The following is a 134,046-nucleotide window of genomic DNA, read 5'->3' on the forward strand; positions in this document are numbered from 1 at the left end:
GTGCATCCGTGTGTCGCTACGGTCCGGTCCCAGGTCGACGGGCACGTGCACCTTCCGCCGACCACTGGCGACAACATCGATGTACTGTGGAGACCTCACGCCCCACGTATTGAGCAATTCGGCAGTACATCCACCCAGCCCCCCGCATGCCCACTATATGCCCTCGCTCAAAGTCCGTCAACTGCACATATGGTTCACGTCCACGCTGTCGTGGCATGCTACCAGTGTTAAAGACTGCGATGGACACTGACGGCGGCGGTGCACAAATGCTGCGCAGCTAGCGCCATTCGACGGCCAACACCGCGGTTCCTCGTGTGTACGCTGTGCCGTGCGTGTGATCATTGCTTGTACAGCCCTCTCGCAGTGTCCGGAGCAAATATGGTGGGTCTGACACACCGGTGTCAATGTGTTCTTTTTTCCATTTCCAGGAGTGTAGATGGTTTATTCGGTATGTGTAGCATAAGAAGGACCACCTAAATTTTAGTTCTTCTTCGCGGTTGGTTGCTGTGTTCGAAATTAGTGCGCCAAAATGATAAACTTCTGTTATTAATATCAGAAAGAATTAAACGGCGAATTTACTTGCATTTCATTTAAATGTATCTCTAAATAGCAGATCATCATTCTGTTATTTCAAAAGCGTTAATTACCAGCAGAATAATAAAAAATGGCAATCTCTAATTTGTAAACGTAAAAACTCCATAGGCAATTAAGTGGGACAGACATGTTGTCTGCTGCAGTCGGTGTTGGTTTGAAGTTAATTAGCAATCTCTAGTTTTTTGGATGTGTAATTGAGTACTACTTGATAAAAATTACACAAACGCACATTTCATTATTTTGTTCATTCTCTGGGAAAGTGTGAAGAATAGAAATTAGTTGTGGTTCATAAAGTGAAATACAATCGCGCAGTTTCTCGTATTCTGCTAATAAAAGCTACTGGCATCCCGTTTAAACAAACCAACTTAAAATTTTATTACTCATATAATACCAGTTCTCGCTGACAGTTTAGTACAGCCTCACGATAAAGAATTCACGATCTACGTGCTGTTTTCTGAGCAGAAGACAACAACTACAGAAGACTGTAGGTTGGTAAACATTATCCAGAACTTACATATTCCACTCAGAATGGTGGAAGCAATTAGGCATCTCGCGTGTGGTTCAATCACAGTACAAATGATAGCAGCGACACGTCATATGTGGTAACATAGAGAAGGTATCAAGGTTGGAAATTTTCGTGGGAAGCGATTTATCATATACATGAAAATCTCTCGCTATAATCTCTCTCCCTCTTTCACTTTCTGTAGTTGCCATACTTCAGCCATCCAATCATTTAATATAGCCAGTCATGGCTATATATGCCTCAATACTCTCGCTAGTGGTCCCTAACACCATAGAGTATAAATACCTATGGATTCAGCAATTTGATGCGTAGAACGAGAATTCTGTCTGCAACATTTTCTACAGCTCAAGTCAATTTGGCCCATATAGAACATAGCGTATTCTGACGAACAATCGGGGGCATTCTATACGAGTTTTACTGATATCTTAGCAGTTTGATACCAGGAATTGAAGTTGACTTAAAGATGTGATGAGCAATTGTATTGTGCCTTTTCGTCACAGTGTCATAGCTCAGATTCCACTTACGTTTTTGCGGTAACGTGATAAGAAATGACAGCTAACAATATTTTGTTATGTTTTTTGTTGCACTTATTCGTATTTTCAAATCTCTGTTATAATTAGTTACGTTACAATGACACTATAGACGGCGCCAAAGTGTCACGAAAAAACAACCCATTTGGAACTTTGATACTGTTACAGCACATACGGTAAGCGATTTGGACTACCTGCTTGTCCATTATTCTTTCTAGTTTTTCTTTTCTTACCCTTCTGTTTTTAATTACAATATCTATAACGTGTTTTTTTTATTTATTTATTTATTTATTTTTTTTTTTTGCTATCTCATCAGAAAAGTAAAAGCATACACTGTGCACAAAAAAATACAAGACCAAAGATTGCGAAGATTGCGTTTTGGAGCAATAAAAGGAGTGACAGTCAAAAATATTTTTTAAGATTTTTTATTACACTGACTCATATTGTCGAATCTGTTCTAATTAATTACATTCCAATGAAGCTGTTTAGGAAACTGTCTCATGAAGAAGTACTCTGATACACACAAGGTAATTTGTATAAATTGGAGGAAATTAATCAGGCTGTCATGTATGGATTTTATCTGACCATTATATATACATTAACTGGCAGTTTGCCCGAACACACTTACAAATTTATTTAGCACTTGACTTGTAAACACATGGCCTTAAAATCGCAGAAATTATCTCTACAGTATATCACTTTATAAAACCGTGTTTCGATATTTTTCAATACATAAAGTGCCTCATATCAATACGATACTTAAAATTATATATTTATTGTTCATACCTGTAAAAAGTAACTGGTCGTTCTTTTGCGTATTTCTCTTTACATCCGTAGCAACGCCAATACTGCACCATAGCTGTTACTAAAACTCAAATCCGCAGAAACGTATATAAAAGAAGACGAATATGTGTATTATTACAGTTGCACTATTACCGAAAACTGTAGACAGACAGCGACGTCCCAAAATCAAGTAACTAGGCTGGTTTGATGTTGAGAACATAGCTGTGGACTGTCCTCACTCCATAAATATACATACTCTATGCCTGGCCGACTTCCTAGACCTGTATATCGATTGCTGTAAACCAAAGATGTATTGGTTCTGGTTCTGTAAATGTCTTGGCCGTGCGCGGAGGTGAAAGAAAAGGATGTGATGTTGAGCAGACGAAGGTGACAGTGGTATACGTGTAAATAAGAAATGGACAGTTAGTACGATTCGAATCATTTGTGTTGTGAAAAAGAGATCTTAGATTGAAACGTCCGGTGTTATTTACGTGAAAATAATCACTGTGTATACATTAGCAGATACAACTTCTTCAAGAAACTTTTGCTTGCCTGCAGTAGTAATGTTTTGAAGATACGTGTTCCCCTGCTTGTTTATTTTTGAAACAGTTTTTGATAGTAATTTGTCGTGGTTCCCAAGTTTCGGTCTAGTTTGAACTAAGTTAATCCATGATCTCCCATTATTTAAGTATTTTACGCCGTTGACGATTGTAAGAACTGCATGTATGGAAGTATCAGCAATTTTTAATGACCAGCCAGAGGCTGAAGAACTCACCACAGGAATTTTTGGTGATTTGGGTGAAGAACCATGGTTGAATGTCACAGGAGGGGATTCAGATATGAACATGTTTTTCCACAGGGTAGGTTCAGATCAGATTATATATCAGAGAAGGAAGAAGAAATGTAAAATAATTGGAAAATATGTGATGGGAGATTTGCTAGGTGAGGGCAGTTACAGCAAAGTAAAAGAGCTGTTAGACACAGTTTCTCTCTGTAGAAGAGCAGTAAAAATATTAAAGAAGAAGAAACTGAGGAGAATCCCAAATGGGGAACAGAATGTTCAGAGGTGAGTACTAATTAACAGATTTGTATTTATAGCTGTTAAATTATATTATTATTAATACATTTGCTTTTCAGTTTGTATAAGCTATGGGTACGTAGTGTAGATAGAAAGTGTGAAATAGTAGGGAGAAAAATTAAACTGGTTGCAGGTGCTGAGAATTTATAGTTCATGTAAATAACATTATGTTAAGTTACTGCAAGGAACTCTGATATGTTGCTGTAGGTTTTTTGAATGTCTGAGGATTTTTGTGGAGAGAGAGAGAGAGAGAGAGAGAAGTGTGTGTGTGTGTTTTTTATGTATATATATATTCTTCATGTACCATGGTTGTGTAGTGCTATTCTGAATGTACATATCTTTATGTGCTGTAGTCTGGCTAGGTTTCATATGATAGTGTAATATTTTAGGTGATGGGGCAGCGCATTGTCTACGGTATGAAATGTTATATTTGTGTTACAAATTCTGTTATAACCACTGTTGCAGCCTCTCGATATTGCTGACAGAATGCTTTATAGCAATTCAATTTGCCCTCCACCCTAAATTGACAGTGCTTAATGGAACAGTCATGGTACTTTTATTGCTTTTGAGGTCACTTAACCTAAATGCCTCTGGTCACATGAAGGATGTAGTGAGGAGTAATATGTGGCAGTAAAACCTTACTCCAAACAATAAATGTTTTTAATAATAGTTTACTGACCTTGGATAAAGTTTTTAATGAACCAAATGATGACATAAAATTTAATCTTTTCCATGATAAATTCGTATGAGTATTTGTAAATAGCTTTTTGTGCAAGCTAATCAGAAATGACATTATATGACCATGTATCACAAAGCCCACCCGGTTAGCCGTGCTGTCTTACTCGCAGCTTTCTGGATTGGGAAGGAGCGCCTGGTCCCCGGCACGAATCTGCCTGGCGGATTTGTGTCAAAGTCCGGTGAGCCAGCCAGTCTGTGGGTGGTTTTTAGGTGGTATTCCAACTGCCTCGGCAAATGCGGGCTGGTTCCCCTGATTCCGTCTCGGCTAGCCTGTCGACGATTGCTGTGCAAATAAGTTCTCCACATACGCGTGTACACCATTACTCTACGATGCATACTTAGGGGTTACACTTGTCTGGTGTGACACGTTCCATTGGGGGAGAAGGGGGGTGTCCACCGGGGCCCGAACCGCACAATAACCCTGAAAGAGTAGTTTGGTGTAGGGCGGTGGAGGGGTGAAGTGGACTACGATAGTCGTTGTGGACCACCTTAGTGGGGGCGGAGCATCTGTTGTTTCTAGTCCCTCGGTTAACATACAATACAATATATCACAAAAATATCTTATGAAATGAAAAGCACAATATATCTGTTGGGGAGAATGACTAAAGATCCTGCAGAAGTTGCACACTACATAAACTACTAGGAAAAGTTATTTTTAAAAAATCAAGGAACATGCACTATATGTCAGAAATAAGTAATTCCTACAAGTGACTTAAGTCTATATGGAATGCAGTAAAAAAGAGACAAGACAACAGGATAATGCCATTGTTGATTTAAGTGTAAGGGCTGTAAATGATCAGTCTTAGATAGCAGATATGTTCAATAATCATTTCTTAAATGTAGTAGAAAATGTGAGGACTAACAGTTAAAGAGAAAAATCAGTGCAGTATATTGAAAAGGCAACCCAAATACAATTCAATCTTCTGGATCTCTCACTCCCCTCCTCGGAAATAAAACTTGTGTGGTATTGATGGTGTTTCCAACAGAGTACTAAAGACCATGTAATAAGCACTGTTTTTTTCTGAAATATGTAATAAATCAATAACTTGGTGCAGTTTTCCAAAGAGATTGCAATATGCCATTGTTCAACCACTACATACGACAGGTGATAGGAGAGGTGTCAGTAACTACCTGTTTCACTACTGACACCATTTTCCAAACTTTTTGAGGCGAAGTATTCGAGAATAGCACCCCACTCAAGGGTGATTTCATCTCAAATCATACAGGTCAAGAGCAAATGTCACATCACTATTTCAAAGTTTGCTGAAAAAAATATAAGTTGAAGTTCTACATGATACCTCTTTGAAACTACAATTTTATGATTTTCTGATGATACAAGAAATGCTGCAGACCTCTCTAAATGAGAGTACTTGTGAAAATGTTGTAACGAAAGGGAAAATTGTAATAAAGAACCAAAGGTGATAAACTATGAAAATTTGTAACTTTTTGTGAATTTCAAAATCATGTTTAGAAAATATGAATAGTCACAGGATGTTAACTGTCTTGAGAAATGATAAAATGGAAGGACTGCTACTTGTCAGCTATGACATGACATTAACGCATGAAATTTTTAAACTGTCAAAATATTTCTACATATAGATGGAAGAGTCTGAAATTTTTTTGGTTATTTAGAAATCATTTTCTCCAAAACCCCAATCCTAAATCTTCAAAAAAAAATATGATATGTTAGTTGGTCATTGTACTTACGGAATATACAATTAGAATGTGAGAAATTTTTAGAGATACCTAGCTCAACTGTCAAGGTCAAAAAGTCATGGACAATTAAATATTTAAACTGATTGCTGATTTTAAGTAATGTCATGCAAAACTGGTATTTCTGATTCAAAATAATTACTTTACAACATTATAAGTGAGTGGGAAAACAATTCATAATTTTGTTCAAAAGCATTTTATAACAAAAATGAGATATATAATATTAAATAGGCCTATCTATTGTTCTTTTTATGATATTATTCACAAATTGTTATTGTCTTCTGTCATGATTTTACTTCTTCATGCCTTTCCGTTAATTAAAATTGTCTACAATGTAACAATCAGCACTGCACTGTTGAAAAGCGTTCATTTGTTATTTTCATCTGCTTTTCATTGAACTTCTGTGGCCGAGCTGAATTTGCAGATGGACAAGGATGATCCAGCAAGAGCAGTATTTGGGAAATGGGAACTGCTCACTGGTCTTTTGATGGTGGCCATTTGAATGCATTAGTAGGACCATGAGGTGTCATAAAGGAGATGATTATATATGAAGGTTGGAACTTCAATCATGGCAACTATTTATTTACAGCTCGTACAAAACAGATACTTGTTTCAAAGTTTTACTGACGTTCAGAGTAGTCGCCAGCATTGTGTATAACCTGTTTCCAGCGATGTGGAAGTCGTAGGATACTCTTAGCAGTACCAATTGTGTTGACAGTTCGAGTGGCGCTGTGTATTGCCCGACGAATTTGTAGCAGTTCTGAAGCAAATGCCGTGAAGTGTTTCCTTCAGTTTAGAAATCTAGTTGAACTCACGAGGGCTTAAGTGAGGGGAGTGCAGTAGGTGGTATAGCATTTAGCAGCCCCATCAGTCAATCAAATTGGTAACAACTTGCACTGTACATGCTTGAGCATTGTCCAGAAAAATGATGGTCAGGTCCTGCAGAAAGTGTCATCACTTCTGTCTCTTAGCTGGTCGTAGGTTGTGTTCCAAAAATGAACAGTGCAAGCTGTTACTGATTTGTTGACAGATGGGGCTACTAAGTGCTATACCACCTACTGCACTCCCCTGATTTAAGCTTTCGTAAGTTCAACTCGATTTCTAAACTGAAGGAAACACTTCACGGCACTCGCTTTAGAACTGTTACAAATTCATCGGGCAATAGACAGTGCCGCTCGAGTCGTCAATACAACTGGTGCTGCTAAGAGTATCCTAAGACTTCCACATCACTGGCAATGGGTTATACACAGTGTTGGTGACTACTTTGAAGGTCAGTAAAACTTTGAAACATGTATCTATTTTGTACGAGCTGTAAATAAATAGTTGCCACTATTAAAGTTCCAACCCTCGTATCTTGCAGCTCATGAGGCACACTTATTATCTGTCCCACCCATCACTGATTGCTACACACACAAGAAATGAAGTGGCTCACTAGTCTTCTAATGTATACTGTGGTCTCTGCATTTCACAGAGAACTGTTCTTGCAATGTGTGTGCCACTCCAGGATGCAACCCATTAGTGACTTGATTGAATTCCTACCACAGACTTTATAGCAGACCACTCTTTTCTCTCTCTCTCTCTCTCTCTTTCTCTTTCTCTTTCTCTTTTAGTTCCCTTAATTTATTTCCATTTAGAATTAAGAATTTCATGTAGGCCTATGTTACTAATGTTGATATGGTGTGTACAAATACAGTAGCATCTCTTACAGCATCAGCAGCTTCATGCTGGAGATTTAGAGAGACCTCATGGCCCGTCACATGCACTTTTTCCATGACCTGTTGCTGGAAATATCCATTTTTTTGTCTTAACTCCCTGTGCTACAGTATTTACCAAGCTCATTAAGCTGAAAGCAGTTTTCAAAATGAGATGCTGTGCCCTTAGTCACATACACATTTTAACGAAATGAATGGCTTCTAGATGCTATGTCATCAATTACTATGCTGATTAAAACTGTGTGCCAGGCCGAGACTCGAACTCGGGACCTTTGCCTTTTGCGGGCAAGTGCTCTACCAACTGATCTACCCGAGCACGACTCACGCCCCGTCCTCACAGCTTTAATTCTGTCAGTACCTCATCTCCTACCTTTCGAACTTCACAGAAGCTCTCCTGCGAACCATACAGAACTAGCACTCCTGAAAGAAAGTTGTGAGCACGGGGTGTGAGTCGTGGTTGGGTAGCTCAGTTGGTAGAGCACTTGCCCGTGAAAGGCAAAGGTCCCGAGTTTGAGTCTCGGCGTGGCACACAGTTTTAATCTGCCGGGAAGTTTCATATCAGCGCACACTTTGCTGTAGAGTGACAATTTCATTCTAATTACTATGCTGACTGTGTAGCACGCATGCGCACTGTCACAAATGAGATCACCACTGAAAACAGCAAAACACTGTGATGTTCCAAGGAAGTGAGCAACACATGTGAATATTGGTACCTGTGATGTGTGCCAGTGGTTGATTTGAATTTTGTTCTGCAAAGCAACAGACCAGCTCTCAGCAAAGTTGAAATGAAGAACTAATGTATTAGTATTCTGGGATGTGGCTGATTTTACTTCTGCTGTGGCCTGTCTCTGAATTCTCCAGATAAAATGGTGGGTTACTTGTTTCATGACGCAATGCCTAACCTCTGTAACAAACTTCTCTTGTTCTACTGTCTTTTTCACCAACTCTCCTCCCTCCCACAATCCATAGGTTATGTCATTGTCAGTATCTTGAAGATGTAATGCTTGAATGGTCATCACTTCAGTGCCAGGTTACATTGCACTCTCCTGCAACAAACATTTATCTTGCAGCTCTTGACACACACACAAAAGCATCAGGTACATATTTGTGTACTTCTTTCCTGCGACACTTATGGCAAAACAAACAAGTTTCAAATTAGTGCAGTAAATACATGTACTACTTCCTTCACTGGCTGGCATTTTACCCATTTTGGTCATGAGTAGTAGAATTTTATGAGACTAATTTTTAAATTAGTGTTCTCCTTTTTCATTAGGAGATATGCTTCTCTTATTGATCTTGTCATGTATCTTTTTACCTTTTTCAACATTTTTGGCTAATAGAAATAACATCAGCCTGGTTTTAGGGCTTTACCTGCTGCAGTCTTTGACAACACTTAGGTAATATTCCAGAGCAACAGTAAGCGTATCATCTTGCTATGCATGTGTGCAGTAAGAATCTGGGCATGCCCAAATACCTTTCTCACTTGTTATTTTACAAGCTTTTGAAATCAAATAATGTTAGGAAGTGGGTATGTATTTCTGTATCTGCTGCTTTAGAGTACCTAATTGGTATCAGTGTCGGTAACTGTACCTTCTCAGTATAGGTGGCTGCTGAGATAGTAGTATTTAGGTTTTAAAACTACACATTACATTTCGTGCACATATCACTATCTTCAGGTTCTGCACCACGTGCATGTACACTATACGCTTCACAAAGTTTTGATGTGTTTGGAAGGACGACTGTTCAAACCCACATCCGGCCATCCTGATTTAGGTTTTCTGTGGCTTCCCTAAATCACTCCAGACAAATGTGGAGGTGGTTCCTTTGAAATGGCATGGCCGACTTCCTTCCCTATCCTCCACTAATCCAGTGGGACCAGTGACCTCGCTGTTTGGTCCCCCCTCCCCCAAATCAACCAACAAAGTTTTGAAGATGTTGCTTGTGTAAAACTTGTTTCAATTTCTTCCACTTTTCTTTTTACATACTGTTTTCTTCTTATGCTTCTTACCTTTCCTGGATGGTTAAGGGGCTAAGGAGGGATATAGTAGGGACTACAGCAGAAACGCTAACATTCAACACATCAACAACTACACACCCAGGAATATAAGCATCTGCACTGTCTTCTTCAGTTTCACATTCCTGTGATGGTGATTGTTCAGGTGGGTTGCCACTAAATTTCTTGTTGAGTGAGTGCAGCAATTCCTGCACAGTGGATGTGATGCTGTACCATTACTTGAACAACCAAGATATTTCTGCAATACCTGTGACAGATATCCAACAACTGTGAAGTGTTTTTCACTTTTCTTAACCACCACCTTCTTGTCTCTTTTCATAGCCCACACACCTAACTCTTTCACTACTGTAGTTCGTCACTGACATTGTGTCTAACAAAAAGTTCATACCAAATGTAAACTCAATGTGGAATGGTTTATGTGCAAGTTCTCACTCGTTTGTTATAAACAGAAGAGAACTGGAATAAGTCTTGCCAACATACATATTTTACAGCAGAAATTAAATGATGCAGAATGTTGAAAAATTTTTAACGCTTTACACAGAAAAATATTTTCCACTCTGTTTGCAGTGACTACTAACATATTAATCAAACAATATTTTGTGTAATTATCAAAATTTTTAAGATGGAGTTTTCACATAAACAATTCATAAAAACTTGTAAAAATACAATTTGTTGCTTTTTCAGTAATAAATATTTACATAATACAGACAACTGGAACAGAGAAGATACTGTTTGTAATTACGTCAGTAGTATCTAGTAATATGACAAAGATAGCGTTCTGTGGCTTTTTAGATTAGAAGAAAAAAAATTGAGTGGAAAAATTAACTTAAATTTCATATTTCCGTCTTAAATTTGTAAGCTAAAGGAAGCCTATAAGTGGGCGGGTGTCAACTAAATTTCAGCACACGAAGAGGAAGCTTTAATGCAAAATGCCCACCAGGTCTCCATACAATGTATAAAATTTAAAATAGAATGAAAATACTGTGTTTCTTAACACTTATGGTATAGAGGTTTCATATATATTTTTTCCAGATAAATTCATGACCACGAGTTGACATGACCTGTATGATTTGAGATGAAATCACTCTTGAGCATCAATAATATTTTCTGGAAATCATAGTTTGAATTTCAGAATAGTTGTGCAACTGAGAAAAGCATTTCACATTCACTAACCAAGAGCATTAAAAAACAAAGTAGTGCCAGTTGTATTTTCTGTGGTTTTTCGAAGGCACCAGGAAAATCAAAATGGGCATTGTACGGTCAGAGCATGGAGTTTAAGGTCCCTCAGTTCGGGTTGGTAGGTTGGAAAATTTAAAAAGGAAATGGATACTTTGAATTTATAGTGGGAATTTGTGAAATTCTGTGGTTGGATGAACAGGAGTTGTGGTCGTAGGAGTTCAAGGTTGTAAATTCAGAATCAGATAGGGGCAATGAAATAGTAAGTATAATAATGAATAGGAAAATAAGAACGCAGATAAAGTACTATGAGCAGCATAGGGAACACATTATAGTAGCCAAGATAGACGTGAAGCCAACTCCCACCACAGTTGTACAGCTTTATATGCCAACTGGATCCACAGTTTAAAAAATAATAATATATGATGAAATAAAAGAAATTATTCCAATAATTGTGGAAAAGGAAAGTTGAATTGTTATTGGGGGGGGGGGGGGGGAGACTGGAATTCAGCAGTAGGAAAAGGCAGAGAATGAAAAATAGTGGAGAATATGGACTGAGGAAAGGAACGATGCAGGAAGGTGCCTAGTAGAATTTTGTACAAACCATACTTTAATCATAACTAACACTTGGTTTAAGAAGATTGTACACATGGATGAGACCTTGGGGCACTGGAAGGTTTCAGATTGATTATACGGGGTGTATTAAATATGATCATGTGATTTTAAAAAAATCATAACTATTATGTTATTTGAGATATGTGTGTGAACAATGTACTGTTGGAAAGAGCAAATCTCGAGTTTTACATGGTTCTCGCTAGGTAGCAGTAGTGTGCACCCGCTTCAGTTCTAGTACAAAGCATTTTGTGTTCTACGATTTGCAGAGTGCAGGTCAGTAATAACTGTTCAGCATGACTTTCGTATGACTGTAGGATTAGTGTAAATCCTCCTGTAGCACTGAGCATTGGATGATGGCATGAACAATTCCGAGAAACAGGTAGTTTATGTAAAGGAAAATCACTGTGCCATCCCCGAGTGTCTGATATACACGTCGAACGCATCTGCTATAGTTTCACAAGGAGTCTGCAGAAATGTGTTTACCGTGCAGCTCGACAGCTCAACATGCCCCCAAAGTCTATCTGGCATGTTTTGCGTCAGTGTTTACACATGAAACCATACAAAATTTAGTTACTGCAAGCTCTTTGTGAATGTGACAAACAACACTGTGTTTACTTATGTAATTTCTTTCTTGGCAAGATGGAGGATGACAGTTTTCTTCGTCACTTAGTGTTTAGTGATGAGGCAACATTCCATTTAAATGGAAAGCTGAACCATCATAATGTGAGAATATGGGGTACAGAACAACCACATGAAGTTGTATAGCATGAGAGGAACTCTCCAAAATGTAGTTTGTTTTGTGCAGTTTCACAGGAAAAGGTGTATGGTCCATTTTTCTTTGCCAAGAACACTGTTAGAGGAAACATATATTCCGATATGCTTGAGAACTTTTTTTCCACATTCGGAGACTAATTTGAACAACTTCATTTACCAACAGGATGGGGTACCACCACACTGGCATCTGGAATTGCGAGAATTTTTAATCAATGGACTACTGAACAATGGTTGGGTTGCACTGGATCAAATGATTCAGCCTTACATTACTGGCCTCTGAGGTCACCAGACCTGGCTGTATGTGATAATTTCATAAGACACTGTTTATATGCCTCCATTACCAACAATAATGAATGAACTGAGACATCACATAACAGCAGCTGTGGTAGCTGTAGCTCAGGACACGCTCACTGCAGTGTGGGAACAACTTGAATACCATATTGACATACGCCATGCACCTCAAGGGTGGGCCATATTGAACATGTATGAAAAGGTATGAAAAAACCTTTGAGTTTTCTGTTCATCAAAAAACAAAACTTGTTGTATATGTTTATTATTTTCAGAAATATAGATGTGCCAAATCAGATTATTGTTTTTGATACAACCTGTATAAGGATAAGACAGAGATTTTAAACTGTAAGGCATTTGTATGGGCAGATGTGGATGCTGAACACAATTTACAGGTTAAGAACAGTAGACTAAAACTGAAGAATTGCTAAAAGGCAGGGAATTAAGGAGATGGGATCTGGATAAGTTGAAAGACCCAGAGGTTACTGAGTGTTTCAGAGGGAGCATTAGGCAATGTATGACTGAAACGTGGGAAAGAAATACTGTAGAATTTGAATGGGTGGCTTTGAGGGATAAAAATATGAGAGAGAAAATAGTGAATGCAGTAGAGGATTAGATAGATAAAGACAAGGCATAGTAGAAACCTTGTATGTCACTGGAGAGATTACATTTAATTCATAAAAGGAGAAAACATAAAGATGCATAAAATGAAGCAGGCAAAAAGGAATACAGATGTCCAAAACTTGAGATTGATAGAAAGTACAAAATGCCTGAGCATGAATGGCTAGGTGACAAATGGAAGGCTGTAGAAGCATGTTTAACATGGGAAAAGATAGATACTGTCCATAGGAAAATTAAAGAGGCCTTTGGAGAAAGAAGCAGCAGCTGTATGAATATCAACAGCTCAGATGGGAAGTTGGCAAAGAAGGGAAAGGTGTAAAAGCAGCTGTATGAATATCAACAGCACAGGTGGGAAGTTAGGCAAAGAGGGGAAAAATGTAAAAGCAAGAATGTACAACTGAGTGAACTTGAGGCAGTATTAGAGATAGGAAAGAGGAAGTAGATGAAGATGAGATGGGAGAGGCCGGCCAGAGTGGCTGAGCGGTTCTAGGCGCTTCAGTCTGGAACCGTGCGACCACTATGTTCGCAGGTTCAAATCCTGCGTTGGGCATGGATGTTTGTAATGTCCTTAGGTTAGTTAGGTTTAAGTAGTTCTCAGTTCTAGGGGACTGATGACCTCAGATGTTAAGTCCCACAGTGCTCAGAGCCATTTGAGATGGGAGATTTGATACCAGGAGTAGAATTTGACAAAGGCTGTGCATGCAGCAGTGCAGTGTCCTCCATAGAGGGCATCTCAGACAGACAGACAGACAGACAGACAGAGAGAGAGAGAGAGAGAGAGAGAGAGAGAGAGAGAGAGAGAGAGAGAGAGAGAGAGAGAGAGTGTTTTTTTTTGCTACAGCTCTCTGTGTACATAATTGGTTTGTACTGAATATTACCTAAATACTGTGTTCAAGTTGTTAATGCTTCTGTGGAATAAAATTGTGTTCAGATTCTAGTTGTGTTGTACCTGTACCTAATTAATTGGTGTGAAAGATCTACAGTCAGTTCCACAAGAAAGTGCATACCGTTGTCTGTATGAAATAAGACACACATTATAAATATATGTTTACATGAGGATACACGTTATTACTAATTGCACAATTACCTAATAGTTAATCCAGCCGCCACCATTATTGATTATAGCTTGGCGCCTTACCCTCTCTCAGGTAAATTATCCACATTTCCAGCTTCTAAATATTGTTTGACCCATTTTGCAATGAATGTCTTTGACTTTCTAAGAGTTTTAGCAGCAGCTGCTTATGAAAGCTTTGGTCCCTTTGGATAATTTACAAGGAACACTGCCTCATGGTGCTTCAGATATTTTGGACTCATTTGAAATTGCAACCGACAAAACAAAACAGTCAACTTTCACATTGTTTACACTGTGCAAAAGGACATTGAGTGCAGATTTGAGACCACTACCAGAGATATTGCTGCAGACGTTACATTTAAAATTATGGTGTACATTTGCTTTTGGAACTGACTGTATGTGATGGGTGTAATGCCCTCAGACTTCAAGAAGAATGTAATACTTTCAACTCAATTAAAGCTGATACAGAGTGGTGTGAATAGTACTGAACTATCTGTTTAATAAGGCATGTTTGCAGAATACTGACACGAATTATGTAGAGAAGAACGGTAGAACTGGTAGAAGCCAACCTTGGGGAAAGGTAACTTTGGGTTCTGCAGAAATGTAGGATCACACATGGCAATACTGACCCTACAAATTATCATAGAAGACAGGATAAAGACAAGCAAACCCAAATGTATAACATTTGTAGACTTAAAGAAAGGTTTTGACTGTGTTGACTGAAATACACTCTTTGAAATTCTGAAGGTTGTTGTTGTTGTTGTTGTTGTTGTTGTCTTCAGTCCTGAGACTGGTTTGATGTAGCTCTCCATGCTACTTTATCCTGTGCAAGCTTCTTCATCTCCCAGTACCTACTGCAACCTATGTCCTTCTGAATCTGTTTAGTGTATTCATCTCTTGGTCTCCCTTTATGATTTTTACTCTCTATGCTGCCCTCAAATACTAAATAGGTGATCCCTTGATGCCTCAGAACATGTCCTACCAACCGATCTCTTCTTGTAGTCAAGTTGTGCCACAAACACCTCTTCTCCCCAATTCTGTTCAATACCTCCTCATTAGTTATGTGATCTACCCATCTAATCTTCAGCATTCTTCTGTAGCGCCACATTTCGTAAGCATCTAATCTCTTCTTGTCCAAACTATTTACTATCCATGTTTCACTTCCATACATGGCTACACTTCATACAAATACTTTCAGAAACGACTTCCTGACACTTAAATCTATACTCGATGTTAACAAATTTCTCTTCTTCAGAAAAGCTTTCCTTGCCATTGCCAGTCTACATGTTATATCCTCTCTATTTCGACCATCATCAATTATTTTGCTCCCCAAATAGCAAAACTCCTTTACTACTTTAAGCGTCTCATTTCCTAATCTAATTCCCTCAGCATCACCCGATTTAATTTGACTACATTCCATTATCCTCGTTTTGCTTTTGTTGATGTTCATCTTATATCCTCCTTTCAAGACACTGTCCATTCCGTTCAACTGCTCTTCCAAGTCCTTTTCTGTCTCTGACAGAATTACAATATCATCGGCGAACGTCAATGTTTTTATTTCTTCTCCATGGATTTTAATACCTACTCCAAATTTTTCTTTTGTTACCTTTACTGCTTTGCTCAGTATACAGATTGAATAACATCGGGGATAGGCTACAACCCTGTCTCACTCCTTTCCCAACCACTGCTTCCCTTTCATGCCCCTCGACTCTTATAACTGCCATCTGGTTTCTGTACAAATTGTAATTAGCCTTTCGCTGCCTGTATTTTACCCCTGCCACCATCAGAATTTGAAAGAGAGTATTCCACTCAGCATTGTCAAAAGCTATCTCTAAGTCTACAAACGCTAGAAGCATAGGTTTGCCTTTCCTTAATCTATCTTCTAAGATAAGTCGTAGGGTCAGTATTGCCTCATATGTTCCAATATTTCTATGGAATCCAAACTGATCTTCCCCGTGGTTGGCTTCTACCAGTTTTTCCATTGGTCTGTAAAGAATTCGCGTTAGTTTTTTGCACCCATGACTTATTAAACTGATAGTTCAGTAATTTTCACATCTGTCAACAGCTGCTTTCGTTGGGATTGGAATTATTATATTCTTCTTGAAGTCTGAGGGTATTTCGCTTGTCTCATTCATCTTGCTCGCCAGATGGTAGAGTTTCATCAGGGCTGGCTCTCCCAAGGCTGTCAGTAGTTCTAATGGAATGTTGTCTACTCCCGGGGCCTTGTTTCAACTCAGGTCTTTCAGTTCTCTGTAAAACTCTTCATGCAGTATCATATCTTCCATTTCATCTACATCTTCCATTTCCATAATATTGTACATCACCCTTGTATAGACCCTCCATACACTCCTTCCACCTTTCTGCTTTCCCTTTGCGTAGAACTGGGTTTCCATCTGAGCTCTTGATATTCATACAAGTGGTTCCTTTTCTCCAAAGGTAAGGTAGTAGGGGTAAAATACAGAGAACAAAAGCTTATTTACAACTTTTACAGAAACTAGACAACAGTCAGAATGGGAAGCAGTGGTTGAGGATGGAGCATGAAATAGTAGTACCCTGTCCCTGATGACATTGAGGAAGCAGTAAAGGAAAGAAAAGAAAAATTTGGACTAAGAATTAAAATTCAAGGAGTAGAAATAAAAAGTTTGATGTTTGCCACTGACATTGTAATTCTGTCTAAGAAAGCAGAGAATCTGGAAAGGCGGTTGAACAGAAAGTGTCATGAAAGGAGGCTGTAAGTTGAACATCATCAGAAGCATACAAGGGTACTGGAATGAAGTCGAATTAACTCAGGTGATTCCGAGGAAATTAGATTAGGAAATGATGCACTAAAAGTAGTAGATCGAGTTTTGCTATTTGGGCCATAAAATAACTGGTGGTGGGCAAATTTCAGAGGATATAAAATGTCGACTGGCAATGGCAAGAAAACTGTTTTTGAAGAAGGTAAATTTGTTACCAATGAATATAAATTTAAATGTTAAGAAGTAATTTGTGAAGGTATTTGACTGTAGCCTGGTACGGACATGAAACATGGACAACAAGCAGTTCTGAAAAGAAGAGAATAGAAGCTTTTGAAATGTTGTGCAATAGAAAAAAGCTAACGATTATATAAGTAGATTGGTAACTAATGAGGAGTTACTGAATCAAAGTGGGGACAAAAGACATTTATTTTGCAACTTTACCAAAAGAAGGAATTGATTGACAGGATTCATTCTGAGCCATTAAGGGATCATCAATTTAATGTTGGAGGGAAGTGTGATGGGTAAAAATTTTAGAGGGGAACCAGGATATGAATACAGTAAGCAGGTTCAAATGTTAAGTAAAAACCATTGCTGCAGCCATACGGTTATTTAAATAGCATGACTGGTTTCGTAAAGTTAGCTACATTATCAGGTGAAGTCAATTGCAATGATACTGGAGTGCAATTGATATTAAACTTTTCTGTTGATTCCTAAAATTTCAATTGATTCAAAAAACCATGTTGCAGCCTACAATAATGGACTGCAACATGATTTTTAGTATGTAGTGAATTTCTAGGAAATGGAGGAAAAGTTTAATATAAATTGCACTTCAGTCTCATGTTGTAATTTACTTCACCTGATGATGTAAGTAACCATACAGCTGTAGTGGTGTTTTTTTACTCAACATGAAGTGTTTTAGCTGTGGATGTCCATCAAATAAATTTTTGTGTTCGGGTCAAATCGATGTAAGTTGCAGTAGTTATTCAGAGATGAAGAAGCTCGAACAAACTAGAGCAGCATGGAGAACTGCATGAAACGAGTCTTTGCAGTGAAAACAACAACAATTACACCTGTGACATTTGTGTGAATCATAATATTGCCCTAGGGAAACTAAAGGTTCACAAAATTGATGGTATAGGACCCAAAAGAATCCAGGAAGTTGTACTTAATAATTCAACCAATGTAAGCAGGGTAGATCAGTCTGACTAGGGAGAAATCACTTATGGGGTTGCACAAGGATCTATTTTAGGTCCACTCTTGTTTCCCATGCATGTAAACAACCTTCTGTCTATTATACAAGCAGAATTAGTTCTTTTTTGGGATGATACTAGTATTGTAATCAGTCCAAACATGCATGCAGCAACTGAAGAAATGATAAATGATATTGTTACAATTATTATTGAATAATTGGATGTGAATGGTTGCACTCTCTTTTTAAAAAATACACAACACATTCAGTCCAGCACACCTAGAGATTCTACACGTGCCAAGAAAATAACAACTAGGGTGAAACTTCAAAAACTTTGTGTGTCTGTGTGATGAGAGTTTAAACTGGAAAAAACACATTTTGGGACTCCTAAAAAGCTTACTTGTGCTGTGAATAATCATCAAACTTCAGTAGACACACAATAATTTTCTCATGAAATTTGTTGTAAATAATTCACTGCAGTTCTAAAGGAACAGGGATGCAAATAATTATATCAGAATGGAAAAAAATGACATTCATTACTCCACATTAAGGTTGTCTTTAGATTAAAATGGATGAAAAATGCTGCCAATGAAATTTTTGATCACTTACCCAATGATATCAAATGTCCTATAGACTGCAACACTAAATTTAAAAAAAAAGAAGAAAAGAAAAGAAACAGAAAAAGTTTTTCGTTGACAAGCCATCCTATTCCATATAAGACTTTAGAATTTTGTAATCTGTTTTTCTCTACATCACCTCTTTTATCTGTGGAAATGATTTGTCCACATGAAAAATACCAAGCTCATGGTGGTTCAGAGTATACTTTAACTATACTACCATCCTCTCCTACCCTCCTCTCCATGTCTGGCTAAGTCAGGTCAGTGAAAGGCAACAGCATACCACAGACAATGGCTGTGGTGTTGTAACCTCTTTCAGATTGAGGATAGATTTAATTTTAGTGGTATTCATTCTTACTTCTGGTATTATAATAATGTACTTCTCTGTTGTAAAGGTCATGCTACGTATCTTCAAAAAAATGGGATAGTTATAAGTAATGTTGGGTGTTTATAAATGAATATCAGGGTTTTAACGCTTTATAATATTTATTACATTAAACTTACAGTTATAAATGATACGTCAAATTAAAGAGCAACTCAGACAGCTGTGTTTGGCACCAGTGCATATGTGTATGGTTGAACTTCACTGTACCCAAGTGCTGGATAGGCCGCAAGGAGCTCTATGACAGAGGTTGCTTCGGATGGCCTCCACGTTCACCCAACCTAACGCCGTGCGATTTTTTTCCTTTGGGGCTTCATCAAGGTCCGTGTGTAAGTGCCTCTGCTACCAGCAGACCTCCCTGAATTAAGAACCCAGATTGAAGCAGCTGTTACTACAATCACTGAAGACACACTTATCAATGCTTGGGAAGAACTCGGCTATAGGCTTGATGTGTCCTGTGTGACAAATTGTGCTCACATTGAACATTTATGAGGTTCTTGGTAAAACTGTTTGAGTTGCTCTTTCATTTGACATTTTCATAAACTGTTAGTTTAATGTAATAAATATTATAAAGTGTTAAAACCCAATATTTATTTATAAACAACCTGTATTGAGGTCTTTGAGTTTATCTTTGCATAATTATCTTGAACGTTTTCACACTATGATAATTTATTTCTTTTGATTCTTTGTTAATATTTGTTTGTACCCATTGGCAGTTCAACCTCATGTTTGTATACAGTATGTGAAGTGTGGGTATAGGAATCTGCAGTACATTTTAATGACTGTTACATTTACAGTATTAGACACTTTCCTCAATAGCAGCATAGTATAGCTTATTTTTGATCAGATATTCTTCATTGTTTCCCCAACTAAACACCAGAAAAACTTAATAAAAAAGTACAGAAATAAATTTAAAGTGCAGGCACATACCATACATACATATTTATGATGGATCGATGACCTCAGCAGTTTGGTCTCGTAGGAATTCATACATACTTATGACGAAAAGTATGTAATAGGTAAAGTTTTTATCAGCTTGAAGGTTGATTGAACACCACAGTGCTTTACTAGGCGTGGGTTTATTGAAGGTTGTATGCCATTGACTTCCTCCACTGTCTGAACTGACTCACCCACCCAGTTATAAAGGACCTACAGTTTAACGTGAACTCCAAACCATGGTGCTACTGGGTGTTTTTCACTTTAACAAACCTTGCTGTTGGTTAAAGAAGTGATAAGTGACAGATTCAAAAAGTCTATGACTGACCGGGTATTGAACCTGAGACCTTAGGATATGTTTTGTGAAATCATATTAATTACCATGTCATATGTTAAGGAATATTTTGTAGGGGAAGTAAGCAAAATAGTGAGTAACAACTAACAATAGGTCATTGTGATTAAATACTAAAAATGACAGAACCAGTGACAGAATTGCTTCCCATTTGCATCATTGTGACCTTACCAGTGTAATACAAAACTTTAGAACAGTCATAACCCCAGATGTTAACTAGATATTTCCTATTCAGACAGTTTATTCTGCGGCATCAGGTGTACACTGATAAGCTAAAACATTATGACCACTGCCCCCCGTGATGTTGGATGCTTCCTGATGGTGTTGCGAACTCGTGGAGCGGTAACAAAAGTATGTAGGTGCAGCAGGCCTAGACGAGGGGATCACCCTACTGAAGGTATGGGCTGCAAATGGGGAAGTCCATTGAGATAAGCGACTTTGACAAAGGGCAGATTATTATTATGCAGAGCCTGTGAATGAATATCTCGAAAATGGTGAAGCTGGTTGAATATTCATGTACTACTGTCATGCCATCTACGGGAAGATGTAGAAGAACAGTGAAATTATCACTAGGCACTAAATGGTTGGACGTCCATGACTCTTCACAGAATGTGGCAAGTGTTTCAAAGAAAACTGTTCATCTTACATTGTTGAACATGGAGCTCCACAGCAGACCACCCATACATGTTCACATGTTGACCCAACAACATTGTCAATTACAATTGCAGTGGCCACTAGACCATCAGTATTCGACTGTCGATCAGTGGCAATAGAAACATGTCGGCGCTTTGAGTGAATCACATTTTTTGTTACACTAGGTCAATGTTCACTCCACAGACACGATCATTGAGGTGAATGGCAGCTCAAAATGTGCAGCGTGCCATGGACGCAGGTGGTGGGAGCAGTAATATGCTATGGGAGACATCCCCCTGCACTTGAATAGGACCTTTGAAAGTAATGAAAGACGTGCCGATGACTACAAACCACCTGCACCCCTTCATGCTTGATGTCTTTCCTGGCGGCAGTGTCATCTTTCAGCAGTATAATTGTCACGTGTCTGAGCCAAAACTGTGCTATAGTGGTTTCAGGAGCATTATGGTGAACTCACATTGGTGTCTCTGCATTCAAATTTGATTGATGTAAAAACTCTCTAGATCACTATCAGGTGCCATCACCATGTACACAAATCAGTGGCCCATTATTTACTCAAATTACATGACCTGTACGTAGACATCCAATACCACATACCACCACAAACCTACCAAGAAACTATTGGGGTCTTGATATGCAGAATCGGTGATTTAATTCATTCCAAAGACAGGCAGACAAGCTATTAAGCAGGTGGTCATAATGTTTTGGCTCATCAGTGAATAGCAGAAGTTAAAACCCACATTAGTGTTGCATGTCTGTAATCCATGTACACAGAGATCCCTCCAAATCACTACTTGCACTATCCAGTAACTGTAACTGAACTGCTTCCAAAGACATGGCATTCATTAGGCTACAACCAATCTATTAACTTCCAATATAATCTAGACCTGGGGCTGCACTAACAGTCAGACTGTACCCAACAACCTTAATTACATAATATCAGAGCAAAACATTTTGCTTGCTCTGTTCTATAATACAGACCTATGAGCAAAAAAGATGTTAAAAAAATTCTTAGACTGTCCTAGTTTTACCATTTTTCAAAAGAGGTGTTGTTGCAGCAACAACATCCACATATCGATGGTAGGCAATGAAAACCTCTTTCTCCATTTTGTTAAATTTTACAGGAGAAGCAAAATGGTTTCTTAAAAAATAATAAAGGTGATATAGATAAAGTTGCTACATGTGTAACTATATAGTAGAAGTTTAGTTAATGACAGATTAGGGGAATCAATTTACTTTCAAATATCTCTTTGATAATGGAGTTACTGGATACTGGAATTATGAGGGTTTCTTAGGTGGATGGAATTAAGGTTTTTATTGCCTTGTGTGTTGCACACCTACATACGTAATCTGCAAGCCACCATACTGTGCATGGCAGCGGGTACCCTCTACCGCTACTAGTCACTTCCTTTATTTTTCACAGACAGAGCGAGGGAAAAGTGACTGTCTGTATTCCTCCATATGAGCCATAATTTCTCGTATCTTATCTTTGTGGCCCTTACTTGAAATGTGTGTTGGCAGCAGTAGGATCGTTCTGCTATTAGTGTCAAATGCTGGCTCTGTAAATTTTCTGAGTAGTGTTCCTTGAAAAGAATGTCGCCTTCCACACAGGGATTCCCATTCAAATTCCCGAAGCATCTCTGGAACACTTAATGTGTTGTTCAAACCTAACAGTAACAAATCTAGCAGGCCTGCTACTGAATTGCTTTGATGTCTTTGTTGGGTTTGAACTGGTGCGGATCCCAAACACTCAAACAATACTCAAGAATAGGTAACTCTAGTGACCTATTTGCAGTCTCCTTTACAGATGGACTGCACATTCCTAAAATTTTCCCAATAAACCAAAGTTGACCACTCGCCTTTCCTACCACAATCCTCACATCCTTGTTCCATTTATATTGCTTTGCAGCATTACGCCCAGATATTTAAATGACGTGGCTGTGTCAAGCTTACTGGTAATGCCGTGTCCCAACAATATGGGTTTGGTTTCCTGTTCATCCACATTGACTTACATTACTCTACATTTAGAGCAAGCTGTCATTCATCACTCCAACTAAAATTTTTGTCTAAGTCATCTTCTATCTTCCTAAATCACTCATCTTCGACACCTTCCCATACGCCACAGCATCATCAGCAAACAACCGCATGTGGCTGCCACCATGTCCGTCAAATCATTTATGTATTTAGAACATAATAGCAGTCCTATCATATTTCTCTGGGGCACTCCTGACAACAAAATAAAATTTGAGGTAATGGTTTCATAGTTTGTTGTATTAAGTAGGCAACTGCAATTCTCTTTCTTCGCAATTGCATTGTCAAAAAAAAAACTATATGTTTTATGTTCACATCTTGACATTTCTCTGTATTGAGATGTGGTAGCCAGTGTATACACCAGGCTGATATTTTGTCGTGATCTAACTGGAATCACCATATATAAACTTCCCTGCATAACACTTGAAATTATTCATACTTGAGTTTCTTTTAATAACACTCTGTCCAGAATAACATACTGAGCTGTTCATTGTCAAGAAGTTTTCAATTTTCCTGTAAACTGGGTTAGATATCGTGTATGAACACATTTTCTTTATTATGTATTGTTGTGGTAGCATCTACTGCAAAATGGGAAGCATGGTTTTATTATATCCTGTGCCTCACACAACTACAGTAACTTGATACTGTATATGAATGGGAAAGCTGTGGTCCTTCATACCAAAGATTTCAAGGTGTATTGCTTTGATATTTTCTGTATATGTTTAGGTCGTACTATACATGAACTGGAATCAAATATTCACTTTGTAAAGGAGTGTGCACTGATATGAAACTTCTTGGCAGATTAAAACTGTGTGGCAGATTAAGACTCAAACTTGGGACTTTTGCCTTTTGTGGGTAAGTGCTCTATCGACTAAACTACCCAGGCAAGACTGACAACCTGTCCTCAGAGCTTTACTTCTGCCAGTACCTCATCTCGTACCTTCCAAACTTCACAGAAGCTCTCCTGCGAAACTTGCAGAACTAGCACTCATGGAAGAAAGTAGAGTCTTGGTCTGGCACACAGTTTTAATCTGCCAGAAAGTTTCATATCAGTGCACTCTCTGTTTCAGAGTGAAAATTTCATTCTGCTAGACCTCCACCAGGCTGTTGCTAAGCCATGTCTCCCAGTATCATTTCTTCCAGGAGCACTAGTTCTGCAGGTTTCACAGGAGAGCTTCTGTGAGGTTTGGAAGTTGGGAAATGAGGTACTGGCAGAAGTAAAGCTGTGAAGATGGATCATGAGTCGTGCTTGGATACCTCACTCAGTAGATTACTTGCCCACAAAAGGCTAAGTCCCAAGCTCAAGTCTCAGTCTAGCACGCAGTTTTAATTTGCCAGGAAGTTTTATATGTGAATTGGTCCATGTATTGAACTTCATATTACTGTCCAGAACTCTTTGTGTAAAGATAATTTGTGAGTGAAGTATGATGCAACCAACACAGTTGTAAACATGGTTCTTTATAACCTCATCTTATCCACTGATTATATCTTTGCCCGACAACCATCCATTTGGGTTTGCAGTATGTTAGACATGGACATCTTATTGTACAAACAGAAATTTAATAGATGGTTACAGCTTTTTAAATTTATTTTGTCTTTGCTGAACCTGACTCCCCGTGTCGCATACCTTTACAGAGTATTTTTATACTGAACTGGCGACCTGCCCCAGCTTCACATTATATCAGTAAGTATTTATTGTCAGGTAACTTGTCTGACATAGCAGTAAATATCACATTTTTATTAGGCCATTTTCTTGTTTGTCCGATACAAATTTTGGAATTGATTTTAATTATCTAGATACATGAAATTTTAAACATAGCTTGGAACTGGGTGACAATGCAATAGTGTGGGTAGGGATAACCTAACTGCAATAGGTGAAGGGTTGGAGATGAAAACAGGGTGACAGGGAGGCATAATGCAGAGCACCACCTGTCCATTTGGAAATCGTGCATGACGGCTATGGTGAGCAGGTAGTGTCACAGCCCCTACAGGTGCAACACGTGTACATTACCTGCTGCAGAAAGAGTCTACGATAACTCATTAAGTTCATAGGAGCACCTTGTAATTCCTGAAACAATTTCTACCAAACTGGGTGTACACATCACTTGCAACTTGGAGAAAAATTACTGTGACAGTAACCCCCCCCCCCCCCTTTTTCCACACCTTGCACCCCTTAGGGCTGAGGATGAAGGTGAAAAGGGGTGATTATAAAAACATATCTCGAGGATAGCTGGAGCAATTTCAACCAAATTTTGTGTATACAACTCATTTTACCAGGTTTTTATTAACTTGCTCTCATCTGTCTTGTCTGTTCAGTATAAATTCTACAGTTGATTTTAAACTAACTTCTCAGTGAGCTAGATACTTAAAACGTTCAGGACTGGATGACAGTGCAATGTTAACTCACTTTCTTGTCTGATGTGTGGTGCAGGGCATTTAATGTACCACTGGCATGTCCCCCCTTTCGCCATTCCACTCATGAATGGTTTGGAGAAAGAAGGTTGCTGTGGTAACACCCCATATGGGCTCAAATGTTTCTAATTTTTATCATCATAGTCTTTTCGCGAGATTTATGTAGGAGGAAGCAATATATTTGCTGACTCAGACCAAGAGAAACTGAAATTTACCACATCTGTGTTTTCATCTCATTAAAATGATTGAAATTGATTGAAAAATTTCTCACACACGAGACTCAAAATCAGAAATAATTATTTAAATAGAAATTAATTGTTAATATACCACATTTTTAAATTGGACTAAAAAGTATAAATTAAATTTTCCAAGCCCCAAGCTGAATCCAAAGCTCATACAGATAGTCCTAAAAATTTGTGATTGCATATTTTGTGTATTACATTGTTTTATACTTCATAAACTTATTTAAAAATGTTATACAGTAAAAATGGATTTTTATTTAGGTAATTATTTTATTTACAGCCCATTGTGTTGAGTTATGACTAAAATTCAGAGAAATATTTCAGGTAACTGAATATCATCACTTTCGTATAACTGAAACAGTTTCAGCAACACACACCAGGGATGTTCTTAGGAAGAACAAATGGCATCTGTTCCATATTTGATTGGCATTTGGAGTGCCATCTTACAGCAACAGTGGGAGCTGCAAGCCATTGTGCGTCCGGTCCATCCAATTGCAGCTACGGTTCAGCGTGAGCTACAGCCACTTGCTGACTGCCTGACAGTAGCACCAGTACACTGCAGACTGTGTGACCAAAAGATAGTTCGGCACAAGCTATGGCCATTTGCCAGCTTCCCAACTCCAGTGTCAGTCTGATCTGAGCTATATTTTCTGTGAGCCCTTTGCACACATTTCCTGTAACACACCTTAAACTCTATATCAAGGAATATGTTCTTATCCTGCATCATAGGTCATTTAGGAAGTTGGTAGTAGCTCACACTGGCTTAATGGGAGTAGTAGCTTGCACCTGCATAGCCCTGTAGTTGGGTGGCCATACATGTATTTCCTGTCTTCACAAACTTTGCTCACGAATGTAGCATGTGCCGGTCTGGTGCTGCAGTCTCTGATTCCAACAGGCTGTTCAGTGACTCACCACTAAATGGCAGTGGCATCTCTTTTCGCCTCTTGCCCCCCCCCCCCCCCCACTCTCTCTCTCTCTCTCTCTCTCTCTCTCTCTCTCTCTCTCTCTCTCTCTCTCTCTCTCTCCCCCTCCCCTCCCTCTCCAACCTTGAACTGTTGAACTGTGCTTATTGTTATTGCCAACAAAACCCTGATGGGGAATTGAAGTCACTTAAAGTGAGTGGGTTAATCAGTTGGGAACATTGGCATATGGGCTACGAGCGACATCTCCTGCTGATGATATGCGAGAGTAGTAGCTTCGAGAACAGTATTTTGCACAGTTTTAATCTGTGAATGAGTATGATTTCAAAGTTTCGAACAATTCAGATTCTGTACCAGTATTCTAATTGTGAGCCGATAAGCCATAATTATAACTTTCATGTTTCCTGTTAAAAGTGACTGCGGGTAAGAAAACAAAATGGCACATAGTTGTGTATACAATTTTTGTTTAAAATTATTTGTAAAGAGAAAGAATATACATGAGACAATTTGCCTAATGATTTAAATGCCCTGCTAATGTAGGTAAATAGCTGCAAGAATGATATCGAAACTATTAGAGTGTTGTGTAAAAATGTGTGTTGAATGGTCAAGAACTTTTCAAGGTTTTTGGTAATAGTTCCTGAGATTAGATTGAACGTACAGACAGAAACTGTGATGAGAGACATTAATTTATATACGTATAGTATAGAATAGAATAGAATAGAATAGAATAGAAGTAGATAGATAGAGGTAGATAGATACGTAGATGATGTAATGATGGTAGGCAATGAAAACCTCGTAATTCCATTTGCTAAATTTTTCAGAAGCAAACATTTTTTCTTAAAAAAAATATAGAAAGTGAGACAAATAAAGTTGCTACAACAGTAACTATAATATAGAAACCTAGTTATTAAAGATTAGAGAAATCTGTGCCCTTTCAAGTCTCTCTTTGTTCGTTAGTTGGTTGCATGTTCCATTGATCAATCGCACGGTACGGTAGCCATTATGTGGAACGTCTCAAGTGCACAAGAAATGCACATATGAAACAAAGTTAAAGATTAATATTTCTGTTATTTACCCCATTCCCTTAAATGGCACAACATGCATGTACTATATTTATAGATTTATTTATTCCTATTAAAGAATTCATCTATGGTATAGAAGGAGTTGTCAAGGAAACATGATTTAAATTTGTTTTTGAAGCTATTGCTGCTGTCTGTCAGACACCTTATTTCATCTGGTAATTCGTCGAAAATTTTTATAGCAGCATATTTTACCCGTTTCTGTGCTAAAGATAAGATGAGCAAAGGATAGTGAAAGTCTTTTTCTGGTATTATAATGTTGAATATCACTGTTGTTTTGAAACTGGTTCATGTTGTTGAGAACAAATTTCATTAGTGAGTAGATGTATTGTGAGGCTGTTGTAGGCATCTTTTTAAAAGATCAGGAATTCTTACAAGTTGTGCGGCTATGAACCCCACACATTATTCTAACCACTTTCTTTTGAGCAGTGAACACTTTTTGTCTAAAAGTTGAGTTACTCCAAAATATTATTCCATATGACATCAGAGAGTGAAAGTATGCAAAGTAAGTTAGCTTACTAATTTCTATATCCTCAAAATTGGCAATTATTCTGACTGCAGAAGTTGCTGAACCTAGTCTCTTTAGAAGATCCAAAATCTGAATTTTCCAATTAAGATTCTCATCTATATGTACACCCAAAAACTTTGTATGCTCTACCCTGTCTACTGACTTCTGTTTATGTGTTACATTTATTGGAGGAACTGTACTTTTGCAGCAGAAAATTGGATGTACTGTGTTTTTTTTTCAAAGTTTATAGCAAGCCCATTTGCAGAAGACCAATTAATTACTTTTCCAAAGAGCTTATTTGTATCATTTTCAATTGGACTTTCTTTTACTGGATTAATAATCATGCTTGTATCATCAGCAAACAGTGTCAGTTCAGCTTCCTGTTTCAGATAGTAAGGGAGGTCGTTCACATATATCAAGAACAGAAGGGGGACCCATGATTGAACCCTGTGGAACACCTGATGTAATTTCACCCCAATTAAATGAAGTGGCAAACTTATTTAAATCACTTGACCCATATAAGGAAACTTTTTGCTTCCTGTTCTGTAGGTATGACTTAACCCCTCATATGCTATTCCATTTATACCACAGAATTGTAATTTCTGTAACATAATGTCATGGTTCAAACAATCAAATGCTTTGTACAAGTCACAGAAAATTCCTATTTGTGACATTTTACTATTTAATGACTCTATTATGTGGACGGTGAAATTGTATATTGCTGTCTCAGCCGAACAGCATTTTTGAAATCTGAACTGTGATTTACTAAGTATCCCATTGCTGTTGAGATGGCTAACCACTCTTGAGTACATTACTTTCTCGAAGTTTTTTGAGAATGCCGTAAGCAAGGATACTGGCCGATAATTATTGACATCTGTCGTGTCCCCCTTTTTTTATAGAGAGGCCTGACAATGGCAAATTTTAACCTGTCTGGAAAATATCTTGAGTTAGTGATGCATTATGTGTGTGACTCAGAACATCAGCTGTAATTGCTCCACATTGTTTTACTATCTTATTAGAGATGTCATCTACTCCAACAGAACATTTATTTTTCAGGGATTTAATAATTTTACTTATTTAACAAGAGATTGTTAGGTGAAACTTATATGACTAAATTTTTCAAAACAGACTCTTCCATGTACAGCCTAGCTTTTTCTTTTGAACTGTTCTCCCCAATTTTTTCTCCTACACTTAAGAAATGAGTGTTAAATACATTAGCTACTTCAGTACTCTCTTTAACAGTAATACTACCTACCCCAGTGGTTACTTTTCCTGTCTCCCTTGTAACAGCATTCCATATTGATTTTATTTTATTGCCGGAGTTGTTAATTTCTTCTCTAACATAAATATTTCTTGATTTCCTTACAACTTTTCTCAGTATGTTACAATTATTTTTATAGTGTAAAACTACTTCTGGATCTTTACTAGTTCTTGCTGTCTCGTACAGTTTTCTTTTTCTTTCTGAAGACACTACAGGTATGTAGTAATCCAAGGTTTCTTTGAAAAGTGTGTGGTGTTACATTTAGTAATTTTCTTTGGGAAACAATGTTCAAAGAGGGATATAAATTTATCAAGAAATATTTTGCACTTATTAGCATTTGGCTCATTATATGCACCTCCCCAATTAACATTTCTTAAGCTTTCTCTGAAGTGAGGTGTTGTGTAGATACCGGTTAGAGCGACCTCACACTTTCACTTAATGGTTTCTGAACTGTACACCCTGTTAGGTTTTGTAAGTTAATCAGATGTGCATAATGGTCTGACAATCCACATACCACAGGGAAAGCACGTGTTTGTTTTACATCCTCATTCTGTACAAATACATTATCTATTAGCGTGCTACTGTCCTGAGCTATACGTGTAGGGAAATTGATCACTGATTCTAAGTTATATGTTGTTAATAACACTTCTAGTTCACTTTTCCTCTCAGAATTACTTAGAAAGTTTACATTTAAATCACCACAGATTAATAACTTCTTCTTTGTCTGACAGACAGCATAATATGGAGTCAAACTTTTTTATGAACAGCTCCCAGTCTCATAATGGGGACCTGTAGACTGTTGCTAATATCAATACTACGTTATCTAGCTGAAGTTCACATGCACAAGCCTCAAACTACTGATCAACACAAAATTTGCTTACTTCTACAGTTTTGCATTTATACCCTTGTTTTATGAAAATGGTAACTCCTCCTTTATCCATCCTAGACCTACAAGTGTAAGATGCTAAATTATACCCACTTACACTGACACTATCCATGTCCACAGTTACATGGTGCTCAGACAGACAGATTATATCAATTTCATTCTTATTTTTGAGATCATCTAAACACATTGATAGCTCATCTACTATATTTTTTATTCCCCTGATATTTTGTATGTTGATTTTGTATGTTGATACTGCTCTTAGCTTTACTCCAGTTAACTGTACTTGAAGTTTCTTTTGTTCTATTTATCTTGACTGTCATCTGTCTGCCGGCTGTTGTAGCCGAGCGGTTCTAGGCGCTTCAGACTGGAATCGAGTGACTGCTACGGTCGCAGGCTCAAATCCTGCCTCGGGCATGGATGTGTGTGATGTCCTTAGGTTAGTTAGGTTTAAGCAGTTCTAAGTACTAGGGGACTGATGACCTCCAATGTTAAGTCCCATAGTGCTCAGAGCCATTTGAAACATTTTTTTGTCATCTGTCTGGACTTTGGCTTTAACCTAAAAAACCTGTCTGCCTGGACCCATTAACCACAGGGATCACCCCTTGTGTGACTGTGGACCCCCTTACAGTTTCTGCTAATAGAGAAACTAACTTACTTTTCCCCATCCTATTCAGGTGCAGGCCATATATAGTGTATCCCAACCTACCAACAGCATTTACTGGAACAGCACTTATGTGAGATTTTGCCAGTGTCTGGAGCATCCTGTTCAGCTCAGTGTTAACAAGCCTTACAGCAGTGTTTACCCAGGGCTGATCATGGTGCTGAAAGACCTACACAAACCCCACATTTGTGTGCTCAGTTTCTGCTCCTATTTTATCCAGGTCACTCCTAATACTGTATCTTGGATTCACAGCCAGGCTGTTTCCTGCTCCCCCAACTATAATTATGTGATCTTCCTTTTCAAAGTCCCTGCATAGCTGACCTAAGTTTTCTGTCACCTGGCTAAGGCTATTTTCACAGAACTTGTGACCTGGTACCCTGCAACTAATTTCTCCTGAAGCTGCTGGCCCACACCACTCCCATGACTGCTGCCTATAAGCAGAATTCTTCTTTTCCTATTCTGGTTTGATCCCGACCTGTCTTTTTTTTCTTTAAGCTAATATTCTGCTTCAACCTACTTTCAACTACATCTAGATGAGGCCCTTCCTCCACTTCAGATAACAAGCCAAACTGATTTGCTAATTGAATTTGGAGTTTTTTTCAACTGTTTCCCTTTTTCGCCCTTTGCTTGCTACCTTTTCCCAGTTCCCAGTCTCTCTTTTCTCCCTTAACCTATGTAATTCCAAGTTCGCATTTTCTAATTGAGCCTTAAGGGCACAAATTTTTGCCTCCTGTTCCACGATTTTTTCTGTCCTTTGTACATAACCTACACTGCCATGGGAGAGCCTCATTTTCTACCCTCGTTTCTTCGCCACTACATTCGCCCCAATGAAACCATAACTTAGCCTACACAGAACACCCCCTCTTTCAAAATTCTACGGCAACCACCACATTTGTCACACATGGTTTGATAGAAAAACTTAACACAAAAGCAGAGAGTAAGTTGGCACAGGACTACAGTAGTTTCGTAACCTGTAGCCTACTAATCCGTAAATAAACACTAATGTAAACAAACTTTTAAACTTACTTCCGAAAGTTTTAACTACCTAAACTCTGTATGACCAGCACTTGTTGATAATGGAGTTACTAATTAATGGAATTAAGGGTTTTCACAGATGGTTAGAGTTATGAGGTTTTCATTGCCTACCATCGATAACATCACATAACATTGTGAAAAGCTTGAGCATTAATTTATGGACACGCTATGTAGGTTATATTATTTATGAATTACCTTTGCTGCCCTTTTTCATATAGGTCAATGGGAGTTGTGGTCTCCCTTTTACTGTAAAGTTTACAACTCAGTGTTTTAGTCACAAATTATAGCTAACTCTTGTTGACACTAAATAGTTTACTTACTCTACTAGTGTGGTATGTACATATATCGTATCTTCACAATTATGTGCCAGTTGCATAGTGTCAACATTCCTCAGTTTTCATCTTGTGAAAGATGACTTGAAAATGGCATGCACCTGATGTGTATGCTATCAACAGTGTGATACACTCTGAAGTTTTCATTTACTTCTGCTGATGAGTGTGATGGGTACCAGAAAGATCCAATCAAAACTTTGAGGTTGCCCTTGTGAAACAGTATCATATGCAAACAGTTTCTACCTCATCTGACTTCATTTTACTACTACTGCTATTTGGATTTGACCGAAATATGTCATTACAATAAATTTCTGGTGTCACCTGCTAATAATACAGATAATTTGTGAACTGTGCTACTTTCTTCTCACTCAAAGTATTTCAAACCGTAATATTTTTCTAAATGCTTGCACACATAATCAGCAATACCTTAATATTCTCGTCTGTTGAAGCATTTTTGCGAGTAGTTTGTAGTCTCTTTTTTTTTTTTTTTTTTTAACCCTGATTTAAGGGAGAGGGGTCTAATATTGAAAACATGTAGATCTCACACACACTCAGCTGTACTGTTAACCACTTTTAGTTTGTGATGCTCCTCTGGGTTGCTTAAGGTGACTCCACAGCTCTGTGGTGCAAATGTGTGAAGTCATGTACATGAATACTAAAAGGAATCTACAAAATCTCACAAATCTAAAGGCTTTGAATTCTACTAAATACTTCGGGATTACCATTATAAATACAGTAACATGATGCAAGAGGTCTGCTAAAATGACTGCCTACCCTGCACTTGTCTGTCCTCTTTTGGAGTATTGCTGTGCAGTTTGGGATATACATAAGATAGGATTGGTGGAAGACATCAAAAAAGTTCAAAGAAGGGCAGCTTGTTTTGTATTATTGCAAAATAGGGGAAAGAATGCCATGTGTGTAACACAGGAGTTGGGGTGGCAGTCATTAAAACAAAGGCAATTTTCATTGTAATGGGATCTTTTCACAAAATTTCAGTCACCATCTTTTTTCTCTGAATGTGAAAATATTTTGTTGGCACCCACCTCCATAGGGAGAAATGATCATATGAATAAAATACAAGAGATCAGAGCTTACACAGGAAGATTTAAATGTTCATTTTTCTCACCCACTGTTAGATAGTGGAATGGTAGAGAAATAACTTGAAGGTGGTTCAGTGAATCCTCAACATACACTTAATTTTGAATTGCAGAGCAGTCATGTAGATGTATGAAGCCATCAGCTAACTTCTTGAAGAATTGTTGAAATTTGTGATTAAGGGCTTTTGCTCAGCTCACAGCCACAGCACACAGCAGTCTTTTATAAGAACAGCAATGCTGCTGGTGTGTGTGTGTGTGTGTGTGTGTGTGTGTGTGTGTGTGTGTGTTTGTTTCTTTTTTTGTTTGTTTGTTTATTAGATATATTTTTTGTAGATGTTTAGCAGGTAGTAAAATTTATCAGACTTTTTCACACAGGTCTTGTTTTATTTTCAAATGTTGTGAATCTTAAATGAAAGTTCTTTACTTTATAGGGAGATTCAACTGCTGAAAACACTACAACACAAGAATGTAATACATTTGGTGGAGGTGCTGTACAACGATGAAAAACAGAAAATGTATATGGTATTGGAATATTGCGTTGGAGGACTACAAGATATGCTTGAAAGTGCACCTAAAAAGAAGTTCCCACTTTGGCAAGCACATGGGTTAGTTTTTGTCCGTATCTAATGCTAGTTTCATTTTCAACACAGCTAAAAGTTAATGAGTATGCTGTAAAAGTTTTTGCACTGAACTAAAGGAAATACTATAGTAAAATAAATTTTTTACAGTTTAGGATGTCATTTCCATTGATATATTTATAGCAGACTTTGTTCACAAGCGGATATGGGTGAGCTCATTAAACATTTGTGTACTCTCCATTTGTGGAGAAAACCTAGTCTGGTGATCTGACACCTGCTCTATATAAGAACACCGTTATGTATGTAAATAATAAAGTCCTTTATCAGTCAGTGTCATTTGTGGTGTGTGTGTGTGTGGGGGGAGGGGGGGGGGGGCGGCACACTCTTCAGGTGTCTTCTAGTTGCATATTGGCAGCTTAACACCTCAGCTGTAGAGTGAGTTGTTACCTTTACTCCTTCCATTATTTATATTGTGCCAAAGACTTCCCATAACTATATTCATTGCCACATGTTGGTGTTACACATTTCTCAGTTTTGGATGTTTATTTTGAAGCAAAAGTGTGGCTTTATACTGGCAGTTAAAACACAATAATGAGTACAGTGAGAGTGTCCATGCAAACTATACATTGAGAGGGATGCTGTTGTATAATCTCATTCTTATAAGAACTGCTGTAAATCTGTCACCAGTTGCAGCTACACTTTTTTTTTTTTTTTTACTGTGTCATTCATATTAGACGTGATGAGAAGTTTTTTTTTTTTTTTTTTCATTATCTTGACTTACTACTTCTGTAATACTTATTAGAATTGAGTATCTGTTCATCTGATGTGTGTGCTTTTGGTGTCATGTGAAATTTTAACAAACAACAGGTTTTTGTACCTGGATAAGAGGCTTTTAATAACATTTATATGTAATCATGCACACAAATACTGCTTCATAAATTGCAGCTCATTAAAGTAAATGCGTGGTGTATATTTTTTATCTGCCATCGAAGGACAGACTAAGATTACTACCATTATGACAGTTTTTCCCTTTGTTTTTTTTACTTAAGCCAAATTTTTGTCATTAATTTGGTGTCTAGCACAGCATTTGTCTGTCTGACTGGCGCTATAGCCCCAAAGTCCTGAGTAGTACTATTGCTGTTCTGAAGATATGTAAGTTTTGTGTCTCTCCTCATTGTATACCCATAGCCTCGTCTTTTTTTACATTCATATACTGTTGTATCCATGTTTCCAGTTTTGACTCAAAGATGGCAAATGAGCCATTTTGTCCATTTGGAGCCATTCATTCATTAGTGGCTGTAAAACTGAAATCTGCATTTGCGCAACGTGTCTGTAATTTTTTTCTGTATGGTAATATACTTATTGTGTAGATTTTTTATGTAAATTATGGTTTTATAATTTGGACCCAGTATGTTGCATAAAATCTTCTTTTTCCACCCTAATTCTGCTACTAAACATATTGCAGACTGGCTGAGACACTCAGCTGCTTATAAATACACTGGCTCAAGGACAGTTTTAATTATGAATTTCAGTGTTTTTAAGTAAAAGAAATTTTTGTTGCAGTTGTTTTGTGTGGTTTGAAAAGCTATTTCTTTCTATTCTGGCTGCTGCTTTAAAAGCTTTGTCTAGCCAAATTGCTGTAACCCTTTTGGCCAGGTATATAAAGCTCTTACACATTTTGTTGTTATGTGCCTAGTATTCAGCTAGGCTGTATTTTTCTTCAAGTTCATTGTTACTTCAGTTTTTTTTCAAAAGATATTTGCAACTCATTTGGTCTGCTAATTCTTTCAGTAAATTATGTTTCTGGCTATTTCAAAATCTTCAGTCATTATTGCCATGTCATTTGCAAAATGCAAAATTATTATTTCCAAACCATTCTTCATAGTCTTGATCCTTAAAGATTTAAACAGTTTCCCAAGTTTTAATTATTTGCACCATTCTTGTATTTTTTCTGATACACAGTTAAACAAGAGAGATGAAGCTCCATCTCCCTTCGGAACTCTATTTTTATTTCAGTGGGTTTTAGAAATATCCATAGAATTATATTTAGACTTAGTGTTAGCCAAGATTGCTCTGATAATCTCTAGTAGCTTTTCAACAACTCCCATTCCTGCAAATTTGTTCTGTAGAGCGTCATGGTCAATGGCATCATACGAATTTTAAAAATCTGCAAAGGTAGATACATATTGTCTTCGTGTTAATTTATTTTTGCCACTATTAGAGAAATTCTGTTCATCTTGACATTTGCTATCTTTAAAATGGAATTTTTGCAGTTGCCACCCATTGATGCCTTGTACAGTACTATTTTTGAGTAGCTCATTATTAAGACTGGCAAAAAAAAAAAAAAAAAAAAATCACAAAAACAAACAGCAAGAATAATATGCAGTATTCACCTTAAGTTGTCTAGCTTTTAAATATTGCTGTTCGTTTTGAAGACTTAAATTGAAACAGAAGAATTTACACAGCAAATACTCAGTCGCTATAAGAAGACACTTTTTGTACTTAATCACTGGCAGTAGCTCATTTGAATAAGCATGTAACATATCAGTACTGACTATGTCTGTGGTCTCATCCTGCTGTGAGTGCCAAAGCTGGTTTTCAGTATTCCAGGGAAAGGGCTTTGTCCAGACTTGTCAGGTGGTGCACTGATCTTTCTGTAATCCATTAAGATGGGTTGTGGCTGAAAGCTTCTATGCTGGCTTAAAGGCTAGTGACTTCCCAAGGTGGCAGGTGTTTTCCAGTTCCTGTTTGAAATGAACTTTTATAAAGAGGAGTGGTATTAGTGGGAGTGGAAAATGGCCAGTGAAAATGACAATGATTGTTTTCTGCTCCTTAGAGTGATTGGTAGAGAGGCCTGAACATTGAAACAGTTTTATGAAGCAGTTTCATGCTTGAAAAAGGAGGCCTTGCTCAGTAGCCCTCGCAGGCTTAAGAAGAGCGTCGTGTGACCAGTGTAAAGAAGTTATGTTCTAAGTGTGTTGAGTATTCTGGGTTGGGATTGAGTGCTCCTAGGCAATCAGTAGAATTTGTCTGCCAATATAGAAAGTTTTGAAATAGTTTTAAAGTGTGTTCCCATGTGTGGCCACAGAATTATGATAAATATCCCAGTTTTCTTGGCAGGTGCTGCAGTTTAGTGAGTGTGTGTATTTCGGTAGGAAGGGGCGTCATAGTGTGTGGAGCCATTAGGAAAGTGGAGGTAGTGGTCAATGAAAGTGACTGACTTTGTGAGGTTTAATTGAAGCCAATAAATTACATTTTTTCTGTGGAAACTTGAATTGTGGCATTCTCATGTGGCTTTCTACCTTCTTACTTCGAATTGTTATCTGTTTTTGTGTTTAGGTGATTATCAGCATAAGCTGTTAGAAACCAGCTGAAAGTGGTCTCTTGACAGTTTTTAGTGTACATTTTCCAGTTCAATAGCTGAATTTCCAAGTCTTGCTGAATGGTGTTAGACAGCTATAGAGCATGAATTATTGATTTTGCAAAAGCAACAAGTTTAACCCTTTCGCCTGAGTCAAAGCAAGGCTGGCAGCCCTTATTTAGATTGCTTTTAGAACTGTAGCTGTGCACAGAATTAACCCAAATCAACCGGTAAGTATTTCTGAGTAAATCTGGAGAGAAGAGTATCATGTAATTTGCCTTTTACACTGTACATAACTAAGACTGACTGGATTCTGGTCATAACTGCAAGTGGGGCTTTGTCAATTGCTGTGGAAGCTGCGAAGGCAAAGCGAAGGATTGTTTTGAATGTTATAATAATATAGAGCCAGTGTTCAAATTCTCATTTTTGTCCTGACACATAATGTAAATTTCTTCTTGGTGAAGCAGAATGTAGGTGAGAAATATCACTCCCAGTTGTAGTTGCAGGTCCTTGGTATATGAGAGCTCTGATAAAGTCTGCTGATTTGGTATTGTGGCTGTCCAGGCTGTGGAATACAGGTGCATACCATCTCCAACTAATTGTCCACTGTGGTGTCCATTTAACTTAATGTTTCATCATAAATATCTTGTGTGTTATGCTCAGTTTGTCACCAGTTCCCTTTTCTTTTCTGCTTCTTTCTTCCTTTTTTAAAAATATTCCCTCCTGTTACAAGGACATATTTTATTAATTAGTATCTTCATTGAAAACTACCAATAGATTTAATAATTGTTACCAGTAGAGCTGAGAGCCCAAGTGTAATCGGGTAGCTCTGTGCCACATTTGTTTGGGAAATAGATATTGAACTCCAGAGTTTCAGTGTTACAGAAAAGTCAGTGCACCACAAAACTGCATAGTGATAACAGCACATCACTAGATCCTGTATACTGTTATGACACTGACAGGCTTGATCTCTTGACTAGATGACATACAGTCTCAGAATTCATTATTTTCTGGATTTGGTTCTTACAGCCATGAGCACTCCACTTGAATTTTGCTGCAGTTGACTTTTATCGGTACAGTTGTGGTGGTGGTGGTGGTGGTGGTGGTGGTGGTGGTGGTGGTAGTGATAAAGATATTTCTATTTGTTTTCACATGTAAAGAATTAGCAGCAGCTGTTTCACGTAGTTATGTTGTTGGAATGCCAACAGAGAAAGGTGCCCTTCATACGAGGTTTAATTTTAGAGGAACAACACTGTACTCACAGAGTGACAGTTGACGTTCGATTTACAGGATATATTGTGAAAGCTTTGTACCTTTTGCAGAATTGTTATCAGAAGTGATTATGAAATATTATAGTACTGTGTTTTCAATTTTATAGTTTTATTAGTTAATAGACTGTGATTGCATTTATCAGATGAGGACTTATTCCTCTTTCCTTCACATTTCTTCTCCTTGTTGTCTGCTCCACTTCTGAACATTGGGGCTATTTCAAGATAATTATTTTTAGTTCTATTTGATTGCACTCAGTGGAAATACACTACTGGCCATTCAAATTGCTACACCATGAAGATGACGTGCTACAGACGCGAAATTTACCTGACAGGAAGAAGATGCTGTGATATGCGAATGATTAGCTTTTCAGACCATTGACACAAGGTTGGCGCTGGTGGCAACACCTACAACGTGCTGACATGAGGAAAGTTTTGAACCGATTTCTCATACACAAACAGCAGTTGACCGGCGTTGCCTGGTGAAACGATGTTGTGATGCCTCGTGTAAGGAGGAGAAATGCGTACCATCACGTTTCCGACTTTGATAAAGGTCGGATTGTAGCCTATCGCGATTGCGGTTTATCGTATCGCGACATTGCTGCTCGCGTTGGTCGAGATCCAATGACTGTTAGCAGAATATGGAATCGATGGGTTCAGGAGGGTAGTACAGAATGCCGTACTGCATCCCAACGGCCTCGTATCACTAGCAGTCGAGATAACAGGCATCTTATCCGCATGGCTGTAACGGATCGTGGAGCCACTTCTCGATCCCTGAGCCAACAGATGGGGACGTTTGCAAGACAACAGTTCGACGACGTTTGCAGCAGCATGGACTATCAGCTCGGAGACCATGGCTGCGGTTACCCTTGACGCTGCATCACAGACAGGAGTGCCTGCGATGGTGTACTCAATGACGAACCTGGGTGCACGAATGGCAAAACGTCATTTTTTTCGGATGAATCCAGGTTCTGTTTACAGCATCATAATGGTCACATCCGTGTTTGGTGACATCGCAGTGAACGCACATTGGAAGCGTGTATTCGACATCGCCATACTGGTGTATCACCCGGCGTGATGGTACGGGGTGCCATTGGTTAGATGTCTTGGTCACCTCTTGTTCGCATTAACGGCACTTTGAACAGTGGACGTTATGTTTCAGATGTGTTACGACCAGTGGCTTTACCCTTCATTCAATCCCTGCGAAACCCTACATTTCAGCAGGATAATGCACGACCGCATGTTGCAGATCCTGTACGGGCCTTTCTGGATACAGAAAATGTTCGACTGCTGCCCTGGCCAGCACACTCTCCAGATCTCTCACCAATTGAAAACGTCTGGTCAGTGGTGGTCGAGCAACTGGCTCGTCACAATACACCAGTCACTACTCTTGATGAACTGTGGTATCATCTTGAAGCTGCATGGGCAGCTGTACCTGTACACGCCACCCAAGCTCTGTTTGACTCAATACCCAGGCGTATCAAGGCCGTTATTATGGCCAGAGGTGGTTGTTCTGGGTACTGATTTCTCTGGATCTATACACCCAAATTGCCTGAAAATGTAATCACATGTCAGTTCTAGTATAATATATTTGTCCAATGAATACCCATTTATCATCTGCATTTCTTCTTGGTGTAGCAATTTTAATGGCCAGTAGTATATAACTCTGAAGACAACTCTTTCTTTACCTTTAATTTAAATATTTGCAAAAATAATTAAAGAAATGATTGTGTTTAGCAAACTCTAGGTATCCCATTAATTGCAAAATCTATGCTAGGTACTTTAATCAACTTATTGATGGCTTGGAGTATCTTCATAGCAAAGGAATTGTTCACAAGGACATAAAACCAGGAAATTTGCTTCTGACACTTGACGAAACACTCAAGATATCAGATCTTGGAGTTGCGGAGGTAAGTTATATTTTAGTAGGTGTAGTTCAGATTTATCTGTAGTTAGTTTCATTGTTTGTCATTTGTATAGATAATACATACTTTCTCAGTTTTTAAGTCTGCATCTATAATGGAGACTCGATTAACTAGACTAATTGTTGTCATAAGTCATTCAGTTTATCAACAATCTGGATAATCGAATGTATGAAGAAGAGAGATTTTTGTGTTATTAATTCTAGAAAGGTAACCTATGTTGCCCACACATGGTTATCTTTTGGGTACTTTGTCATGTTGCTTTCGCATGAGATGGTCTGCGTCATTTTCTGCTTTTATATTTTCTTATGTTCCATCTTTATGCATTTCCTGCTGTTTGTTTGCATGCAGCATGTCTTCAACAATTTCATCATCCAACATGATCGGAAAACCTTTATCATTACTGTCACAAGTAAGCCAGTCTTTAATATGATAAGCACTAAATTCCTGGTATATTAGTATGTTTGTCATTAGCTCATTTATATCCTCCAAAACAGAATCATCCATATCAGTTATTGAATTTTTGTGCTCCCATATAATATTCTGTTACAAGCTTTCTTCAGAGTCTTTGTTTCAACCAAATACCATGTGTCTACAACCCTGTAACAACACTCCTTCAAATTCATTTGCTTGAAAAATGACAAGAAGACTTCTAAGTTGTCTTCATCAGCAGATAACAATCTATGTAAAAGTTCTCTTGAAGTCATTTTAATGTTGCAGTAACACTTTCATCTATTGATTGTAGCAAGAATAACACATAAGTAGGCAAAATTTCACAGGAAACATCCCATTTTCTGTCTCCAACAGTTCAGCAGTTGGCACATTATCCAGTAAAAGTAAGACCTTTCCTCGTTTACCAATTTTGTTTTGAAATTATTTTTTTATTTTATTTATTTATTTTGTTTCAGTGATAAAATTGTTGTTGTACCAGTCAATTAATAGTTTGGTGTTCATCCAGGCAACTTTTGACTTCCGTAAATGTAAGGAACAATGATACTTTTAAAGCACATGTTTGATTTTCCGATGAGGAGCAAAGGCATTTTATGGGTCCCAGTAGTGTTTGTGCAAACTAATATTGTTATTCACTCTTTACTAGTTTTATATCATTTAGCTGAACTCTCTTGCTGAGAAGCTAGAGAGTTTGAAAGTAATGATTTCCAATTTAATCCAACAATCTCATCAGCATTGTAAACAAAGTCCACGTAATAGTCATTTTCAACAACTCTTTTTTAAAACCATCTTTAAAGAAATCTACTGCATCTACATCAACTGACATTTTTTTCACCTTCTGTTTCCAGTTTGTGAGTTTTATGACAAGATTTCAGTCGGTGCATCCATCTGTTACTTGCCATCCATTTTTTTTGTTTAACTGTAATGCCTTTTCACAGAACAAAGGGCCAGATATTGTTGCCCAGTTGACTGTTTTTTAAAAGCCAACAATACAAAACTTCTTCCAAAAGTTCTCTTATCGTCAAAGTACCTACACTATCCTCGTCAGCTAACTTACAACCAGTTTTTCTATTCTATTCTATTCTATTCTTTTCTTTTCTTTTTAATGACCCCCCCCCCCCCATGCGTGGCGAGCACGGGGCCCCGAGCTATTGCAGCCTTCTTTCTCTCCAGGGCTGCATTTCCTTCCCCTTCCCCTTCCCCCTCCTTTCCCCTCCTTGCTCCTTTCCCATCACCCTCTCCTCTCCCTCTCTTGGTGTCCTTGCTTATGTTGGCCCCCGCTATCCTCCTGGTTCTGTTGGTTTTACAATCCAGCTTTGTTGCGTAATCATCTCCTCCTTTTGGCATTCCTTGGTCCCCCTCCGGGGTTTGACCTCCATTACAAAATTTCTCCTCCGTAGTGTGAGCCATTTGGGGAAGAGCACCTTACCTAGTGTCTCCGATGTGCGCCCTCCTAGTACATTCCACCTTTTCTTTCACGTCATTGTCTGATGCTAGGGTGCATAGCCAGCACGGTAGCCAGCCTGTGTGGTGGGGTCACTATGTACCCTTTTGGTTGAGCCCCCTGAAAACTCAGGGATCACACTTCTGATACCTGAGCTGTGACCTCCTCATGCATGCCTTGGAGTGGTTGCTCGTCATCCTGGAGCATCGGAACTGCCGGCAATGGCCGCCGTGCCAGACGGCCCTTGCTGTGGCTGGGTGGCGCCCGTGAGGAGAGCCCCTGATCGGAGTGAGTGGTATCAGGGCAGACGCTATGCAAATGAAATGCATACGGGTCCAGAACTCTGGCCGTTCTTCTGAGGCCATCTCTCTGCGTGGAACTGATTCTTCAAGTGCTTCTTCTCTTGCCCCTTCGGCCTTCCCTTCCATGGCTACCCCCTGGGAAGAGGCTCAATCCCGTTGGCTAGGGGCGAAACCTTTCCCCCGTTATCTAGTTTGCACCAGGACTGATGGAGTTACTTTCACCAATACCAAACCTTTATTCTTTGTGGAACACATTGAAGACAAGTTAGGCAAAGTGGACTCCCTGAGCAAGCTGCGGTCGGGTTTGTTGCTGATCAAAACTGCTTTAGCTGCCCAATCTGCGGCCCTTCGTGCCTGTACCCATCTTGGCACAATTCCTGTGTCCATTACCCCCCACCAGTCTCTAAATATGGTACAAGGTGTGATTTTTCACAGGGACCTCATCCTTCAAACTGATAAGGAACTTCGGGACAATCTCGGACGGCAGGGTGTTCACTTTGTTCGGCGTGTCCAGAAGGGTCCTAAAGACAATCGCATTGATACTGGTGCCTTTATCCTGGCCTTTGAAGGGGATACCCTCCCCGGGAAAGTTAAGATTATGGTTTATCGATGTGATGTGAAAGCCGTACATCCCACCTCCTATGAGGTGTTTTAAGTGCTTGCGTTTTGGACACATGTCTTCCCGCTGTTCACAGGCCCCTCTCTGTGGTGACTGTGGACGTCCACTCCATGAGGGGAGTCCCTGTGTTCCTCCCTCCTGTGTGTGTAAATTGTCAAGGTAGTCATTCTCCACATTCGCCAGATTGCCCAGTATATAAGAAGGAAAAAAAGATACAAGAGTATAAGTCCCTCGATCGTTTAACCTACACAGAGGCCCGTAAGAAATATACATGTCTTCACCCTTTGTCCATGACATCTAGTTACGCCTTGGTTACATCTTCACCCCTTCCTCCCCCTTCCTTACCCCCGTCCCAGACCCCTCTCCTCCCCCTCTCCCCTGCGGCTCCCACACCTTCTCCTCTGGGCGCTGCTCCCCCTCCCCAGCCGGAGAAGTGTCCCACTCCTTCGGCATCTGCCGGTCAAGGGTGCCTCTCCCAGGATGCCCCTTCCCAGCACATCCAAGGCCAAAGGTGTGCTGTCGCGCAACGACCGCGAGAGCTGCAGTCTGTCGGCCCCCAGGTCGCCCGGTCTCTTTCTGTTCCTGATCTTGCTGCAGCTGGCTCCTTTATGCCACACAGCCCTCCTCGATCTCAGCCTGAAAAGAAGAAACATAAGTCCCGGGACAAAGAGCCTCTGGTGTCACCAGAGGTCCCTTCCCCGACTTCACAACCAGATTCTGACCTGTCGTTCATGGATTTCGCCCTCTCCTTGTCGGTGATGGGTGGGGACCCAGCGGTATGACTGGCTTTAGCGTGTTCAGCCCCAATTTAAATCGTTGTTCTGTGGTTCTGCAATGGAACTGTAATGGATACTATCTTCACCTTCCGGAATTGAAATCCCTTCTTTCGTCTTACTCTGCAGCTTGTGGGGTTCTCCAGGAATCTCATTTTACTGATTCTCACTCACCGACCCTCCGTGGGTTCCGTGTTTTCTGTCGAAATCGGGTCGGACCCCTGCGGGCGTCTGGTGGTGGTTGTACGTTGGTCCGTACAGACATTGCTAGCACGGGGATTCCTCTTCAAACTACATTGGAAGCGGTTGCTGTTAGGGTCCACCTAGACTCTGCGGTCACAGTTTGCAATCTTTCTCCCTCCTGACAGGACTCTTACACCTGCTGCCTTAACTGGCCTTCTTCAGCAACTTCCTCCTCCCTTTCTCATCCTTGGGGATTTTAATGCTCATCATCCCTTGTGGGGCAGTGCCTTTCCATCTAGAAGAGGTCTTCTTATAGACCAGTTTATTGCAGACCACGACTTGTGCCTTCTTAATGATGGCTCCCCTACTCATTTCAGTGCCGGTCGTGGTACCTTTTCTGCCATTGATCTTTCTCTTTCTTCTCCCTCTCTCCTCCTTTCATTACACTGGTCGCCACACGACAACCTTTGTGATAGTGACCATTTCCCGTTGATTATCTCGCTCCCTTCCCGCTCCCCGATGGATAGGTTACCTCGTTGGTCTTTCCAACGCGACGATTGGCCTCTATACACTGCACAGGTCATGTTTTCTCCCTCTTTGTCGGGTTGTATTGATGACGTCCTAAGTGACGTGCCTGACGCGATTGTTCACGCTGCTAACCTTGCTGTCCTGTGCTCATCTGGACCATTTCGTCGCCGGCAAGTCCCATGGTGGAGTATGGCCATTGCCATTGCCATCCGAGATCGCCATCGAGCTTTGCAACATTTTAAGAGGCACCCATCCGTAGCCAGCCTTACTACCTTTAAATGCCTCCGTGCTAAAGCCCGTTATTTAATCAAACAGAGCCAGCAGACATGTTGGGAACGATTCGTTTCTTCTCTTGGTTCTACTGTCCCTCTGTCACCTCTGTCCAAGGTTGCCATTGGCAGTCCACCCTCCCAGGCCTTCACCTCCCAGATGGCCTTTGTACGGACCCATTAGTTCTTGCAGAACATCTTGCGACCCATTTTGCAGTGGCCTCAGCATCAGCCTCCTATCCAGCTGCTTTCCTTCACCTGAAACAGCGGGCTGAAGCTTCCACCTTATGTTTTACCCCTTGTGAGTCAGAATCTTACAACGAACCTTTTACTGAATGGGAATTTCTTTCTGAACTTTCTTCTTCTCATGATATGGCCCCCGGCCCAGATTCCATTCATAACCAACTGCTTCAACATCTCAGTGCTCCACAACGGCAACATCTTCTTCAGGTGTTAAACCGTATCTGGCTCCAGCGTGACTTCCCTTCTCAGTGGAGGGATAGCATCGTGGTTCCTGTCCTTAAGCCTGGTAAGAACCCCCTATCTGTTGACAGCTATCGTCTAATTAGTTTGACCAATGTTGTTTGTAAGTTACTTGAACGGATGGTAGCCCGTCGGCTCAATTGGGTCCTCGAATCTCGGGATCTATTGTCCCCTTACCAGTGTGGCTTTCGAGAGGGACGGTCTCCAATCGATCATTTACTTCGCTTGGAATCCGCAGTTCGGCAGGCTTTTTCCCAGCGCCGCCATTTGGTTGCAGTGTTTTTTGACCTTCGCAAGGCCTATGACATGGCCTGGCGCCATCACATCTTACTTACCCTTCATCAGTGGGGTCTTCGGGGCCCACTCCTGATTTTTATCCACCAGTTCCTGTTCCACCAGTCATTCAGAGTTCGAGTTGGTACTGTTTTTAGTTCTCCATGGACCCAGGAGACGGGCATCCCACAGGTTTCTGTCTTGAGTGTCCTTCTTTTCCTCATTGCTATCGATGGACTTGTGGCCTCTGTCTGTCCTTTGGTCGCCCCTGCCCTGTATGTGGATGATTTCTGCATTTGGGTTAGTTCCTCTTCGATGGCATCTGCAGAGCGGCAGCTCCAGGGAGCTATACGGCGTGTCTCTGCATGGACCCTCTCACATGGGTTCCAATTCTCTCCTCTAAAATCACGGGTGGTCCACTTCTGTCACCATACTATGATCCACCCTGATCCAGAGCTCTATCTTGATGTCCACCGATTGCCTGTGGTCTCACAGTTTCGTTTCCTGGGTCTTCTTTTTGACAACAAGCTCACTTGGCTGCCCCATATCAGACATCTGAAGGTAGGATGTTTCCGTAAACTCAATGTCCTTCGCTTCCTTGCCCACTCCTCTTGGGGTGCGGACCGTTCCCTTCTTCTCCGTCTTTATCGTGCTCTAGTTCTGTCTCGCTTGGACTATGGTTGTCAAGTTTATGGTTCAGCTGCTCCTTCCACACTACATGTGCTGGATCCAGTCCACCATCGTGGTATCCGTTTGGCCACCGGTGCCTTCCCTACTAGCCCTGTTGATAGTCTCCTGGTTGAAGCTGGGATCCCCCCCCCCCTTTCTGTTTGGCGGTCCCAGCTTCTGGTGTCTTATGCACTCACTATCCGTTCCTCTCCCACTCATCCTTCCTATTCTATCCTGTTCCCAGACCATGGATGTCGCCCACCCGACTCCCGCCTTCGGGCGGGTTTACCGGTTGGGCTCCGCCTTGCGTCTCTTTGCCGTGATTTTCAGCTTTCTTCTTTGTCCTGCCTTCCTTGCACCTTCCCCTCCACCCCCCCTTGGTTAGTTCCTCAGCCTCGTATTGGGATGGATCTCCGCCGAGGTCCAAAAGATTCCATCCCCCCAGTGATGTTCCGTTCCTTTTTCCGCCAAATTTTATGGGAGTTTTGGGATGCTGTTGTTTTTTACACTGATGGCTCTAAATCTGCTGATCATGTGGGGTATGCCTTCACGTCCTCTGTCGGAATGGATAATCATCTGCTGCCACCTACATGTGGGGTGTTTACTGCGGAATTGATGGCAATTTCCCAGGCCCTTACCTTTATTAAACAGTCCCAACACAACAGTGTTTTGTTATGTACGGACTCGATGAGTGGCCTTCTTGCTATTGACCGGTGTTTTTCGCGCCATGCCTTGGTATCTGCCTTCCATGACCATCTCGCTGATATTCACCGTGCTGCTTGTTCCGTTGACTTCCTTTGGGTCCCTGGCCATGTGGGTATCCCGGGTAATGAGCTCGCTGATCATTTGGCTGGGGGAGCAGTCACTTACCCCCCATTTTCTGTAACCCCTTCTGCAGCGGATTTACGGCTTCACATCAAATCCCACTTCGCACAGTCATGGGCCAATTCTTGGGAGGCTACTCCTGTGTCTAATAAACTTCGTGTGATTAAGGTGACACCAGACCCATGGCATTCTTCCTTTCGCCTCTCCCGAAAGGACTCAACCACACTGTGTCGTCTCCGCATTGGCCATAGCAGGCTGACCCATGGTTTTCTCTTGCGTGATGAGCCACCCCCACTTTGTGGTTGTGGAGCCTTCCAGTCGGTAGCCCACATTTTGGTTGAATGCCCCCTTCTTTTGGCTCTGCGTGATAAGTACAGACTCCCCCACACTTTACCTTTGATGTTGGCTGACGATTCCCGGATGGTCTCTCCGGTTCTTGGTTTCCTCCGGGAAAGTGGTTTTTATTCTCAGTTTTAAGGTTTTTAATCTCTATCTGGTATTGGGGCAGGGTGGTGAGTGTTTGGGTGTCTCCCACTGTAAGCAGTGTTCGGAGGTTCCCGATTCACCTCCCTGACCGAAATCCTCTTTTCTTCCCCTTTTACTCTGTTTTTACCCTTTTGGTTAGTCTCCTTTTCCCATACGTACTTTCTACATTCTAGCGGTTGTACCTTTTAAGGCACAGGTGGTCTTGGCTATGCTGCTTCAGCATAGCGTTGGGTTTGTTCTCTTGCTGACTTCCCTCGTTTTGTTTTTACCATTGACAACATGACTGCCCTTTTACGTTTTTAGCCTTTTCCCTTTTATTGTTCTGACTTTCCTGAGATGTCACATTAGCGGAATGGAGCACATTTGAAACAAGGGACTGATGATCTTGCTGTTTGGTCCCTTAAACCTCAACCAACCAACCAACCAACCAACCATCTTTTTACTGAATCAATAACGTTTAACATTTATTTTATCTTTGAATGATAACACCTCTCTCTTGCACTTTGACATTCTTAAACACAGAAATGACACAGCGCAGTGATTGACAGCTGTCTAAACTCAAAAAATAAATAAATACACACTGTCTGGTTCAAACAATAATGAAACCAGCAGGGCAGAGATCGCGTAGGACATGGGCGAGTAGTCCAGCATGACGTGTCCATACATATGTGAACTAGACTACAAAGGTACTTGGTCGCAGTAGACAATCTGGATAATCACAAACCTGTATAATTTTTCAAAGGATCAGATTCATGCTGTGAAGAGTGCTAAAAGAGTATCATTGTAGAGAAAGTTATGTTCAGTCATCAGTGAGGGTTCTATATTATATAAGCAAAGGCAGATCTAGGAAGAATAGGTAGTGGATGAGAAAGTCTTGTAAATATTTTTGTATAAAACACTGAAGACAGGCTTCTTGTTTCATGGTGTAAGTGGATTTTGTTTACATGTTTTACTTTACTTTTAATTAATAATTTTAGACATGTATATGTATTGATTTTGCAGTATTTGTAAATTACAGAAATGTTTCTAAAGCACCGTTATGTTTACTAAACTGATTTTTAGCGTTTTCATCTTAACCCGATTTTTTTTGTTTACAGTTATTTTAAGCACTGTAAAATCTTCTTTATTTGGGGTCAGAAAGTGTCTGAAATACAGTGTTTAAAGGACTAAAACGCGATTCTGATTTTTAAAATCTTCTAACTAAATCACTCCAGACAACAGCCGGAATGGTTCCTTTGAAAGGGTGTATTTCTTTCTCCATCCTTGAATCCCTGACACAATCCAAGCAACAGCTCCATTTCTAAATGAGGAGAAAAAATTGAAAAATACATCCAACTGGCTGAGGAAGTCAAGGACATGTGGCATCAGGATAAAGTTGACATTATACCTATTATACTATCAACTACAGGAGTCATACCACACAATATCCACCAGTACATCAACTCAATACAGCTACATCCAAACGTATATATACAAGTACAGAAATCTGTAATTATTGATACATGTTCAATTACACGAAAGTTCCTAAATGCAATGTAACATATACCGTACAGTTAAAAGGAAGTCACGTTTGATCAAGGTCTGCGTCACTTTCCGTTTTTGACCAGACATAACGTCTGAGAAAAGAAAAATAATAATAATAATAATAATAATAATAATAATAATAATAATAATAATAATAATAATAATAATAATAATAATAATCTGTGGGAGAGCGCACAAACCCGCTTCCATATTTGCTATGTGATTACCGGCAGCCACTTCCCAAGATTGGCAGCTATGGGTACATGAACCTGTCCAAACTATTTCCTTACAAGCTTTGATGTCTTTCCCCATTCTCTGGACTCAGGGCCTTCACAACGTCAACACATTATCTCTCATCTGCTTCATGCGGTCCTCCTAAACCCAGCATGCCACCTTCCTAGAAGTTGTTCACCTCCTCTCTGCTGGCTTCGTCTGCATCTGTCCACATTAAACCCACCAACCACCAACAGTACATGCATTTTGATAGCTGTCATCCCTTTTACACCAAAAAATCACTCTCATATAGCCTGGCAACCTGGGGCAGCATATCTGCAGTGACAAAAACTCCCTTGCTCAGCATTCTGAGGGTCTCACCAAGGCCTTCACAGATAGGCACTATCGCCCAGACCTAGTCTGCAAGCAGATCTCCCATGCCGTTTGCCGTCACACCCCCAATCCTCCCACCACTCCCAAGAACCAGCCACAAAGGAGTGTCCTCTTCATCACCCAGTACCACCCCGTACTGGAACTACTGAATCACATCCTTTACAGGGGCTTTGTTTACCCATCATTGTTCACTGAAATGAGGGGCATCCTCCCTGAGATACTTCCCAGGCCCTTAAAGTGGTGTTCCATCACCCACCCAACCTCCACAACATCCTAGTCCATCCCTATGCCACTCCCAATCCCAACCCCCTTTGCCACAAGGATCATACCCATGTGGAAGACCCAGGTGCAAAACCTGCCTAATCCACCCACCCAGCACTTCTATTCCAGTCCTGTCACAGGTTTATCCTTCTCCATCAGGGGCCGGGCCACCTGTGAAAGCAGCCATCTCATTTACCAGCTGTGCTGCAATCAGTGCACAGCTTTATGACTACCAACCAGCTGTCCACCAGGATGAACGGCCTCTGTCAAACTGTGGCCAAGAGCCTGTATTTCCCCAATGCTCTCCTTTTTTTGCTCCTTTTTTTCCCACCTCCCTGCCCCACAACCTCCTGACAATGCACCTGTTGGCAATCTAGTCCCTGCACGCTCCACTAGAGAGCGTTCATTTTTTCCCCCACCCATACAGTACTATCCCTCCCCCTTCCTCTTCGCCTTCCCCTTCAGACTGCTCACATCCCACGTGATGTTGCGCTCTGGCTCAAGATGCTGGAGTTGGTGGTCATGTGTGAGTGAGGTGAGTTTACTTTTGTTTTGTGTGTGTGTGTGTGTGTGTGTGTGTGTGTGTGTGTGTTGTACTGACGGAGGCTGTGGCCGAAAGCTGTATGTGAGTGTCTTTTTAATTGTGCCTGTCTGCAACTTGATCTGTCTTTTTTTTACTGTAAGTAGCAATCTGTCTTTTCCTACATTGTTGTAATATACATTTAGATTGTATACAGGGTGTACATGAAGTCCGGGAACACTCTCAATTATTTATTGCGCAAGAACCAAACATTGTACAAATGTCATACATATGTTATTTTGAAGAGAAACCCTGAAAGTTTTTTTTTCATGTATACCACCACAGCATAGTTTGGTAATTTGCCGATAGTCAGCACTAGTCGCAAACATGATGAGTTCAGGTATGGAGCGAGCTTTCTGTGTGTTGTAGTTTGACAAAAACAAGTGTGCTAGAGCTGTTCAATGGATGTTTAGAACAAAGTACAGTAAGAATCCACCAACAAGGAAGGCCCTTTACCAATGACACAACAAATTCATTATGATGTGTTGCCTGTGCCCGGCAAAAGAGAAGCGGATGTCCCACTGTGAGTGAAATGAATGTGGAGCATGTACAAGAGACATTCATAAGGAGTCCAAAGAAACTGGTGTGTCGTGCATCCCATGAACTCGAAATGGCTCCAATGAGTGTGGAAAGTCCTGCGACAGGAGCTGCCTATGAAACCAATCAAATTGGAGCTAGTGCAGAAGCTCAGTGATGACGACAATGACAAGTGTTTTGAGTTTTGTTCACAGTTTGCTACAATTGAATGAGGATGGGGATGGCATTGTTAATGGCTTAATTTTTAGCAACGAAGCCAGGATTCACACTAAGGGGAAAGTGGACAGGCATAATTGTCGAATCAGGGGTACAAAGCATCCACAAGAATGCATTGAATTTGAGTGTCATGTTTTTTGTCTCTTGTCACGTCCAAAAATGTATGGGCCATTCTTCTTTTCTGAGAGCACTGTCACTGGATATTCCTGCTTGGACATGTTGTAGCAATGGCTGATGCCTCAAATGCAATTGGAGTCTCCGTTCATCTTTCAGCAGGATGGGGCTCCACCCCATTTTCATCGTGAAGTTCATGGGTACCCGAACACGGAGCTGCCGCATCAATGGATTGGCTGTGCTACAGAAGGGGACAGCTGTTTCATGAAATGGCCTCCCTGATCACAATCCGTGTGACTCTTTTCTGTGGGGACACATTAAAGATCTGGTATATGTACCACCTCTACCACATGATGTAGCAGAGCTCTGGGAGAGAACACAGAATGTGACTGCCACAGTCGACCATGCCCTGCTGAGACAGATATGGCAAGAATTCGATTACTGTATTGATGTCTGCTGGGTGACTTATGGTTCGCATATCAAATGTTTGTAAAAAAACTTTGAGTTGAAACTTCCTGGCAGATTAAAACTGTGTGCCCGACCGAGACTCGAACTCGGGACCTTTGCCTTTCGCGGGCAAGTGCTCTAGTGGTAGAGCACTTGCCCGCGAAAGGCAAAGGTCCCGAGTTCGCGTCTCGGTCGGGCACACAGTTTTAATCTGCCAGGAAGTTTCATATCAGCGCACACTCCGCTGCAGAGTGAAAATCTCATTCTGGAAACTTTGAGTTTCTCTTCAAAATGCAATATGTATGACATCTGTACAATGTTTAGTTCTTGTGCAATAAATAATTGAAAGTGTTCTTGGACTTTATGTATGCCCTGTATATGTGGGAAAGACTTTCTAAACCAACATGACAATTGGCACTGAAGTGGACACACATACAGTATTATAGAGATATTGCTGTCTTATTTCTGACATATACATCATTGAAATACAGCTTTACCATATATATGACTGAATTTGGTGTTAAAGATAGTATGTTGAAATGAAAAACAAGATAATGTGGGGGAAATGATTCGAAAAAAGTAATTTTTTTGACAAATCTGTGTGCACCATTGTAACATACACTAAAAACCATAGAACTTTGATTGGAAATTTTTTCATATATCTGTTAGCATTTGAATGGTGTTCATTCAGAAATAGGAAACTCAATGTTTTTCTAGGCAGTGACTGAGCACTTATAAAACAATGTGTATCTCTTACTTTGCTCTACATTGCAACATAATGAAAGCCGATCAATATTGAAGTGTATCCCTTGTGTACGTTTACTTGTGAGGTTCTAATCACAGAGGAAAACCCCTTTGCCTGCATTTTCAGGAAGCTCATTTTGACTAGAGGGACATGGCTATGCTTGGGGCTATAGCCACGACAGAAAAGAGGACCTTATTGGGGTGAGGACTACTGATGGTACAGATATATTTTTCACTGATAAATGTCACTCATTAACTATCCTTATATTCTCTTGTTTGTGAATAGTTACTATAATAGTACACACATTATGCTTCATAGTGTGACTCTACCCGTTCCCCCTGGTGATGTTCAGTGCATCCAGGCTTTCAACAATCCCATAACACAGCACCCCAAATCAATTCTCCTTTTTGGAGACTTTAAGATATGTAACATGGTGTGGGGCTGTGTAATTGTGTGCTCTCAGCATTTGAAAGCATCATACAAAAAGGATAGCTTTTGCACATGCGGCAGAGAACACACTTCGGCGCTACTACATGGTCATTTTCTGCCATAGATCTTTCAGTATGCTCTCTGATTGAGAATCTGTGATCAGATTACACCTTCCTGATTTGGATACTCTGGCAGGTTGAGCAGTGCCTAGAAGGAAGCCACAGAAACTGACCAGTGGGATAAGGATATCTTGTAGAACAAAGTGGGAATTACATCAAAATCAAAATGTTGGAATTAGCCGCAGTTGAGTTGCAGTAGACCATTTAAACAGTACTGTAAGGTGAAACTTCTTGGCAGATTAGAACTGTGTGACTGGCAGAAGTAAAGCTGTGAGGATGGGTCATGAGTCGTGCTTGGATAGCTCAGTTGGTAGACCATGTGCCTGCAAAAGGTCAAGGCCCCGATTTCAAGTTTCAGTCCAGCACGCAGTTTTAATTTACCACAAGTTTTCATATCAGTGCACACCACATTGTAGAGTGAAAATTTCATTCTGGAAATTACTGTAAGATGCTTAAAAATGTTATCATATTAGAAACACAAAAAACATGTGGTATGCAAATAGTATAGCTAATTCTCAGAATCACTATATATTATTGCTCAGGTCAACATCCCTTTTTCCCTGTGTGTGCTAATCTTACAGGGGTGAATGAGGTAGTATTAACTGGATTCTGAGATTACATACTGATTTTGTGCTAAAACTTACTATTTATGGGAAGTATTAACATAAAAGGAACTTTTAACTATCATAGGCAAAAGGACATCATGGATGCCCATCTTCATACCTATATTTTATGAAGCCAACATATTAATCATGAATAAGATACTTCCTTTTCATATTATCTTATTACAAATACCATTTTATTTGTTTTAAAGTACAAATTAACTAAATAATTTGTATACAGCATTGTCACAGATAATAACTGTGACCACTGGGGTAATCCATTATCTCTAACTGTCCTACAAATTGCCTTTTCTAAATTAATATAATTTATGAAATGGCAAATGTATATGTCAGTGTCACCTCGAATTATGATTTACATATTGCTGCTATGGCCTAATGTGCTTCCTGTAATTGAAAATGTATGTCAAGTTATAGGTTATGTGGCCCCACTGACAGTCCCTGATCCCTGCCCATCATACAAGCTGGGACACATATTCTGAATGCAAAACATATTTTTTGACCCATGGAAATGTATATACAGGGATGTGTCATAAATTCATGATTATTATTTCACCTGGTTGAGTTCATTTTTATAGATGTTTTCTCTTCATTCCCACAACTACCCCTATCCCAGCTACTACATTTATTCCAATTCCTGCCATTATTTAAAACTATAAAAGTGTAAAAGTTCAGCAAGGGTCCCCTGGTAAAATTAAAACCATATGGTCAGTCATGAAAGAAGTCTCTGATCAGTAGCACAAGTCTGATGATATAAAGTCAGTTTCTAGTAATAATAAATTTCTGAATATAACAGGCGAATTAAATAAAAACCTTAATTTATATAGGGACTCATATAACTGTCTTAGAAAATGGCTTTCTGATTCTGCTGTCTGAAGTACTACTTCGTGACACTGATAAGGGGAAATTGACTCATTAATTATATCACTGAAGACCGCGCCCTCATGGATGTGGTGGGGTATCTAGCAAAATGCTAAAGTACTGTGCTGTATACATTATCCCAGTACGTAGCTTTATTTCTAATTTTTCCATAGGAATGGTCAGTTTCCTAGATAATTAAAGCACTCAGTAGTGAAGCTGCTTTATAAAAAGGAGGAAGAGAGAATGTAGACAGTTTTAGGCCTATTTCAATGCCATCAGTGTTTGCTAAAGTTAATAAAAAGACTGAATGTATGAGGGGAATCAATCATTCCATTTCACATAATTTGCAGTCAGGCTTCCACTCTCAGCTGATACTTGTCTGCAGAGCAGCAAGTTAAGTGTTTATCTTTTTCTGTGTTTTCCTTGTAGTATGTTTATTAAATTTCATGCTTGTTTTTCCATTGAAGCAGTTTAATCTTGCGTTTTTGTAAGTGTAAATTCATTCAGTCTGTAATGCAGTGGTTGCTCACTAAACAGTCAGCTACATAGCTCATTAACACATCAGCATCCATTAGTGACACATCAGGAGGGTAGCAAGTTGCATATTTAGAATTCTGTCTGCTTTTATGGTCTAATTCTTCAGTTAGTCTTGCTTGGATGGTTAGGATGTGTGCATGCTGTGTGCAGATGCAGGAGGAGCTGGCCGCAGTTCACACTGCCTCTGAGTGTAGCGGTGGAGGAGAATCTGGTGTCACATTGGACATCTCAGATGTCACTTGTTTTGCTCATGGGGCCCTGCTTCTGAGGCACCTTCTAGTGCAACCAACAAGGTGGATCTGCCCTCACAGCAGGACGACTGGTGGGTGGTAATGTGTTCACGTCGCTCAAGATGGAGGGCCAACATGGCGACTGGCCATCTGATCGTGCCCATTTACCCTGTGAGTGGATGGGTGGCCGCTCCTTCAGCAGGGCCAGAACAGGCACACAGGGAGGAGGGGTTTACTAGTTATCAGAAGCTCCAACGTTAAGCACATTATGGAGCCTCTTAGGCAGATAGTATACAGGGCTGGAAAGAAACTCATTGTGCACTCGATATGTCTGCCAGGGGGCCTCATCCAAGATGTGCATGCAGCCTTACCTGCGGCTTTTGAACATGCAGGGTGCAATTGTCTGCAAGTTGTGGTTCACTTTGGCACAAAAAAGGCCTTTCGTGTGAGTTCTGAGGCCATCCTCAGATCGTACACGAGGCTGGCAGAGGTGGTGAAAACTGCAGGCCTCGTGTGCAGGGTGTAAGCAGAGCTCACAGTTTGCAGCATTGTTCCCACAGTTGATCGGGTCCATTGGTTTGGAGCTGAGTGGAGGGTCTCAACCAAAGGCTTACTCAACTCTTTGATAGTCTCGGCTGCAGATTTCTAGACCTGAATTATCAGAGATTTGTAGGACTCCCCTTGATAGGTCAGGGTTGCACTACACAAAGGAAGCAGCTACTTCGGTAGCAGAGTACTTGTGGAGTGCACATGAGGGTTTTTTAGGCTAGGCAGCAGTTTTAGGTGCTCTGATGATTGCTCACCAGCCAATATGCAGCATGGGAAGTCAAATGGCATTGAGAATGAAGACAACTATACTGTCAAAATCTTATCAGTAAACTTTCAAAGTATTCGTAGTGAAGTTCTTGAATTTACTGCCTTCCAGGAAAGTTCTCACATTTGAATTATTCTTGGGACTGTCAGCTGGCTGAAACCGGAAGTGCAAAGCTCTGAGATATTTAGCGAGTCATGGGACATACATCGGAAAGACAGATTAGAGGTCATAGGAGGGAGAGTGTTCATTGCAGATGACAAAAGTAATTTCTCTATTGAGGGTGACAGTGAAGTTATCTGGCCACATATAACAGATGTAGGTGAAACCAAGTTAATTGTTGAATGTTTTTGCCAGTCACCCAATTCCACTGTGACAGTTCGATGTCACTCGAAGGAAGTCTACAGTCAGTAACGTGTAAATACCCCGATCATGCAATACTAGTTGGAGACAACTTTGGTATAGACTGGGATGTGTATGGATTCATTGTGGGAGAGGAGGGGGGTGTACACATAGACAGTAATGTGAAATACTTTTGAACAAGTTTTCTGAAAACTGTAATAAGCAGCTAGCTCGGCAGCCCACATGCAGTGAAAATGTCTTAGACCTTGTAATTACAAAAAGGCTGGATCTTATCGACAATGTCGGTATAGAAACAGGGATTAGCGATCATGAGATCATTATAGCAACTATGATTATGAAAGTTAATAAATCATGCAAGAAGGCTAGGAGAGTGCTTCTATTAGATAGAGGAGATAAGCAGTTGTTAGAATCTTATTTAGACAATGAATTGACCGCTTAGTTGCAGTGAGATGGATGTAGAAGAATTATTGGCAAAGTTTAAGCAGATTGCAAATTGTGCTTTGGAAAGTTATGTGCCTAGCAGGTGGATGAAGGATGGAACCCCCCCCCCCCCCCCCCCCCCCAATGGTTTAACAACAGAATTTGTAGGCAGCAGAGGTTGTTGCACTCTCAGTTCAAAAGGAAATGCGCAAATGACGACAACCAAAGATTAGTAGAGATTCATGCGTCTGTGAAAAATCTGTGCACAAAGCATATAACTACTACCACTGTTACACTTTAGCAAAAGATCTGGCAGAGAACCTGAGAAAATTCTGATCGTACATAAAATCACTAAACAGGTCTAAGGTTTCAATTCAGTCCCTTGTTGACCAGTCTGGTGTGGCAGCTGAAGATGGCAAAACGAAAGCTGAAGCTTTAAATCCCAGTTCAAGAAATCTTTCACGCAGGAGAATTGTAGAAACGTACAATCATTTGACCATCAAACATACTCCCATATGGATGACATAGTAATAAGGATCCCTGGAATAGAGAAACAACTGAAAGATCTGGAACCAAATAAATTGCCACGTCTGGCTGGAATCACGGTTTGGTTTTACAAATAACACTCTATGGCAATGGCCCCTTACATAGCCAGTATGTATCATGAATCTCTTGCCCAGCACAAAGTCCCAACCAACTGGAAAAAAAGCACAGGTCACTGCAGTATATAAGAAGGGTAAAAGAATGGACCTGCAAAAATACAGATCAATATCCCTAATTTTGATTTGCTGCAGAATCCTTGAAAATATTCTCAGTTCAAATAAAATAAACTTGCTTGACACTGGGAAGCTTATGTCCCTGAATCAGCATGATTTTAGAAAGCGTCATTCTTGCAAAACTCATATTGCACTTTTCTCATGTGATACACTGTAAACAGTAGACGAAAGGCAACAAGCAGATTCCGTATGTCAAGATTTCCAGAAAGCATTTGACATGGTGTCCCATTACAGGCTGTTAACGAAGTTACGAGCATACAGAATAAGTTTGCAGATACGTGAGGGGCTCAAATACTTCTTAAGTAATAGAATCCAGTATGTTGTCCTCAACAGCGAATGTTCATTAGAGACAAGGGTATTGTCAGGAGTGCCCCAGGGAAGTGTGATAGTACCACTATTGTGGTCCTCTGTATACATAAATGTTTTGGCAGACCAGGTGAGCAGCAATCTGCAGTTGTTTGCTGATGATGCTATGGTGTGTGTGTGTGTGTGTGTGTGTGTGTGTGTGTGTGTGTGTGGTAAGATGTCGAAGTTGAGTGACTGTAAGAAGATACAAGATGATTTAGATAAAATTTCTATTAGGGTTGTCCAGAAAGTAATGCACTGCATTTTTTTTTTCTCAGTAGAAAACAATCTACGAATACAGAACGTTACGTATGTATTATTTGAAGTCTTCTGAGTGAGTGCGCCAAGTTTCCGGCACTTCCGACCGATAGCGTAGCTGCAGGACAGTTTCAAAATGGCATCTGTAGATGATGTACGTTACAAGCAACATGCCATCATTAGTTACGTAAGCTCATCCACTGCGGCAAGCTCATATCACATTGAATGGGAAAAAATCAGTTTTTAATTGTCCTGAGGCCAAAAACCGCATAAAAAGCATCAATTAAAATCAAATCAGATTATTAATTTCCATGTGACTGGCGGAAAACATGCTGTCCACCATCTTCTGCAACAAGTTGAAATCAAGAAACAGCATTTTTCACAACTGATCAAAGTATTTCCGGTGTCACATGCAGAATGTTTGCACAATGCGTGCCTTCAATGCAGCTAAGTTTGGAATCAGAACACTGAACACAACATCTTTCAGATAGCCCCACAGTCAGAAGTCACACGGATTAAGATCAGGTGATCTGGACAGCCAGGCTGTAGGGAAATGGCAGCTGATAATTCTAGCATTTCCGAAATGGTGCTTCAGCAGCTGCTTGACTGGATTTGCAATGTGCGGTGGTGCACCATCTTGCATAAAAATGATCCCATCCACACATCCATGCTGTTAGAGAGCTGGAATGACCTGGTTGTGCAAAAGATGTTCATAGTGCTTACTGGTGACGGTACAGATAACAGGACCAGAAGCACCTGTCTCTTCGAAAAAATATGGTCCTATGATAAATGATGCCATAAAATTGGAGCAGACATTGACCTTTCTCAGATGAAGTGGTACTGGGTGATTTGCATGTGGATTTTCTGTTGCCCATATTCAACAATTCTGTGTATTGACATATCCTGTCAGATGGAAATGGGCATCGTCTGTCCACAAAATATTCCATGGCCGATCATTGTCCAGTTCCATGTGAGCAAGAAATTCTAAGGCAAAGGTCTCTTGCTGGCAGGTCAACAGGAAGCAACTTGTGCACATGGGTAATTTTGAATGAATAGCAAAGATGAATGTTTCAAAGGATTTTACGCATTGTGCTCATGGGTATGTCCAACGTTCAGGCAATTCTCCGTGCACTACATGTTTGCACACCACCACTTGTGTCCTCCTGCATTATTGTTGCAACTGCTTCCGCTGACATTGAATCAATTCATTTCCTCCCTCTACCAGCTTGCACACCAGAAGAACCCATCTTTTCAAATTTCCGAATTATTTTTTTCCAGTCCCCATGGCTGTCATCAGACCAAGGCATTTCTTCAAACTTCTGCAGAGTGACGTGTGCACAGTCATTGTTCTTGTAATACAGCTTTACAAGCAGAGAGCGGTCCTGCATTGAGACAGTCATGGTGAATGTCACAGACGTGAAAGAAGGAAAAGCCGTGTACGCGGCATGTTTATACCAACTTCAATGGGTCGTTCCCACAACAGGTGTTTTCATATACTTATTCTGACACATAAAGTGCCATCTACTGATCAATTTTCACACTATTTTTTTCGTTCTGCCATAGATTTTCCCCATTCTCCGATAATATTCCGTTGCAATTTGACATCATTCTGACCAGTGGTGTTATTTCTGCAGCACTTTGAAAGTTTAGTTATAATCACCCTGTGTATGAAATGTATAATCTGGATTTAAAAGTGGTTTAACAACTGAAAATGCTACATGTCTCTTCTCTGTTAGACACCAGATGGATTAAATAAAAAGTTGCAAACACTAACTGTGGTATGAAGATAGTAACTGTTCTCAAAAGAACAGATACCATTGAAGACCATGCAGATTCTCTAGAATAAATGATAATTAATTGAAACCCTCAGCTGCTGACAGGTGTTGTTGATATACCTCGATGACGATAGCTGAAAATGTGTGCCCCGACCGTGACTTGAACCTGGGATCTCGTGCTTACGTGGCAGATGCTCTATCCATCTGAGCCACCGAAGACACAGACAAATAGCGCGACTGCAGGGACTTATCCCTTGCGCGCTTCCCGTGAGACTCAAATTCCCAACTGTCCACAATTCTACATACGTAATGTACCTAATAGATATTTGCCCATCCACTCATTACTCACGCACACTAAGGTGATGATTCCCGAAAATTTTCAGCTGTCCCCATCGAGGTATATCAACAGCACCTGTCGGAAGCTGAGGGTTTCAATTAATTATGATTTATTCTAGAGAAGCTGCACGGTCATCAATGGTATCTGTTCTTTCGATAACAGTTACTATCTTCATATATATAGTTAAAGGCTACCCAGCCATTGACCTTTGTCTGTGCAAATGCACACAGCTGGCCCGAACTCTTACGGGAATCATCACCTTAGTGTGCACAAGTAATGCATGGATGGGCAAATATCTGTTAGGTACATTACATATGTAGATTGTGGACAGTTGGGAATGTGAGTCTCGCAGGAAGCGTGCAAGGGTAAGTCCCTGCAGTCGCACTATTCATCTGTTTCCTCGGTGGCTCAGATGGATAGTGTGTCTGCCATGTAAGCAGGAGATCCCAGGTTCGAGTCCCGGTCGGGGCACACATTTTCAGCTGTCCCCATTGAGGTATATCAACAACACCTGTCGGCAGCTGAGTGTTTCAATTAATTATCATTTAACTAACTGTGGTGTTTGTGTTGATCACAAAACATTGCTGCCGATGTTGGGCTGTTATGGAATAAGGGGAATAAATCACAATTGGCCCCTCTTTTACTTCAAGAACAGACAGCAAAATTTCATTCTCTACAGTATTGAGAATGACTATGACATGGAGTCCAACTGTGGTTCGCTTGATCTTAAGAGTGCAGTTAGTTGAACAAATCGAATATGACCATGTGCTTGTTATAGTCTTACTTTATTTTAATCCTTACATGATTTACTAGATATGTCTGTATAATTACTATATGTAAATAGTAGACATATTGCTATGCTAGTGCCGACTTCACTTAATACCACACACAGTATCAGGAATCAGTTTGCACTTGCTGTTTCTCACAAAAGGTGGCTAGGAATGATGTAGCCATATGTTCAGTATATGCAGTGTTTTAAAATTTTGAGTGCAACTTGGCCGCTTCAGCTCACACTGCATTTTTGCCAAACATTAATCATCATACAACTTTCATCAGTTGTGTAGGGCTAGTGCCAAATGGAACCAACAGGTACACCAAGGAGCACAGCATGAATGGTCACAGATTTATTTGACCCATGGTTGTCACGGACATGTTGAAAAAACTGAATTGGCAGGCACTTTAAGATACACAAACTATCCTGAGAAAGTCTACTTACAAAGTTTCAGGAACCAGCTTTAAATGATGGCTCTCTGAATCTTCGCGGGTACCGGGCGTGGGCCTCTCCCCATCGGGGAGTGGCTTGTTCAATGGCGTTCGCGTCGCACGAGGCGGAGGGTCAATGTGGAGGTTGGCCATGTGGTGTAGCCCACTCTGCCTGTGAGTGGACATGTGGCCGCTCCTTCAGCAAGGTCCGAGCAGGAACATGGGGGGAGGGCTTTATTAGTGATTGGGAGCTCCAACGTTAGGCGGGTGATGGAGCCCCTTAGGGAAATAGCAGAAAGGTCGGGGGAGAAGGCCAGTGTTCACTCTGTCTGCTTGCCGGGGGGGGGGGGGGGGGTCTCATTCAAAATGTGGAGGAGGCCCTGCCGGCAGCGATAGAGCACTGTGTTCACCCAACTGCAAATTGTTGCTCATTTCGGGACCAGTGACTCCTGCCATCTGGGTTCAGAGGTCATCCTCAGTTCATACAAACAGTTGGCGGACCAGTTCATACAAACAGTTGGTGGAGTTGGTGAAGGCAGAAAGCCTCCCTCACAGGGTGGAATCTGAGCTAACTATTTATAGTGTCATTCTCAGAACCGATCACGATCCTCTGGTTTGGAGCCAAGTGGAAGGCTTAAACCAGAATCTCAGACGATTCTGCAGAGATCTGGGGCAAATTTCTCGACTTCCGCTATCGGGTGGAGAAATGTAGGGTCCCCCTGAATAGGTCAGGCATGCACTACACGCACAAAGCAGCTACAAGGGTAGCGGAGTAAATGTGGAGTGCACATGGGGGTTTTTTAGGTTAGAGAAATCCCTCCCTAGGCCCGACAAGACACCTCCTGAGGCAAGACAGAGAATGACAATATTAATGTGGTAATAGTAAACTGCAGGAACGTCTATAGAAAGGTTCCAGAACTGCTCTCATTAATAAACGGTCATAATGCCCATGTAGTACTAGGGACGGGAAGTTGGCTGAAACCAGATGTAAACAGTAATGAAATTCGAAACTCAGATTGGAATGTATACTTCAGAGACAGGCTGGACAGTGAAGGGGGAGGCATGTTTATAGCGATAAAAAGTGCAATAGTATCGAAGGAAATTGACGAAGATCCGAAATGTGAAATAATTTGGGTGAAGGTCACGGTTAAAGCAGGCTCAGACATGGTAATTGGATGTCCCAATGTGCCCCCTGGCTCAGCAGCTGTTGTGGCAGAACACCTGAAGGAAAATTTGGAAAATATTTGAGTAGATTTCCTGAACATGTTATAGTTTTGGTTGGATATTTTAATTTACCAGATACAGACTGGGAGACTCAAACGTTTATAATAGGTGGCAGGGACAAAGAATCCAGTGAAATTTTTTTAAGTGCATTATCTGAAAACTACCTTGAGCAGTTAAACAGAGAACCGACTCGTGGCGATAACATATTAGACCTTCTGGTGACAAACAGACCCGAACTATTTGAAACAGTTAACGCAGAACAGGAAATCAGCAATCGTAAAGCAGTTACAGCATCATTGATTTCACCCGTAAATAGAAATATTGAAAAAGGTAGGAAGATTTTTCTGTTTAGCAAAAGTGACAAAAAGCAGATTTCAAAGTAGCTGATGGCTCAACACAAAAGTTTTATCCTGAGTACAGATAGTGTTTAGGCTCAGTGGACAAGGTTCAAAACGATCGTACAATATGCATTAGATGAGTATGTGCCAAGCAAGATCGTAAGAGATGGAAAAGAGCCAGCATGGTACAACAACCGAGTTGGAAAACTGCTACAGAAGCAAAGGGAACTTCACAGCACTACATAAACGTAGCCAAAGCCTTGCAGACAAACATAAGTTACATGAAGTGAAATGTAGTGAGAGGAGGGCTATGTGAGAGGCGTTCAACAAATTCGGAAGTAAAGTTCTATGTACTGACTTGGCAGAAAATCCTAAGAAATTTCGGTCTTATGTCAAACCGGTAGGTGGATCAAAACAAAATGTCCAGACACTCTGAGACCAAAATGGTACTGAAACAGAGGATGACAGACTAAAGGTCAAAATACTATGTGTCTTTTTCCAAAGCTGTTTCACAGAGGAAGACTGCACTGTACTTCCTTCTCTATATTGTCGCACAGATGACAAAATGGTAGATATCGAAATAGATGTCAGAGGGATAAAAAAACAATTAAAATCGCTCAAAAGAGGAAAGACCACTGGTCCTGATGGGATACCAATTCAATTTTACACAGATTATGCGAAGGAACTTGCCCCCTTTCTTGCAGCGGTGTACCGTAGGTTTCTAGAAGAACATAGCGTTCCAAAAGATTGGAGAAGGGCACAGGTCATTCCCGTTTTCGAGAAGGGACGTCGAACAGATGTGCAGAACTATGGACCTATATCTCTAACGTCAATCAACTGTAGAATTTTGGAACATGTATTATGTTGGAGTATAATGACTTTTCTGGAGACAAGAAATCTACTCTGTAGGAATCAGCATGGGTTTCGAAAAAGACGATTGTGTGAAACCCAGCTCATGCTATTCGTCCACGAGACTCAGAGGCCCATAGACACTGGTTCCCAGGTAGATGCCTTTGTTTCTTGACTTCCACAAGGCGTTTGATGCAGTTCCCAACAGTCATTTAATGAACAAAGTAAGAGCATATTGACTATCAGACCAATTGTGTGATTGGATTGAAGAGTTCCTAGATAACAGAATGCAGCATGTCATTCTCAATGGAGAGAAGTCTTCCGAAGTAAGAGTGATTTCAGGTGTGCCGCAGGGGAGTATCGTAGGACCGTTGCTATTCCCAATATATATGAATGACCTTGTGGGTAACATTGGAAGTTCATTGAGGCTTTTTGCTAATGATGCTGTAGTATATCTAGAGGTTGTAACAGTGGAAAATTGTAGTGAAATGCAGGAGGATCTGCAACGATTTGACGCATGGTGCAGGGAATGGCAATTAAATCTCAATGTAGACAAGTGTAATGTGCTGCGAATACATAGAAAGAAAGATCCTTTATCATTTAGCTACAATATAGCAGGTCAGCAACTGGAAGCAGTTAATTCCATAAATTATCTGGGAGTAGGCATTAGGAATGATTTAAAATGGAATGACCATATAAAATTAATCGTAGGTAAGGCAGATGTCAGGCTGAGATTCATTGGAAGAATCCTAAGGAAATGCAGTCTGAAAACAAAGGAAGTAGATTACAGTACACTTGTTCACCCACTATACTGCTCACAGGTGTGGGATCCATACCAGATAATGTTGATAGAAGAGATAGAGAAGATCCAACAGAGAGCAGTGCACTTTGTTACAGGATCATTTAGTAATTGCAAAAGCGTTAGGGAGATGATAGATAAACTCCAGTGGAAGACTCTGCAAGAGAGACGCTCAATGGCTTGGTACGGGCTTTTGTTGAAATTTTTGAGAACATACCTTCACCGAGGAGTCAAACAGTATATTGCTCCCTCCTACATATACCTCGTGAAGAGACCATGAAGATAAAATCAGAGAGATTCGAGCCCACACAGAGGCATACCGACAATCTTTCTTTGCACGAACAATACAAGATTGGAATAGAAGGAGAACCAATAGAGGTACTCAAGGTACCCTCCGCCACACACCGTCAGGTGGCTTGCGGAGTGTAGATGTAGATGTAGATGTAGATGTAGTATAACCCGTGATGTCCTGCTGCCTTAGGGATCCCAAGGACTCTGAGGAATTTCCTGTCACTTTCCTTGCTCCAGTCATGAATGGAATGTGTAGAAGCGCTAATGACTTGTACAGGGAAATGATCCTTTGGCCTGCAGAGTGAATATAGATACAGTATATGGGGATATCAGAGCCACCTGAAAATATTTTTTGCCTTTGGAAATTAATTTCTCCTTTTTTCTCGACATTGTAGCTCTTGATGGATGTTGATCTCAACAGGTTGTTTCCAAGGATCCTCATATGAGTCATTAACATGGCCCACTTACCATGCTGTCAGTCGTTCTTCATCTATTAGACTACAGTCATCCTTTCATTATCCTCTCCAGCATTCCCCATCGGTCATTCTCTTCCAAGTGCCCTGGCCAATATATTATCTGTGATTTGATGAATGTAACTAGCTCTCAGGGACTTAGCATTTGTTTGCAGTACATGCGTAGCGATTTCAGGGTTCCTGAGCTGGGGACTGGTAATTGCCGCCATTCCTCTGTCACTGTAAGCTTTGGACTGATGCTTAAGTGACCACTGTGCAGCATGGCGCAAAGATGGTAAAATCCTCATTTAAAAAAACCTCAATTTCAAGGTGTGCTGTACGCTGATGAGAAGCATGGCTGTTGAGATGGAACATTTGTTAGTGGACAACTTCTGGGGAAGCTGCTCACCTCAGTTGTATACGGTTTACCTAGGTATATGGGCCTCTCTCTGGGTGGACTATAATTTTCCTAGCTGCTCATGGGACCAAAATGGACCCCTCGAAATTTTCTACTCTCTTCCTAACGGAATGGGTGGGCTGCTGGTAGGTATCAACACACAATTGCTCAAGAGACCTTGTGTGATGAGCCCTCTGGATTCTCAGTTTATTAAGAGTAGTTCAATATTTAGTAAAAGAATGTGTTCTGCATGTCAGAATGTGTTTTTGATATTGAGACTTTGAGGAAGTTTTCCCTTTTTACATTCAGGAGAGTTTAGAGGGATTGCAGTTACATTAAAATCTGTTAAGCAGTTGTGCAATGGGACACTGTTGGTTGAAACTTTGGATTCCCAAGAAGCATCAAACCTACAGAAGGGCCAAAACCCTAGGGGAATGTACTATTGAGACTGAGCTCCAAACCACCTTGAACTACAGCAAAGATGTTGTGACATGGAGGGTAGTGGTGGACATCACAGAGATGTCTTAAAGCTGAGTGATCCCAAGAAGACATTGTTGACGTCCAGAATATAATGAAAAGGGTGGATGGCACTGTGGGTAAATCAGACTTGTTTATACTTACTTTTAACAGCACAAAGCTTCCAGAGCTTGCCAAGGCATATTTCCTTTGCCAAAGCATGGAGTCTTGTGTCTCCTACCCAGTGTGCTGTTTCAAATACCAGTGCTTTGGGTGTAAGTGAGAAGCCACTTGTGACAAATATGGCATGACCACTCACGAAGGAGTCATTGTTAACCTCCTTTGAAGTGTGTGAACTGCACTGTGGATCACCGTGTCCAGAGTAAGGGCTGCAGTGTATATCTTGAAGAATAGAAAATAAAAGAGCTTAAAACTATGAAGTGTATCCTGTGTGGTGAGACCAAAAAGATGCATAAAGTAATGCTGTCAACTACATTCACTACATTCTTTGCTGCTGTTCGTGAACAGCCACTTTAGAAGACTGATGCTGCTACACAGATGGAGGTTGCTAGTGTCAGTACTTGTACCTTTGTTTGTCAGTTCATTCATGCTGCTGCAGCTATTTTGAAGCCCATACCTCCTGCCAGAACACCAGAAAAGGCCATGGTTGCTGCCCCTCCAAAGGTTCAGTCTGGTCCACAGCTCAGCATTGCCATTACCATTTCTGTGGTTGTGGATCTGAACCCTCCCCAGGCAAAAAAAATCAAAGCATCTACTGCTAATGGAGACAGGAAGCAAGCAGTCTGATGATGATGATGATGATGATGATGATGATGATGATGATGATGATGTCTCTCTCTCTCTCTCTGACTTCTTTCATGATTCGCCTTCAGAACCAGTGGCCTGTGAGGTCAGCCGGGGACACTCATCTCTCCCAAGACTGAGCCTCCACCCAAACAGGCTCCCTTCTCCAGCGAAAAGGCAGGTGAAAGTACTCCCCCTGTGATAGATGGCTCCCATAATGCAGTGGAACATTAGTAGTTTCAGGACACATCTGGAGGAACTAAAACTCCTAGCACAGGAATACATGATGCTGGTGTTTGTAGGAAACAATTTCAAAGCCTCTGATGGCCCTGTGCTTACAGGGCTATACTCTCCATTGCAAGGCTGATCTTACTGGAGAAAGGGTCAAGGGAGACGACACTGTGTTTATCAGTCACACACACACTCCTCTGTTCTCCCCCTGGCTGTTGACCTGCAAGTGGTTTTAGTTGAAATTCGCATCTGTCAGAGGATCACTTGTTGCTCACTGTATTTACCTCCACAAGTGTTCTGCCACTTCTCTATGGCTATAGGGAAGGGCAATTTGCACTTCAAATCCAACAATTCTGAGTCATACAACTGTCCATTCTCCGTTTGGGAGCTGTATTTGGCACTGTCTATGGCTCATGATACTGCTCTCAGTAATGACCGAATCTGGTACATCATGCTTAGACATTTGGCAGCAGCATCAAAGGAAGGCCTCAAATGTTTGTTTGATGTGGCAAACAGGCCACTTTCACAGCTCTTGGTGAGAGGCCATTTTGATACCTCTCCTTAATCCAGATAAGGTCTGAACATGCCCAAAGTAGTTTCAGGAGTATTGCCTTAATGACCTTTGTAGAAAAGACCCTGGAATGAGTTGTTAACTGTTATCTAGTCTGGATGTTAGAGGCCATGTAACTTCTTAGCCACGCTATGTGAATTCCAGAGATTTTGATCAATGTTCAACAATCTGACCCTGCTAGAGGCGATTATCCAGCAGACTTTTCCACATATACGACACTGTATTGATGTATTCTTTGACATCAGTAATTGTTAGACACTACTTGGCGGCAGTGTGTTCTAGAGCAGCTCCACAAGTGGGGCTTCTGTGGCCATCTTGATATGGACCTTCCTGTCTAAGCCCTTTTTCAAGTCCCAAGTTAGTGTTGTGCTGTCAGTTCGTTCTGAGCAGGTGGATGGTGTTCCTCAGGGCAGTATTTTAAGTGTTACCCTCTGTGCTATTGCTGTAAACAGTATTATGTCTAAGGTAAGGAGTCCTGTGCAGTGCTCCCCATTTGTGGACATTTTTACACTTTTCTGTTTCTCCTCCAGTGTTGCAACAGTGACTCATCAGTGTGCAAGTTCTAGTTAAGAGTGTAAAGATTAGAGGAGTGGGCTGCAAATATAGGTTTCCAGTTTTCAGCTGAGAGAGAGAGAGAGAGAGAGAGAGAGAGAGAGAGAGAGAGAGAGGGTGTGTGTGTGTGGGTGTGTGTGTGTGTGTGTGTGTGTGTGTGCATTTTAATCATTCTCATCATATTTTTAATTTACCTCATTCGCATATGCGGTACACCATTCTCCCTTTTAAAGACTGTGTGAGGTTTCTGGGCCTCAGTTGTAACTCCACACTGTCGTCGTTAGCACACCTAAAGGACCTGAAGGCAAGTGGCAAGAAGGCACTGAATATCTTGAAATGTCAAGGCCAAAGGTCATGTGGAGTGGAGAGGTTGCATCTGCTCCAGTTTTATAGGGCTTTATGCGATCTCGGCTAGACTGAGGATGCACAGTGTATGGATCAGTGAAGTCCTGTCTTCTGCAGATTATTGTCGCTATCACCTGGAGGGGATTAGGATGGCCACAGACATTTAAAGGACCAGCCCCATACCCAGTCCCTTTATACTGAGACTGGGGAACTGCCACTTATAATGAAATGGGAACTCCTCATCATGCAACAGGCATGTAAGTTCCTTGCTACTGTAGTTCACCAGCATACTGTACCATTGCTCATCCAGCTATGGAATTCCTCTTTACCAATCGTCCATGGGTAACAAGACCATTTGGAACCCGCACAAAGTGTGAACTGGTGTCACTTGGTGGGGAGCAAGTTCACCCCAAATCCAGGTCTTTAACCACCTTAGAGGTATTTTAGATTTAGTGCTGTACAGTAGAGGTTGCACTCCTGCATGCGTTTTAATACATTGCTTTATGACATTTTAACTGAGCACCACAACTCTGTAGTTGTATTTACAGATGGGTCTAAACAGGGAATACCATTGGTTACTCTGTTGTTTTCCCTGATCATATCCTCAAGTTAAGATTACCTCACGGGTTTGCTGTATTTGGTGCAGAATTATGTGGTCTTGCAGGTGGTGGAGGTGATAAGATGTGTCACGGGTGCTAAATTCCTTGTCTGTTCTGATTCCCTGAGTGCCTTTCACTCCCTACAGTGCTTGTACCCAGCAGATAAAGTAGTACAGAATATACAGGATACCCTCCTTTGGCTACAAAGGCTGGGGAAGGAGGTATCTTTATTCTAGGTGCCAGGGAACAAGGGTATCACGGGGAACTAAAGGGCAGATGTAGCAGCCAAGTAGGTGTGTTAAGATACTCAGTTAATTCAGTCTGCTATCACCTCACTATTGAGGTACAGAGTCATGCGTTAATGGGAGTATGAGTGGCTAAAAGTCATAGGCTACAAGCTGTGTCTAGTTAAATCCGTAATGCTGCAGGGCCACATCTCCTTCCAGCCCCCCAGGCAGGATGAGATCCTCCTTACTCATCTTCACATAGGCTGCATCCCTATGACACATGGCTTCTTGCACCAGCAAGAGGACCCTCCAATATATGATGCTTGTGGTACAAATCACTTTGTGCCAAATTTTATTACACTGAATTTTATTTTCAGACCAGAGAGGAGCAGCACATTTGCCAACAGATCTGCTCTCTGTTTTAAGTGATGTTCTAATGAATGTGGTAACAGTTTTAAGGTTTTGTGATGTCTTTAACTTGTTTATTAAAATTTTAGGGAGATGTTCGTAACAGGTTAACAGTTAACAGGATGACTACACCCCCCCCCCCCATCTTTTTTTGTAAATGGCCAGCCAGTTACATTTCCCTATGCCCTTATATTATATCCTTTGTCATTTTACTTACGTTTTAATTCCATATATTGCACCTTTCACACTATCTCCATTGTCTCAAGGCATATGAGACAGAGTAATTGTGTGGGTCAAAACTGAGAGATGAGTGTTTGTGAGTGAGTGTGATTTTGTAAGTTTATTCCTCACTATCTAATAACATTTTTCGCCATTTTATCCACATAAGTTTCTTTCAATATTTGTAATGGTACTGATTGATAACCTAGCCATTGAGTGCCCCTACATGAAAGAGAAGGTGCAACCCCCCCCCCCCCCCAACACACACACACACACACACACACACACACACACACACACACACACACACACACACACACACTTTAACTATCTTTTCTTCATGTAGAAGTTTCTGAGAGTCATGGTTTTTTTTTTTTTATATCCTCCCTGTCATTGTAAATACTTCAGGCACCTGTTGGACATTTTTTCTGCCCCTGTGCATTCTATTATTGTTCATTCTGCTTATGTCATTTTTATTGAAATTTATTTATAATGATTGCCACAATTCCAATATCACCTGTGTGTGTGTGTGTGTGTGTGTGTGTGTGTGTGTGTGTGTGTGTGTGTGTGTGTGGGTGGGTGGGTGGGTGGGTGGGTGGGTGGGGTTTTTTTGCCCCCCGCAGTGTAACCTTTGTGCTAGCTCTATATCAGATTTAAGGTGTTCATGTAAATTTTACTCTGTTTTCCTTTGTATTTGTTGTATGTACTACACCTTCAGCTTTGTACAGCACAAGTTTTTTTCTGTTTCAGTCATTACATCCATTTGCAAGGGATGACACTTGTTCAACAAATCAAGGCTCTCCTGCATTCCAGCCACCCGAAATAGCAAATGGTCATGAGAGATTTGCTGGGTTCAAGGTTGATATTTGGAGCAGTGGAGTTACTTTGCAAGTATTGCAAAATATTTTGTATTTGACTGCACTTAATTTTTACGCTTGGGAGTGGACTACTTCAGTGAAAGGAAATTTCAAATTGATGTGTGTCAGTTGTGAGGCAATTTCTGAACTGAATGAATTTAATCTGCTGATGAAATACTGACATTGAGCTGATTGCACTGAACATATTGAATACTTTAGTTATTCTTGTATCTTATATCTTAAAATATGTGTAAAAGAAAAACATAACTGCAGTGGTGTAGAAGAAACAATTTTTTTTAAATAGAATCTTTAGGATTAAAGGAGACCACTCACTTGATCCAGCAGCATTGAATTGTTGATAGGCATACGCAAAAGAAGGAAAACTTGATAGCTTTTGTAGTTATCACACACACACACACACACACACACACACACTAGCTTTGGCTTTGTCGGTTTAGCCAGCACCTTGTAGGGGCATAGGTGTGTGTGTGTGTGTGTGTGTGTGTGTGTGTGTATGTAGGAATGTGGGTGCCAACTATAGTTGTAGCAGTCGGAGGGAAATGGTAAATGCTGAAGGTGATGTGGGTACATGAATTTGGAGCAGATGACAGGATGGAGGAAGGGGAAACTGTTGGGTGGAGAGGTTAAGACTAGGATGATTACAAGAGCAGAGGTTATGTTGTAAGGATAACTCCAGTGTGTGTAGTTCAGAGAAGCTGGTGGTGAAAGGAAGGATCAAGATGGTGCATGTGGAGCAGCCATTAAAATTGAACATCATGTGCTCAGCTTCAGTATGTGCATTTCGATAGTTGTCATACATTCCACACCAAAAAATCCCTCCCATACAGCCTAACCACCTGTGGACAACATATCTGCAGTGACAAGAACTCTCTTGCCCAGTATGCTAAAGGCCTCACAAAGGCCATTACAGATGGGCAGTAGCCCTCAAACCTAGTTCACAAAGAGATTTCGCATGCCATTTTCTCACACACACCCAATCCTTCTACCACCCCAAAGAGTCAGCTACAAAGGAATACTGCCCCCCCCCCCTTCCTTGTCACCCACTATCACCCTGGAGTGGAACATCTGAACCATGCCCTTTGACAGGTGTGTGATTGTCTTTCATCCTGCCCTGAAATCACTGATATCCTGCTCAAGATCCTTCCCATCTCTCCTAAAGTGGTGTTCTGTTGCCCACCGAACCTACACACCATAGTAGTCCATCCCAATACCACTTGCACTCCCAGTTCCTTGCCACAGGTGTAATTTTCCTGTGGCAGACAAAGGTACAAGACCTGCCCAATCCACCCACCCAGCACCACATACTCCAGTCCTGTCACAAGTTTATCTTATCCCATCAGAGACGAGACCATCTGTGAAAGAAGCCATGTCATATACTGGTTTTGCTAAAGACACTACACAGCCTTTTATGTTGGTATGACTACTAACCTGCTGTCCACCTAGGTGAGTGGTCGCCACCAAACTGTTGCTAAGAACAAAGTTGACCACCTGGTGGCACAATATACAACAGAGCCCTCCCACATTCCTAGCCAGAAACCAGCCTCCCTCCAAGCTACTCACCACCAGTCCCTCCTGCTCCATCTACCCATCCCACCCGACACTATCCCCACCACAACCAGCCCACCTGCCACAAAATAGCATTGGCACAGTCAGGTCTAGCAGACGCCATGCAGAGGCATAGACGTGTGTGTGTGTGTGTGTGTGTGTGTGTGTGTGTGTGTGTGTGTGTGTGTGTGTGTGTCGTAGCTTATCAAAGAATAACTCCAAAAACTAGCAGGAGCTTTTTTTTTTTTTTTTTTTTTTTTTTTTTTTTTTTTTTTTTTTTTTTTTTTTTCGTATTTACATCTCAGTGCTTCTGATTTTCGCTGGGTGGCCTCCTTTAATCCTGAAGTGTTTACATTCTAGAACAACTTCCCTGCAACATGAAAAATAGTTTGTTGTCACAAGAGGAAAGTTGGCTCAATAGTAACCCTATGAGTGTGGCAAGAGGGCAAAGAGAAGATAAGATGAGGATATTCCACAAGACACTGGCAAGTTAAGAATATATTTCAAAGAGCACAGCAGCAAAATAGGGAAATATGTGTAATGCATTCAAGTAGCAGCACACAGAATGCAAATTGAACTTAGCAGAAGAAAGACGCGAGTGGTGCTCTCGCTAAACATTGTCTGTTAAATTTAGAGAACTGCTATTAGAGAGAGACTGGACAACAATTCTGCTACCTTCATCTTGTAGCTCACACAAAATTCATTAGAATAAATAAGGAAGATACAAGATCACCTAAAATCAGCCAAGGATGCTCACCAAACACTGGAAAAAGATGGAATTTATAGAATTCCGTATAGTTGTGGGGAGGTGTACATGGGTACTACAAAAAGAACTGTAAAATTACTCGAAGAGCACAAGGGCAATTGCAGAAAAGGGGAGATTGACAGATCAGCTGTTGCGAAACATGTCTTGCAGCCAGGAGACCACCACATTCATTTTGATAGGACTGAAGTACTGGCAGCTACAAGTGGATACCGTGAAAGGCTATACAGAGAGACCATAGAGATTGCAAAACAGTCCAGGAATTTCAATACGCAGGAGGAGGGCATGAAATTGAATGACATTTGGATTCTGGTGCTGAAGGAGTTGTGTCCCGGTCTTCTACCATGGGATGATAGCAACAACAGTGGACAACGACCAATTGCGGTCAAGTTTTCAAAACATGTGACGTCACACCACTGCGTGGAAGCTCGCGGAAGCAGAATTTTGCTGTAGTTAGCGAGCCAGAGTATGAATTGGACATTCAACCCCGCTACATTCCCCCTTGAAAGTGTCCTCCGCAGATGGGGACGAAATATCGGGTTTTAAAATGAAATCCATTTGACCACGACATAATAGCTTGGAACATTTTATTAACTGTGTCAGTTTGCTTCTATCAGCCAGTCACGGCCTAGGACACGCATCATCATGTGTGTGTGTATTTCAGTCTTCATTCAGAATTAGTTTTACTATTTTGTGAATGAAGATTGTGGTGAAGATATGATCTGTTGTGCAGACCAGGGCATATGTTAGGTTGAAAGTTGATCAGACACCATGTTTATACATGTTTGCACAACTAAAGTGCTGTATTTGGTGTTATTCATATTTGTGCTTGTGTCCTACAAAAAGATGTTTAATTGATGCACAATGTTAAAAATCTCCCAAAAAAATCATTCTTTGTGTGATACATTTTGCAAAATTGTCAAGAAATGTCACATCGGTCACTAAAACTGTTACTGAAGTAGAGATATTTTGAAGTAGAGTGTTTCCACTTAATGTCACTTCTAGATCTGTAGTTCTTTACATGGGAAAGCAAATGTCATTTTAAGATTATACACACAACTCTCAGCATTGAAAAAAAAGTCTAACTTCAGTTTCAGGATCCAATAACTTCTCAGTTACTAGTATTGTTAAACAGCCACCCTCATATTTACCACATTTTTACATGGGAACAGGGAAAGACTGCCAAATTTTGTGGCGACGTATAAAAATTCCAATTTCGCCTTATGTTGTTAAAAAATTAGAGATTTCACTCTGCTGAGGCGATGATCATACCGTATTTACTCGAATCTAAGCCGCACTCGAATCTAAGCCGCACTTGAAAAATGAGACTCGAAATCAAGGAAAAAATATTTTCTCGAATCTAAGCCGCACTTAAAATATGAGACTCGAAATTCAAGGGGAGAGTAAAGTTTTAGGCCGCACCTCCAAATCGAAACAAAGTTGGTCCATTGTAATATGAGACACAATTTAGGTCGAATGAATGACGATACAGCCACAATAGATTGGTTCGCGTAGTAAGCTTAGCAGTTAGGCTTTACCAGGTAGCCATTGCTATGCGTCAGGCGCTCCATCCATATTTATACGGGTACCCTTCCTTTTTCACGTGCTTCGTCTGGTTTGGATCGATTGCTTATTTTTCTTTGATCTGATAAGTGCCGTTCTCTTTGTTATAGATGTTTACGTCAATCTAAGCTGAAAATGCGTTACTGTACTGTGTCATGCACTGTTTGTCGCATTCTGATAATCAGTGTTTACGGCCTGTCGCCGCTCGCGGCGTGGCTTGCTTTTGTGCGCGCTACCGCCGCTTACAATTAAAAAAAGAAAAAGAGAGGAATCGTCTCATTAGCGAAACAATGGCAAGAGACTGCTATTTGTTGTTACTAACACTGCTGCTTTCTTTCACGATGATCAACAAGAACGAAATAATACACTGCGTATGATAGAAGATGTTCTGAACGAGAGTTTAGCGAAAATTTTTATCTGTTTGAAAATTTTTGCAGATGTCTCTTTAGTACATAACATTCTGCACAGAAATTAGTCATCTTAGATTTAAAAATCTAGTCAATTGACGTGCTTCATTTCTGACTGTATCACTATTAGGCATAAGAATAATACGAATATAAACATGAAATGATATGTATATTCTTCGGCGTTTGCTGTTGTCTCACTCTAGTTTCGTAGTTTATTAAGCAGACAGGATTTAAATGAGATAGCAGCAAACACGAAAGAATACATGGCAAAATGTTTATATATGTATTATTCTTATGGTGAAGAGAATACTGCATGTGATTCACAATTCATAAAAGTTCCTATTAGCAACCATCTCTTCTCATAGGTAGAAAAAATTGAGAACGTAGAGTTGGCGATATTGACAAACATCCCAAACAGTCTTGCCAGTCGGATTTTCGTAGTACAGTACATTGAAATGTTGCTACATTCGAAGATGAACAATACGGAATTTGTATTTACTTCGTTGGATAATATATGAAAATGCAGTGGTCGAAACTCGGGGCGGAGAAAAAATTTCGTCTGCCACTGTTTTTTTTTTTTTTTTTTTTTATTATTATTTACTGACGCACAGGTTTTGGCGCCAGTATTTATCTTTGTGCCTGAAAAGCATGCATGTGAATCGCTACATATATTCGACGGCAGAAGTTAGTTGTGGCGTCACCTACCAACATTTTTCAGAACTTCCGCTTACTTTGCACTCGATTCTAAGCCGCAGGCAGTTTTTTGGATTACAAAAACCGGAAAAAAAGTGCGGCTTAGATTCGAGTAAATACGGTACTTGACACACAGACTACATTGAATTATTACTAAATAATTTAAGGAAAAACTGTAGTTAATAGTAAGACTGATTGGGTGACCTTTACAGATGGTTACACCTTTCTTAAGAATTAGACATTCCATTTCAGATTACCCAACATTACAGGGATCACTACATGATAATGGATCAAATCACATCCTCTGCTTTTTTAACTTCTTAACATATTGATTTTTTGTACAAATTATGTTCAAAAAATTTGAATTTTATTGCTAACACTTAGAGATCCAGGCATTTAGAAAGATTTTGGGCCCAGAAAACCAGCCATTTATGCCATTGTTTAAAATGTTAATGGCACATTTGTCTTTGATGTATCTTAAAGGGTAGCACACTAAAAAAGGCAGAGCTTCAAGGTGTATTCTTCATATTTATTTTAGTTCTTTAACAGATTAAAAATTTTACAGTACTGGCAAAAAAAGTGTGACGTGAGTTCCTGAGCATTTTCACCCATAAATGGTTCCCTAATGTTGTAATCAGTGCAATACCAGTTTGTTTCTTTCCTGCTTATTTTGCCAGTAAACCATCAGGTCTTCTCCTAATGGAGCTTGAGAACCTAAGACAAATAAAACAGGACTAAATTTTAATCACAGCAGTAGTATCTGTATCAGAAATATTAGCAATGAAAAATTGAGGAAGACTATGGTTTATATGAATACATATCTTCTTCAGACTGTTTCCACTTGGATATTTCTGCTTCCAATCCAGAAGCATTGAACTCTTCTCTTGGGTTTCCAAAATTTCTTGCTTATTCAACAAATGTGACATGTTTGCTGTAGGTCTGCTACACACTTCAAAACTTAATGAGTACATGTATGAAACATAAAAATGTGAGCACGCATTGGCTCTATCAGTTATGACACTCGCTATTATGTTCACTATGTTTTCTTTCAAAGTAACTCTAGAAACTGACACTGGAATGCAGAACCTCTCAAGAGACAGGTAATGTTACATCTGTGTATTGTTCTCATATGTAATGAGTCCAGTTTTCAATTATGTCGAGAAAATCATGGCCCAAGACATACTCTGGTGCGGTCTTTTACACAGAATTGTGGCTGAAGTTATGCTCGGATGTGCTCACCAAAGTGTTAATAAGAGTCCTATAATGAATGACATTACATACATATAAGTGCATAAAGACAGCTTTTAAAGCTGAAAATAATGAATTACAAATTTTTTAAGATCGCCATTAATAAAACTCTCTCACTGGACTTTGACTAAGTGCCATGAAACTTTGTCTCACTTAGTTTTTGTGTTGATATGAATTTGAACAATTTACTTCAAAATGGTTTCCTGTGAACGGAAATCCTGGAGGAACTGGGTGGAGCACAGGAGGCGTATTTCTCTCATACCAGTGGCAAGCACTTGTCAGTTATCTGACAACCTGTTCTCACCTTCAGTCCTTCATGAAGTAAGATGATATTCTCCTTCACTTTCTAAGCCACTACATTCAGTGTCAAACTCAAGATTGCTATAGCTATCCATTTTTGGAAACGCTGCCTAAACAGCAATAAAGGCAAAGGCTGAAAGCATGTTGCCAAACACTTAAATATCAGCATCTGCAGTCAACAAAGTAGTTAGTTTCAAGTGTTTTCTGTTACAATATGCATCACCAGGAATGGTATTCTTGAATAACTGTTGAAATATCCCTTTTAATAGTTTGAATAAGTGTTACACATGGTTAAAATTGAAGCAATAATTTCTGTGAATTCTTTGATGGATCCAGCTGAATATAATTTGTTGAACTTTTACCATTAATTCCTGAAGGTAATTCAGTTGATCAGGTCCTCATTCGTTTGTCCTATTGGAAACTGGAAGTGTGAGTTGCATGTAATAATTGTTCCTCATCTAATATTAGTAAAAGTGTTTTCCAAGAATTAGAACCTTTCCATATTTACTTCCATAATATGAAGTGTGGATGCAGAATGCCAATAGTATCAGAAATGATCTAGTGCTGATTTTCTCACTTTCAACAGATTTTAATACATGACAGAATAGAGTGGTTCATACACTGAATAGCTCAGTTAAAGATTTGGCCAGCCCTAGCATGCGCTGAATTTGTGATGACCTAATTGTTAATAGTATCGCAAATCGTAACCCACTTCCTTTTTGTAATATGATCAGCATGGAAGAAGAGAAAAATAGTCACTTTTCAGTCTGGATGTGCTAATTCAATGAAAACACAGCTCTTTAGAATCTTACACTGTACAAAAAATACACCCAGTCTGATCCCAGTTTGTGTGTGCCACTAATTATCCTCCTCAAATAGTGCTTGTACTGTGGACTTTGGTACATAGTGTGGGGTCAGTCTGATACCCTTACAGTGAACAATTAAAATTGCCCATCTTGATTGATCTTTTTGTGGCACTTTTCATGACTTCGCCCTGTGACAGTGCTTTGGGTACGTAAAGAAAATAAACAGTGGTTCAGATTCTACATTGTAGATTTGGCTTCCTAATACCTGGGCAAATATACCAGTTCTCTGAAGTTGACAAACAGGCGAATGTTTGGCAAAGTACTATGATACTCAGACAAACTGTCAGGTTGAGGACTGGTTTGCTTTTACCAGTGTCAGGTGAAATGGCTGTCTATAGATATAATGGACTTATGACCACAGCAGTTGAGTCCCATAGTGCTCAGAGCTCAGATATAATGGCTAGTAAAGATAAGCAGTGAGCATCGATTAAAATGAAAGCATGACTGGAAAGATTAATAAATTTCAGATACAGAGGACAATATTAAAGGAAAGTAGTATTAGGAAGAAAGTGTTAGATCTTACAATTCCATTTTTCCTCCTCCACCACCACCACCACCACCACCACCACCACCACCACCACTGCTTCCCCTCTCACTGCTCTCCTCACCCTCAACCACTCCTACCCACTCCCCTGTTATAAAGAAATGTGAAATGTGTAACCAGTATAATATTTGTGCTGTTTCCATTCTAGGTATAACATCACTACTGGCCAGTACCCCTTTGAAGGTGACAACATTTACAGGTTGTTTGAAAACATTGGAAATGGGAAGTTTTCAATACCAAATGAACTTGACAATCTCCTCACAGATTTGCTTAGAGGGATGTTGGAAAAAGATCCAGAAAAGAGGCTCTCTCTACAACAAATACGACAACATCCGTGAGTATTCTCTCTCTCTCTCTCTCTCTCTCTCTCTCTCTCTCTCTTTCTCTGTCTCTCTGTCTGTGTGTGTGTGTGTGTGTGTGTGTGTGTGTGTGTGTGTGTGTGTGTGTGTTTGTTTGTTTGTTTTCACTTCTTGAGAAAAGCATCTCCATTTATGGAATGTGTTTTCCTCTTTAATGTTGACATCCAAATCCTGAATTTTTTTTTTTTTTTTTTTAAACTTTCTATTCATTGTGTTGAGCTTGTTGCTTTCTTGGAATTTTATGATAATAATTTAGATATTACTCTTAATTATTAATATTGGTTTTGCGTATTGTGAATCAGAATTAATTTCAGTCTAGAAATTCCCTCCAGGTGGTTCTTACACAAACCAGATCGAACTACAGAGTATGTTCCTGTGCCTCCTCTACGTGGAGATGATTATCATATGATGACAGTTTTGCCATATCTTATGGAGTTCCATTATGGGGAAGAAATTTCTGGCACTGAAAATCATGTTGATTATATTACAGAGCACCAACTTAATGGTATGTTTATTTATGTTTTTTCTCATTCTTAACTTTTTAAGATTTTCAAAATTATTCAGCGTTTTCAGTCCACCCATATTATATAACAATTCTGCTCACTTTGTATCCTCTCTAGCCACTCTACTTTCCCCCCCTTTTTTCCCATTAATGTGATTCTGTTTGCTCTTCACTATTTTGTGACTTCCTTTCATTTTATTTGCCTTCATTTTTCACCATTTTCATTGTTTTCACTACCATTACATAATCTTTCACACTCTGCCTCTTCTGCGATTATTTATTACTTTTGCATTACGAAATCGGACTCCCCTGTACCTTACTTTTTCAGTATGCATGCCTCTTGGAATTTCTCCTGCTACACATTTCTTCCCACTTTCCCATTTCAATCTGATGAAATTTCAGAATAACAACACTTGGTAATATTTCTGCTTTCTACCCTTCATGTCTTTTTTCCCCGCAGTTGATGCAGTTACTTAACTTACCCAGAAGGTCTACATTAATTACATTGTATCAGATAGTTTTCATAGCATTCCAGAGGACCAATTGTACACTAGAATTAAAAGATGTGTGTTCTCTGAAAATAGTACACTTGACAAAACAATAAATGGCTGATGCTGATATTTGAACTAGTTGTCATATTATCCGTTGGAGGATGTACCTTACTGTCTGACTCCTAGTTGTGGGAAAATAACTCTATGTGGTGAGCAAGTGGATGTCTAAACAGCTGGTGTAATATCTCGGTAGCCACATTTTCATGTCAAGAGGCTATGTGGTGCCTTACAACATTCAAATTGTACTCCAGCTAATTTCTTTTGTGTTGCTGTTATAATTTGTTTAATCTTTTTAAAGAATATGAAATTAACTCAGCAAAGAGGTTATAGTTCTGATTAAGTTATATTGGACACTGAAAAGGGCATAGTTTGTGGTTTCTTTGCCTCTGAAATCTGCAGAAAGGGCATCTGTGCAGTGGGCAAGAAATTTCTCATTTTCTGCCATCACTTCGTAGATAGCTAGGGTGACACTCAAAATGTCATATAAGGTTCATGGAACAGGGTCAGATCAATTTTCTTAACACATCCTTTTTGTCTTCTCCTGTATGGTCCAACTTCAAGCTTCAACTTGTAAGGGGTGTCTCCCCTTTTCTTCCAAACTCGACAGATTCTCTTTTATGGTGGTTTGAGAGTGGAGTCTATAGGCAAGTTTGACTGACCCATGCCCTAAGGGTTAGAGGGATACCACTAGTCATGTATGAGATACTTTGAAAAGGACACAACCAATGTCTTTCTCAGTTCTTGTCCAGTTTGTGTGTGTGTGTGTGTGTGTGTGTGTGTGTGTGTGTGTGTGTGTGTGTGTGTGTGTGTGTTTTATGTTACCATATAATATATAATGACCGTATAGTGTTAACTGTAGTATTTCTTCTTTCATTCATTGGAGGGTAAGTAATGCCTGCCTGAAGCCAAGGTGAATTGTAAGATACAAAATTGATCATTTAGACACCAATGGAGCAATAATTTGAAAGTTTAACAAGCAAGAAGAGGTGGTAAGTGACCTCATGTTGACTGCAAGAGATGACCAACACTTTTTCATTGAGTTTATGCTGATCCTTTCCTCAGTTGCTGTGCTCTGGGGGAAATTTTCCCATTCTGTAGCTGTGAAAAACTGTGCAAAAGAAACTAACAAGCTAATGCCAGTGGTGAGCTGCTGTAAAGCATAGTTTGACTTCCTACTGGGAGGTAGAACACATGGCCTTTACAGCAGTGTGTATATACTGTGGTTTTTCCATTAGCAAAATACTTGTCCAAATATAAATAGTAATTGTATAAAACAGTCATTATAATGAATGCTTTGAGTAACAAGGTCACAAGTTCAATCTTCAGTAAGGCTTGAAAGTGTTGTGTTAACAATTATGACTGAAAAAAATATTACCTGCTTATGACCCACCATGTAAATCAGGAGGGTGACAGAAAATGAGTGTCTTGGAGGTGCAGAAATATGGGATGTGTATATTACCCTTTACAAAATAGACTTTTTCAAGTAATATTCAAAACAAACCATTAACTTGCATCATTAACACTGAATGAAAAATGTTGTGCACAGTGATCACAAAGGTTCACACCATCTAGATTGACGATGAAGTCCTTGGGAGTTACAAGCTGTGCAGGACATTCATCTAGGTGTCCACTCTTAAAAACTGGATAGAGAATCATATTGGTGTAACAGGGTGTTAAGAACTGAAGGAATATGATGATATGCAACTGAATGCGAAACAGTGTGTTGTGGAGCTTACCATGCTACAGTTCGTGTGGTAATATGTTTTATCGACATGGAAAAAACAGTCATCCAAAGGCTGAGTTTGTCCAGAGGTTCCAGGAGGTATGAACTGCAATGTTGCTTACTTTTCAGGAGGAATAGTTTGCTCTAAAGGATCAGACAAGGAATCAAGCAAAAGCAAGTTATTTTGACCAGCTGTTGGCCAAAAGCAGTGCTCATACCATAGTTTTAATTCTCTTTCACCGATTTTCCTACTCTTGCTTGCTGTGACTTAAATATTCCCAACCGCCTTTGCAAGGTGATGCATACAATAAAGAATTGTTGGGGTCAGAGCATCTCCTACTTCTATCAGCACAATAAATAACTTTCCAGCCAATTTACCATACAGATTAACAGCGGGCATAATTGTACATGAGTACATTAAGGTATTGATGTTAGTTGATCTTGATAAAACTCTCTTGGTACCTGTAATTTCCAGGATTCCTTTCATGTGTGGGCTCTTCGCAAATTGCAATTGGTAGGCATTCAAAACAAATTCCTTACTGAACTATGGGATAAGTTTGTTTATCTCATCTACAAATTTTTGGGCCAATTCCACAGTTTTCTGTGCATCATCAAGATGCTGCTTTGTTTGAAATTTCTTTTTCTTAAGTCTTCCAATTCTGTAGCACTGTTGGAAGTTACGTAACCATCCACTGCTTCCCCTTGAAATCACTGTAATCTCTGTTGCACACAATTTGATGTGCATAACATAGTAGGTCACTATCATGCACATCCTGTTAATTGTATTCAGCATCCTTGAAATGGCCAAACACCAGCTTTTGTAACAAGTGGGCCTTGTCCTCTCTTGAATATCCATAGTTTTTCTTACGCAATACATGTTCTTATTCAAATATTGGTCATAAATGTTTTTTTTTTTTTTTTTTACTATACTGTGGATGATTTTCCATGTACTTAATTATGTTTTGTACCTGCTCCGTGGACAACGCATGTTTCACTGGAGATGGGATTTGTGGGTACCTGTCAGACAAGAATTATGATCTACATGAGTCGACACCTGTTTCAATATCACTCTCACTTGTTACGTATACGTATTGTCATTGCACTCCTCATGTACACTTTCCACACAGTCAAGCATATACGCCCCCACACATTTCAGTGACTCATCTTGCAAAAACACTAATATTTCATCTGCCACTTCTTTCTCACTCTGTGAAATTCCTTAGGCGAAATGTCAACTTCGGCAACTGTTGTAGGTATAATGTGGTGTTTGCTGTGTTTATTGTTATTCCCCTGCTTTGTATCATCATCACTAGCACTATAGCACAATTGTAAGTTACTCATCACATAAGGAGTTCAGCTATGCTCCACAGTCTCATGCTGTGCTCAACATTGTATACCTCCAGCCCTGCCCCCTGTTGCCATTCGCAGCCAATATTGCGGTTGCATGGCAAACAGTATGTGGGGTGTTGAATGCCATACACATCATTTGCCTTTTGCAACCTCACACTGAAGGGGTTCCTTGTTAGATTGTAACTGACTTCACATTTTTAGTAGGCCCAAAATATTAGTTACGAACCATTAAAACACTCTCTTGCCCTCTCTTTGGCCCTTCCCCCCTCCATCCATCTCTGTGCTGCCCCTCATCCAACCCCTCTCTTCGGGCTTTCCCTAACCTTATTTAGGCCTCTCTCTCTCTCTCTCTCTCTCTCTCTCTCTCTCTCTCTCTCTCTCTCTCTCTCTCTCTGTCTGCTATGTTTTAATGCCCTTCACTCTTACCGCACTTCCATACACATATGTTCCAATGCCTACAGTTGATACCTTTTGTTTGTGTCTGTCCGCCATTTGTCTGTTGATCATAATGATGAGTGACAGGTTATTGAATTAAGGAATTTCTACTATTTTAGTGTATATTTTGTGTAATTTTATGGAGTGTGTATGTGTTTATGTAAGTCAGTTTTTATTTCCATAGGCCATATATTCAGGATTAATGTTCTTAGGACCTTTGCTTTTATTACATGATACTCCACATGATATAGAAAGGACTCCATTGGATGAGGCACTGTTGTGGTGTCAGGTTGCTCCTCAGTATGTGTTCGTTAAAATGAATGACAATCAGTATAACATGTACTTGTGGGATGAAACAACCAGAAAAGCAACTGAAAGTAGTATCTTTCTACTTGGTACGTATACAAGTGGGATCTTGAGGAACAACGTAATTGATACTGTGACCAAGGAAGTGTGTCGTGAGCAATTATTGTAATTAAGCTATTTTGCCCTGGAGAAAGTTGTGTGTCTGTGGGGCAAGTAGATGGCTGGAGGTAAGGGACAATTGGTTATTAACAGTTAAAGTGGTTGTGGTGTGTCCTCATTTGGTCTTTGTTTTTAGACATAGCCCTTCATAAGGCTTCCTTTCTTAAGGAACTAACATTGCCCATGACATTGTTTTTGTGTCATATTATAGCTTAATGCATTTTTTATAAGAATGCAGCCCCAGTATTAACTGCTAACATGCTCTTCATATAACTGATGAAAAGACTATGAGACCTACATATTTTTCCCTGCAGCATCAACCTGCCTCCTCCAGCTGCTGTATTTCTTCAATAGTCAAATTATCACATGCCCCAAATGTAGCAAATTGATTTAGGATTTGGTATTCTTTTATTTTGAGGGGTGGGAAGGGTGGAGGGATGTAGAATTTATGGTTTGATGATAACACGTAATTGTGTCTGTCCAGTCAATTGCTGAACTTTACCTCACTCCATTGGCAACTTAATGTTGTGGTCTCTGGCAAAGATATTTTGCACTTCCTGTGACCTCCTATTGTGCTTGTGCTTGAGGCGTTGCAACTCCCTTTATTTTGAAAGGCCGAGAAGTACCACTGCAGTCATTCACTGCCTTTTCTATGATTACAGTATTGCACCATGTGGAAAGGGGGTGGAATGAAAATTGGCAGTAGGCCATATTTTCCCCTTTCTGCACACTGGTTATCATTCAAATTAATGGATGATCAGTAAAAGTGAGGTACATCATCAATACAGAATTTGGTATGTATAGTATTTACAATAATTTGAATGATTCATTGACACCGTAACAACAATTTAAACAATCTAACATTCGTTTAAATGAAATATATGAATTTACCTGTAATGCATATAATCTTTTTCGTTCACTCCACACACTTGTGAAGAGTGCGTGTGTGCGCGTGTGTGTGTTTGTGTGTGGGCGCGCGCGCGCGTGCTCGCACGCGCTCTGTGCACTGTGGGGCAGTGTTGGAACAGTACTTACATTAGTTTGGTGAAGCTGAGCAATGAGGTAGATGCCACACAGTTTTCTCCCTGCTACAATGAGTATTTGTGTGTCACATTATTGTGAGACCCTTGACTACTGCCGGCCTGTGTGGCCGTGCGGTTCTAGGCGCTTCAGTCTGGAACCGCGTGACCGCTATGGTCGCAAGTTCGAATCCTGCCTCGGGCATGGATGTGTGTGATGTCCTTAGGTTAGTTAGGTTTAAGTAGTTCTAAGTTCTAGGGGACTGATGACCTCAGTTGTTAAGTCCCATAGTGCTCAGAGCCATTTGAACCTTGACTACCTCTTGATAGAGAGATTCTACATACTGCTGACATGTGTGCATTAAACAAAAAAAAAAAAAGCTATATAGCTTTCATAACTGTTAACCCCTTCCTCCAGAAGAAAAGAGGGTTATGTTCTGCAAGGTTAGAAAGGAGTGACAAGGCACTCACATCCCAAGCTGAGAGGGTCCACCTGTTATGATCCTGAGGGAAAACATATTTTAGAATTTTGTGTCCTGAGACTGGCCAGTCATTCTGTCTGCTAGCAATTTTAGTTTTTTCACATAAGTTTTCCTTTTGATTAGTTTATTGGAAGAGCTTTGTGCCATACTTGGTAATACATTTAGGTACTGATACCAATAATGATAATAGAGCTAGAAATGCCAGTTATTGTTGCCTGCTTCTATAAATTTACACACCTTATTGTTTAAACAAAATTATACTTTGAACACAGCATGATAATTGTGTGATTAGAAGAGGAATGATGGCACATGTACTGACAGTAGACCACCCTCAGAACACTTTTGTGTTTATGTAAAATAGAGGAGTCACATGCAGCATATCCTCAGTGGCCAGCCATCACACCTTGTCACAATAGCCCCATGAGTGCAGTTAGCACTGTGACAGCAGATTGCCGTTTTTGACAAGTCTGCTTCAATTTGAAGAGTATTTTTCCAAGATGAAAGTACTGCCTACAAGATGTCAAACACTTTTTTTATTGCTGTATGTATCTAAATTTCTTTGTGCCATGGTAAGTAATATGTAGACTAAATTGCTATAATTCATTATGCTTCCCTTTATAAAATTTACACAAACAGTGCATTTTTTTATAAGTGCAGTGGCATGGGGGGAAAATGTTGTGCTGTAAATTAAATATGACGACTCATTGTCGTCACTGGGAATGATAAATTTATCTTCTCTTTCCTCAGTGCATTAGTAATTGAAATAATTAAATAAAATGCTCCTGATGCTGTTAACCAGTAAGAAAATTAATCACGAGGCCTTTTCCATTTGCAAAGGATGTGAAATGGTGACCCGCAACTACAATACTTCAAATTTCACTAATAACAGTTTCTTGTCTGTAAAATGTTCTCGTAAACTCAAAAACTGATAAACCAACTATGTCAGTAAATGGTCAAAAACGACTCGAGGCCCCAATATAGCGACAGATAAGCTAGTTATTTATATTTAATAAATTGAAAAATGTTGGAAAACATAACTAAGTTCAATGCTAATCATTAAAGAAAAATAAACCGCAGACTAACTCACACCTAATTAGAGTCAGACTGACACACAATGCTAAATTGTAAGTCATGATTTGTAGTAAAAATCATCAGAGTCCGTCACTGGTAAAACTGAGACAAAGTTCAGCTTCAACATTCAGAAACAGAGTCCGAAACTCACGTCACACAAGGATCACAAGTCCAGGCGCTCATCTACCAGAGAATAATCAGACACCTGACTAGGCCCTGAGTTTTCTAAGTCCAGCTACTGCATTACCAGTAAAACCCTTATCTTCCTAAAGTGTGCGCAGCTGGAATCGCAACTGAGTCTTACATAGATGTTGCTTCAACTAGCTCGCGCAGTACACTCCCAGACCAGCCCAGCTCCTACCCTAACCAGGTTGTATCAAACTCTGACCCCATCATGATGGCCCTTGCCCTCTTATAGCCTTGGTCCACCCCCTGTGCGAAATTCCCATATGCATCACTTAATGATGTTCATGATCTCACCAACCTCGCTTATGTCTTCAGTTATGAATGATTTGACTGTGCCATGAGCTGCCTGCTGAAATTGTAGCCTAGAATGGATATCTTAAATTGTACGTGCAAAAGTTCACCCAATAATCAAAGTTGAATAATTGCAAACTTCATTGCAATGCTCAGAAACAGTTCTTTCTCTTTGTGCCATTAAATAGTATTACAATTATTAATATGGCACCACTTCCTTAACGGATTTTTACTGCTCTTTTCGTTGCCCTACCCCCCCCCCCCCCCCCTCGGAGTTTACTAATAGCTCATTATCTATGGACGAAAATTATAAACAAAGAAAAGAAGCATACAGTATAAAAATTATAATTTTTCAGAATAATGGCTGTAAATCGTGTGTTACAACTTCCGTCAATGCATACTGCCTTGCCATATGTATACTTGTTGCGGTAGATTTTATATCCATATTTAATCAAATTGCAATTAAAATGCGTCTCACTCCTGAATTAATTATGCTATAAATAATACGATAGTGCCACTCGAAGCACCTCGCCAAGACCTACAGTTTGGTTGCCCGATCTTCATTGTGCAGTAATTAGTGAAAAAATTATTATACTTTGCTGATTGGCTGTTGCAGGAAAACTTCTCGATACTGTATCTTTTTATACAAGATGATTACAAATAATATCTGCACACTGGCAGAATCGTGGTGCTCCCATCTTTCATATGACGTTTCGTCCTTCGTGTGTATAGTTAACCGTTTTCTTTGTTTGAGCACAAACGTGAACAATAGTTAGCTGCCATTGTGCATTCATCGGCTGAGCTGACGTCACGTCTGTCTATTTCATACTTTGACAGAAACGCGTGGCCCAGCCGACGGACAGCAGTCAGCGCGGGTATGGGACCAACACAAGTTAACGCACGGATCCGGCTCCAGCGCAGCAGCTGATACACACACACAAGCCCAGCCCGCACCGCAGCCAGCTTCTACGTCACGATGTGCGCACCATTCAAACGCCGCTCGCAACCAAACCCTCTCTTTCACACGTAAACGCAGTTCGTCGTGTCACTCATGGGAGGTAATGCTTGACGTATGCATAGCATTCTGCAAGCTACAGATGTTTCATTTGTAGTGCAGTTTCAGGTGGCAGAGTTCAGGTTTGATTAACCCAAGGATCCTGTGCTGAAAACTACCAGTCTTCTGTAACTGTAAGCTTTGTGTACATTTCAGCAACCACCATGCTACAGGGCAAATATGCGTGTTAAGAGGTCAGGAGATTTTAGCCTCATTGTCCCAGTCTCTAAAAAGCAGCTCAGTCTCGGAGTGTGCTACAAGTGGATGTATGGATGTTCAGACAAAATGGTCATTAACAGGCAATCTCTGGTTTACCTGCTGCATCCAGTTGTACAATGGCTTGTACAGATAAACAAAATTCCATTTGGCTCAACCTTTATATCCCCAGCCATTCATTAAATGTAATAGCATCCTTTTCTCCACAGAAAAACACTCTATTATAGTTCTCTGGTCTGGGAACAATAACACCCAACCCACTAAAAAGTCTTTGGTGGATCGCTCTCAGTGAGCAACACTTAGTAAATCGATGAACTGTGACAGAATGTGTGGCATATCACAAGAATGTACCCATGTATTGAAATGTGACATGTGATCTCTTGTGTCTGTAGTTCACAAGGTATCTTAAGACATGAGACATCTATGAAATGGATAAAATATTAACATGTGTATTTACAATATGTATAAGTTCCTATAGGTAAGCATGCTGTGCCATCGAATGACAAAGAAATTCATACTGGTAATTGGAAAGAAGTGGTGACAACATTGCAGTTTCTTTGCCCTAAGATCAGGCACATCTTATGCTGGATGAAAAAGTGCAGTCATTGGCTTATGACCAGTTGTGAGAAAAAAAGTTTTTTACCATGCAGATGTTGATGAAATTTTTATCATGCCATAGGAGGTGGCTAAGGCTTCCGTTTCCAGCTGACTGTAGTTGACTTGGGCCTTGTTCAGTGTCTGATGTAAATGCTATGGTGTGTTCAATGTTTCCAACTGCCCCTATTCCTTGTGGTGATGCATCAACTGCGAGCACTATCAGTTATTGCAGTTCAGAATGAATAAGACATGGGGATTAAGCAATGCATTTTTCAACTTTTGAAATGAATATTTGCGTTCTCCAATCCATTGAAAAGGAACATATATGGATTCAAGGTGATGCAAAAGAGTAGCAATTTGCTCTGCATTTGGAATGAACTGAATGAATGTATTTAGTTAGTTTTCCAAGAACATCTAGTAGTCCTCATACATTGTTAGTAAAAGGTAATCTCCAGATGGCCTCTAAATGCTTTGTTGATGGAGACAAGCATCATGGGCACCAGTGAGATGTCTCAAATATTCCATTTTTGTAAATTACATGAGTCTTGTCAGTAAAAACTTGAAAAAGAGATTCCAGGTTTTTAAGATTCTATTCTAGCGTTTGTACAGACATAATGATGTCATCCATATAATTTGAGCACTATTGAACTTTCGATGTTACTTCTTTGAGAAAGCGTTGTAACAACACAGGAACAGATGCATTTCTGAAGTGAAAGTGCTGGTATTGATATTGCAATGAGCATATTGACCACCCCCCCTTTTTTTTTTCACCTTCATCATCCAGGGGAAGTTGAAAGTTAGCATCAGCTAAATAAATTTTGGAAAAGAATTGTCCACTTACTAGGCAATCCATAAGCTCCTTGATAGATGGACATGGGAAATAAACAACAACTGTTTGAGCCCTAACTGTAGCTTTAAAGTCAGACTTTACGCTAGTTTTCCCACTTGGTTTTCTTGTGATCAGAAAAGGAGATGCCCAATGACATGCAGAAATAGGCTTCAAAACTCTGATTTATTCCAGTCTGTCGAGTTCAGAATCAACTTCGTGAATAGTGTGAGGCATTGGACATGTACAGTAAAACTATGGGTGTGCATTGCCGTTGAATGTAATGTGTGCTTGGAAATCCTTTGCGTGTTCCAATGTACCATTGAACAAATGTTCATATTTTTTACACAATTAATAAATGCTGTCATGCATTCAGCTACTGTGAATGGCGCTAATGTAGTCTTACTTCTATATTTTTCTTGCAAAGTGCATGTCCCAAGAACAAAGGTACTTTCGCCAGTCTAGCTCTTGAGGTGTAGATGTGATGGGGTGCCCCAATTGCTTGTATTATTTTGATTAATCAGTGTGACTGATGCACCAGTATCTAGTTTAAATGATATGGATTGATTGCAAATCTGTAAAGAGATGAACAGTTTGCCATTTGTCTTCTGATTGTTACTGTCAGTTCTGACTATTAAAGGACAGTCTTTGCCCAGTTTGTGATTGATGGAGCATTTAGCTGTTTGTTATTAGTGGAGAACTGATTGGAATGAGCCAAGTTTTGCACTGTGCATCTCACTTTACGATTCTTACACTTTTGTCCATGGTTTTTGCACAGATGGCCAGGAGGAACAGATAGATTCAGAATGAGAAAGCATATTTATTTTCATTTTATCAATTCTAGCTGTGTGTGAAACGGACTTTACCTTGTGTTTCCTTTGCTGGCACACTTCGTATGCATGTCCTGATTAATGGCAGTGCTGGCATTGTGCATGGCCGAAGAATCAGTGTTTGCGGTTATGTGTTAGATAACAGTTCATGCAAGATATTGGAGTGCTTGAACTAGCAGTGAAACTGGCTGGGAAGCACACACCCAGTTTATCCTGCTGCCCGCAGTGTCTGAAAACGTGAGCCATGTGGAGCTGCGGCCATTGAGTGCAATCAATGGTCAGCGTTGCAACATCAAGCACATTAAAATCTTGCTCTGCGAAGTCTTGTACTGCCTGAGCTTAAGTTGTTTTAAGTACATCATTGAGACCAGAGTTGAGATACTTCAGAATCTTAGCCTATAATCTGTTGTCAGCAAGGTTCTGAATAATGGCATTGTGAAGCATTTTGTCTTGAAAAGAAGTTTCACAAGCAAAGTTAAATTTACAGTTCCTAGTCAGGCACAGTTATTTCAGCCATCCATTGCTTGTAGGTTTGATTACTATGGCAGTGCATATGAAAAAATTTGAAACGAGCAACAACTGCATGAATCTGAAATTTCGTCCAACTTCCTAACGTCTTCAAAGGATAACGTTTGGGACTGTAACTGATGTAACAGCCTTCTACACAAAAAGGAGATACTTATGAGAAAAAGAAAGAATGTCTTGTCTCACTTGACATTTTGTAGGCTGAAAAATTGTTGTTCTAGCTGCACCAGGCCACCTGTCTTCTGTGCTTCAGTAGTAGTTTGTTGTTGAGCTTCATGTGCTTCCACTAGTCTGGTAATGCTTGTATTTGTCTTTGTATCTGTTGACTCTCAGCTGAATAATGACAGTGAATGGTTTCTCTCCAGAACTTGCCATTTTATGTACTATTTAGAAGCACTTCAGTATATAATAATTCTAGGAAAGAAAATGTAGTTATTTTTCACTGTGCTGACTGCTGTCGTGGAATCACGCAGCAAACCTGTCTCATCACTAGGAATGTCTTTTGTGTGCACAGTTCAGGAGGTAGCATAACATACTGGATATTTATAAAATGAATAAAATATTAACACATTTATTTACAATTTTTACAAGTTGAAACATATGAAATACATAACTTTGTGAATGGTATGAACCCTTCTGTGGTGCTGTGATAGCTCTCTTTTGGAATTGTCCCTTATACAAACTGGTACACTGGCTGGCTGTTAAGAGTAGTAGCATTATGGTATACAACGTATTCTCACTTAGTCTTCAGTGATCTGGGGCAGAGCTCGGTGTGTGACGTCTTAAAAAGGTTTGCCATAGGAATGGTTGAATGCAATGAGCGATGTGAAGATGAGATTCTCTGGTCACATCCATTGCACCACTCAGAGATGGTGAATGCTGGAGGGGTCAGGGCTTGGGGAGGCTCACTGGTGGGAGCTCTAAATGTATTGTCTCCTGCAGAGATTTGAGCGGTACACTGTGTGCAGTTGAGGAAGACACCATCGGTACTGCATGATCTTTTGAAAAGTCCCACATTTTTATTTTCAAAAAGCTTTGCAGCATATGGCATGTACCTTTGTCTTTGAAGCACCTTAAAAATGAAACGCTTTCTGTAGAAATGTGTGCGTGTGTGTCTTCTGTGTAAACTGCCAATATGTAACCCTCACCAAATGGTCTATACAGTGAGTCACTCCACAACTTTATCACACAAGTTCCAGCCCATTCCTCCACATGGGCTTTTTTACACACATGGGGTGCTATGTGCCTCCACTACCACCTGACCCTAAGATTGAGCTGTCGAGAGCCTCTCAGAAATATAATCTATGGCTTTTGAACACAGGGCAAGTACCCTCATAGGAGCTGCTATGGGATCGTTTTCTGTCATTCTTAAACTCCAGTTGTTGCACTACATCTTGATTTGGATGCATATACCAGACTTAGATGCCTAAAAGAAAGGATGGTTGCTCCATTAGGCTAACTGGATGCTTAACAGCAGTGGATCGTGTTTGAACACGGACAGTATCTTTGAATGTGCAGATAAGATCACATTACTGTCATAATCCACTGCATCACTGATGCATTTATGCCAGTCTTCTGAACAGTTGCAAAGACCACTTGTCTCTCAGTGGAATAAATAGATCGGGGATGGGCAACTAGCCCTGTGAAGATTGTTGAGCTGACCTTCTGGTGAGAACGTCATAGCCTTTCTAGTGTGGTAAGGTCATAAATCTGTCATTAATCAGAGCCATTGGAGAAGTGCCAATAGATCTTGAACTCCATTAACCTTTCCACTAAACAAACATATGTGTGGGAATTCAGGAAGATTTCAGGGATAGATGTCTAATTAATACTGTATTGAAGAATGAGATCCTTATGACCAGCAAGAGAGATATTGCACAGATTGGACAGTGATTCATTCAGATTGCTACCACCACCTGCCCGGAGCCCACATTGCATCACTACCAAATGGTAGTTGACAAGCCAATATTAAAGTTTACATCTGTTCTCTTTCTTTGTTGAAGTTGAAGTCACCAATTTCCTAAGAGTGGGAAGGACCATATGTGCCCGAAGAGTTATCATAGTGTTACGCTCGCCAGCTGTGTGGGACAGGCCTCAGAACAGATAGTAAACAACTACCTTGTCTGGATGCTTGAATCAAAGCAGTTCTTTACTCGTTTTGGGTGCGTGTTCAGGAGGTACTACTCCACTGTTGATAATCTATACTGGCTGAAGGCAGTAGTAGAGCCTGCATTTGCATATGAGTAACACCTAGCATGTATCTTTTTTTCTCGTGCAGTGCTATGATACTATTCAGAGACATATTGTCCTCGAGCAGCTCCTCTCATGGGGATTCTCGGCATGTCCTCCTTCCTCTACTCAGGCTGTTTTAGATATCGAAGTCAGCAATATCCTATCAGATCTTTTAATAAGAGCAACTAGTGTCCCTGAATGGTATCCCTTGAGGCAGCATTTTTAAGTGCAACCCTATTTTTAGTAACTGTTGATTGTATAACATTCACATTTAAGGGCTCTGTACAGTGGTCTTTGGTTGTGGATTTTTAGTTCAACTGTGTCTTGCAGGTACTACACACTTAGCAGCAGATGATTACTAGGAGGCTATAAAAATGGCCACTACAAACTGATTTTAAGTATTCAACAGAAAATCTTTGGTTGTTTTTTAACTGTTACCATCTTGTTTTTATTGATCTTGAACTGCAATTAAGAGACAAAATTTCAAATTGGAGATTGTATGAGGTATCTGTGTTTACCATTTGATCAGGAATTTAAATCACAGCCAGGGACTTGAAATGTTTCCATCAAAGCACTTATTATTTTGAAATGTTGTGCACATAAGTCATAGAAAGCAGATGGAGACTGTTTTCTTCAGTTTTATGATCCCAGTTTGCATGGTGTGATATAATTCTATTCAACTTGCCATGCCTTTCACAAATAAAATTGACCGTAACCAATCAATCCATTCCAAATTTGATTGCTTCAGTAGTTGAATACCAATTTGTTCATCATAATCAAAATTCTATGTAATGAAAGCTGATTCTAATGTAACATGACACACTTTTGGCCACTTCACAAAATTCCTTTAAATATCTGTCACTTTTCATATTAATACTTTTACTTACATTTGCTCTATCAACTTTTTTCATGTGGATAAAATTTTCATATTTGGTTTCACATTTAGAAATAATCCCCAGCTTTACTAACATCTTTTGGAGGTCATAACCATCTCTTATTCACAAGAGCATATGTGTTGTGGTGGATCGCTTCCATCGATTAATCCTGCAAAGCCTGACTGAGAACACTGCTCATCTTAATTTTCACACTTTTCTAAAGAATCCTTTCAAAACAATTGATGTATTTCAGTCAGGAAGTCAAAATACCTCGCTTCTGATAACTAGTTTCACTTAAAAGATTAATTACTGTTAATTAATTAAAATGTCAATAGGGACATATCAGTAACTTTCATAATACTTTGTTGTGATGAAACCCAATTACAGTTTTGTAATCCTCTCATCAGACATAATTGTTTGATTACATTATGGTAACACTTAGATTTTTATTTTGGCATTTTTCTAGTGATTTATGTTTTTGTATATGGTTTTAATGCTTTTCACCCCCTTTTCAACTTGTTTCAATCAAACCTTTATAAACACAGTTTGCATGCAACCAGAACTGACAATTTGTGAGATATATCCACAGCCATTTGCATGAACTGAGCTGTGTGTGTTATATGACTCATTAACACATCTTAAATTTACACAGTACTTGATTTGTCACAAGACACATTATAATTCTGACGTAGGGCTTGTCTAATGACATGGGAATGATGTCTCTAGTTACTAGACTGAAAGAAGAACCCTCAACTGAAAGGGAGGGGTGGTTTTTTTTTCGGTGCCACTTGTGTGGACAGTTATAATAAGTCTTGAAAGTCTTGGCAGATGCTTTAGCAAACGATAGATGTGCGTATGTTTCCAAGATGGTCTCGCATTGTTTTTGCATATGGTAAAGATGGCAACACTTACGTACCGAGTCAACAGCCAGGATACTTCAGTCATTCAATGCATTGATCTCATATAGTTTACTTACAGGACAGTAATAAACCAAGAGTATTTGAAGTTGTTGTCTTACATTTATAAAGCTGAAATATTGCCATGGATTTGCACCCTGGACAATAAATGACTACAAGGTAAGTACACAGGACTTGTAGGTTTGATAATCTACGTTATTAGGGGGGTTTGAGTTAATGCCAATTAAAATAAAAAGTAATTAGATATCAGTGGCGTGTAGATGGCCGCTAGATACAGTCTGTCTTGAGGGAATTGGGTTGTCCAAAAAAGCATGATTAAAATGAATACCCTTTCCTGCCTATGCAGAAAAACATTGTGATTAAGTGGAAACTAGAATTTTAAATGGGAATCTGGCCTCTATTTTATCTGAAAATGAGATAATTGTGGTAAAAATTAAAGAATTTTGTGTGTAGTCCAGACTTATACAGAGATCACCCAGCCACATTTTTCTACTTTACTACTATTAAGTCTTTCGTTGTTTCGTGTCTCATTTGCATGTGTGATGTGCACACAAGTTAATATGTACACACTGAAGATGTGTGTGTTGTGTGTCCAGTTAAATGAATTATCATTGTTTATATGATAAAGAGTGGACCATTCACCAAAAACCGTTGGTAAAGATTGGACTATTTGAAAAGCAATTTGTATTACTGTTCCACATTGATCCTTTTGTGAGTTCTGATTGTCAGTTATGCATGTTTGTTTAAATCCATAGGTCAATCATGGAATCACATGTTTACCCATTTGTACACAGTTGACATAACCTGCCCCTCTGCACATCATGTGATCACTGGTATAGCTATGTTAGGTGTTGTAAGATTTTGGTCAGCATCTCACTTTTGTAGAGTGGAAATGGAGAAAGGAGTAGTTGCCACATACATCAGGAACTGTTATGAATTTAAGAACATAGACATTTATAAATTTTGGTTGGAGCAGCAAATGGAAGTGTGTGCAACAGAAGTAGAAATTCAGAATAAATCCTTCATAATAGTAACAGTATACCAAGCACCTGTGGGTAATCTTAATCTGTTCATAAGTCACTTTGATGTTCTCTTGTCCTAATTTGCAGTAAGTAAATAAAAAAGGAAATACGGGTTGTTGGTGATTTTAATGCAACTTTTCCTTAAAACTCTGTCAGTAAGAATTTATTTAAGTTGTTTCCATTATCATCCAACTTAATTCCTATTGTAATTTTTGCAGTCTACACCTTTTATCAGAAAACCATCCATTTGATGTAGATTATGAGATTTTACATTCTTTTAAGAAAACTAGAAAGATGACCCTACTGGAAATAAAAACATAAACATATTACACTGAGTGCCAGCTTTGTATGAAACCAGTAAACCCCTGATTCTTTACAGAATTGAACTTCCACACATAAAACATGTACAACATCTGGCTACAAATTAACTAATGTGTTAAATATTTGCATTAAGCATGTAAGTGAGAAAAAGTTTAGGAAAGGTTTGCAATTACTCTGAAAGTTTGTTAGAAGTCAGTAATCGTTCTCATTGTAAAACACTGGATGAATGTAAACTGGATAACTGGTTCTCCATTTTAAGCAAAAGCTAGTTTTTCAGACATTTCAGTGTTTATGACATCATATCTCCTGTAGGGTGCATTGTGCGGTGATCCAATTTTTTTTTTTTGTGTGTGTGTGTGTGTGTGTGTGTGTGTGTGTGTGTGTGTGTATATATAATTTTTTTTTTTTTTTTCCGGGCATTTGCGCGCCATCATATACCTTGTCTTGAGATAAATACACAGTTCTCCCTGTAATACTTGCTTGATTGTGAAAACATTCAACGTAAGATTATGTCGCCTAATAAATAGAGTATGACAGCATATTAAACTTTTAAATTCGGTGAAGTATTGAAAATCAATTTATATTGTATGTGGAAGCTGTCAGAAAGGCAAATCTGCAAATGGGTCAGAATAGTAACATAGATGACCAAACTCAATTTCCTTTTTACCCTCTGTTAAATGAAGTTTTATTTATGCAAATATTGGATTACAATTGTAAATTATACTTAATTATTTACCTACAGGTAAATGTAACTTCACACAAAAAGTTTTCATTTTTTGTTAAATATCTCTTTTTGTGTGACAAAAAAATTTAATACTTTCCTTTGTAAACACTCTACATGTCATCATTTTTGTATCTTCTGTAAAGAAATATAATTTTGCAGAAAGTTCAGAGAGTGTTTGATATTTAATGTCATTAAAAATACTTTCAGTAATGTGAATATGCCCCTCTCTCCTCCCTTTCACCAAGATAAGTCATATCCATCACAAAATCTTTATAGTTTTTAAACATGTATTCTTTTATGACATGTTCTGCATCCCTGAGGATCTGCTCAATATGGATCTATGGGATGAAGCACATCTAGTCTGACTGAAAAGTGATTATGAATTTATTTGCATCAAGAATGTTAGAGGTACACCGTGATAGACCTGAGCAGTGGGTTGATTGTGGAAGGGTTTTACAGGCCTGTTCTCATCATATTTACAGTCCATCAACAGACACTGTTTTGGAAAAGCAGAATGCCAACCAGCAGTACCCAGGGAGTTTAGACTGCAGTATCAAGTCTAATGTGAAAATCTCATATTGGTAATGAGATTGTAATCTTACTCCATAATAATATTCACAGTGTGGCCTACAGTTGATGTAATCCCAACCATTCATGTATTCCTTTTTTCCCAACCACTTTGGTGCTTCATTGTTGTACTGGAAATATTTCTACCATTGAAATCATTCAAGGTTTACCCTTTTGTGGAAGGCTTGATGTTTAATGACTTGCAAATTTCAAAATCCAGTCCTACAGTCTGATCACCAGTTCAATCCTACACATCTACTCATTAAAAAAGCTCTGATAGTGATGTGTCAAAATGGATTTTCAAGAAGGGTACCTAGAACACCATGAAAACAACTAAAATAGGATGGATCATATTGCTAGCACAATTCAACATATCATCATTACAGCCATTTGAGTGAACTCTTATCTCCATAGAATGTTAAGAGTATGTCTTGTCTGTATATACAATACGGACACACTAGTAAGAAATTTGAGACAAGCTATGGTGTACATTCATCAAGTCAGCCATATTGTAAACTTGTGGTGAATAGCAAGCTTTTATGTGGAAATTGAAAGTATTAATAGGCAAAGTTGCCATTAACAATGTGTAAGAACGCCAGCTGCAAATTAGAAAAACATTTTTCAACTTTCTCACCTGTGCAGCAGTGGGCTATGTTTGCGCAAATGTGGATTCTGAAGAGAAGTGACATAGTAGCAGTCTGACCGTTTTTACTGTGAGAAACTGTTGTAAATATAAATATCTTTGTGTCATTGCCATGAATAGTGAATCATCCGGCATAAGAAACTGTCACTGTTGTTTACTGCATTGCTCATCAGGTACAGTTGCTAGTTATACAACTTTAAAAGTGCATTGACTTAACAAGTTTTAACTGCAAAGCTGGAAAAGCCCTCATGTTTCTGTCACTATCAGGGTACTACCTGAAAACTACTAAACTGCTAATTAGGAACACAGTTGAGAACTAGTAACATTAGTTATACAACTTGACAGTCTACATCCTTGTTAAAAGAATGAGCCAAATCATTTCCTTTTCAAATGTAGGTAACCAACAACTTTGTGATTGTATGTGTGGTATATCCATATAAACACTAAATATCCTCTTTTAACTGTGTATTATAGGAATCCCACCATGTAAATAGCATTCTGGTATTAGTCACAAAAGTTTTAAGCAATCTTTTGCATACCAGCAGTATTTCATCATTATACAGAGTAGTAGAAACTGATGAGTGTTACTGTGTCTTACTAACACTGTAAATGCTTTTGATATCATATCCCTGCTCTTTGTTACTTTTGAAAATGTGTGTGGCTTGTTTGGGTACAGCTATGGTTCTATTACTCCTGTAGTTACTGGCTGCATCATTTTAAAAATAAAGCTGCCAGGCTAATCGCTGGGTGACTTTTATCGATATGAATAGTCAACAGATTTCCTCTTGGCGTAACTTTCTCGAAAAGAAAAGAATTATCTGCTTAAATTATGAGCTAGCAGATATAATTTGCTAGTGATAGTTAAGTTCATGAATGACCAGAGGCATTGGTCTCAACTGTACCTGTAATTACCGTGTATGCTCCTGATGGTTTATCTGGAATAATTTACTATCCTCTATTTGTGGATGTGATCATCAGTCTTACCAAAAATCTAGAGTGAAATACCTTCTGGAAATGTGTTGTCTTTCAACAACAATTTAGTATTGAATCAGATACTTACTGAAAATAGAGAAGTAAATGATCAGTTCAGTACTTTGGTTTGTATCCTCCTCAGAACAGTTACCATGGTAAGCAGTAGCTTGGTATCACAGATACTGTTATTCGATTTCATATTAGTCAGTGCAGGCATCCATTGCTATTTAAGCACATGGCGCAATTTTAAAAATTATTCTGAACAGATACTGCTAATAGAGCTCTTGAAATCCCGTGGAAGCTTGTTATGGTGCAGTATTTATCAAGGTCTCATCTGCTCTACTTATATCCTTTATTTTTAATTATTAACCAGTGGAATGGTGAAAGATGCAGACATGCATGTGAGTTTTAGTAACTATTATTAAATGTATTTTGTATTAACTTCTGTATGTTATTGGAATGTCATTTTATCTTGCAGAGACATTACTATTGCCCATCAAAACAAATAATATTTTTCATGTTGTTGCTTGCTAATTTCGTGTGTGTGGTGCAAGTAAATGTATATATCTGAGGTCTGGCAAGCAACAGTGTTTTGTGTTATAAAATTATTCTAAAATTTGGAATCCCCTCACTGTATGCAGTGTTATCACATACATATAATACAGTTTACTAAAGAAAAGGTATTCCAATACTGTAAAAATATACTAATTGAAAATTATGAATTTCCATGTTTTTGAAAAGTAGATACTTGAAATTAATTTTATGTATTGTGTGCAGTCTACTGTACCTCAGTCTTGTGTGTTTTAATATGTCATTAACAAACAGTTATTTATCATACATAAAAGTGTTCTTTTTGTAGAGGAACGAAAGCAGCAGCAGCAGCAGCAAGAGACACAAGGACAGTTGAGACTGAATGCATCAGACTCTCATCCACATGCTGGTAGCGGTGGAAGTAAACGGCGCTGGAGACGACCAATTTCGTGTATTAGTGTAAAAAAATTTCCCACTTGTAAGCAGTCGTAGCACCTCTTCTATTCGTAAGTAGTATGAATCTATGTATGCATATGTGAGACATTTGAACTGTCTATATTTAACCAAAACTATTGAAATATTGATCAGCTGTGCTTCTGATTGCCTTCAATGCAATTCATGATGGTGTCAATGGTTATTAAATGTGTGCACATAAAATTCCTTATATTCTGTTGTACTTTCTTAATTTTAAATGTAATCATGGATTTCATCACATCCAGAAGGTGATCTAATTAAGCTGTAAGAAGAAGTTGAGCTAACACAGAAAGTGCTTTAAATGTCCATAACATATGTGTTCTGTGGTAAGTAGTATTTCTAATGATAAAGTGACGTGCTGTGTCGTATATTATTCTCACTGGGTGTTGTACTGAGATACATTAGATTTCCAAGCAGCAACCTGAAAAACAATAAAAATAATGGAAAAACGTAACTGATGACTAAATAATACCATAAATTATCTCCAGCAAACTAGAACTTGATTTGTTTTAAGGTTGTTCTAGAGTGAAATTATTAATATTTATGTGAAGTTATCCTCATTTTCTCATAAACTGCATTCTTGTAATACTTTGAAGGCCAGGGATGTGGTGGCCTCTACTGTGTCAGAGGAAACTGCTGTAGAAGACCAGGAGGTAATACCACCTCCTTTGCTGGAACATGGGTTGGGAGTGGTGGTGGTGGTGACTGGCAGACAGTGGACCACTATTAAGAAATCCATAGTTCAATTAGACGTACACATAGGTATGGCAGCCACTGGAGCAAGGCCATCACTCCTGGGATGCCGCAGTGGGCCACAGAATTCAGAGAACCTTCATTATTAGGTACTCCTGGGCACACACCTGCATAAGCAGCACCACCCACTGGAGTTAGCAGGATAGCCGTAGCTGGCAGAGGCTGTGCACTGCAACCAGTTATGACAGCCCTGTCCAGGTTGCTGGTTTGCCTTGGACCTTGGAATACAGTGCAGGGTAGGAGAGTACACAAACCATAACCCCTCCCCCCCCCCCCCCCCCCCCCCCCATGTTGATGACAAAGGTGTATGCCCATCCTAGGTGCTGATCAGTGTTAATACAAGCCTCTAGGAAATGGTGCACAGTGACGGACTGGGCTGCCACCAGCTCAGTCTGGAACAGGTGTCCCACTAGAAAGGTGGCAGTCAGCAGGAATTAGGCACCCAGAGAGAGACCCCACAGTATGAACAGACTAAGTTGTCTGCATATGATCCTTAGCTCAGGCGTTGCCTGCCGCTACTGGAGATGAAGTCCTTGGTAGATAATTGGACACTTCATCTGGCATAGCAGCAATCGCCATCAGAAAGTCAGCAGCTGACAGAGACAGTGGTGGTTGGCATCATGTACATACCTCAATAGGTCATGTACAGAGAAGTCAGCAAGCATCTGAGAATAACTAAGCTCATCTGCGGTTGAGGATCTGTTTTTGTGTTGGGGGGGGGGGGGGGGGGGTGTATTTATTGGAGTCTGCCAGCCAGTACTTCTGCAACAGCGGCACCTTCACACTGAAAGAGACAACAGGCAGCAGGCACTAGCAGCTGGGAGTTACCTTTGGGTTGCAGTAAATTCATTTGTTCTGCTCTACTCAGTAGTGAAGCCACTTTATGAAATAGGGGAAAAGGGTAATGTAGACAATTTTAGACCTATTTCTGTGGCATCGGTGTTTGCTAAAGTTATTAAAAAGTTTGTATATACAAGGGTAACTGATCATTTCAGTTCACATAATTTGCTTTCAAACATGTAGTTTGTATTCGGATGTGGTTTAACAACTGAAAATGCTACATTCTCTTTTATCTGTGAGGCTCTGTATGGATTAAATAAAAGGTTGTGAATGCTGAGTGTCTTCTTCGACTTAACTAAGGCTTTTGATTGTGTTGATCACAAAATATTACTGGAAAAGTTGGACCATTATGGAATAAGGAGTTTAGTTCTCAACTGGTTCACCTCTTACTTTAAGAATAGACAGCAGAAGGTAATTCTCTGCATTGTTCAGAATGGCTACAACATGCAGTCCTAATGGGGAACAGTTGGGGGGGGGGGGGGGGGGGATTGTCCTAGGGCTCAGTGCCGGGCTGCCATTGTTTGTTATTTATATAAATGATAGGCCTTCTAGTATTACAGGTCATTCTAAGATATTTCTATTTGCTGATGATGCCAGCTTGGTAGTGAAGGATGTTGTGTGCAATATTGACGCCGGTCGGTGTGGCTGAGTGGTTCTAGGTGCTTCAGTCTGGAACCGTGCAACCGCTACGGTCGCAGGTTCGAATCCTGCCTCGGGCATGGATGTGTGTGATGTCCTGAGGTTAGTTAGGTTTAAGTAGTTCTAAGTTCTAGGGGACTGATAACCCCAGATGTTAAGTCCTATAGTGCTCAGAGTCATTTGAACCATTTTGCAATATTGACACAGTTTCAAATAGTGCAGTTCAAGACAGAAGTTCATGGCTTCTAGAAAATAAATTGATGCTAAGTCACAGTAAGACTCAGTTTTTACAGTTTATAACACACAATTCAACAAAATCTTACTGCTTGATTACACAGAATGGGCATATGATTAGTGAGACAGAACAGTTTAGATTCACAGATGTTAAGATAGATACTAAGCTGTCATGGAAATCCCATGTTCAGGATCTCGTTCAAAAACTAAATACTGCTTTACTGACCATTAGAACAATATCTAAAATAAGTGATAGCTCACCACAAAAAGTAGTCTACATTGCATATTTCCATTCAATTATGATGTAAGGCACTATTTTTTGGGTAACTTCTGATTCAAAAAGGGTATTTTCGAGTCAGAAACAGGCAGTTTGAGCAATATGCGGTGCCAGTTCACGAACCTCTTGTTCACCCACATTCAGTAGACTGGGAAATCTGATACTGGCCTCTCCAATACCTATTTTCTTGAATGCTGTTTGTTGTTAACAATATAGACTTATTCAAAAGAGCTATCAGCTTTCATTCAGTTAATACTAGGTGGGAAACCCAGTCTTCATTTGGAATGCACCTCCTTGACTCATGTCCAGGAAAGCATGCAGTATTCTGCTGCATTCGTTTTCAATAAGGTGCCACAAGAATTCAAAAATTTTAGTGGTAATCCACACACTTTAAGTCAAAACTAAAGAGTTTCCTCATAGCTCAAATTGTATTCTTTTGAGGAACTGCTCAAAAAATTAAAAAATTATGCTAATTCCTTTGTTATGTTCTTGTTTAAGTTTATTTTATCTTAAGGCTTGTCATCTGCATAGGGTTCACATACGTTTCATTTTATCCATTATTACTATTCTGTTATAATTTTATGTACTGGCTTGTTACATGACCATGGAGTCTTCGTCCTCAATTTGGTACTGTGGAACATGACATATATCATCATCATCATCATCATCATCATCATTTAAGACTGATTATGCCTTTCAGCGTTCAGTCCGGAGCATAGTCCCCCTTATAAAATTCCTCCATAATCCCCTATTCAGTGCTAACATTGGTGCCTCTTCTGATGTTAAGCCTATTACTTCAAAATCATTCTTAACTGAGTCCAGGTACCTTCTCCTTGGTCTACCCCGACTCCTCCTACCCTCTACTGCTGAACCCATGAGTCTCTTGGGTAACCTTGCTTCTCCCATGCGTGTAACATGACCCCACCATCTAAGCCTGTTCGCCCTGACTGCTACATCTATAGAGTTCATTCCCAATTTTTCTTTGATTTCCTCATTGTGGATACCCTCCTGCCATTGTTCCCATCTACTAGTACCTGCAATCATCCTAGCTACTTTCATATCCGTAACCTCAACCTTGTTGATAAGGTAACCTGAATCCACCCAGCTTTCGCTCCCATACAACAAAGTTGGTCGAAAGATTGAACGGTGCACAGATAACTTAGTCTTGGTACTGACTTCCTTCTTGCAGAAGAGAGTAGATCGTAGCTGAGCGCTCACTGCATTAGCTTTGCTACACCTCGCTTCCAGTTCTTTCACTATGTTGCCATCCTAAGTACTTGAAACTGTCCACCTGTTCTAACTTTGTTCCTCCTACTTGGCACTCAATCCGTTTGTATCTCTTTCCCACTGACATTACTTTCGTTTTGGAGATGCTGATCTTCATACCATAGTCCTTACATTTCTGATCTAGCTCTGAAATATTACTTTGCAAACTTTCAATCGAATCTGCCATCACAACTAAGTCATCCGTATATGCGAGACTGCTTATTTTGTGTTCACATATCTTAATCTGACCCAGCCAGTCTATTGTTTTCAACATATGATCCATAAATAATATGAACAACAGTGGAGACAGGTTGCAGCCATGTCTTACGCCTGAAACTACTCTGAACCATGAACTCAATTTACTATCAACTCTAAGTGCTGCCTGACTATCTGTGTAAAGACCTTTAATTGCTTGCAAAAGCTTGCCTCCTATTCCATAATCTCGTAGAACATACAATAACTTCCTCCTAGGAACCCAGTCATATGCCTTTTCTAGATCTATAAAGCATAGGTACAATTCCCTGTTCCACTCATAACACTTCTCCATTATTTGTCGTAAGCTAAAGATCTGGTCCTGACAACCTCTAAGAGGCCTAAACCCACACTGATTTTCATCTAATTTGTCCTCAACTAATACTCGCACTTTCCTTTCAACAATACCTAAGAAGATTTTACCCACAACGCTGATTAAAGAGATACCTCTGTAGTTGTTACAATCTTTTCTGTTTCCGTGTTTAAAGATTGGTGTGATTACTGCTTTTGTCCAGTCTGATGGAATCTGTCCCGACTCCCACGCCATTTTAATTATCCTGTGTAGCCATTTAAGACCTGACATTCCACTGTATTTGATGAGTTCCGACTTAATTTCATCCGCCCCAGCCGCTGTATTGCACTGCAATCTATTGACCATTTTCTCCACTTCCTCAAATGTGATCCTATTTCCACCATCATTCCTGAATGACATATAAAATAGAAATAAAATAAATACACTGAACAGCTAAAGAAACTGGTGCACCTGCCTAATGTCATGTATGGCCCCTACGAGTTTGCAGAAGTGCCACAACATGGCGCAGCATGGACTCTTCTAATGTCTGAAGTAGTGCTGGAGGGGATTGACACGATGAATCCTGCAGGGCTATAAGGGGGTGGAGATTTCTGAACAGCATGTTGCAAGGCATCCCAGATATTCTCAATAATGTTCATGTCTGGGGAGTTTGGTGGCCAGCTAAAGGAGTGTTCCTGGAGCCACTCTGTAGCAATTATGGATGTGTGGGGTGTCACATTGGTGTGCTTGGAATTGCCCAAATCCGTCGGAATGCACAATGGACTTGAATGGATGCAGGTGATCAGACAGAATGCTTACGTACGTCTCATCTGTCAGTCATATCTAGACATATCGGGTGTCTTGCATCACTCCAGCTGCACATCCTCCACACTATTACAGAGCCTCCACCAACCTGAACAGTCCCCTGCTGACATGCAAGGTCCATGGATTCATGAGGTTGTCTCCATACACGTACACATCCATCTGCTCAATACAATTTGAAATGAGACTTGTCCGACAAGGCATCATGTTTCCAGTCATCAACCGTCCTATGTCAGTGTTGATGGGCCCAGGCAAGGTGTAAAGCTTTGTGTTGTGCAGTCATCAATGGTACACAAGTGGGCCTTTGGCTCTGAAAGCCCGTATCAGTGCTGTTTTGTTGAATGGTTTGCATGCTGAATCTTGTTGATGGCCCAACATTGAAATCTGCAGCAATTAGCGGGAGTGTTGCCCTTCTGGCATGTTGAACAATTCTCTTGTTGTTGTTGACCCCATTCTTCCAAGATCTTTTCTTGGCTGCAGCGATGTCAGAGATTTGATGTCATACTGGATACCTGATATTCATAGTAAACTTGTGAAATGGTCATATGGGAAAATCACTACTTCATCGCTACCCCGGAGATGCTGTGTCCCATCACTCGTGCACCGACAATAACACCACGTTCAAACTCACTTAAATCTTCATAACCTGTCATTGTAGCAATGGTAACCAAACTAACACCTGTGCCAGACACTTGGTGTCTTACATAGGCTTTGCTGACCACAGTGCTGTATTCTGACTGTTTGCATACCTCTGTATTTGAATATGCATGCCAATACCAGTTTCTTTGGCACTTCATTGTATAAAGGGGACATGAACACACTTTCCTTCACATATCCCCACAAGGAAAAAAAACACATGGGCTCATGTCTGGTGATCTTGGAGGACAAGAATGTAAGGCAGTGTATTGGAGTCCTAAGTGCTCTATCCATTGTTGAGGCAGAGTGTAATTGATAAACTGACCTATGTTGTGCCAGTGTGGTGAAGCTCCATCCTGTTCAAAAACAGTCATCAGAGTCCTCCTGAACTTTTGGAAAAAGTCAATTCTGCAGCATTTGAAGATAGCTCATTCCAGTCCCTATGTTTAGGTAAAAAAAAAAGGGACCACGCACTTTTTTCCAATGAAAAATGGCACAAGAAACATTCATTTTAGGTGAGTCTCTTTTGTGCTCAATAATGTCATGAAACTTCTGGAGTCCCCATATGTGCACATTATGTCAGTTTACTTTGCCACTAGCATGAAATTTTACTTCATCACTGAGACTTAACTGTGGTAAAAATGTATAGTCTTCCACATCCTCCAGCAGAGCATTACTGTCATGCTGTTTACTTTTATCATCAACCCAAAGAGCTTGCACTAATTACAGCCTATATGGTTTATAGACCTAACTACAGCTTAACACTCACCAGTTGTATGAGGCCCTGCCATGTCTCTGCTTGCGTGGCTATTAGACTTTCATGGACTCCGCTCAAATGTTTGCCGAATTCTTTCCACTGTATCATCAGAAGTGCGAAGTCAACCTGGACTCTTATGTTTGCACGAGCACCCTGTCTTCAGATCAACAACACCAACAATGAATTTTTTTGGATGGAGGTGGATAAATGCCCAAACACTGACAAAAAGCACACTGGACCAAAATCACTGAATCATTCTTTGCAAACTGTAGCACATAAAACGCCTTCTGTTGAGTGGGTGCCCTCTCACTTCTGACTGCAAACTGAGAAGATGCATTGACTGACATCTAAACACAGTTTTCTGAAACTTTATGCTACGTCCATTCAGACAACACACATTTCTTTGTCGGCATGTCTCATGTTTCATAATTATTACCATCCAGAATAAGGCCATTCTTTTTTAAACACTCTGTATATTACTGCCTTGAAAATCTCAGTTATATTATTTAAATAATTTTTGTTCCTTAATACTGTCTGCTCATTTAAGATTTTTTCATGGCATGTAATCATATAAGCAAATATTTCTTGCTCTTCTAATAAGTTAATAATGCCTCCTTTGTCTAATTTATGCAGCATTTCCGTATGATTAGTAACATTACCAAGGCAGAGCTTGTGGGTTGTAAGATGTATGCCTAAGGCTGCTGCGTTATTGGGGTTTGAATGTTCTTTGATCTTTGTTGGCAGTTTTCTCCCTGTCTGGCTGATTTACTTTTTCTCACATTCTACACATTCTATTTTGTCATAAATGGAATCACGTTATATGTTACGTTGTAATGTAGTACCTATGTTGTTTTTACTAGTCTGAAAAGAAACAGTGATATTTTTTGTTAAATAATTGTTTAATTTTAGCTGATACCTTTCCACAATAAGGAAGAAAAGCATATGTAGTGTTACTTTACAAAATATAAATGATAAAATGATTTCCTCTTTATCTGTCTTCACTTTAGCTTTTATTTTTTTATTGTATACTCTGTCAACTATCTGTATCATACCCATTTCTTTACTGCAGTGTTATTTAATGTTCAGCTGTAATATCATTTGACAACAGCAACCTAATAACCGTATCCAGCAATGCATGGGAAAAAGCATGCTTGTACATAAAAGATTTGCAAGAGACATTATGTGTAACCACATCAGTAGTAGTTAGACATTGATCTGGTGTCTTCCCTCATTTGTCAGTATTCTTAATTCAAGAAAGTTAATGCCCCCCAATTTTCTTCTATTTCACTAATAAATATTATGGATTGGTGTATACTGTTAAACAGTTGATGTAAGTTGTGTATATCATTAGTGTCACTATGCTAAAAGATAATGGTATCATCAATATATATTTTGTAATAATTTATATTTTTGACAATCTCAGATTTGCTATTTAAGATCTTATTTTCAAAGCTACTCATAAAAATATTAGCAAGGGTACCTGCTAAACAGCATCCCACAGGTAAGCCATCTGGTTGCATGTCACAATCTCCATTGACAATAGAATAATTCTGAGACAGAATCAGGGTACGGAGCTCCTTTATCTCCATGATTTCTGGGATACTTACTATGTTGTACGCAATTTTTCTTAACCAGTTCAATTGATTCACTGACAGGAACATCTGTGTATAAATAAACCACATCAGATAGACAAAGTGTAGCATTATCTGTGTAGGAAGGAAGGAGGAAGATAATGTTTAATGTCCCATTGACATCGAGGCTATCAGAGATGGAGCACAAGATCAAATGCTTAGATAGTGGCAAGGATGGGTAGGGAAATCGGCCATGCTCTTTCAAAGGAACCATCCCAGCATTTGCCTCGAGCAATTTAGGGAAATAATGAGTAACCTAAATCTGGATGGCCGAACGCAGGTTTGAACCATCATCCTCCTGAACGAAAGTCCATTGTGCTAACCACTGTAAACATTATCTGTGATCTTAATGTCTTTTAAATGACGAATCAAGTTGTTGGTGTGTCTAATCATATATTTCCCCTGAAAGACATAATTTTTGGTGATAACATGATGAAGTTTTTGTATGTAACCTGAGTAAGTAAGCTGGACCATCAATGTGTATTTCACAATTTGCCTGAATGGTGTACCAGATTTATGGATTTTATATTGGGATCTAAACCTTGAGTGTTAAGAGTTTAGAACCAGATAACGCTTTAAAAAAAAAAAAAAAAAACACCTTCATTTAGCAAGTTTGTATATTACATATGCTTTCCTTTATGTCTTTCTGGAAGTATTTAATGGAGTCATTTTATAACTTGTAAACGTGATTTGTATCAAAGAATTCTAATATTTTGCTAATGTATTTTGTACATACTGACAATGGATTTACCTTTGTCTGCTTCCAAGGGTAATGCTTGCTCGTCAACAAACTCAACATTTATGCTCTTTTTCAAGGAATACTCTTATCTACTACATTTATGTTTACCATTGTCTTCTGAAATATGTTGCCTCATAAATTTTGCTACTTTGCTAGATATAATTTTTTTCTGTGCCAAATAACCTTTAAACTTTAGGTAACTTTGTTCAGGCAGTTCATCGTTTTATATTTTTACCATTTACAGCAGGGCACAAGTTATACTTAAAACCTTTTTCTAACTTTTTAACTTCAGCATTGAGGAAGTTTGTCAGTCAAATTCACCACTTTGTCATAAATCTGAAAATCAGAATAACATTACCACTATTGAGACACTGCATATATATATATATATATATATATATACACAAAATCTGCTTTCGCAACCAACGGTTGCCTCGTCAGGAAAGAGGGAAGGAGAAGGAAAGACAAAAGGATATGGGTTTTAAGGGAGAGGGTAAGGAGTCATTCCAATCCCGGGTGCGGAAAGACTTACCTCAGGGGGAAAAAAGGACAGGTATACACTCGCACGCACACACATATCCATCCACACATACAAGACACAAGCAGACATGACATGAAAATGTCTGCTTGTGTCTTGTATGTGTGGATGGATATGTGTGTGTGTGCGCGAGTGTATACCTGTCCTTTTTTCCCCCTGAGGTAAGTCTTTCCGCTCCCGGGATTGGAATGACTCCTTACCCTCTCCCTTAAAACCCATATCCTTTTGTCTTTCCTTTTCCTTCCCCCTTTCCTGACGAGGCAACCGTTGGTTGCGAAAGCAGATTTTGTGTGTATGTTTGTGTTTGTTTGTGTGTCTATCGACCTGCCAGCGCTTTTGTTTGGTAAGTCTCATCATCTTTCTTTTTAGATATATTTTTCCCACGTGGAATGTTTCCCTATATATATATATATATATATATATATATATATATATATGATAGAGGAAAACATTCCACGTGGGAAAAATATATCTAAAAAGAAAGATGATGAGACTTACCAAACAAAAGCGCTGGCAAGGACAGGTACACACACACACACACACACACACACACACATCCGCATATACACAGACACAAGCTGCTTGTGTCTGTGTATATGCGGATGTGTGTGTGTGTGTGTGTGTGTGTGTGTGTGTGTGTGTGTGTGTGTGTGTGTGGGCGCGTGTGTGGGTGTGTGTGTGCGTGTGTGCGTGTGCGTACGTGCGTGCGCGTGCGTATACCTGTCCTTTTTTCCCCCTAAGGTAAGTCTTTCCGCTCCCGGGATTGGAATGACTGACGAAGCAACCATTTGTTGCAAAAGCTTGAATTTTGTGTGTATGTTTGTGTTTGTTTGTGTGTCTAAGGGTTAAGTCTCATGAAAACCACATCTTGTACCTTAATTTTCACGCATTCAAATCACATAATATGCAAAGAAATACAATTTTTTATGTATGTGTTTGCAGCAATACATTTTGTTAACTTCAGCTTTGTAAGTTAGTACATGAAAATCAACTGTTGTGCTGTGCTCTGCAAAAGATCAAACATGTTTTCAGGTGACAGTTAACAGTAGAAATATAATTTGAGAAATGCATAACACAATTCTGCGGTGTCTTATTTATTACAACCAGGTTCAGTCCTCGACCTTCATTCAGGTAACTGTATCAACACAAAGCAAAGAAAACACTGTGTAGAAACAATGAAAAGCAAGACAATGTATAACCAACTAACTGTAATGTGTTATATAAGAAAACAATACAGACTTCACATTTCATGCATAATTCCATATACGAGGAACTTTTCAAGTACTCTCAGATTTACAATGTACAGCCAGAAGAATAAAATTTTCAAAACTGAAAGAATGTGGCCTATTCAGTGGCAGAGGAATAATTGGATGCTACTATTCTAGGTGTGACCGAATTAGGTAAGAGACATACATGAACAAAGTAATAACATACCAATGATACAAACCTGGCAGCCAACAGATCAAAATAAGTAGTACCATATAATAAACCTAATATAAAACAGACATGAACAAAATGTTATGATGGTCACAACACATACGGGAAAGTAATATTAATATCACAGTATTTCTCCCCCTCCCCACAGCACTGACAATTGTCAGAAATGTTGTCAAAATGTGGTAATGTTTTAAAAATATGTGAATTGCAACATACTTCTCCAAGCATAACATAGTATCATTACACATAACAGTAGTGAACCAAATCAATGGTAAGAATTATTGTAATCACTAGGATAGAAAAACATGAGATTTGTGCAGAATAATGATACAACACTAAGCAATAAAAATGTATTACAATCAAATTCAGAGTCAGGAATATATTTCACACGTCCCTAATGTGTCTCTAAGTTTAAATTGCAAATACAATGCATAATGTTGTAAAGTATGAGAAATGGGAGGTACAAAGTAAAAAAATTAAAAAACCTGAAAAACTAGTAAGCAAATAATATATATATTCAGGAAAGGGACAGTAACTAAATATGTTTTAGTTGATGGAAGAATAAGGTAATTATTACACATTCTAAATGAACAACAAAAGGAGTTAATTTAAGACTTTAACCCCTTAGGAAAACAATCTGTGAGCTTGAGGTGTACTAAAAAAAATAGAGGTGGCAAAAAACATTTCCAAAAGCTGTAGGATACCCCTAAGTTGGTTGTAAGTATGCTTGCTAAGGACCACAAAAGACATTAATTTTGTGGTAGGTGTAAAACGGACTACCACTATATGCCAGTAGTATACAGAAATGAGAACATGTATTCTCATAAACACAGTAAAGGAATACAGTTATTGGGAAGTATTTCCACAATGTCCTATGAAAGCGTTAAGCAGGAACTTTGAATGAAGTATAGATGGGAGACTACTTTAAACAGATATGTTTGTACGGCCCACTTGGTATTAGCAAAGACATTATATGTTCAAATAAGGTCTCACAAAGACATTATATTTGCTAAGTCTTAATTTAGTCTATGAAGAGGTTGAAGACTTGAATAAAACTTACATAGAAAATTTGATTATGCAGTAGTGTCTCAATAGAGGTAATGGTACATCTGATTTTTGGTTTTATGACAAAGTGGTGAATTTGGCTGACATAAATTTCTTCAGTTGTGAAGTTAAAAATGTTAGAAAAAGGTTCGCAGTATAACTTGTGCACCAATGTAAATGGTAAAAATATAGAAGATCACTTGCCTGTACAAAGTTAGCGAAAGTTTAAAGGTTCTGTGGCACAGAAAAATATTATATTTAACAAAGCAGCAAAATTTATAAGTCAACATATTCCAGAAGACAATGGTAAACATAAATGTAGCAGATAAGAGTATTCCTTCATAAAGAGCATAAATGTCAGTCTTGCTGAGGAGCAAGCATTAGTCTTTAAAATAGGCAAAATTGATTCCATTGTCAGTATGTACAACCATGAATATCTTAGCAAAACATTAGAATTCTTTGATACAAATCACATTTACAGCTTACAAAATGGTCCTACTGAATGCTTTCAGAAATGCCTAAAGGAAATCATATATAATATACAATTCTTGCTATATGATGTTAAAAAAAGCATTGTCTGGTTCTGAACCATAAACCCTCTAGGATTAGATCCCATTATAAAATCTTTGAATCAAGTACACCATTCAGGCAGATTGTGAATTATGTTGACAACACAGGTTACTTACTCAGGTTATGTACAAAAACTTTATCACCAAAAATTATCTCTTTCAGGGGAAATATATGATTAGACACACCAACAACCTGATCTATCATTTAAAAGACATTCAGATCACAGATAATGCTTACAGTGATTAGCACACTGAAACTGCATTCGGGAGGATGATCGTTCAAACCCGTGTCCAGCAAATGCTAGGATGGTTCCTTTGAAAGGGCACGGGTGGTTTCCCTACACATCCTTGACACAAAAAAAAAACCAAGCATCCAAGCTTGTGCTCAACCTCTAATGACCTTGATATCAATGAGACATTAAACATAATCTTCCTTTCTTCCTTCACAGATAAGGCAACACTTTGTTCTGATGTCCCTGTCAATGAATCAATTGAACTGGTTAAGAAAAATTGCATACAACATAGTAAGTATCCCAGAAATCGGGGAGATAAGGGAGCTCCGTACCCTGATCCTGTCTCAGAATTCTTCTATTGTCAATGGAGATTGCTACATACAACCAGATGGCTTACCTGTGAGATGCTGTTTAGCAGGTACCCTTGCTAATACTTTTATGAGTAGCTTTGAAAATAAGATCTTAAATAGCAAATCGGAGATTGTCAAAAATATAAATTATTACAAAATGTATATTGATGATACCATTATCTTTTAGCATAGTGACACTAATGATATACACAACTTACATCAACTGTTTAACAATATACACCAATCCATAATATTTATTTGTGAAACAGAAGAAAATTGGTGGGGGATTAACTTTCTTGAATTAAGAATACCGACAAATGAGGGAAGACACCAGATCAATGTCTTAAGATAACTAACTACTACTGATGTGGTTACACATAATGTCTCTTGCAAATCTTTTATGTACAAGCATGCTGTTGTCAAATGATATTACAGCTGAACATTAAATAACAGTGCAGTAAAAATTCACTTCCATACATTAGTACCTCTTAATGTTGTAAGTTGTTATGCCCACATTCTGTGTCACGTATACAAGGGCATGCTAAAAAGTAATGCCTTGTTTTTTTGCAAAAAACATTTACAGCTTTTTAAATATAACAGACATTACTAACATTCTACATCTTCTTTCTTCATGTCTATATATTTGCATCCCTCTGCTGCTAGAGGGCTCCAAATTGTAGTGTGTAACGTAACTATGTCGGTGTGTGAGAAACAGCATGCTACAATTGAGTTTAGGATATGAAGAATCCATCCACACATGGAGTACCTTCTACTTCAGCATAACAATGTCAGATCACACTTAAGAACTGCAACATCTGCAACAGACAGACGCCTTGAGTTCACTGGCATCAGTCATCCCACATATAGTCTCAACTTGACCACGTATAATTTTCATCTGTTTCCAAAACTTATAGAACACCTCAAGGACCTCACTTTGCTAGTGATGAAGCCATACAATGAGAGGTGAAGTTGTGGCTCCATCAACAAAGTCAAAAATTCTACAGTGACATTATCAACAAACTGGTCTCTCATTGAAAGAAATGTGTTGATCAGCTGGATGACTATGTTGGGAAATAAATATGTAGGTATGAAGTATAAAGGTGTAAAATGTTAATAAAATTTGTTTTATTTAAAACACTGTAAGAGTTTTTGCAAAAAAGACAAAGAAAGAAAGAAAGAAAGAAATTCACAGTGCTCTCATTTTTATACATGAATTGGTTATTTCAGAAACCACACCTGTGACTCTGCAGTTTTGGGTTATATGTGCATTCATAGAGAGCATACCAAGACACATCTTTTAACACAGAAAACATTCATTGCAGCACTTCTAAAACTATGAAGAAAATATAAGAAGTTTCTGGGTAGTGCAGAAACAACATATGTGAGGCACTTGTGCTCTTTTGTTGCAAAGGGAAATAATGTTTTCATTGTTGGCTCTCCTGACCTGCGCCATGCAAGTGCTTACAAAATGTAGAGGTTAGTAGTTTCTGCCATACATTGCTGAGAAAGAGGAGCAAGAGTTTAAAAGATATCTAGCTGTGAATCTGATGCAGAATTTCCTTTCAGAAAGAAGGGTGTGGTGAACCATCATAAATATCAGAGAAATGTAATTAGAAATGCCAGAGTTGAAGGAATATCTTAAAACTCGTAAAAAGATAAGGAAGTACCTGGAAGGGTGAGAGATACTTACTCGTGCAAATTTGCTGATAAACACTATTCAAACATTACTGACAAAACCAGAAATGAGATGTGGCATTATCTTTATTCATTGGAACATGCAAGATATATATTTACAGAGTCTGATGCAGATAAGGGAGTGTGTATGAAGACATACGATGGCAAAATCACATGAACATTAAGAACCACAAGTATGCCCTACACTGTCTATGCAGAAGAAGAACAACTATTTTGGTTACAATGTAAAAGTAAATGGGAAAACTCAAAAGGTATATAAAAATATCATTATAAACAAAATAAATGAAAGTAGAGTATGCACACTACGTAATCCTTTTATCGTTGGCAAAATTCCAGAAGGTCTAGGAGGAGAAAATAAGTGATAATGCTACTTCAGGCAAAATTTGTGCAAACATTGTTGGCCAAATAGCAAGATTTGATGTTAAAGAAACTCAGTATGGTGGTAAAGCTAAGCAATATTTAGGTGTATGGCTAAACATTAAGATTATGCACAAGAAGTTCTTAAAAGATTTCCCAGAAAATATAAATAAAGTTAAATACAGTTTTCATTGAAAATACTTCTTAGAAAACTTTGATTATAACTTTGTCAGGCCACAAGTGGATGTGTGCAGCAAACGCAGAAATTTTGAAGCAAAGTTATTAGATCCTACTCTGAGTGATAAATGCCAAAAGAAATGTTCCTTCAGAAATGATCATACACTGGAGGCATACAAAGTAGTTCTACATTACTGTGGCAGAAGCAGCCAAAAATGAAGAGGATGATAGGCAGTAGCCCTCTGCCTGTGTCCCAGTACAGGATGTGCTTTCTCTTAGGCAACTAAGGGTCAACACCTTCTGTATCCACTATTTTAAGACTAACACAGTTAAATTCTTTGTGTATCATGAGAGTCAGGCTCATAAATCTAATGAGGTTTACACCTTTTTTTATCTGCATTGAGAATAACATACCTTGTACAGTAAAGAAAATTTGGCTTTTCTGTAACAGTGCCACAGGCCAAAACAGAAACAAAACTGTAGTAATGTTTTTGTTAAGTTTGTGTGACAATGATAGATTTGAAACAATCAAGCACTTTTTCCCCTTTTCTGAGACGTTCTTTTCTACCCTGTGATGATGACTTTGGCAACATCAGAAGAGTCCTCCAAATGGTGGATAGGATGTACACTCCCAAACAGTACAGTGAACTCATTAAACTAGTAAATGTTCCATGTAGATTCAACATTCAGGAAATAGTGACTGATGATATTCTTTTATTCACAGACTGGTGGCTCCCTTTCTACAAGAAGACCACAACCTCTGATGAATCTTCTGGTCAAGAAAACCCAACGAAAGAAAGGAAAACTTTTGAGATATCCACGTACAACAAGTTTCGTTACAGCAATCGGATGAAGGGGGAAGTAGTTACCAGCTCATTCATCAGTGAATTAGTTGTGAATACATTCAGTTTTCCAAAAACAATCAAATTCCTTTCTCTTACTCACAAGAAAGCTTATCGACAAGGAAGATTCTTCATTAACAACAAGAAGCTAGAGAATTTGAAGAAAGTGGAAGTTTGCATTCAGGGCTATGAATCTTTCAACAAAGAAATATTCAGTTAGCCAACTATCACTGAAATGACTGATACTCTTCATTCAGATGTAGAAGATGAGAACTAGAATAGTTAATAAACAACAATTGTGATTTTACAGAATGACTAGTAGCCTGTAATGACATGCAATACCTAAGATTTGCCTTAAAAGAAGAAGAAAAAGGAGGAGGAGGAGGAGGAAAGCTCTGTTTAGGCTATCATACCAATATGAGTGAAATGAAATATTAGTTGCTTTTCTACAAGTGAAGTGCATTTTCTTATTGATTATTCCATGGAAATTAAGAAAAGTAGTAGAATTCATAAAAGTGATTTATTACAGAAACAATACATGCAAAAGTTTTTAAACCTGTTATATAATCAAGAATGGACTAAGGGATAAAACAGTGTGTCAGTACATTGGGAAAATATGTCATTTACACATATAATATGTACAGATCTGTTAAAAACAATGTACTCTTATGCAGTTACATTCATTGTTAAACTTGACTAGTGTTCAATAACTCTTATCCAAAAAGTTGTTCCATATAAAGAGATATGGTTGTCAATGTATTTTTAATTTTTCACTTTTAGCATTTCACTTTTGTATGTGGATATACGTTTCCTGTGCTCTATTGAGAACTGTGTGGTCTAGAACTAGCATCACTATTTAGACTAGTATTCATCTGCAAATTTTCACCTATATATCTTTGCTTTTTGATAATGCTTTTAATATTAGGTACTGTTCAATATGCCCACATATTGGAGAGGTAGGCTTTTGATCAGTTGAAGCTTTCAGATATGTTAAAGCAATGAGAAGCTGTGATATGTCAGGCTTTCTCTACAGACCTGTTGCATATAGACTTCTCGGGTTTGCTGCTGTGTCATATTGTGCAAATCCTACAATATTTCATTGATACAACTGTTCGGTGGTAGATGCTGTTGTCACTGGTACAAGATGCGACTGCTGATAATCGTGCAGATGCGTTGAAATTTAACAGGCCAGAAGCAGGCAATACGTATGCACAGGAAGACGCTCTCAGTTGGAGGAAAGCAGTGCTCAAAGAGGCCCCTGCTGGGAGTGCAGAAAGCCTTCCACTCATACACCATGGGCAAGGACTGTGCTGTCGGACACACCTGTGGTTAAAAGCTGAATTAAATTTTAGCTGTGCACTTTGTTGAGTCATGAATTGGGAGTTCTTATTTCTCCTGTTTTAATTAACAGCAGCCACTGCTGGGTTCTAGGTAGTACTTAATTGAAAACCTGCATCCCTGTTGAAAATATTGTCCGCTGTGCAGGTATTTACAGCCTCCTTAAGAACACAGTCCTAGAAAGATAACACTGAGGATAGAATTTCAGTCATCTTGTGAAATGTGCGATGCCCTGTGCCCAGGCAATGCTCCACTACTGCTGATTTATCAGGTTGCCCCAGGCATGTACAAAGATGGTGTTCAACACAACACCGTTGCACGGTTTGGCATGTCTGCTCAATATAAGATTTCCCACATTGGCATGTGATCTTATATACACTACATTTCCTAAGGCCAAGATCATCTTTGACCAAACAACATATTTCTAAATTTTGCTGGTGGCCGGAAAACAAACTTAATATCGTGTCTCTTGAGGATTTTTTCTATTCTTGAAGAGCATGGGGCAGCACAGTCTTTGCCCACCGTGCATGCACAAAAGGCCTTGCTGCGACTTCTTGCAGGGGACACTTTGTCCACCGCTTTCCTCCAACTACAAAAGTCTTCCTGCGTACATGTATTGCCTGCTCCTGGCCTTATAAATTTCAATGCCAATGCACAATTATCATTGGTCACATCTTGTAGCAGTGAAAACAGAATCTATCACCACCTGAAGATGTCAGACTGTCATATCAACAAAATATTGTGGGATTTGCACAGTATGATCTGGCAGCAAACCCGAGAAGTCTATTTGCAATGAGAAGTTATTTATCACTATATTTAGGCGTACGCATGGGTTTTGTACTGATAATGCCTTTGTTAATGCATTATTCATTTAGACTGTTTAATAATTACTGGTATTCTTCCATTGACTATAACTTATTTGGTTCTTGCCCCGTTCTTACAAATTTGTCAAGTGATGTGTATTTATTTGTTTAATAGCTTTTCAGATTCTTTCAGTTATTTACTTTGTACCTCCCACTTTTTCCCCCAATTTAAACTTTCAGACATGAGTAGACTAGAGACATGTGTACTAGATTTTCTTCTTTAAATTGGATTGTAATAAATTTTTATTGCTTTGTGTTGTGTCAATTATGTTATATATACCTCATAATGTTTTTGTATCCTGGTTATTGTATCAGTTCATGTAACAGATTTGGTACACTATTATTGTGTGTAATGACACTATGTTAAGTATCAAGTAGTATGGTGCACTTCACATGTTTTTAAAATTTTGTCATGTATTGACAGTGTTTCTGACAACAGTCGGTGCCATGTGACATTAATATTACTTTACTGTTTGGGTTGTTATCATCATCTTTTTTTTGTTCATGCATATTGTATTAAGGTTATAATTGTTTTGTTATATGACACTACTTATTTTGATGTGTTAGCTATCATGTTTGTATCTTTGGTGTGTAATTTCTTTGGTCATGTATATCTCACACCTATTTGGTCCCATCTGTAATAGTAGCATTGAGATTTTTTCTCTGCCATTTAATGGGACATAGTGTTTCACTTTTGAAAAATTCATTCTTCTGGATGTACACTGAAAGTTTGACTGTGCTGGAGAAGTTCCTCATATATAGAATTACGTATGACATATGAAGTCTTTGTTTTCTTTTGTAAATAACACAAAGAACTATTTTTATATGTTGTCTTGCTTTTCTTTGATTCTACATTCTGTTTTCTTTGCTTTATGTTGATACAGTTACATGGACAATGTTTGAGGATCAATGCATGTTGTAATAAATAAGAAATATAACACAGCATTGTGTTATGCATTTCCCAAAATATATTTCTGCTGCTGATTGCCACCTGAAAAGAAAAACATTTCACTTGTATTTCTTCATTTTATTTGATGATTTCTTTGGAACAGTGAAGACGGCTGCCCTCCCCATGGACTGTCACTTCACTCAATATTTCCATCAGCCAACTGCTGATTGATGAATTCTTCTTTAGGTTGCAGATGCCTGGGAATTCTGTATGGTTTCTTATAGACCAGAGGCTAATTCCCCTTCAGGATCATAGGCTATGTGATGGTTGTCGCCAAAAAAGGTCCACTAGTAGTGAACAAATCCACAAAACATATTAACAAAGCCTCCACAGTGACCTATTCTTTCCATTTAAGTGCTTTACTTTCTTGCATGATGTAGATACAGTGACAGTTTGCTTATGGCTAAGGTCTCCACTGGACCTATCCAAATAGTCCTCATCTAGGACATCCAAATAGTCCTCATCTAGGACATCCAAATAGTCCTCATCTAGGACATCCAAATAGTCCTCATCTAGGACATCCAAACTGGCAACCACTAAGGCTTTTGGTAGATCGACTTCTTCAGAGACCATGTAATCTCAATCTATTTCCAGCACATGTGCCACACTTCTAAGCACAACACAGTGCAAAAAATCAAATTGTCATTGTGTTCCAATGGCTCTATAATACACAACACATATTTCAGTAGGTCAGTACTCAGACTCACCCAGAGCAATTTTCCTGTACCTCTTTTTACTTTATCATGCAAACTGAGCTTTAATAAATGTGTATGCAGTTTATTTGGGTCCACCTTCATGATTGTGAACCTGGCAACAGTGTATCATTTGCAGATTGTGCATTACCTCTCACCATCACAGTGAAATACTTCTGTATATTTGTGAAAATTACATGTTCCAGTACAGAAACTGAGAAGTGCTGACCCCAATTATACCACATCATTGCCCTCTACTCCACGTAACCTACAACATGAAGACATGAGTCTCTTCCCATCCAGGAGGTTCAAATTAGTTACTGAAACATGAGTCCTTGTGTCCACTAACAGTTCCATTCCCTATGTCCACCAAATAGCTACTACACCTCTGCATATGCTTTTGCAACTTTCTGTTTTACTGAGAATGTTGTCCGGTGGTTGAGAAATTGCCATTGATGTTTATTGAAGTTTATTATTACACTGTTCTCTTTGCTTTGTATTTTGAAAACTTCACACCTGATGCCTCACCACCTCACATTCGTAACATTGCAGTTGATGGCATCGTTTTCGAATGTGCCCTGTATTTCCATATTTCCACACCTATATCAGTTTACTTCTGATGAAAATACATTCCGCCTATCCTGCACTTGCATTGCTATATCCACCTCCTCCAGCTGCATAGCAACCTCAAATGCAGCCCCTCAAATGCTCTTTGCTCTACCTTGCACAGAATCATTTTCTCTGCTTCTTCATTCTGTGTCAACTTACAAGACTGCACACAGATTTTCCTGATCATATCTAAGAATGCTTCCACTTGATCATTTCATTTCTAGGACACATCATTACGTTGTTCCCTGAAGAGTCTAGCAATGCTCTACTTGCAGTAGTGCTGATAGTCCCTTCTAAAGTTGTTCAAATGTGTGCACCTTATCCAACCCCTTATGATACATATGTCTTTGCATCACCCATGAATCGTAACTTAGCCAAATGTAAACTTATGTCATCAGGCCACTTGCCCAGACTAATAGCAGCTTCCAGATTGTCAAAAAAACACTGACACATTCTTAGTTGTTCTACCCAAAAAAGGAGCCACTAGTCTAGCTGCAATTGTATTTCTGGAATTTGTGCAACTTCTATCTTACAATACAATACAGTGCACTTAAAGTACACTACAAAGCAAAGACATCTATCACAAACCACTCAGACAGAGGAACAAGGAAAATTACAGCAATTCCTACAATGGATCATAGCCTGTAAAAGCTCTGAACACTGATGTGCTCGATGGGCATAATGTTGGTATGTGTCACACCTAGCTGGCAGTGCCTACGTACACAGTAATTCATGAGCCATGAAATTACAATATTGGTACCTCACTGTCTGCAAATAATACTCTCTTCAATTTCCCCTAAACTGTGACAGGTCCACACGTTTCTTAAACCATATCCACAAAATTCCTCTGCACATTAGTCCTGTCCATCATGGCCACGCACAAGAACAACACAATAAAAGCCTCAAAAATATAAAACACACTCACCAAACTTGTATCATTGAAACCACAGGCTAGAGTTGACAATGACAACTGAGCCAGAGCATCTTCTCGAGGAATGACAGCATACTTCTGACACTATATGTAGAGGCTGGGAGTGTGACGTCTGCTGTAGCGCAGGACACGGCTGTATAATGGTCAAGAAATAATGCCATCTCCTGGGAAGGGGGGTTGAGAGTAGTTGTGGGCCGGGAAGCTAGTGGTGGACTGCTAGTAAGAAGACATCCATGGTTGAATTAAACTTTTATTCATGTTAAGTACAGAAATATAGTCACTGCCGGAGGAGAGGCTGTTGCCCCTGTGATGACATACAGGGCCCCATAGCTCAGAAAGCCATCATCAGCAGGTATGCCTGGGCAGTGGCATGCATAAGCAGCATCAGCTGCTGGAGTCATCAGGATAGCAGTATCTGGCAGAGACCGCAGGACACTGCCATGGGATGAGAGCCCCGTCTAGGCTGCTGGCCCGCCTCAGGCTGCTAAACAGCACAGGATAGGATGGTATGCAAACCATAATCCCCAATATGTCAATATTGAAGGTGTGTGCTCACTCTGGGCAATGATCAGCATTTATAGAAGTCTCCAGGAACAAGTGCATAGTGACAGAGAGACTTGGCTGCCCCCAGCTTAGGCTGGAATTGGTGTTCCACTGGAGAGGTGGCTGCCAGCAAGAGTTAGTCACCTAGAGGGAGACTCAGCAGTGGAAGGCACTAAGTTATTCACATACAGTCCTCAGTACAGGCTGTTGCCTGCTGCTACTGGAGACAAAATCTGTGGTAGATTGCTGGATACTTAGTCTGACACTTCAGCAATCTCCACCTCAAAGTCAGCAGCTGATGTAGACAAGTGGTGGTTGACATTATGTACATACTTCGGTACGCTGATGTACAGAGACCATCGCTGAGCATCTGAGAGCAACTGAGTATATCTGAGAATGAGGGTCTGACTTGGGGGAGGAAGGGGGGGGGGGGGGGGGGAATAATTATAAGAGCCTGCTGACCAGTACTTCTCAAACAGCTGTACCCCTACCATGGAAGAGGCAACATGCTTTAGTGGCTGGGTGTGGCCCTCAGGTGGCGATGACTTCATTCATTCTGCTCTTTGAATTTGGTCAGTTCCTGAAGGAGCCTAGCCAGAGCTGTAGTGTTGCCCAACTTCATCCTTTGAAGGCAATGGGTAGCTTTTTCCACTCTGTCAGTTTCCTGACCAAACACCCTTACTCTCTGAATATGTCTTGTTACTTCATAGTGCGTGGTCACCATAATGATGGCACCTCTCTCGCTATAATATCATTTTGCTACATTGGCACCAGGCATTTCAATAGCCCAGACTAGTGTGTGGCTGAACAATAGTTTTTTAAATTTATTTTTGTGTTTATCATCATCAAGTTTTTGGAATGTAGATCTCAAGGAATACTGTGAGGGAATTGTCAAGTTGTTCAAATGGGGTTTATGTAATATGTCTCAATTTTACAGAGTGACTGTAGTGCAGGGATAGCTTGTTTAGGTATGTTGTAAATTAGTACTGTTACAACATTCGAAGAATAAATATGCCACTTGATGAAAAAATGACAAATGTGATATGTTGCAGATATCAGCACACTGTACATGTAGTATTGGTGGTCTACTCTTAAACTGTCTCCAAATTGTGAATTTGTTTATTAATTGTGCCTCTAATTGAAATCTCTTCTGGTGTGTGGTAAAGTTTGTTAATATTAACAAAAGGGAAACATTCTATTGATTTTTGCAAGGAATTTTAATTATTAACTAAATTTTAGCGTCTTAGACTGCCATTAGATGGTAACTAGCTGTCACATCCACAAACAAAACAACAATTCTGCCTGTTTCATGTTATTTTATACAAAGTTGAGATGTTTTGTTGTCACCAGATGCTGATCTGAGAGACTGCAAACTCATTATTGAAGTAATAAAAATTGTTGCAGAACATTAATCCTTTAAGTAACACTGGAATTACTTGACTTGATTGGTTTTCCCTTCATTCATTGATGTTAATATTTACCACCCCATAACTCATGACAGACTTAAGAATCATTACTGTTTCCAAAGAGTACATACTGACATGTATTTTATTGTTATGCTGGACAATCATTTTGCCACTTAAAGGGTGAAGAAAGTTCCTCTCTTGCACAAGTGGGCCTGTCCCCATTGATTCACTATTTAGATTAGTTTACTTTTTTAGGCTGGATATGGACTCCCTGTGACTTTAGAGTGTGGTTTTACATCACATGTTTTTGAAACATATTGTTGAGGCAAGTGGTTTGAGAAATTTGCCTTATTCCTACAGTCTGCAGTTGTAATGATATAGCTACATGGGTAGAAATACAATAACAATATATCTAGTGCAAGGTTGGTTAATTGTTCACTGAATTCATTAAGTGTGCACTTGAACATTTGATTAAATTCAGCTTTCCACTAGTGACACTGACATTGTTGTCTGTCTTCTTCACAAACATAATCAGCCAGCTACAAAAATATTCTCTTACTAAGTATCCATTAATAGATCACAATCACTTAGTCTGCAAATTTGTTACAGTAATCTTTAACAAATTACATGGTTATACACTAATTTTCATTCACTGATTTAACTCTGCACCATTTAAATTAGCAAAGCTAGTGAATCTTATTCCCAGTTTATACATGATCTTGTGTGTAGCTTAACAAATAGGTCTGTGACGGGGGCAAATTTTTGAACCCATTGTGGCTAGAGCACGCTGTGAAGCCATTTCGCTCAGCTGTCATGAACAATCATAAATGTGTCCACAAAAAAGAAAAAAAATGTAGTGGTGCTATTTCTGACAATTCCTTGCTGATATGTTCCATGTATGGACAATACAAATTACTTACAGTGTAATAGTTTGGAATCCACAATGGCATATATTTGTTATTAATATGTTGCAATAAGTGTGCAGCTGCCCAAAAATACAAGTTGCAAGACCTGTGACAAAAACAAAGGGATTAAGAAATCTCAACTATTGGTACTAATCACAATTGCCATAAAAATTATATACATAAAACATTTGTGAAGTTTGTAATTCAGTAAAATCACAGTTTACTCTTGGTTTAATTAAACAACAATGGAAATAACTTACATTGTATTAGCTAAATCACCATTTAATTAAACAATAATAAAATAAACTTTCATGGTATCACACTGTTGCTGCATAAGGTATTACCTTACAGTAATGACCCCTCAGAGCACTAAACAACATAGTTGCACCAGATCCCATCCAAACACTTACTTGACTACCAGTTACCTCTTAGACAACTACCTCATTGTGGGATTGTGCTGCCAGCTTGAAATCTGGGTCATTTTCTTGCACTGATTGTAAGTATGTTCTCAAGTATATCACTGTTTATTTTAAGTTACTGCTGCTCACTTGGATGTATGACAGCACAGCTGATCACTGTGTTAGCTGAAACAGTGACGAAGGAATAGGTACAGGCTCCCAATTGTAAAACATCAACGGAACAGTACAAGACAACTTTATTTGTGGTTGGCGCATTTTATACAAAGGCGCACCAGCCTGAGTGTTAATGTTATTTGTAATATTAAAAGTGTTATTTGTTTGGTAAATATGAGGTAAAAAAGAAACTGTATGTAAGAAGCCCTGTTCCAGTGTAAGAAAGGGCCTTATGGCCCTAGTCAAATTAAGGTAAATAAAGAAATAAGTGTAACATTTGCCCAGCTATTCCCTTAATATATATGTGACAATCAATGCTGAGTAGCACCTACATCTTTGCCCCACATTACATTGAACAAACTATGAACTCTTAGACAGGGCTGTGACCCTTCAATCGAAGCGTTTCATTGCTACGTGTTGTGATGTTCAAATTTCTCCATGACTACATATGTTGCTTCATTAATTGAAACTACAGAGGTAATTGATGTATGGTCTGTGGTCCATTAGAATATGAATGTTCACCTGTGATTCACTATTTGTCCAATTTTCTAACCCTAGCTGTTAACCCAAGATCCATATACAGACATTGCACTGTATTCTTTGTAGAATTTGAATGGGTTTCACCAGCTTAGTTTTGAACACCTACACACTTTTATTACAACTGACATCTAAGGCAAGGATAGCATCACAATTAAGTTTTTACACAATTTACTGGTAGCAAGAATTTTTTGTTGCAATGATGTCTGTTCTGTGCACCCACTTATATGCTTTCCCTTACATTTCAAAAATATGAGTCATGTATGTCTTTTCCTCATCCAGATATATCCCAAAAATCAGTTTCTCTATTGCAGATTAACCAAGTTCCCACCTTTTATTGAAATATAAACAGTTTTATTTGCAGAATGAATTTTCACCTTGTAGCAGAAATATGGAAGATAGGAGAAAGGTAATGACAGAGTTGTGAAGGTATGTCATGAGCTGTGCTTGGATAACTCAGTCAGTAGAGCACTTGCCCACAACATGCAAATGTCCCGGGTTCCAGTTCCAGTTTGAGACACTGTTTCCATCTGATAGAAATATTCAGTTTCGTTTATGTAAGTCCTCAGTAATGTTTACACTCTCAGGAGTACACATCACTGCCCTACAATGACAGGAGTCGCTGACTGCGTCTTGAAAATATTTAGGTAATTTAAGCTTCCATGACCTTACGAACAGTAAGGGCCACTTACTATTATGAAATTCTTTGGTGATGTCTACCCTGGTAACTACAGTGTACTTGGTATAAGTATTACCTGTGACTCACGATTACGTTTTAGAGCATTGTTGAGTGTAGCAGATGGTATCGCTCCTAATGCTTGGAGCACAATGAAAACTGTTTTCCATCCAAGGCCAGGGAAGATTGATCATACCAAGGATAAGGATATGAGTCATCCTTTCATTTACAGACATTTGAAAAACTGGTTAATGTGCATGTTGGGGAAAGGAGGTTAACTGAGGTTCCTCCACATGAAAACCAAAATGCTTATTGACCACACAACTCATGTGAAACAGTACTTCAGCAACTTGTTGGGAAGGTGTAAAAAGCCTGACACTTCAAGGAAATTGCTCTCTGCATCTTCCCAGACATTGAGAGGGCTTTTAACAATATGTCATTCAAATACATGGTTAGAGCGGAAGGGCAGGACATTAAGAGCATTGTGCGTAGATGGATTAAGGTAGATGAAAAGTGGAAGCCGCCTTGATGGATGTGAAAATAGATCACTATCAGAGGGTACTCGCAAAGTGGGGTTTTGTCCCGACTACTATGGAACTTCATGTAGATGAACTTATTAAGGCCTTAGGTGACAGAGGTTACTTTTGCCTGTGTTAGTCTCATCTTAATCATACTAATACTTGATGAATTGGAAAGTACTGCTAGAACTGTGGAACAATATGCTCTGAACATGTGCAAATCCTTGTGCAGGAAACAGGATACAAGGGTCAGTTCCAGGAAAACCGTTGTTGTGCTGTTCATGAGAGGTTGTAACAATGGAAAATTGTGCTGAAATGCAGGAGGATCTGCAACGAATTGACACATGGTGCAACGAATGGCAATTGAATCTCAATGTAGACAAGTGTAATGTGCTGCGAATACATAGAGAAAGATCCCTTATCATTTAGCTACAATATAGCAGGTCAGCAACTGGAAGCAGTTAATTACATAAATTATCTGGGAGTAGGCATTAGGAGTGATTTAAAATGGAATGACCAAATAAAATTAATCATCAGTAAAGCAGATGCCAGACTGAGATTCATTGGAAGAGTCCTAAGGAAATGCAATTCGAAAACAAAGGAAGTAGGTTAAGTACACTTGTTCGCCCACTGCTTGAATATTAGATAGAGAAGATCCAACGGAGAGCGTTATGGAGATGATAGATAAACTCCAGAGGAAGACTTTGCAGGAGAGACACTCAGTAGCTCAGTACGGGCTTTTGTTGAAGTTTCAAGAACATACCTTCACCGAGGAGTCAAGCAGTATATTGCTCCCTCCTATGTATATCTTGCGAAGAGACCATGAGGATAAAATCAGAGAGATTAGAGCCCACACAGAGGCATACTGACAATCTTTCTCTCCACGAACAATACGAGACTGGAATAGAAGGGAGAACCGATAGAGGTACTCAAAGTACCCTCCGCCACACACCGCCAGGTGGCTTGTGGAGTATGGATGTAGATGTAGATGAGGAAGATATCCAGACACATAATAGAATCTTAAGCTTTTCGATGAAATTCTACCATCTCAGGGGGTAATGAAATACCTAGGGCTAAACCTGGATGCAAAACTAACGTGAACCCCTCACAAAGAATGTTCCAAAGCAAAAGATGCTCTCATGTGCACTAAAAGTGTGTATGGTAAAAACTGGGGCCTTAGTCCTATGAGTATGTATCAGATATACACACCTCTGTCACAAGACCTATGACAATTTATGGGGCTGTGTTATGATGGAATAAAGTAGAACAAAAGATGGCTGCTGAATAACAGTACCATTCAGGAGACGTCAAGTTCACTGAGGGGTCAAAAACAAAGAAAGATGCTGGGGCCAGAGTATACAATTAGAGCTGTGTAGATGTCACAAGAATCATAGCATCTCCATTCATACAGGTAACCAAGCAATTCAGAAATCTCTTTGAGCCCCTGCAATGAGATCAAAGATCAACAAAACACCGTGAATCCGTGGTGAAGCTAGGGGAAAGCAACAGGGTAAAACTTCTGTGGGTTCCTGCTGTTCAGGAATTAGTGGCAATGAACAAGCTGACAGTGTGGCCAGGACAGGAGCATTGACTCCATTTCTTGGAGTGCAACCTGTTTTAACCATCACTAAGGCAATGGTAAATTCTGAACTGTACAACTGATCAGAAGACGGCATGTATAATAATGGGCCAAAATCCAAAAGCAGAGACATGGCAAGCTAATGATGCCAAAACCATGTTTTAAGAGAAGTTCTACAATCTTGGTCTTGAACAGGAGGTGAATTAAACTCATGGTAGGTCTAATGACTGATAATGGGAGCTCCAGGAAACACTACTCACTGGGTATAGAGAAAGAAGCTCATAAGTGCAGACTATGTGGCATGAGAGATGAAACTATACCACATTTGTTCTTCCCATATGAAGCACTGGAAGCCAAAAGACATAACTATTTGGGTCACTAATTACTTAAGAGGTTGTGTCTAACAAATGCCTAGTAAAGGGTCTCCAATACTCTTAAAGGATAGTCGCTGACTTTAATAGAATGACAAGTGGAGATATAGCACAATAAACACAGTTTTGGTGCAGGCAATGGGCGCTTAAAACCACTGTTGTTGAGTCTCCCTGATGAAATCAAATCAATCAAATAGATAGACTGATTCACGAGGAAGTTTTGTGTATGTCATTTATTACCACTATGCCAAACAAGTCGTCTGATCGTAGACACAATACTTTAGTGCTACCCATGTGAATCCAGGTCGGATCACAGGTCAGATTACATAAATTATTGTAACTGAAGTGTAACACTACTCACAAGTCAATTAATTTCTTGAATATTTATGGAAAAAGGTCTCAGTAAGGAAACTGAGCAACAATTATTCCGATGTTTACTTTCACCTTTCTTACAAAGAGGTTTCAAATGGTACGGTGTAATGTATCTGGAAAAGCTGGAACTCATTAATGGTGCACAGAAAGCTAGTACGATTGAAACACAGCAATGGTTTGAAGAAGGCTTCCCTGTCAGAGGTAAGTGATTCATGAGGAACACATCCTGCATCTCATGTCCTGTCTTTGTGTACCCACCATCCTCCTCCTGTAGCATGGCTGCTGACTTTGGTGGTATTCTTGTGAGGATTTTGTGAAATCTTACCCTGACAGCCCTGCCTTCTATCTTCTCACAGAGTACCTTCCAGGGTGATTGTTTCACTTACTTAAGAGCAATACTGTATCTAGCAAAGGCCTGAAATTTTTCCCATTGTCCTTCCCTTCTTCCAAAGTTGAAGTCTTCTTACCTGCTCCCCCTGCAATTCATGATTATTGTTCCACCACGGTACATTCCTGTTTGTGCTCTACTGGGTGACTGAACAGTTTCCTAAGTATGAGGTCATCTGTCATTTTCTCTAAATCTAGTGGATTTCTTGTCAGAGTTTTAATTTCACATAAATTCAAGTTTAGCTCTTTCCCAGTCTGTTATGTAAGGATTCCTATGTGCTATAGTCTGTTGAACACCTATTTTAAGCTCAAACTTAGCATACAAGCATGATGGCTGCATCATCATATGCACTTGTTTGCTGTAACTACCCATTAACATGGAACCAAAAGTTATGTTAATTGCTTTTCCCGCCCTCTATTCCTTTCACATATTCAAGACATCCAGTTTGCTATCCAGTAAGTACTCAAGAAGGTATTCTCTCCTGCTGCTGGTGTCGCTGCTTCCCCACAACAGGTTGTGGATATTGGCATCACAGCCAGTCAGCAGTTTATTCTCCTGCAAACAGCTGTATACTAGCCTCCTCACTTCCGGGCAAGGAGGATCACTGTCCTCATAAAGAAGGTAAGCTAAGGCCAGTACAAATTCCTTTATGCTACCTTCTTGACACTGTTTGATCTTGATGGCTACTGCTCTCTAAACCAGAAGTTCTTTGGCATGTATGTAATTCCTGTCCTTAACATAAATGCTTGTTGTGGGTTTTTTAGGTCTGTAGCATATATCGGCTTACCTCAAGTACCTCCAAGGCCTGATATTCTCCCTTTAAATAAATAGGATTAGTGGATCAGAGCCACATCCAACTCCTGCAGGTTTGCATGGACCACTTCCAGCCACCAGCTTGCTGCCATTGTCACATCTGATGTTGTTGATCACTGTGACAGTAACTGGCAAGAACCTCAAATACAGTTTTAAGTCTGCTCTCACATTGTCTTCAGGGATTTCTCACTGACTTCCACCACAATGGTTCTGCCATGAGATGCAATCTTGCTGTTAATTATCCTCGAGTTCACTGTCGAGACTTTCAAGTTCTGTACGCATTCTTTCTTGAAAAGGGTCTTCAGAGGAATACCTTACGTAGCTTAGGTAACCTGATTGATATCTCCATGATTCTGAAAAGTTCCTCTCCTGTCTTGACCAACTTTATCACCTCCTTCCATGGAAATATCTTGGGCACCATCTCCTGAAGCCAACCTACTTTTCCATTTCATCACAGACAAACATTAGAGTGTCTTTGTCCAGATAGGCCCTCCTGAATTTTGGCTTTGACTTGCATCTTCCCGTATCTTTTCAAAGAAGGTCATATGAACTAGGTCCTCCTGCTGTGAGTTGATATTTAAAAAAAAAAAAAAAAAAAAAAAAAAAAAAAAAAAAAAAAAACCACTCTGTCTTCAGACCACGAGTGGCCTACTGGGACCATCCGACCGCCGTGTCATCCTCAGAGGAGGATGTGCATAGGAGGGGCGTGGGGTCAGCACACCGCTCTCCCAGTCGTTATGATGGTATTCGTGACCGAAGCCACTACTATTCAGTCGAGTAGCTGCTCAATTGGCATCACGAGGCTGAGTGCACCCCGAAAAATGGCAACAGCGCATGGCGGCTGGATGGTCACCCATCCAAGTGCCGGCCACACCCAACAGCACTTAACTTCGGTGATCTCACGGAAACCGGTGTATCCACTGTGGCAAGGCTGTTGCCCGTGAGTTGATATTAACAAGTGGATATCCCTGTTGGATTACCACCATCCTAAAATCAGACTGCAGTACTGTAGGTCTGTTTCCTTGTTTCCTGATGTTGCTTTTTCTGGTTCCAGTTATCCTGGGAAATGAGAAAACATGCTATTTCCTTGCTCTTATTTCCTGTGTAGAAGGGGTCTATTTACCCCCTTCACTCTGAGACAGTCTTTTCGTGGAAGTCTTAGATTCACAACCTTTTAATTTCCAGAAGTTGCTTCCTCTGAGCCTCACACAAGGCTTTGATCTCAATCAGGGCCAACTTCCCAGTGATTTTCTCCATTTCTTGGACTAGTCTGTCCCTCAATCTAGTTGTGCAAACACCTTTCATCCATTCAGCAATTGATGTTTGGACTTTTCATGTATCATTAAGTCCCTCAGTTTCTAAATTAATTTCTGTGGTCTCCATTTTCCTCTCATGAGAATTGGGGATATATGAGGCTACCAGTGGAGCCCCACGCTGATGTAGGGCTAATTACTCATGTAGGTTGCCTGTCATCCCTGAGGCTCTATTCACAATACATTTTCCCATGTGCCACCCACCCCTTGGCACTGATCACGTCACATCTTGGGTTGGGGAAAAGGGCTATGGAAAGGATGTGGGAAGAGATGGGGTGTTGTGGAACACATTTTCTCACTACCATCCACTGAGACCTGTCTAGCTTGAGAGACCCTGCCAGCAGCTATGCTACTGCTGGCATAGCACTTAGCTTCAGACAAATGACTCCACCAGCATGGTCAGCACTACAAAAAGGCAATGTCTCCTGGAGAAGATTCAGTCTGTTTGTGAAAACCCTATCAAAATCCCTACAGTAGTTCCTGAGATTAGACTTCACATACAGACTGAAAAATGTGGTGAGGGAGTATAATTTCTAATACATATACAGGGTGAGACAGCTATGATGGGCCACCCAAATATATCCAGAATGAATAAATATATTGTGAGTACACATGCTGTGCTGTCAGTGCTCACAGCATGGCATGCATTGCCACTAAATTTAAAAGGGAAAGTAGGTGGGAGTGCAGTGGAGCGGAACATGTATTTTAGAAAAGTACACAAAATTAGAATTTCAGCCACATGATTATTTACTTATCCACAAACTACATGTTATTGAAAACTACTTACAAAATTGTTTAGCAGACTGTTTATTACAGTTCAGATACATGTTCATGGAGTTCTTAGTTCCTCCAGTC

General features: G+C 39.5%; 1 protein-coding gene across 4 annotated transcripts; it reads left to right on the top strand.

Moving 5' to 3' along the window:
• The first annotated feature begins 2,763 nt into the window (after window positions 1-2,763).
• Window positions 2,764-120,959, top strand: LOC126185002 (serine/threonine-protein kinase stk11-like). Of its 4 annotated transcripts, none has more exons than XR_007536926.1 (8): window positions 2,764-3,496; window positions 33,992-34,165; window positions 40,545-40,677; window positions 71,620-71,756; window positions 79,825-80,010; window positions 80,368-80,540; window positions 85,724-85,855; window positions 101,291-101,413. XR_007536926.1 is itself a non-coding variant. In XM_049927724.1 (8 exons), exons 1-7 carry the CDS (start codon window positions 3,156-3,158, stop codon window positions 101,452-101,454), a joined length of 1,308 nt encoding a protein of 435 aa, XP_049783681.1. In that variant the 5' UTR covers window positions 2,764-3,155; the 3' UTR covers window positions 101,455-101,468; window positions 117,699-120,959. The 4 variants fall into 4 exon arrangements, 3 of the variants coding, with proteins under 3 accessions (XP_049783681.1, XP_049783679.1, XP_049783680.1); XM_049927724.1 differs by lacking the exon at window positions 85,724-85,855 and adding an exon at window positions 117,699-120,959 and having other exon boundaries at window positions 101,291-101,468; XM_049927722.1 differs by lacking the exon at window positions 85,724-85,855 and adding an exon at window positions 88,948-89,168 and having other exon boundaries at window positions 101,291-101,462.
• Window positions 120,960-134,046: the final 13,087 nt, after the last annotated feature.

The sequence above is a fragment of the Schistocerca cancellata genome, chromosome 4, assembly GCF_023864275.1.
Source record: "Schistocerca cancellata isolate TAMUIC-IGC-003103 chromosome 4, iqSchCanc2.1, whole genome shotgun sequence".
Taxonomy (NCBI): Eukaryota; Metazoa; Arthropoda; class Insecta; order Orthoptera; family Acrididae; genus Schistocerca; species Schistocerca cancellata.

Coding starts and splice junctions, on each gene's coding strand:
- LOC126185002 (XM_049927722.1), top strand. CDS start 3,156: ATGGAAGTATCAGCAATTTTTAATGACCAGCCAGAGGCTGAAGAACTC. Junction 80,541..88,947: donor TACAGAGCACCAACTTAATG/GTATGTTTATTT, acceptor ATACTTTGACAG/AAACGCGTGGCCCAGCCGAC. Junction 89,169..101,290: donor CGTCGTGTCACTCATGGGAG/GTAATGCTTGAC, acceptor TTCTTTTTGTAG/AGGAACGAAAGCAGCAGCAG.